Source organism: Populus trichocarpa, chromosome 1, assembly GCF_000002775.5.
Source record: "Populus trichocarpa isolate Nisqually-1 chromosome 1, P.trichocarpa_v4.1, whole genome shotgun sequence".
Lineage (NCBI taxonomy): Eukaryota > Viridiplantae > Streptophyta > Magnoliopsida > Malpighiales > Salicaceae > Populus > Populus trichocarpa.
The window spans coordinates 17,800,486-17,931,239 of NC_037285.2; the positions used below are offsets into that span (position 1 = coordinate 17,800,486).

General features: G+C 32.7%; 6 protein-coding genes and 1 non-coding gene across 9 annotated transcripts; 3 read left to right on the top strand and 4 right to left on the bottom strand.

Moving 5' to 3' along the window:
- Window positions 1-20,679: 20,679 nt before the first annotated feature.
- On the bottom strand, window positions 20,680-26,316 carry LOC7475119 (phospholipase D alpha 1). The gene is made up of 4 exons (XM_002299720.4): window positions 26,042-26,316; window positions 25,844-25,943; window positions 21,912-23,811; window positions 20,680-21,395 (listed from the first exon to the last, which is right to left on the bottom strand). Exons 2-4 carry the CDS (start codon window positions 25,934-25,936, stop codon window positions 20,962-20,964), a joined length of 2,427 nt encoding a protein of 808 aa, XP_002299756.1. The 5' UTR covers window positions 25,937-25,943; window positions 26,042-26,316; the 3' UTR covers window positions 20,680-20,961.
- A 13,130-nt stretch (window positions 26,317-39,446) lies between these two features.
- Window positions 39,447-43,709, top strand: LOC7475120 (uncharacterized). Its single transcript, XM_002298216.4, has 5 exons — window positions 39,447-39,632; window positions 40,618-40,731; window positions 42,139-42,218; window positions 42,671-42,795; window positions 43,278-43,709. Exons 1-5 carry the CDS (start codon window positions 39,580-39,582, stop codon window positions 43,347-43,349), a joined length of 444 nt encoding a protein of 147 aa, XP_002298252.1. The 5' UTR covers window positions 39,447-39,579; the 3' UTR covers window positions 43,350-43,709.
- A 140-nt stretch (window positions 43,710-43,849) lies between these two features.
- LOC7470591 (SPX domain-containing protein 2) lies at window positions 43,850-45,623 on the top strand. Of its 2 annotated transcripts, XM_024597081.2 has the most exons (4): window positions 43,850-44,355; window positions 44,495-44,787; window positions 44,908-45,031; window positions 45,167-45,623. In XM_024597081.2, the coding sequence occupies exons 2-4, from the start codon at window positions 44,497-44,499 to the stop codon at window positions 45,334-45,336; spliced, it is 585 nt and encodes a 194-aa protein (XP_024452849.1). In that variant the 5' UTR covers window positions 43,850-44,355; window positions 44,495-44,496; the 3' UTR covers window positions 45,337-45,623. The 2 variants fall into 2 exon arrangements, with proteins under 2 accessions (XP_024452849.1, XP_002298253.1); XM_002298217.3 differs by having other exon boundaries at window positions 43,850-44,787.
- A 6,322-nt stretch (window positions 45,624-51,945) lies between these two features.
- On the bottom strand, window positions 51,946-55,805 carry LOC18094790 (protein root UVB sensitive 1, chloroplastic). The gene is made up of 7 exons (XM_006369158.3): window positions 55,078-55,805; window positions 54,737-55,012; window positions 54,508-54,564; window positions 54,125-54,323; window positions 53,506-53,621; window positions 53,237-53,413; window positions 51,946-52,592 (listed from the first exon to the last, which is right to left on the bottom strand). The coding sequence occupies exons 1-7, from the start codon at window positions 55,702-55,704 to the stop codon at window positions 52,308-52,310; spliced, it is 1,737 nt and encodes a 578-aa protein (XP_006369220.2). The 5' UTR covers window positions 55,705-55,805; the 3' UTR covers window positions 51,946-52,307.
- Window positions 55,806-84,124: 28,319 nt separating this feature from the next.
- LOC7475121 (uncharacterized) lies at window positions 84,125-89,709 on the bottom strand. 2 transcript variants are annotated; one of them, XM_002299721.4, is made up of 9 exons: window positions 88,965-89,709; window positions 88,606-88,738; window positions 88,355-88,432; window positions 87,712-88,075; window positions 87,415-87,527; window positions 87,063-87,227; window positions 86,746-86,885; window positions 84,564-84,656; window positions 84,125-84,475 (listed from the first exon to the last, which is right to left on the bottom strand). In XM_002299721.4, the coding sequence occupies exons 1-9, from the start codon at window positions 89,060-89,062 to the stop codon at window positions 84,316-84,318; spliced, it is 1,344 nt and encodes a 447-aa protein (XP_002299757.2). In that variant the 5' UTR covers window positions 89,063-89,709; the 3' UTR covers window positions 84,125-84,315. The 2 variants fall into 2 exon arrangements, with proteins under 2 accessions (XP_002299757.2, XP_024448135.1); XM_024592367.2 differs by lacking the exon at window positions 88,606-88,738 and having other exon boundaries at window positions 88,965-89,702.
- Window positions 89,710-108,067: 18,358 nt separating this feature from the next.
- Window positions 108,068-109,172, bottom strand: LOC127905384 (uncharacterized). The gene has a single exon (XM_052453368.1). The coding sequence runs from the start codon at window positions 109,027-109,029 to the stop codon at window positions 108,100-108,102; it is 930 nt and encodes a 309-aa protein (XP_052309328.1). The 5' UTR covers window positions 109,030-109,172; the 3' UTR covers window positions 108,068-108,099.
- Window positions 109,173-111,064: 1,892 nt separating this feature from the next.
- Window positions 111,065-111,168, top strand: LOC112327370 (small nucleolar RNA R71). The gene has a single exon (XR_002981592.2). It is a non-coding gene; the product is annotated as a small nucleolar RNA R71 (small nucleolar RNA).
- The last annotated feature ends 19,586 nt before the right edge of the window (window positions 111,169-130,754 follow it).

The following is a 130,754-nucleotide window of genomic DNA, read 5'->3' on the forward strand; positions in this document are numbered from 1 at the left end:
AAGTTGTTTAGGAATGCAGAACATGACTTTGGTAGAGTGTCTGCGAAAAATGATTGCACCCTTTTACCTCCAGGTATATTATTATTTTCATATTTAAAGTAATTTAAAAATATTATCTTGATATAATCTAACTTATTAATTTTGTATATAGATGAATGGTGGGTGTTGTATGGAACTTGTGCTCCAAATCTCCAAAAGCTAGTTATACGAGTTTTAAGTCAAACTTGTAGTTCTTCAGGATGCGAGAGGAATTGGAGTATTTTTTAGCACATCCACTCTAAGAAGAGAAATCGATTGGAGCATCACAGACTTAATGACCTAGTTTATGTCCACTATAATCTGAGATTAAAACAAAAGTATTTTCTTTTCTCTAATTCTTCAAAAGTTATTTATATTATTATTACATAGCATCATTGATACTTATATTGTGTACCTTAACTTTGATTTTGTAGAAATTATTGGAAAGGACAGAATTATGATCCAATTAATTTTGAGGCATTTTCTGACACTGAAAATTGGATAGTAGAAGATGATTCATCATCTTTAACAACTGAAGAAGTAGAGATCTTTCGTCGTGATTTATCAACTATGACGATTCAAGATACTTTAAATGAAGGTAATGGAAGATTTGATCTTTCACTTTGTGTCATGATTCTAATGTTTATTGATTAAGTATGTTTCAATTGTAGATTTGATAAATATAAATGAGATTGAAGATGACTGTGATGATGAAGATACACAAGAGCACGATGATGTTTCAATAGGCATTAATGAGTTTGGCTCAATTCCATTGGTATTTGATTCAAATTTCGCTCCTATGGACACTGAAGAAGTAAATGCCTATATTCAACCAAAGTAAAGATGTTGTGTAGAAAAAATGTGGTTATTCCAATGAGGTCTTGTACTTCACCATTCTTTTTTTTTTTTTAATTATATTAGTGTTAAGTGTTCAACATATTCTAAAATCTTTTGTTTTCTTTATGCAGCTGAAGATGTTGATTTATGGATTCTAATGCAAACTAGAGTTTGAATGTTGTCACCTTATATTTATTATGTTGAATTATATATCTTTAGAACAACTTGTTATTTTATTATCCTTATCTTTAAATTATGTTAAATGTTTGTTTATTTGAAGATAAATGCACTTTCTAATCTATTGATGCTAATTAATTATGCTAGTACATATGTTAATGTGATATTTTCTTGTTAATTATACTAGCATATATATTAATGTAATATTTTATGTCAAAAAACCATATTAATGTGTGTTTTTGTTCTCAAGACCCGTGACCCAGTCATTTTACCGGGTCGGGTCTGATAACTATGGTGTCTAGGGTGCTTTCATCTGGACAAGTTCGAGGCACAAAGGGCTGACTGAGGCTAGGTCTGAGTAACAAAAGAAAAACAAGAAAAAAGAAGACTAACACAGGATATAAAACCCCAATCATTCCATACCAAGCTAAGTCACACGTGGAGGCATAGAAGTCTTCAATTGGACACGTGTCCAACAATCTTGTGAACGATGAATTCATTCAATGACACGTGTCAAGATGAGGATTGTACCTTTTAAAAAACTTGTTATTTGGTATGTGTGTGTGTGTGTATGTTGTTGCAATATGAAGCACAGATTTGTACCCAGCAAATAACTACAAGTGGCATGCTTCCATAAATATCATCCACCGTATCTACCCTTCTCAATTAAGCTGAGAATCCATTCACGCCTCCTCCTCCTTCTTCTTCTTGACATTTTGTCTTGCATTATTTACAAGATTGCAGGACATTCATCAATCGAATTCATGAATAATTATTTTTTAGCAAATGTTACCCTTTTATTTGATTTTACTATTAAATGAATGATTAAACTTTTGACCATTGATCAAAATCTTTAAAAAAGACATTGTTCAAATTTTACAATAACATCGGTCATGACTAATTAGCTATTTTTACAAAAACATGATTGTCATAACTCAATTTCGAGTTTTCTCTAAATTTGTCTTTTTTTTCTTTTTTCTTTTTTAAAAAAGATTGACAACTTGGCAAGAACAAGCTAAGAAGGGTTTCAAATGTATGGAGGAACTAAGCTGAAATTTTGAATAAAATTGGAAGCCTTATTATACCTCATTGTACCCTAGATTGAAAGACAATGCAAATTTAAGGTTAAATTAAATGATTATCGGATGAATTTGTATAAAAATTAAATCTGAGAACTTAATCAGGCTTTTAATAGGCCAATTTTATTTAATCATGGGCCCAATTGAAGGTTTAATTAAATTTTAGAATTAATTTGGGTCAAATTAAAAGAATTAATTAAGTGCAAGGACTTAATTAGACTTTTAATGGGTCAAATTAATTTTATTAGGGACTTAATTGATGAAAGATTAAGTTTGGAAACTTTGAGCTTAATTAAGAAGATTAGAATTTTAGAAGACCAATTTTAATTTTTTCCAAACTCAATTAGGTGAAATCAGGGACAAAATTACAATAAAATTAAAGTTTGAGGGTCAATTAAGAGCCAAATTGAAGAAGTTCAAGACCAAGGACCTTTTTGTAAAAGGTGCGTGAATTTGGGGACCTAATTGGGTGAAATCAAATATGAAATTGAAGAAATTAGATTTTTGAAGGTTAATCAGGACAAAATAAAAAATATCCAAGATCGGGAACCAAATTAAAAAGGTGTTAAACTTATATGGTCATTTTGAGATTTGACAGGGGTGAAATTAAATTGATTCTTAGAATAAAAAATCAATTAAGGACTTAATTGAATAAATCAGAAGATTGAGGGCTGAAATTGAAAGAGGAGATTTTTAAACCTAAATTAACCTTAAACGCCAAAACAACGCCATTTCATTGAAATGAAACAATGTGTTTTGGTGTTGTTTTGACTAGAACAATGTGTTTTGGATCAAAAAGACATTGTTTTGGTCAACAAATATAAACTCCTGAGTAAATATTTCTTGAAATATTAAATCTTTAACCTAGAAATAAAATGGATTAAATTAAAATTTAATGGCAAGGGGAAAAAATCACTCTTAAAATTGTAATAATTATGAAAAATTAAGTATGATTGCATGTATTTTGAAAGATGTTACATTTGGTATCAGAGCCCTAGCATGGGTTCAGGAACTATCATGGAAATTGATATACGTTGAATTGTTGCAGAATAGTTCGAATGAGACATGGCACAAGGACAAACCCCTCTTCAGCGAGGAGGAGGGATCAGGATGTATTAGCTAATATTACCTCTCATGTGCCACCAACATCCACTCAGAGGATACGAGATGAGTTAGTTGAACTCCTATATGATATCATTTCCAGATGGGCTGGAGTATCGCAGCTAGAAAAGGTTGGTCGATAGTGACAGGTTGATGCCCCTTCACTAATGGCACCTACGGGAGCCCCTACTCTGTATGTTTATCTTGTTTTTATTGCATAGATATTGAGGGAAGTGATGGAAAAAATAGGTAATGCCTCGACCCCTACAACCCTAGTAGCCTTAGCAGTTCCATCAGATCTAGTGATCACAGAACCTACAGACAATGTAGTTATCTTGGTGCAGATTGTAAAGAGTAAGAGAGAGATGGGATGTGATCCTTTCCTAGGGGATCAAGAAGTAAAAATTGTTGGTAAGTGGATTAGAAAGATAGAGAAGACTTTGATTTAGATAAAAATGCTAGATGAGTTGATGATGGATTGTGCCACTCAGTTTCTGCTTAATAAGGCATAGTCATGAGGAGACCGTACAATCAAGGAGGGCCATATGTTTATGGACATTGGGTGATTTTAGAGTCGAGTTTGAAAATCAATTATACTCCAGATATCACCGTAAAATAAAGAAACATTAATTTTTAACATTAAAACATGGTGACATACCGATGCTTGAGTATAATAGGAGGTTTCATGACCTATTTATGTTTGCCCCGCATCATGTGCATATAGAGCAACACATGATAAAGAGATTTCAGGATGCTTTAAGGTAGGAACTGAAATAAGATTGATAGCCCATCAATTCAGGATGATGAGGGATCTAACCACGACAACTCAGGCTCTAGAAGCGTGTATTTGTTAAGAGGTAGCAAGGCCAACCAGACAGTGGAAAAAGAAAAGAGATTGATTATTCCATGGGTAAACCCCCTAGACCTTCCCTTTTTAAGAAGGGAAAAGGTGGACAATACAGTCAATTTAAGGAGGAGGGGATATTATCAGAGCATATCAGCTGCTGGGTCTTATCAGGGTATAGGTGGAGGATCAGCTAATGGACAATCAAATGTTAAGGATAGTTTTGTTGGAGGGGCTTCAGAGCATAAAACCATTACCTATCCTCACTATGTCAGGTATGAGTTGAGGCATCCTAGAGATTGTTTTGCATCACTAGGACGATGCTACATATGTAGGCAGGATGGTCATAGATGGAGGGACCATCCCCATTTAGGTCATGGATGTTACTACTATGGCAGACAGGGAAATTTTAAGAAAGATTGTCCTAAGATGACTAAGTATGTTCAAAGATAAGGATGATAGACACAGAGCTACCAACAGTCAGTCACTGTGGATAGATCTATCAAGCCAGTACAATCAATGATTAGTGGGAATTATGGTTGATTTTGAGGTCAGGGGGGAGAAGACCCAGGGCAGGGTGTTTCATATAACCTAGGAGGATGTATTGGCTATCATAGATCTAGTACTTTGTTATTAAAAAAATCAGTTTGTGTATGTTTTAATATATCTTGGTGTTACACACTTTTTTTTATAGCAAGAAAAATTGAGAATGAACTGAAAAAGCTTAAAAAAAAAGATTTCTAATTAGTACTCCTTTGGGGGATGCGGTAACTATAAAACATGTGTATATGGAAATTAAAATCATTATTAGGGGATATGATGCAAAAGTAGATGTGATGCCATTAGAATTGTATGATTTTGATGTAATTCTAGGGATGGATTGGTTAAGCCATCATAAAGCTTAAATGGATTGTTTTACAAAAACGATGACTCTAATAGGATTAGATGGGAAATGAGTGGTTTTTAGGGGAGAGAGGAATGCCATACCGAATTGTGTAATTTCAACCATGACGGTTAGTAAGCTTATGAGAAAAGGTTGTATGACCCATCTAGCTTATGTAATAGATTCTAAAAAGGGTGAGGTAAGGATAGAAAACTTTCCCATTGTAAGATAGTTTCTAGATATGTTTCTGAAGGAATTGTTAGGGCTACCCCCAGAAAGAGAAGTAAAAGTCTCGATTGATGTATTGTCTAGTATCTCTCCAATAACTCATGCACTATATAGGATGTCGCAAACAGAATTGGTTGAGTTGAAGATTCAGCTGCAAGAATTACTATAAAAAAGCTTCATACGCCCTAGTAATTCACTCTGGGGAGCTCTACTTTTATTTGTGAAAAAGAAAGATTGAACCTTTAGGCTCTATATAGACTATAGACAGTTGAATAGAGTGATAGTGAAGAATAAGTATTTGTTACCACATATACATGACTTATTTGATCAATTAAAAAGGGTTAGGGTATTTAAAAAAATAAATATGAGATCATGGTACTACCAACTAAAGATCAAACAACAGGATGTATCAAAAACTGCCTTCAAGACTTGTTATAGTCATATAAGTTCCTGATAATGCCATTTGGATTAACAAATATATCGCGGTGTTTATAGATTTGATGCATCGAATCTTTCGACCTTACTTGGATAAGTTTGTGGTGGTGTTCATAATTGACATTTTAGTCTATTCTAGCTCCTATTTGGAGCAGGAACAACACTTAAGACAAGTGATGCAAACACTAAAAGATCACCTGTTGTATGCTAAATTAAATAAATGTTAATTTTGGCTTAAAAATATGGGTTTTTGGCATGTTATATTTACAGATGGGATATTTATAGACGTTGAAACAATATTGAAATAGAGAAGACTTATAAATATGATGGAAATTTATAGTTTTTTAGAGTTGGCAGGGTATTATAGAAGGTTTATTAAAAGGTTTTTCTACTATAGCCACTCCATTGACTTGGCTGACTAGAAAGGAAACCAAATAGGAATGGATGAAAGAGTGTGAAGAAAGTTTGAAGAAAAGGTTAACTACCTTCATTGTGCTGACACTTCCTTTAGGAACCGAAGGGTTTGTGGTGTATAGTGATATATCCAGAAAAGGGCTTGGTTGTGTTCTAATGTAACATTGTAAAGTCATCGTCATGCATTTAGGTAACTGAAAGTTCATGAAGTCAAATATCTTATCCATGATTTAGAGCTAGCTGTAGTGGTGTTTACATTAAGTGTATGGAGACATTACTTGTATGGGTCCCGTGTTCAAATATTTATTGACCATAAGAGTTTGAGGTATTTAATGACACAAAATAGTTGAATATGCAACAAAAGAGGTGAATAAAGTTAATTAAGGATTTTGATTGTGTAATAGATTATCACCCGAGGAAGGCTAATATGGTCACAAATGCCTTCAGTCATAAGAATAAAGTAGTAATAGAGATAATAAAGAAGGATGATGAAAAGGAATTGATAGACTTCAAAGAGATTGATGCTAAGGTTGAGGTTGGGCTTAAGGGTTCATTGTTGGCTCAATTAAGAGTACGATCTGTGTTGAGGGACATAGTTTTGGAAGTTCAAGAAAGAGATATTAAAGTGAACAAAATGTGAGATAAGGTGAACTGGGGGTTAAGACACCCTTCTAAGTCTTGGATGATAAGATGGTGGTGATGGGTAGATCTATCTGTTAGACGATAAAGCTTTGAAAGAGAAGGTGTTAAGAGAAGCCTATGAATCGAGGTGTGCGGTACATCCATGAAGTACTAAGATGTATAGGAACCTAAAGGAATTCTATTGGTGGCTAAACATGAAGAAAGAATTGCTGAATTTGTGACCAAATATGGAGTTTACCAGCAAATAAATGTGGAGCATAAAAAACCAGTTGGACCTCTCCAACCACTGTTGATACTATAATGAAAATGGGAAGAAATCAATATGGATCTCGTATTGGGTTCACCAAGAAGTAGAAAAGATAATGATTCAATTTAGGTTATATTAGATAGGTTAACAAAGTCAACATTTTTCATGCCCATGAAAATGACAAATTTGGTAGATAAGTTGGCCAACTTGTATGTGAATGAAGTGGTGAGACTACATGGGATACCAGTATCAATTGTTTCTAATAGGGACCCTAGATTCACTTCATGACTATGGCCAGGTATTTAATTTGATCCAGGGATAAAAGTAAATATGAGCATAATGTCTCATCCACAATCCGATGGGCAATTAGAGAGAACAATTCAAACTTTAAAAGATCTATTGAGAGCCTATATACTGAAATTTAGGGTAAATTGAGAAGAAAATATGTCATTAATTGAATTCACCTATAATAACAGTTACCATTTTATCACAGGGATGACTTTTGATAAAGCTTTGTATGGTAGGAAGTGTCAAACCCATGTTTGCTGGGAAGAAATTGGAGATAGAAAGTTGATGGGATCAAAATTAGTACAGATCACTTAGGAAAATATGAAAATTATAAAAAAATAGAATGAAAGTTGTTCAGGATCGGCAAAAAATTTATGCAAATGTCAAAAGAAAGCCGTATGAGTTCAATGTTAGAGATATGGTGTATTTGAAGGTTGCTCTTTAAAAGCATATGTCGTGGTTTGGTATGAAAGGAATATTGGCGTCGAGATATATCATACCCTTCAAAGTGGTAAATAGAATAAGACTTGTGGCATATAAGCTAGCTTTGCCCCTACATTTGTCTAAGATACATGATGTGCTTCATGTTTTGTTATTATGAAAAATTGATGTAGACCCTTCAAGAGTGCTGCCATAAATTTCATGGAAAGTTAAAGAAGATTTATGTAAACCCCGGGAAATAAATGTTGCGTAAATCGCAAAATAAATAAATGGAAAATAAAAGTGAAGAAATTCACATGCCGAATTAAATAAAACGAGAATTCAGAAAAATTTTAATATAAATTTCCAGACGAAATATTTCGAGATATTATAAATTTAACCCGGAAATATTAAGGGTTGGACTAAATTAAAGAAAATGAACTAAACCAAAAGTTGAGGGGTGAAATTATAAGAAATGTAAAGAGGTATAGCTTCATTTTAAAATGAAATGTTGTGGGGGCAAAAATAATACACTTAAAGAAAATGGGGCCTAAGTGCAAATAAAAGAAAGTATGGGGTATAAATACCCCTCTCCTTTACCCATCCAAAACCGGCAGTAGCAATCTAAAAAAGAGGGTTCTTGCCAAATCAAGAGAGAAACACCAAAATTTCAAAAACCATCCAAGATTAAAGGTTTATAAGTAGAATAAACACTTATGGGCAAATGATTAACAAGAAAATTTGAACAAGGAGAGAGGAAGGAGGGTCGGCTATCTTTAGAGTCAAAAACATTTTACTGGTTGAAGATCAAAACCTTGATTCTTACCAGTTAAAAGTTTTAAACATGGTCCTATAAGTTGTTTCAAATTCAATTACGAATTGATGCCTTAATGTTGAATTTTAGATTAGGGTTCTTAGACTTGAATTAGGGGAAACGCATTAATTGTTAAAATTGAGTTAATTTATGTGTTGTATGTGATTGGAGGCATGAAATCATGAAGATTGATCAAAGAAAATGTATGGGTAGTTAAGTGATGGGTGGCCAACCATATGAAAAGAAACATGGGAAAATAGGGGAATTGTGTTTCTTTTTCCTTATTAAAACTATTATAATACGTTGTTTGTGATGTGAATGTGTATGTGAATTGAATGAAATTAGCATGAAAGGAATGTTCAATTTCGGAAAGTTAGTAGAATCGATAAAAAAAAATGTTATATTTCGACGTTAAGAGGGGAGATTGAAATAAATAGAGTAAATTGGATCTTGAAAGGTATTTTTGGCACTCTTACATGGTATGTGATATGGCTAGGGTTTGAGATAAAAGTGGGAAAGTTGAATTATGGATGTTGTGTGCGAATGGAAACATTGACGAATGACTTTCAGAGAGAATTCAGGTAGAAGGATGAGGGAATTAGGATCAGGTTCCTTCATAGGAATTGTAGTTTTGGATGTTTACTAACTAAGAAAATTGGTCTTACTCAATTTGGAGCTATAAAACTCCAATTATGAGTCACCAATCGAGACTGAGTCATGACAGACCCTATAAGGCAGTAGGTTTGCTTTGTTGACAAGTAAATCTGAGTGTCTTGAGGGCAGAACTGGGTTCTCCTCTATTCAGAGGACTTGTAGCCCCATGTCATAGCTTTCCAACGAGACCAACCTCTCTTGAAATGGAGTTCTAGAACTCCGGATATAGTAAAACATCTAAGGAGAAGTCGGAATACGACCTCTGCTGGCAGATTCGGAAAGTCACAAAAATGACTATCTAGACGTGTTATCGGTGAAAAATTAGGTCCTTTCCCTTTGGGGAACATGTGATATTACATCTTAACTTCCAAAAGAAACGAGCCATGTTCAAAAATGAAAGTTGTAATGAGTGGTCGGACAAAGAATGACGATATTGATTGGAGAATTGAGAAAAACGTAAAAGATAAATAATTGAATAATTGAAAGAAAGACATATATTGGATGTTAATATGGTTATTATGAAATGTATCCTTGAATGAGGATGATTTATGAGATATGTTTGTAATTACATGAGCGATTACAGGCGTAGTGTAGCAATAGTAACATGGGAACACAAGTAGAATTTCTACTGCAGGGAGGTGATTTGCACCTATGCTTCTTAGTTAAATTTCATGATTTAATATGTTATTGAGGTGAAATGTAAATTAGCGAATGTTAGATAATATATGAAAGAATGAAAGTTTGTGTAATGATATTGTTATTTCGGATAGAATCTCGAATGTATATGTGTTTAAGGTGAATGGTCTTTCGTATGAATTGTCAAGCGATGGAAGTATCGCTGATATAGAAAGTATGGTATGTGTGATTTATGGCATGACTAACATACATTTAGTGTATGTTAGGATCCCGGGTAAGGGGATCACCGTGCATCGATGCCTATGAGACATGGACTAGCATACATTTAGTGTATATTAGGATCCAGAGTAAGGTGATCACCGTGCATCGATGCCTATGAGACATGGACTAACATACATTTAGTATATGTTAGGATCCCGGGTAAGGGGATCACCATGCATCGATGTTTATGAGACATGGACTAGCATACATTTAGTGTGGGATCACCATGTATTGGCTAGCATGCATTTAGTGTATGTTAGGATCTCGGGTAAGGGGATCACCAAGCATCGACTAGCATATATTTGGTGTATATTAGGGTTCCGGATAAGAGGATTGTTATGCCTCGACGCCTACTAGGTGATGATGATACCGATGAAATTGGTATCAGCAATGTGTTAGGTGGAAATAGAGGTGGTTGATTTTATGAAATCTTGAATGGAAGTTGGAATTGGATGATGAAACAGTTTTAGTATTTGAATGAAAAGGAGTTCAAATGGAAACAAAAAGGGAGAAGTGGATGGAATAAAAATACATGTCTACCTATTTGAATTATTGGATATTTGTGTTACTATACTTATTGTGATACTTATGTTTCAATAATATATATTTTGTTTCAGGACTCTCACATGCACGACAGAAGTAGATTCTAGCTTTTGCTCATTTTTGTTATATAGTTCTAGGGAGTATATCCTTGTATTTTGTAATATTGAATCATTTGTATAACTTAATTTGTATAACTAATGTTTAAACTTGATTAGATGAACTTAACTCTAAAATTCATATAATCATGTTTCGTCCATGCGTGTTTATTTTATTTATTTCTCTATAATGACATTTGATATTCTTTGTATATTATAAAGATTGTGGTTATGATGATAATGATGTTTGTGGGATTGAGACCCGTGATGATTGGATCGTGATTAAGTTATGAGATGTGAGATTTTAAAAGTGTAAACAGGTTAAATGTCAATAACTTGGGACTTCCCGATATAGGAGAGACTTTTCCAAAATTTCGGTAGACTTTTATATGAATAATGTATATATACATATAAAAAAAAAATTTACCACGCTTTCCATTGGATATGTGCTTGGTGTTTTACCTCTGATTTTGGGATGTTACAATTTGACCCTGGAGGTGAAACCAATAAAGATTCTAGATCAAAATGAAAAAGAATTGAGATATAAAAAGATTCTTATGTTAAAGGTATTGTGAAAAAGTTCTTAGGTTGAATAAGAAACTTGGATAAAAGAATCAGAGATAAAAAAAAAAAAAAGTATCCAAAGCTATTCTTAAGTCTAGATAAGAAAATTTGAATTTCGAGGAAGAAATTATTTAAAGAAGGGGAGAATGTAAACTCCGAGCTAATGTTTTCTCTCAAATTATTAAATTCTTAATGTAGAGATAAAATGGGTTAAATTAAAATTAAAGGAATTAAAATTTAATGGTTAGGGAAAAAAATGTTGAGACACTAAATAAAAAGGAAGAAAATCTATTAGAAATTTTGGGAGCAAATTAAGATTTTATATAAATGAGGGGCTAAAGTGTAAACAAAAGCCATATAAAAACAATCTTTCTCTCTCTCTTCATGGCTGGCATAGTTGGAACAAAAAGATAGAGAGGAAGAATTGGTTTTTTCTTCAAAAATCCTTAGAGAAAACACTAGAAAAATTAAGGAATTAAGGAGAAATTGAGAGAATCATCCATTACCACACCTTAAACACATAAACAAGAGAGAAAAGTGATGGAATTCAAGGAGAATTTAAGACCCCTGTCATGGCAGCAAGGGTATTTAAGGGGAAGTTCTGAACTGGTTGGGATTCAAAGATTAGATTAATGTTCGGTAAGAAGTTCTAAATGTAATATAGCAATTTCGTACAAAACGAATAACAATAGAGATAGAAATCATGAATTTTATGTTAGGGTTTATGGTAGAACTTTGGGGAAAATGTAAAGTGACTATAAATTCATCAAATTGGGTTAGATTATGTTATATTGAGTGTTAAATTAAGAAGAAATAATGAAGAAAATCATGTGGCTCCCAAGACTCCATAGACAACCAATGAAGGATTAATTGCATGAAATAGAATTGTATTTAATTAAGTGAAATTATGATAAACTAGTATGTACTTGTGTGAGGAAAATGATTCTTAAATTAAATTATATTATAAAGTATGCATAAAATGCTATAATATTGGGAAATTTAGAATTGAGAAAAATTGGTGCCTCTAGAGGTGAAGGACCATTGTGTGGTGTTGACTTCTCATTTAAGAAAGAGTTGATAAAAAACAAATTTAAGAATGAATTATGATAAGAAATTAAGTGGTAGTGTCAGCCAAGAAAGAAATATTCGAATAAAAATACAATAATTATTTGTGGTATATGAAACATAGTATTTTTTGTAAATTATGTTAATGCATATGTTTTTCCATGACGCGATTTTGAAGATTTTAAATAAAATGAAATGGGATTGGTGAACTTTAGAAGGTTGAAATTGGGAATATTATAACATGTATATAAAATGCTTGTATGAATAATGTGAAAATGAATGGAACATTTTGTTGATTTTGTAATTTATGGACAAAAAAACTAGAAAGCTTTATCACCTGTTTTCCGAAGGAGTTTGGGGTATGAAAACAATGGAATTTGAAATTAGTTTCTTTATAGAAGTTATAAATATGGGTGTTAACCTTAACAACAAAACTTATTGTGCGTAATTTGGAGTTATAAATATCTAAATATAAGCAAATATCTAAGAGTCAAAGGGTTGAAATCTGCGTTAGCAGTTTTGTTTAGTAACGATATCAAATAAATATAGGCACGTTAAGGTTGAATAAAATCTCATTTCTTTTAGTTTAAATGTAGTATAACTGTTAGAGAAGATAAGTTATAAATGAAACTATATTTTTGTAATTATAATTGTTAAATAAATGAGAGACGACATTGTTGACTAAATAACCTAGATTGACTAGAATTGGTTATTCTATTTTCATAAAGAAAGTTATTTTGTTGTGGAACTTATTCAAATAATGAATATAATAAGAAATTTGAATGTCTATATATGTGTTGGGGGGGGGGGATGGGGAATGAGCTCGCAAGGAGTAATAATATGTAATACTTGCTGATACAGGAGAGACTATAGAAGCTACGTAACAACAATGAGGTATCACTCAAGCTAGAATGGTAGATAGGTGTCATACACCTTGTCATTATCTTTCTTAGCTTATTATAGAAATATGTTGGAAATATTCTTTTATATTGTATATAAGCCTGCGGTTTATAATGAAGGAATTAGTTTCCTGGTGATGGAAACTAATGCCCAGTAAGGTGGGAATAATACCTAGTAATGAGAGGAAAAGTTCAGATTCTCGAAAAAAGAAATAACGTCTAAATAAAGGTGAAGAAAGGAATTACCCAGTATTGGGTATTACTTGGAAAGATTGGGTTTTAGAAAATAAATGTCAGGAAAAGAATGATTTATTAAGATATTAACAAATAAGAAATCTTGGTGTAGTGAACGAAGAATGTAGATTAATAGATGGATTACGTTGACAAATTAATGATTAATAATTGACGATGATGAGATGTAATCTAAATGCAATATTATATTTGTTATATTTGCTTAAATAATTTGCATATTATATAATTAATGGATATTTATAAATTAACTACAGGTGCCTCACAGCCACGAAAAAAATGATAGATATGTAGGAAAACTTTTGATAATTTTGTTTAAGAACTTGTATTAAATGTCCCTTTGTATTGTGAAAAGTTTTATGTTTTGATGCGAACCTTTTGATCACGCGGTCAAGCAACCTACACGTTAAGATACCAATTCCTGAAAAGCCAAGTAAATTAAAATTGATAGGAGTGTAACACAAAGATAACTCTTATCTAAACATCAGCATTATTAGAAATGAACCCCTACTTAAAGTATATTGATATGTGAACGAGAAGTATAAGGATGAGGTCACAAAGTCAGCTGTTCTTCGATAAGTTGTTTTCAGTCCTTTAGATAAACCAAAGATGGGAGAATATCTCACCAACACATAAAACAAAGTTTGCGGCAAAAACAACTAGTTTATTATTCAGAAGTCTCAACCCTTCACGTCTGATAAGAAAGCTATAAATACTGAAACTTAAGCTTCTAACCCTAATAGACCCAAGTTGTGTACTTGTATAAGCCCCCCCTTATAATTGGACTCAAACCCTTAATTAAACAAGCCCAAAATAAAAATAAAAATAAAAGTTCAGAGTTACTGCCATAATTAACAAAGAAAATAAAAGATATTAAATCTGATTTTCCTAGTTTATAAGGTGTTATAGCTGAATAAATCTTCCTTGCATGCTTCGAAAGAGTTATCGACTTTAGGAATTCCAAATAGATTAGAAAAATCAATTCTGACTTGGTAACCTTTGCTGCCTCCTCTAGCTTTTCCTTGTAGAGCTTGGTTTCCTTGTTTTAATTGGATAAAAATAATAATTATTTCCCTATTAATTGCTGAATTAATTAGTTTCCTTCCTAGACTAAGAGAATCATTAAATAATTCTCCTAGATTTAGGAAACAAATCTGTCGCCCATTAGTTTTCTTGGAGGACTAGGAAACTTCTTTTGAATGATAAGAATCTTCTCCCATTAAGGATTAGATTTGGTCGAATTACCTTGCACAAAATAGAAGAATAATTATTGACTTTAAATCCTTGTAACATTAGGAAAAATAAGCCCAAACAAGGCTGACTTCTAGGCCAAACACATCAGCCCCCATTAAGACTTGGATTAGGCTCTTCTTGGATTTGGATTAAATGAATTAGAGGTTATCCTTCATGCTTCTTTGGCACCCCAAGCTCCTATAGGTCCATCTTGACCCATATGTTTTGAACAAGCGCATTTAATGTCTTTTTAAGTTTCTTTACTCTAGCTCTTGTAATTGATCTACTTGGCATCGCCAATGGATCTCTAGCGTGATTAAAATTGGTGTTGGGCTGGTCCTCATCGTCCCCTTTCCCTTCAAAAGGATTCAACCCAAATCATCATCTACATTAAACAGAGTAGGATAAAAAACATTAAAAGTAGCATTAACATCATACTCAACAAGAAAATCAATTTTATAAGTATTGTCATTTATCCTTTCAACAATTTGAAAAGGCCCATCTCCTCAAGGTTGTAATTTGGACTTCCTCTGGGCCAGAAATCTCTTTTTGCGCATATGCACTCAAACCCAATCACCTGGCTGGAATACAACCTGTTTACGCCTCTTATTGGTTTTAGTTGCATATACACGGTTTTTTTTTTCAATCTGTTGTCGCACATTCTCATGGAGTGTCTTCACTATCAGTGTTTTACGATTACCATTCAAACTAACCCTTTCACCAATAGGTAAAGCAAGCAAATCCATAAGAGTTAAAGGGTTAAATTCATAAAACAAGTAAAGCATCTCTATCAGAAACAATGCTTCTAAGGGCCCCATAAAGCCATATTATCTCTCTAAAGAATATATCAACAATATTAGTTGCATCATCAGTTTTATGACACGGAGTAAAGTGTGTCATCTTTGAAGACCTATCCCTTTTTTAGTCCCTAACCCTTTTTGACCTAGGCAAACCTAATACAAAATCCATTGAAATATCTACCCATGGTTCCTTAGGTACAAGCAAAGGGGTATACAAGCCATGTGATTGAGTCCTAGACTTTGCTTTCCTACAAGTTATGCATTTATCACATATACGTTGCATATTCGTTTTCATTTTAGGCTAATACAAATGCTCATGCAACACATCCAAAGTCTTAACAACATCAAAATGCCTCATTAATCTGCCTCTATGTGCTTCACGTACAAGCAATTCACACATAAAACTTAATGGAACACATAAACGATTCTCTTTAAACAAATATTCATCAAGTCTCTAGAACTTCCCAAAAACCAAAGTTTCATAAGCATTCTAAACATTAGCAAAATCACTATTATCCTAGTATAATTCTTTTATGTGTTCAAATCCTAGAAATCTAGCATCTAAAGTAAATAAAAGAACATACCTTCATGAAATTTCATTAGCCATAATGTTTTCTTTTCCTTACTTATACTTGATCACATACGGAAAAGTTTCAATAAATTCAACCAATTTGGCATGTTTTCTATTTAACTTACATTGCCCTTTCAAGTGCTTCAATGATTCATGATCTGAATGTATCATGAACTCCTTAGGCCACAGGTAATGCTGCCAAGTCTCTAAAGTCCTCACCAAGGCATAGAGCTCCTTATCATAGGTAGAGTAATTCAAAACTGCCCCATTATGTTTATCACTGAAATATGCAATGGACCTCATATCCTGCATTAACATAGCTCTTATACCTATGCTTGAAGCATCACATTCAACTTCAAAAGCTTTTATAAAGTCTGGCAAAGCTAAAACAGGCGCATCACAAAGTTTATCCTCAACAAATTAAAAGTTTTATCCTGTTATTCATTCCATTTAAATCCAACAGACTTTTTTATAATGTCAGTTAAAGGTGCTACAATAGTACTAAAGTCCTTCGCAAACCTTCTATAAAAGCTAGCAAGTCCATAAAAACTCTTTACCTTAGTCACGGACTTAGGTGTAGGCCATTCCTAAATGACCTTAACCTTCTCTTCATCTATCTCAATACTCTATGCAGTTACAACATATCCAAGAAACATAATTTTCTCCATGCAAAAGGTACACTTATTGAGATTAGCATACAATTTTCTCAATACGCAATACAATAAGCACACTACGCAAATGATCAAGATGTTCATTCAAGTTCTTGCTATAAATTAGGATGTCATCAAAGTACACAACCATAAACTTACCTATGATGCACACAAAACATGATGCATCAACCTCATAAATGTACTAGGTGTATTTGTAAGCCCAAATGACATGACTAATCATTCATACAAACTATGTTTAGTCTTAAATGTTGTTTTACATTCATCACCTTCTTTCATCTTAATTTGATGGTACACACTTTTTAAGTCAATTTTAGAGAAAATGCATGCTTCATACAATTCATCCAACATGTCATTATGCTTAGGGATAGGATGTCTATATTTTATCCATTATGATTTGCGAATGAGAAATATAAAGATGACGTCACAAAGTCAATTGTTTTTCGATAAGTCATTTTCAGCTCTTTAGATACCCAAAAGAAAGGAGAATATCTCACCAACACATGAAACAAAGTTTGCGACAAAAACAACAAGTTTATTATTCAAAATCTCACCCCTTCACGTCTGATAAGAAAGCTATAAATACTAAAACTTAAGCTTCTAACCGTAATGAACCCAAGTTGTGTACTTGTATAAGGTTCCCTTACAATTAGACCCAAACCCTTAATTAAACAAGCCCAAAATAAAAATAAAAATAAAAATAAAGGTTCAGAGTTGCTACTGTAATTAATAAAGAAAATAAAAGGTATTAAATATGATTTCCCTAGTTTATAAGGTGTTATAGCCAAATATGCTTCCTTGCATGCTTAGGAAGAGTTACCAACTTTAGGAATTCAAAATAGACTAGGAAAATCAATTCTGACTTGGTAACCTTTGCAGCCCCCTCTAGCTTTTCCTTATAGAGCTTGGTTTCCTTGTTTTATTTGGATAAAAATAATGATTCTTTCCTCCTTGGTTGCTAAATTAATTACTTTCCTTCCTAGGCTAAGAGAATTATTAAATAATCCTTCCTGGCTTAGAAAACAAATCTACTACCCATTAGTTTCCTTGATGAACTAGGAAACTTCTTTTGAATGATAAGAATCCTCTCCTATTAAGGATTAGATTTGGTCGAATTACCTTAAACAAAATAGGAGAATAATTTTTTACTTTTAATCTTTGTAACATTAGGAAAAATAAGTCCAAACAAGGCTGACTTTTGGGCCAAACACATCAACCCCCATTAAGACTTGGATTGGGCTCTTCTTGGATTTGGATTAGATGAATTAGAGGTTGTCTTTCATGCTCCTTTGACGCCCCAAGCTCCTCTAGGTCCAAGATGAAATGTGACTTATATGATTTGTTCAGTTATGATGAGTCCAAGATAATTGGACAAGGCATAGAATATGAGTTGGCTATATTGAAGTGTAAAAAGTTTTAGTCGATAACTTGGGATCTTCCAGTATAGAGGAGACTCTGTCAAAATTTTGATAGATAAAAAAAAAAAATCAATCTCAAAATTATAATAATTATGTGAAATTAAGTATGATTGCATGTATTTTTGCAGGACATTACAACAAAGGTCAAAATAAATATGACAGACGAGCACTATTTATCATCTTCAACCTTTGTACTTGAAAAACTGCCCAAATGGCTACTTTTCAGAGGCATTTAATGCCTCATCTCTCTACCAAACAGAACAAACAAGTCATGACTCTCATGGCCTAATATTGTATTACACCCTAACTTGATTCCTATTGGGTGCTCATCTTTGTAGCCACTGTGATGTCATCCTAAAGACAATGACCCGATCAGCATGTACAACCTAGTTTTAGCAGCTTTTGATGGTGACTTAAGAAACACGATTCATGCCATATAAACACCTCATACCCCTCTTTAAATCCCTATAAATAGTGGTGAAATCCATTATATAATAATAAAAAAAGGGACCGAAGCACAAACCTACCTCTGTATCAGTTTTTTTTTCTAAATAAAAAAAGAGAAGAACATAACCACCACTCTTTCTCCCATGTTTTCGAAGACACTAGACAAAACCACCCCTGGTCTAACCCCAACATCACAATTTTCAACCTTTTTGGACTGTCTTTCCACCATATCCACTTGCACCAATAAAAAAAGTCAACCTAAATACCATTTTCTTTTCCTTACATGGCAGCACTGCCATTAATCTAGACACTAACCACCTCTCAACAACCTTAATTGATACCAGCCCTACCAGCAACAACAGCAGACCTTGCTCTAGCAGTTGCACCCCCACCGTGACCTCTATTGTAGCTTCTTCTTCTAGCATCGACAATAGCTTCGTCTTCGTCTCAACCACGCTAGCCTTTCATATAGTGAGCTCCACCAACAAACCACCATGTAACGTCTGAAGCTCCACCATCCAACCAACATCACCATTCAGCCCAGGTAAGCCTCTCCATGCTCTTTATCTTTTTAGATGCATGTTAAAGCATGCCAGTAGTGTGAAGAAATAATTAACGTTACTGGCATTTGCCAGCCACCACTGGGTTAGGCCTGTGGTGGCTAAATAACAGGCTGGACCTTTGTTTCATCCCAACCCACGTGGTTGGGTTGGGTCCAACCCGCAAAAAAAAAAGCACGGTGGGTCGTTTGTTGACCCAACAAATCATTTTAGGTTGAGCCTAAGTCCAGCCCGTATGTGCCTTTTAGGCCCCAGGTCTTATAGGCATAGCCCATCTAACTAAACCAAGCCCAAACCCAACCTTAAGGGCATGTTTGGCATGCCACCTTTTGTCTTAAGGCATAAGGCCTTGTTTGGCTGCTTAGGGCATGTTTTCCAAACACATTCTTAAAGCATTTTTAATACCTCTAACCTTAGACTAAAGGCATGTTTAGCAAACACACCCTAGTCTTTTCCATTCAGTTTTATTTTGTCTTTATTTATGTGTAGCCAAACAAACCTTTAAAATTATCAAGAAAATCTATAAAAAAAAATTCAAGGACTATTTTAAAAATATTTATGGTTCCTTATGTGTTTTTTTTATAATTTTGTTTAATATTGGTCCAAAAACTTACATTGTAAGATACGGTTTCAATATTAAAAATATCTAATTTTCCCTGAAAAAATTTCAAAAAAAATCCTTAAAGTACAAAAAAGTTTCCTTATTCCATAAAAACACGAAAATAGGTTTTTGTCTTCATAATTTCATTTAATATAGGATTGTAGACTTACATTATAAGATACGGACTCAATATTAAAATACCTGGCTTTTCTCTAAAATTTTAAAAAATCCAAAAGCTTTTTACAAAATCCCTCATTTCAAAAACACAAAAAAAATTTTTGTTTCCAGACATATGACCACATGCTAAAGATTTTTCATGCATATTGTTTAAAAAATAATCATATTTTTATCATGTTTTAAGAAATGTAAAATGAATATCATAACCACTTTATGATTATTCGTTAGGATTTGACCAAAATACTAAAATTCCCTCAACAATCATTTTGTTTAATTAATATATAATGTTAAGAATTAGTTGTAGACATTATTATTTGGTAGTATAAAATTACACTGTCAACTATACCTTCAAATATTAAAAATATAAAATAAAAAATAAATACGATGCTAAAATTAGAGTTTTAAAACAGTTAAGATTTAACCGATAAAATTAATTTCCTTACAAAGAAAAATTTACCTTGAACCTTAGATAATACCAACAAATAAATACATAATCTAGATATAACAATCAATCATAATACAACTTACATAAATAAAAATGCACTAAAAATATCTTTTCCCATTGCATAATTAATCTTCTTATCGGACTCTATAGACCATTCCCTCAAAATCATAATTTTATAATAAAATTTAAAACACCCTTCAATTCTATAAAATAGCTTCAATATCATGCATATCATGACATGTTATGTTTCAAGTAAATGCTTCCTATGAAAAAATCTCCAAAAAAAGACCTTTTACTTTGGAGAAAAGGCAACTATTCCATTTTTCTTAGAGCATAGGAAAAAAAAAAAAAAAACGAACAATAATCTGCAAGAACAAAATCTGGCACCATATCAAACATACATCACCCAGTAAATCAAGCTTACAAGTTCAAAACAGTCAGCATTAACATTCACACCATATCGTTACATCTCTGTAAATCCCTGATATGAACAATCAGGCAGAAAAAATAAAATAAAATAGCACCCCAGCAGGCTGACACATAACATTATTATTATTCTACTACTGGAAATATAAAATCGGAGGAGCAGGGATGGGAGGCATGTTATCAGATTTGGCACCGAGAACACGAGCCTTTGTGTCGGGGTTGTTAAGTAGTAAGGATGGGAGGCATGTAATCAGATTTGGCACCGAGAACACGAGCCTTTGTGTCAGGGAAGTACTCTGTTCCAGGCAGTTCTGTAACATTTCCTTCGCTGGAAATTCCAATGGGGTAACGGAGCAAATGACCTGGTAGATCACCCTCAAGTGTCTCACTGGAATACAAGTCCCAGTATTTGTCAGCAATCTGGTTCACCTTCCTAATGCAATCTTCATTTTCTGGTTTAAGGAAGGTGTCATCCAGCATGCCAAGGTGTTCGTACCATAATCCCAAGCGGAATCCATGGATCTGGCCTCGTGCAGGCTGTCTGGTTGCCAAGTGATATGGCTGGTATCCTCCCATGGCTATTTCTGAGTCCCTGGCACCATCCATGGATCTCTGATTAATGTTGGCAGACCCAATAATGATGTATTCGTCATCAACTGCAAATGTCATGTGTCAAATCCATGAGTCAACCGCGTAATAAAAATAACAGTAAAGCAGCAAGAAACAACAAATCAAAAATTAAAGATGAGAGCACCATGCATGGATAAAATTAAAGTGTACATTCGTAAGGCATACTTTTTTCTGTCATCTATTGGGTGCATATTTTCTTTCTTCATTTTGTATGCAGCAAAAGATCCTTATGGTAGCCTCACACTCTTAAAATAAAGGATAATTTATGGGTATCCTTCGACATCACTGGACATCCACCAGAAAGCCTTTGCTTCCTTTGCCAGGAAGTACTAGTTTCAGAGTACTTACCTCTTTTCATGCCTACTAGTCAGAAACTAAGAATATCAGTTCCTGGTGTGATGTGAAAATAGACAAGCAACAAGATCAATGCCAACCATAAAATTGAAGATCTAGAGGAAGTGGAAAGTTAGCTCATTGGTGCTGACAAGTAAATATTCAGTTAGTTTGCAGGGCAGACTTAATTAAAGATAATTCAGGCTTACCAATCATCATCTTTGCATGAACATAAATCATGAAGCGCCTGGCCTCCTGGGCCCGGATGTAATCTGAATCAGGCTCTGGTTTTTCTGAAGGTTCATATTCTCCACTTTTCTTCACCTCACGATTCCCAAGGCAGAAAAATGTCAAGTAGTTCCGAGGATCTTCTTCAAGCCCCTTGGCTCTGAGAGCCTGAATGACATCTTTATACATCATGTCCATTGTCCTCCTCTGCCAGTCTAATATTGCCTGAACTGATGCACTCTCTGGTATTCCCTCTGGCCACATTGGAACAACAACATAAACAGTGAACCTCTCCCCTGCCTCAATCTTGCTAACTATCTTAAGTGAAAGCTCTTTTGGAATTAGATGCAAAGCATTAATGTCCTCCGGCTTAATACCATCAGCACTCCAGCAAAAAGAACTCCCAAGAAAATACTGATTCTCAATATAGATGAAATTCTTCGCACGCCGAATAGCATTAATGTAGGCATCTTGAATGCTTCGATCAATGATATTATCCTTTCCGCTGACAAGCCCAGCTTTGGCTGCATCTTCGGGTGTCTCCGGGAAACCAAATGCAGCCCCACCATCAATGGATCTAAATAACTGCACATTCCATGTCTCATGATCATCAGGGTACGTAACTGGAGAAGGTGGAATGATGACATCTTCCAACTCTCTCAGCTGAACAAGTAAATCTTTACCACCTTGCTTCTTCCATCTCTGTTCAAAATTAAACAAGACATCCCAAGCAATAGGTCCCTCAAGCCGGGAATGGATGTCATGCCAAGGTTCTCTGGGACCACCTTTTTGAATTGACGCACCGGTAAAGTTGGGCTGGTGAAAATCATCATGGTGAGCAGTGTCCAATGTCCTAAAAAGGGAATGGAAGGGGGTATCGTATCTCCCATCACAAAGATCAATCCCCCCAATATAACTAACAATTCTCCTCCGCTGGGAATCTCCATTAGGCATTGCACTGTCCACTACCACAATCTTCTGGTGATGAGTGAACATAGTAGATATTTGCAGATCCTGAACAATGCTTCCACCATCATCAGGATTTCGAGGACACAAGATACAGTGCACATCCGTATTCTGGAAGTAGTGCTCAGTTTCTTCATCATGGGTGGCCATCAGTCCATCCCTTTTCAGCAAACCAACAGAGGTTCTGTCATCCCAAATAAGCATAAGAACCCTAACACCTTCACTTGCCTTCTTCTTCAGCAGCTCACCCAGAGTGATGTCTCCGCCAGGCTTTGGCCTCCTTGAATCCCTTACCAGACTGATTTCAGTATAAACAGACCAGCCAGTGATGTAGATCAAGTGCTTTGCATTTGTGATTGCATCAAAGACATCTTCCCAACATCTGTGGGGCTCATAGTACTCTCCTGAAGCAAGAGGGATTTTTGGAATAAATTTGTCTGGTATATGAGCATCTTGGTACAGAGAAACCCTACACCCTTGTCTCTGAGAGTAGAATGTATAAGGTACTCCAGGATATTTTGAACCTCTGATGCCACGGCCCCAATTATGGTCGTTTGTGATATCAAAGTATTGTAGCTTCACATGGATCTTGGAACCTGCACGAATTGGATTTTTGTCTCCATCCAATATCTCAACCCATCTATCTATTTCTTCCCCATCTAGGATTTCTTCAACAGGTATATATGCTCTTCCGATCAAGGTTGCCCCAATTGGATTAACATCCTTGACTGTGAAAATAACATTTGAGGCCATATGAGCACAGTAAATGTGAAAAGACTCATACCACCTTGGGTTGGTTGCTTCATTTTCAAGGATTCTGGTCCTCCCAACTCTAGCCTTTTCTAGATCAATAGTTGCATAGAGTCTGCTGATTCCGTTGCCAATACCAACTTTCTCCCCAACTTTCCCCACGAGCTACAAGAAGAATTTCAATTAGAAACTTGGGAAGATAGATTAAGCGACCACATAATTCTAATGTGAAGAATCATGAGTTAAAAACAAGGACTTGTAAATTGATGTCTTGAACAAGGGAAAATCCAAATTGGATAATTCAAATGTGAAGAGTCAAGAGTTAAAAACAAGGACTTGTAAATTGATGTCTTGAACAAGGGAAAATCCAAATTGGATCACTTCTCTGGGGTGATTGGAATAAACTCTTCAGCATGGGAAAACAGTAAATTCTCAGAAGTGCAAGGGGGGGAAAGAGAACCAAATAGCAACATGCATCACTATTAGAAGAAAAGGTTGTTAAAATGTTACAAGCTTCTGTAACTATATTTTCTTTCATAAAAAAAAAGGGGGAGAGGTTTTTTTTTTTTTTACAAAAAAACAGATTTATGGTGGTTTATATGACATAGCATGAATTACAAATAAAATATAATCCAGTGCATAATGTTCTCGATGTAAAAAGACGCTGATGTCTATAACAAGACAAAATGCAACAAAAGCATTTACGGCAATGCTGTCCAGGTTCACCAATTCATATCATAAAAGTGTATGGTATTTAAGAGAGAGAGAGAGAGAGAGAGAGATTAAACTGTGATATGAAAAAAATACTAAAGGATAAAAAGGTACGCAAAATGTTGCAGAGACTTTAAACTAAATTATTATGCAAGAATTCCAACAAACAATACTGTCTTAAAAAGAATACATATTTTCACACTTTGCAATTATTTCAACACCTTTATACAAGTAATGAGCAAAATAATATTTTCTAAGACTTCATAGATAAAAAGTCAAACATCAAACACATGAATAACACAAGATGATTAATTCAAAACCAACATAGAAGCAGTTTGTAGGTGTCGATGCTCATACTCACTTACAGCACCTAGAAATAATAGTAATAAATTCAAAATCATAACAAGTTGATTTAATAAGCAAGCAAGATGTGAAACATTAAGAGGGGTGGATGTGAAATCTCAAACTTCCTTCAGAGCCAAAAAAAAAAAAAAAAGATATGCTGGCATTAATATAAGCATATATCTTGGAGCTACCTACAGAGGCAATTCCTTCATGTAGACATGTATAACATCTGATCTATGCAGAAACTTCCATTAATCACTGGTATAACAAGGATCCGGACATATTTAATCTACTACAAATCCACAAGATATGACTTCTCGGTGAGAAGTCATTCTAGTTTACAAGTGTTTTGCTTACGAGTACTAAGAAATTAAAATTTTTTAGTTTTGGCATCAAAGACAACAAAACAAAATTTGTATTCCTGAGATGGCATGTGGCGATGTTAGCCTCAGTGGATAACCTTCTCTTCCTAGGAATGTAACAAGAGAATCCATTCCAGTGAAGAAAGGCAGTACTTATTCCACTGAATTTATAAAAATCGAAATGGGTTTTCCCTTTCTAAAAAAACAAAAAAAAAAAAAAGGGGTGGGGTTCTCTCACTCCAATCAAAGTTTCAAACAAACATATAGTAGATGTAAAGCAAGCTTGGTATCATGAATGTTACAATTGTTGGTTGAGGGCATCTTAAAACATCATGTTTCCTTCATTCTTTCAATAATATTTCTCTTCTTTTACATTTTTCAGGACAAACATGTTCGATATCAAATGCTTTACTTAGTTCTGAACAAAAACAACAAAAGGGTATTTAAAAATAATAAAAAAATCTCTACCCACCAAATAAATAAATAAACAAAATAAACTAAAGATATACCAAGATCATCAAACAGATTAAATAAACCACTTCCATTACTCAATCCCTATCCCTAATTCCTTTAAAAAAAAAAAAAACCAGCCGATAGATGGTCAGAGAGTAAAGATCTGTGCCCAAAATGTAATCCTTTCAAAAAAAATAAAAGCAGTAGGATCAGTATTCGAAAACTTGATTAACTCCCTATCAAATAAAAAAAAAAAACAAGAAGAAGAAGGAAGTAATCAGAATTAGCAGCATCGATCCATAGCATAGAAAAGACAAGACAAAGACCTTGTGGAAGAAGCCATGACCACCACCCTCCCCGATCTTATCCACCTCATAGATCGTCACATGTAAATTCCCGTGCAACAAAATCTGCGCCATTTCTCACCTATATATTACACACATACATGAAAATAAATTCAATTCAATCTTCAAAGCAGATTAACGATAGATCATGAACAAAAAGAGTAAAATCGAGCTGCTTACTACTGAATACTGAGAGAAGGTCTGGTGAAAATGAAAGGAAAGAGATCACTGAATCTTGGATCGAGAGAGAATCGAAGGTGGTCAATTAAGATTGTGGGATCTGATCCGAATCACATGTGATTTAAGTAACAAAACAATGCTACGCTGCCTCCGGTATCTTTACGCGGAGAAAGAGAGTGAGAGAGAGAGAGCGCGTCTCGCGAGGCAGAAAAGTTGTTACTGTTGGCGCTTCTTACCAAAAACAAAAAATAAAAAATTCAAGGACAAGACACGTTGCAAGTCAAGTCACTCATCCTGATCTCTGTCATGTGTTATTTAAATTAAAATGATAAAAAAAATTATTATAAGATTTATTTTAGAATTAAATTAGCATGAAAATTAACACTAGTATTTTGAATTTCAGATTTCATATTAATGTATAAAAACACTTCTTGTATGATTGGTAATGCGATATAGAGTATTTGTATAAAATTTATTTAGTTAAAAATATATTAAAATAATTTTTTTATTTTTAATATCAAAATAAAAAAAATAAAAATATTCATTTAATATTTTTATAGAAAAATCAAAAAACATATGTAGATCAAGATATTTAATCTCATAACATGAAACATTTATCCGGTTATATTTATTGAATATATTTATTAAAATTATTTTTTTATTCAATCAAATAATAATAAAAATAGATACATATATGAAATTGATGGAATAAAAGAAATGAAAAAACAATTATGTAATGCTGTACATATTAGAAAAAAAAATTTTATTTTTAAAAATAAAGTTTATCCATATAGAACATAAAAAATTATACATGAATCAGAACAGTATCTTTAAAAAAATACATTCAAAATAATTTCTTTAAAAAAACTCTCTTAAAAAAATCAAAATAAGCAAAATAAACAATCATATAGAAGACATATTAATTGAAACATAAATTAAAAAATATTTTAAAAGAAGACTTATTAAAAGAAGGTATCAATTAAATAAAAACCAACATTATAAGAAAAAAACAATTATAGGTCAGGTGCCGCAAGCGCGTTTCAAGAAATAAAAAAAAACAAACGATTCGAGTTATAACCCTGATCAGGTTTAATAAATTGATTTTATTTTAATTAGATGATAAAAAAAAAGACAACGATAGTAAGCAAATATTTTTTAAGAAAATCATAATAACTTGAGAAAAAAACCATTGAAAGTACAAAACTAAATAAAAATGGACAAAAACTCGAGTCAACCTGAGGTAGCGTGATACATATGTAATTTGGGTAATAAGATGCGGGACAAACCAAGTTAACTCGCAAAAATCATGGCATAAGTCATGATATTGGAATAGCTCGATATAAAAGAAACTAAAGAAAATCATAAAGTCAATCTTTAAAAACAAATAGGGTTAAATCGAAAGGAAAAATAACTTTACATGTAAAAAGAAATTAAAAAAATAGATGTAATAAAAAAAAGAATTTTACCTTCTGCTTTACATGCAAAATGAACGGAATGAATCTACTGGTGTGAGTGGTAATGGAACCGTAAATCTCTTTATTCTAGTTCTCTGCATCGAATTGTGACCGTTGCATGAAATGCTTGGATGTTACATGCTAAATATAATCTACTCATACAACCCTTGACACGTATGGAGGTCTGAAATCCTTTCAGACCGCCACATCCTTTCAGCTTGGAAGCTCTTTTTTTAGTTTTTTTTTTTTTTTTGCTTTTTTCTATGCCTCGTACCAAAAATCATGCAACCTATATGGTATAAATGAATTATTGGTTAATAAATAAAAAATAAAATTTTAACATTTTGATAAAAAAAAATATTTATTTTGATTTCAATCTTACCTCGTTACGCTATAATTCTCTCAAACCCTTATGAAAACAGCGTTGTCAGCCCAATCCCAGTAAAAACTTTCCTTGCAATTCAAATTTGTTAGTTAATAAATTAACGAAATTAACATAAAAAATATTTAAGTTAATATTAACCTTAAACTTTCTGAACCATGCATCAATCATGGATTTCCATTCAAGATTTTTGGAAACCTGACTTCATTGAAACAATGACGCTTACATCGATGATTTCATCGCTAGTGTTATTATTCGGGCAATCTCAATATTTGTAAACCTAAAATTACATTCGTTAATTGAAATTAACTTTTTAGAAATTATTAATTGTTCTTTATATTTTTAGTAGTGCATGAAAAAAAAAAAAACTTATATTGAGTGGTCAGGTTTCCACTAGGCAAGGTACTTCCTAGCAAATGAATTCTGCTCTAAAAAGACCCCTTCTCAGCGTAGCGACATTACACTCAATTAACCTGCGTCAAGGGAGATTGCATAAGCCTCAGGGGCCAGTTCATGATATGCACCTAATGATTCATGGTCGTCAAAAGTGCTACTAGTTCTTCTAGCAGTGATCATGTCTATACAACGCGCTAATGATTTTTCCCTAGTATCTACACAAATCAAAGGATTGAGATACCATAAACCATTTCTATTTTAAAAAAAATGGCAACACCTCCCCTATATAGGAGAAGTTGATTTTATTTCCATTATTTCTATATTTCCAACATATTGATTTACCAGAAAACTGCATGTACTTAGTAATCAAACTAATAATTTGATTAACTATTTGTAGCAGTTAGGATTGACATTTAGATTTATTGTTGAAAATCACCCCGACTCTCCCAAGGTTTACTAATGTAAATCTAATGTTTCTAATTTCTTAAAAGTTTAAGTAACTATATAAAGGCACTTTCATTGTCTAATTTATCTGAATTATGAGTGGACATAACTACATAAACAAAATTGTTAGAAATACATAAATTAGGATACACCGATATCTTATTTAATAAGAACTTCACATTACCAAACGTGGCCAACTTCCAAATCCATTTAACACAACCTTTTACATTATCTTAAAGATTATAAACAAATGCACAAACAGATCCATTTTCAATCCTAGCATCTCTTGAAACATCATCTGCATGCCCCTTCTATTCTACATTATCTATGTTCTCATTGTACTTAAAATCTTAGAAAGCAAGGCACAAAACACTCATTTTCCTATCCGTCATCTCTTACCTAGCTAAAAATAAGCACCACACACTATAAGTAGTCATAAACATGAATCCAAAAATCACACACAATAACCAATTTAAAGCAATCTCTATTTAAAACAAAACATAAAGAAAAACAACACAAATATTCATGAAACATCTTAGGCCATAAACAAAGACCTTATACAACAAGTTCACCTATCCAAAACTTCCATCAGAACAAAAAAATCCAACACAAAACAAAAATACAATTAAGTTCTGAAAATTAAAAAAAAAAAGATGAAGAAGGACATTGACCTTGAAATTTTTTCCTTACTAGTGTAGAAGACCTTGCTGGAGTGTCTTTGGAATAACTTGAGAATGAAAAAAACAACTAATTAACTTAACAAAACTTGGCAAAAAAAAAAAACAATAGGAAGAAGGAGAGTTACTTGGTGTGGAGGATGTTTGGAGTGAGAATGGAGTGAGGAAGGAAGAGAATGAGAGAGAATAAGAAGAAAAAGAGATGGATGCAAAGACAGAAAAAGGATTTGCAGAGAAATGAAGATGCCCATTTGTTATGAAATTAGGAATTCTGGTCTTTTAATTTGGGGCTTTTTAATCGATGGATTTACTGACATATAGTTAAATATTAATATTTTTAACACGTTCGTCGGTGATTATGTTTGTAATCTTTAATTGAAAATTTCAATTTAGTTCAAAAATTTTAGAAACCCCCCTAAATATCACCGATGACTTTTTGGTCATCGGTGATTCCATTTATAATGAACAATAATGAACGGTGCATATGAGAAATGAACAATTCCAAACCTCTTGGGAATATACCGATAGATAATGTTCGTCAATGATTCTGTCTATAATGAATATTAATGAATAGTACATATGAGAAATGAATAGTGCCAAACCTTTCGGAAATATACCGATGGACATTATCCATCGACGATTCAATTTGTAATGAATATAATGAACAATTCCAATGAGAAATGAACAGTTCCAAACCTCTTGGGAATGTATTGACAACTATTATCCGTTAGTAATTCTATCGGTATAAAACAATTTTTGTGTTCAGATTGTAATTGTATTCTTTATTTATCCATCATGCAAATAGTTAAAATCACAATACAGCAAAACACAATAACATTAATTCTATGTATAATAATAAAATCACAAAAAAAAATTGTTTCCTTGTCGTGTAATGATAAATTCAAGTCATTGTCATTACATTAAAGTTAATTTCATCGAGAAATATTAGAATTATAGATAATTTCATTACATATTCATGTTGTGCAAATTAATCAGAATTGTCTTATTCTTCATTGTCATCATCTTTATCTCCATCACATCTCTTACATTGATTTCATCACCATCATCATCTTCATTGACTTCTGTATGTCCGCTAGTTCTCAAACATCATTTAAATCCTTAAAGTCAACATCAATAAAAGTATTCTCAACGATGCGAAAATTTGAATTTTCTTCTAAGTCAGTAGATAAAACAACTCGATATGGATCAACTAACTTATCAAGTTGAAAGACATCATCTCTCATAGTTAGTTTATCATTACCATTCTAAACAACTTAAACATGACCTATGAGTTTGGTTTTCACTATAGATAACCAATCAACTATTGAATGATCATTTTTAAAGGAAGGAGTACATGTATAATAAACTTACTGGCATTACTTGAAGAAAATAAAGACATCATCGACATTACATAGTCTAGCCTTTATATTAATTTCTACCAAACCATGATGAAGATCTACTCTAATTCCCCAGTCAGTGGCATCATACAAATAGCATTTGAATAAAAAACTTTATTCTGCTTGTTGTGATATTACAGTTCAATTACCTCTTTTAACTTACCATAGTAGTTAACTTTGAACTCATTAGAAGTCAATTTCTTAACACAAACTCTTATGTTATATGTCTTTCTATCCTAACCATACTTTTTAGTATGAAAAACACGTATATTGATGAAATACATATTTTAGCACTTCACCTTTCTTTCAAGACCCGAACATAATAAATTCAAAGTAACATTAGCATTCTCCCAATTGATAAACCTGGTACGAGAATTACAACCATTAACAATTAATGAGAAATGTGTTACAAAATTAAGTATTCCGAGAGATAAGAATAATTAAACAATCCTTAAATGTATTCTGAACCACATGGAAAATTTTCCATCTTATAATCAAAAGATTTAAGATTTAGTTAGTTATGAGTTTTGGGATTTTAAATTTTATGATGTTTCCTACGAGAAATTATTCAATCTATTAGTTTATAATAGTATAAGTGATAAATTGTTCAAAAGTAATGACATGTTAATTATTATACTTACTAAGTCTCAATTTATCATAGTTAAATAACTTATAATTATATGCATGTTTGAGTTCAATTTTTATCAAGTATCTTCCCTTCACAACATTTTTGGTACAGGTTGTCTAGGATGAGAAAATATTGACAAGTTCTCATTCAAAGATACTTCCTCATCGTCATCATATCTTATAACGCGGTTGATTCTTGTTCTTAAGTGAGGCTCGAAATAGTATGAGATAAATATTGAGATCTCTTCAACAATTTAAGCCTCATATATTAAAGCTTTAACATGCACCTTGCTTTTTACTTTTCTTCTAAGGTTGAACAAGTATCTGCATGGAATTAAATGAATGTTTTGAATTTTAAAAAAAGACAATAGTAGAAATTTAATTATGATACATATGTAATCCCCAACCTTTCGAATGGATACATCCATCTATACTAGATTAAGCTTTCAACTTTTGCCTCAAACAATAAATGTATGAGTAAATGCTCTATTGAATTGAAGGAACGATGAAAGCAATATCATCTTAAGTTTGCAAATTGTCTAGATAATATTTGTTTAAAGCCTCTCCATGTGTTGTATATATAACTTGTTGGAGCATATATCTTTAAAGAAGTGATCGATCTCTGTGAGTGCATCTTATATCTTATTTGACAATAAATCCTGGTAAGCTATTGGAATGAGTGTTTGTATAAACATGTGGCATTCATGACTCTTAATTCCATACAATTTACAATCCTTCAAATTCACCAATCTAGATATGTTTAAAGTATATCCATTAGGAAAATATAGACTCTTAAGCCAGTGGTAGATAAGTAATTATGCATTCTTATCTAAGACAAAGTTGGCTTTGGGCTTTGTTATCCGTAACCCATCATAAACCAACTCCATATTTTTATGATGACAAAATAAATGTATAATTATTATAGCCTTTATATTGTCATTTGTCTTTCCTTTCATGTCCATAATCGTGTTAAAAATATTTTCAAACATGTTATTTTCAATGTGCATGACATTAAGATTATGACAAAAGAGATTGGTCTTCCAATAAAAAAGCTCCCAGAAAATACTTTGCTTTACCCAATTATGGTTCACACCAAAACCAGGAAACTTATGTTTACCGGATTGAAAACACACAATGTCATTGTACAACGACACCACATCATACAATTCTTCACCACGGTAGCAGCAGTGCAACATCCCTTTTAACTCTACCAACAAAAAAGTCATTTATATTCTTTCTATACTTATGATCTGTTAGCAAGAACCGTTGGTGGCAATAAAAAAACATTTTACCATCATTTGTTAACGTGAAGGCTTTGTTATTTTTTATATAGTATGAAGATGTTAATTTTGCATGTGTGCTCCAACTAGAAACCATTTCATATGCAGGAAAATCATTGATAGTCCACATCAAAACCATTTTCATCTGAAAATTCTATTTCCTCGAGACATTATAAGTCAAAGTCTCGGATGACCATAAATGCTTCAACTCACCAATCAACGGTCAAAGATAAATATCTATATTCCAACCTGCACTATTAGAACTAGGTATGACCTAACTCATATACATCCTTGATGGCAAGTTGTAAACTGTAAGTATCACCGACTAACAATAATAAGAAGAAGTAAATGACTTAAATGGATTGAATTTGTATGTACATAACCCAAGACGTATATTCTTTGATTCGAATGAAAATTGAGGATGCACCTTATTAAAATGTTTCCAGACTTCACCATCAGATGGGTGCACCATAACTCCATCCACCGCATCATATGAATGATGACATGTCATATGCTTAGGAGTATTTGGAGACGTGGATAACCTTTGTAGTCTAGAAGTGATTGAGAAGTATCTAAGTTTTCTATATGCGACAAAAGTTTTTTCCCTACTAGTTCTAGGTTTATAACGAGCATGCCCACATGTTCAGTTTACTAACAAGGTAGTTCTAGCCATACTAGTACAACTTCCACTATCAATAATCAAACTACACGTCTTGTTTTCTACATAGCATCGTGTATGGAAGATGTTTTTCGTTTGTAAATCACTGTCATCTTCCTTAACCTGAACCTGAAGTGTACGTCTTATAATCAAGGACTCCTCAACAGGTAACACCACTTAATCCTCAGTACAATCCTTCAATGGTAACATGTTTTCACAATCTAAAATGTCACTCTCGAATTCCACATCATCATTGTCTCTTATCACCATTATCCAAGCCCCTGACACCTGAAACATTTAACATCTCGAGTATGTTTTAGTTGAGAGTTAAATTTACCTTTAAAAACGTAGAGGTTTCAACCTTAACTTTAGGTGGTTCAACTTTAGTAGGGATAAAAGACTTTGGTTAGGTAGCCTCATCTCTCTTCTGATTCGGCCTTCATGCTAATGAAGATGAAGTCGAATTGGTCCAAAAACGTGTCCGTCCCCTTCTTTTTATTTTCCTCTCCACATTCATCACCATATGGACCATATTCTCCAACTCCATGTAATTTTATAATTCCACCATATTCAGAATCTTCATATTCAATCCATTAAGAAATCTAGCCATCATGACCTCCCTATCCTCAATTATGTTAGCCTAAATCATCACGATCTCCATTTCCTTATAATACTTATCCACTGACTTAAAACCTTGATACAAACTTTGTAATTTTAGATACAAATTCCTATAATAATGGTTAGGCACAAATTGCCTTATCATCAACACTTTCACTCCTCTTATAACACCATTGGTCTTTCTTCATTCCTCCTCCTGTGAATCACATTTTGATTCCACCAAATTAATATGTATTCTGTACATTCAATGACTATCAATTTCGCCTTCCTCGCCTCTGAATAGCTTCGACAATTGAAAATTCAATCCACCTTTTTCTCTCACTCCAAATACGTCTCGGGATCGTTTTTACCTTGAAAAGTAGGTATTTTTAGCTTGATAACATCTAAATCACCATCTACATCATCATGTCCTCTGAAGTTATGGGTGGATTGTGCCTCTCTTGCACATGTATTAAATATACTAAGGCCTCTTCTTGATGCTCCAAAGGATCTCTAAGTTTAGCCTTAGTTGAAACTTGCACAAATTAAAAATCCTTTTTTTGTGGTCGAATTGCGGTCAACTAACAACCTCGTTATTGTCTAACAAGTTTCTCTTCCCTCTCTGAAATCCAGGGATTGAAAAGGAAGAAAATAAACTTTTAGATCAAAATAAAAACTCTAAAAACTCTAAGACTAACCATGAATTTTCTCTATGTTTTACACCATGTTCCTCTCATTTTTAATTGTTTTTCTGCATTAATAAAAAATTTATCTTCTAGAATTAAGCTATAAACAAATTAAATAAAAAAATGAAAAACAAAATAGAAAAAAAATGAAAAAAAAGGTTTGATCAACTTTATTATTTATATGAATAGTGAATTTGCTTTCGATTGTGTTTATCATAGAAGGTGGTGTTATGATTTCAAGTTTAACTTCATGTATATACATGCATTCAAATGATTGAATCAAGTTGTAAAGAAAAAAAGATTCTTCAATCTAACCCGCCACTAGTTTCATGTTAATATATTATAATTCGTAATTTACTTGAATTATTTTCCTTCTTCCATAAGAGTGTTCTCCTGTAGTTGTGGGGACATGTTAGAAAAAGAACAATTACACTATTTGGTGTTAAGAAAGATAGCTAGGCGTAAGGAAATCATGGGTTAACGTGGCAGCATACAGAAATTGCAGGTCCCACGTTGTTTTTCTCTGTTGTACGAGATGCCCGTGATTCACGCATGTGAGAACTTGCTATCAACGGTAATGATGCCGAATAGTCTTCCAAGTTCTAACATTGCATTCTTGGAATCTCTCCTTCCCTGTGTCTCACGTGGACATCCATCAAGGGCCATGAGGAGGGGGCATTTTAGACAAGTAATAAAGCAAACCAAGAGTGGAAGTCATGAGTGAAACAGAGAAAAATTGGAAAGGGCCAAGGAAAAATGATTAAATACACCTTTTTTATTCTATCCACAAATCCCAGCACCAATGATGATAATAACTTGGTGTCAAATGCCAAAATATCTTGGGTTCAATTATCACTTCTAAACAAGTCACGTCAATGTCTTTTATACATTAGTCGGCATGGAGTGTTTTTCATTGAAAATAATTAGATTTTAGTTCATTAAAGACATGTAAACCTGCTGTCATAATTAAGCTATGAATGATTAACTGCTGAGGACTCCTAATACCTATGAATATTTTAAGAAATAAAATATAATGAGGTGAGTTTTAATCTATTCTTCTACATTTAATTAAATCATTTTTATTAAGAAAAAACTTGATTTATCTTTTTTTTAATTAACATAGGTATTCGGATTAGTTTGCGCACACCTCGATTAATTTTACAAGCCCTAAAATTAACGATTATATAAACTTTCAGTAATTTTAAGTTTTAAGAGACTCGAAATGACCATTGAATTACACTTTTCCAATAAATAAAAAAAACTGATCTATCTTTATATAACGATCAGTGTTCAATTTACCATTCCGGCCAACTATATCCTTGCAAAATAAGTGAATTTACAATACGTCATTCCGAAGCCATCATAAAGAATTTATAATTTTTATTTTGTTTTTTATTGAATTATTTTAATTTCATGATGTAGTTGTGACTTGTGAGTTTGATAGGATATTGAAAATCAGCCCCCTTGTACTCCATACTAGATGACCTTAGAGCCACAACTGTGTTAGCGAACACGTGTCCTGCCTTTGTCAGGCTCTGACAGGCCAATCACCCCAAGAGTCAAGACTGCCGACAAGAAGTGGTGGTTTAATTGAGATCCAACGGGTTACGATGAGAGAAGAAGTCCCATCTTGGCCATTGATTATTTCTTAATGGCAGGATAAGAATGCCCCGCGTCCCCTACGACCTATATTCAATGTCAATGCATCTTCCCCATGCCAAGGAAAATGTAATATTGGAGGCTCTTTTAAGTATATTAATTAAGATTTGATATTATATTTTTTCTGGGCTACAAAATTCATAGATGGAATGTATTTGATGATGTACCAAAAACAAGTTAAAAAAAAATATTTATGATAAATACTTAGTCTAATTCTAACTAAAGATGCAATATATAATATAGCATGTTCTCAAATAAATGTAAGTAATTTTTTTTAATTTTTTTTAATTTTATAAGTAATGGCCTAACAATTAATTGAAGTTGTTTTATAAATAATTCTGCTAGACCATTTTGAGTATGTATGTGAGCAATACGATGTTCAACAACAATTCCAATAAAAATGCAAAAATTATTAAATGCTTGAGAAGTAAACTTACCAGCATTGTCCAATCAAATTTTCCTGATTAGATAGTTAGGAACTTACGTCCGTGGTCTGATAATCTGTGCTATTAATCTAGAAAATGCATCAATTCGGCTAGAAAGTAAACAAACATGTGACCATTTACTTGATGCATCAATCAATACCATAAATATCTAAAAGGTCCGCATGGTTGATGAATATGCCCACATATATCTTTTTAAATTCTTTCGAGAAAAGATGATAATTCTATAACAACCTTTGATGGATATGGTTTGGTAATTAATTTACATGGAGAACATGCAGCGATGATAATTCTATAACAACCTTTGATGGATATGGTTTGGTAATTAATTTACATGGAGAACATGCAGCGCATGTATTTTCACTTGGTAAAAGAATCTCTTGGTTCTTTAAAGGATGTCCATATGAATTTTCAATAATCTGTCGCACCATTATTGATCTCAGATGTCCAAATCGATCATGCCAAAGCATAAATAATTTTTGGTTAGAACACTTCTGATGTATCACAACATTTGTTTTAATAAATTTCATGATCGTATAACAAATTCTAGAAGAGAAAGCATGTAATTTTCCAAGTACAAGTTTCTTAGCTGAAATACATGAAATAATATAAATATATTCTTTTATATCTTCATCTATTGTTTCAATATGATAACCATTAGCTTGTATATCTTTAAAACTGAGTGAATTTCTTCTAGACTTAGGTGAATATAATGCATCTTTGATGCTTAGTTTTGTGTTATTTGATAACAAAATATTAACCCTTGCGCTTAATCATGTCTGTTGGACCTGATATTATAGTGACATTAACTTTGGTTAATGTCAAATATTCAAAGTATTTTTTTTCTTGAGAATTTTGTGTTATTGCACTGTCTGCCAGACATAAATCTCCATCATGAAAAACATGTCTCTATTAAAAATATAGTTAAAGTTTATTATTTAATTGAAATAAAATTGACATTTTTTATTGAAAATATAATAAAATAAATATCCTAATACAAATAAAATAAAATAATATATCCTAATACAAATATCTTAAGAACTGTATTAAATTTATTTAATTCTTCAGGAAATTACAATACTAGTTCTTTAAGAACTTTAAATATTGATGAAAAAAAGAAAAAAAAAATTTCAAAATAAGTTACAGAACCAAATATATTCCATAAATTATGAACAATAATGAAAGGAAAAAAAAAATATTGAAATTGATATAAGCCATGTAACATAAGAGTTCATGTGTGCTAAGATTTCAATATGAATTAGAGTGATTGTGGTGATAACGTGTTAAAAAAATAAAAAACAAGTAAGAAAATACATTTCTAGAATAAAATTTAAAATAAAAATTCACACATTTTATTATATATTTTTCAACACTCAAAATACATGACAAGTAGTCTATATATATAGAGAAGAAAATGAAAATATCAAAGAATACTAGGAAACCTAAGTGTCATGAAAAATCAAGAGACTAAACCCAAGAGTTATGAAGTCCAAAAAATTCTAATGGAGATTCAATATATATAATTATAGATTTTATAATATAAGATTTATTCATTTGTTGTTATAATAATTGACTTTTTTTTTATTGGGAATATACATTTTTTGTCCTATTTGTTTTTATTTATTTTTTCAATTTTATTTTTAATGTGAGTTTTTTATTGAATTTTATTTGTTAATATTTTTTTCCATTTTTTAATAACATGCCCATGAATTTTTTTAATTGGCCTTTTGTTTTTTTCATTTCTTTTTAAATTTTTTTAATGTTAAGTTTTCATTGAATTTCTTTCATTTAGTATTGTATTGATGGTCAATTAATTTTTGTATTTTATATCATTTAATAAAAGTTGGCCTCTTATTTTTTTTTAATTTCATCCTTTACTATGAGGTTTTTAATTCCTCTGGGTTTTTGGACCAATTTTTTTTGTGATTTTTGTTTTTCAATTCTATCATTTAATATGAGTTTTTTTTATTTAATTTTATTCTTCAGTATTGGATTGATTTTTTTTGGATCTATCTAGTGAATTAGATCATATTAGAACAACTCTCATACAATTTAATTTAAAACTTCAGTTAAGTAAATAGTTAAGTCAGGATTTTTTAAATTTAAACCGTTGTACCAAGTTTCATGATAATACCAAAAAGTTTTCAATGATGTAGTTATTATTTTTTTACATTCCAAAAACTTTGGATCCCACTCATAGTGAAAGCACAGTCAATAAACTATGAACCCAATTATGTATTTGATTAATGGTAAATTAATTTATATATATTTTATAATATGATAAATTAATAAAAAAATGACCAAGTGAAATCTATAAACCAGGTCATGAGTTGGCTAATAAAAAAGTTGGTTGTTTGTATTTAATTTTATTCTTTGATATTGAGTTGATAACAAATTAATTTTTATATTTTTTTATCATATAATAAAATAAAAAAATTAATTTAATTTAACAAAATTTATAATTTAAATTATAAGTTTGATAGACTGATTAAATATTAATTAAAGATTCTGTATAGAATTTCTCAGCGTTTATATTAGTATAACTTATTATAAGGAGTTTAATAAAAATACAAAAATATTTTTCTAAATATGTTTTTTAACTCTTCAAAACTTTTATATTCAACCTGCTGTGAAAACACGGCAATAAAACAAAAAATAACAAAAAACGTAATTTGTGAATCAATTTAAAATACAGGGGGCATAATGCTAAACTACGCAGCAGCTTGGTTCTCGTCAAAACACAATTCGCAACCGAAAGAAAGGAAAAGAAAGAAAAACAAAAGAAAAGAAGAGAGAGAATAAAAAGAGACCCAAAAATTTATATTACTGAAAAAAAAGATGATCCTTGCAGTATTGTTCGCAAATGTTGAAGGCAACATCTTAATCGAACGGTACGCGTTAAAAATCGGAATCGTTCTCGCTAGATCAATACTTTTAAACTTCTGTTTCATTGTTTTCTTTAATCGATCTTCTTCTCTGGGCTTTATATATATATATATATATATATATATATATATATATATATTTGATTAGGTGGAATTTGAATGGATTTATGTCTTATTTATTTAATTTTCGTACAAGGGTTTACATTTTTTTTTCAGTAGATGGTGTGATTTTTTTTTTGGTCTATTTTTATGTGCGCTTTTTTGTGTTGTTGTGAAGTGGGAAATTGTAAATGATTGGGAGCATTTAGTTCTTGGAGAATATTTGTGTTGCTTGTGGTGAGAGTGAGGCAATTGATTTGAATGTAGACTACATCCATGATTGTTTAAGGAAAATAAACATGGTAAATCATATGAGCCCATAATGCTAATGTATTCGTAGGTTTCCAAGTAACACTACTCAGGTTTGAGTATTGAGAGAGTCTATTTCAAGTGGAAATTTGAAAGCTCAAGATCATTTCTAGATGATCCCATAGAAGATCCTCGTTTGCTTATACGAATTGTGGCTGCTAGATGATGTGATACAGTGTTTGATGACATTAGGGCACAAAACTACAATAAACATGAGTTTTGAGTCAAACAAGGCCATCAACTGTTGTTTTGCATTTGGAAAGTAGTATCCAATTTAATCAGGTCCTCTAACCATAGTGGCCAACAGTAAATAAGAGACGTCTGTCTTCATGCATAGACGGGAGAAGTCACTACCTTCTGTTCTGAAAGTGTTTTGGGCACAAGGACCCCACTTGTTTTGCATTTTCAGATAACATCAGACCATTTTAAAGAGAAAAAAGAAGAGTGTTTTCAGCTGCTCTTGTGGATTTCAAATTTCAATCAACAAGATAATAGGTCTAGATATATAGGACTTTCATTATAAGATAATTTGGTTAGTGTTAATTTAAGTTTTTTTATGTGTTGAACTCTAACATTGTTGCAGGTTTAGTGGAGTTCCAGCTGAGGAACGGCTGCATTGGAGATCTTTCTTGGTTAAGCTGGGGGCAGATAATCTAAAAGGTGTTAGAAACGAGGAGCTCCTTGTTGCTTCTCACAAGTATGTATAATCTTTCTCTTATTCAAGAAGTACCCAAAATATATAACACTTTTTTGTTTCTAGAAATTTTTTTTATACCCTTTCTGATGTTTAAATGGAGTTGTAGATTTAATATGCATGACATGTGTTACTTGTACATTGAATATAGATTGCATATATTGTTTACTGTCTGGTTGATTGATCTTCATTTCCCATGTCTTGGTGCCCCTTTTTCTCATTTGCTTAAAAGTCTTGCAAATTGTATTACAAGAGCTGGATCTCTGCATTATCTTCAAAATGCTAGTTAAGTACAGTTTGAGAAGATGATGCTTCCACAAATGTTGGTTTTGCTGAGTATCATATGTTTGAGCTCTCTGCGGCCAGATTTTGTTACCTATTTGCTATCAACAAAATTGTTTGCTTGCTAATTATGTCAATTGGGAGTTGAAAATTGAAATGCTATAAAAATTGAGCTTTCCCAATTTGATTTATTTATGTTGAAAATGAGTACTTGCATTTGTATCTTTCAATAAAAAATCATCTTAAAAGATGGAACTCAATGAAACATGTTTTCTTTCTTTCTTCCTTATCATTTTCATGGTTTGTTTGATCATGCATTTCACATTTATTCGAAGTGGTTTCTGTGTAATGAATAATATATGTTAACTGTACACTTAAAATGGTGGTGCAGCATGTATGTATATATGAAACTTTTGTTTTTGCAAATTATGAATCCTGGATTTGTTCATCTTATAGCATCTACTCTCAGTTTGCTATGGGGGAACCTTAGTTGTTGCTATTCAGTTCATAAATTTTATTCTAGTTGTGTCTGCTTTAACGCAAATTGTGTACCTGTAATAATATGAAAAGGCAGTTCTGCAGGATAGTATAGGCAACGGTTGCTCTTGCAAATTATGACTCATGGATCAGTTAATGTTAATTCTTCAACAATCCATTTCTAGGTTGCCTGTTGGGTATACCATATTTCTTATAGTATTCAATCCATAATATATCAAAGATGAGTCAGCTTCGCCAAATTGTTTCCAGTATCTTGGTTAGGGTACTAATAGGCAGTTCAAAAGTTTCACCAAGGAAAGCAGAACTAATTAAAATGCCAAAATAATGATGTTACTTGCCAAACAAAAGTCTTTTGTCACTATTCAGACAGCGTGGCAGTTGTATCAGAAACCTTCCTTTGTATGGTTGTATTACTTGATGGAGAAAAGTAGATCCCAGAAAGTTAAGTTGCAGTGTTGCCACAATGCCATGGACTATTCCTTGCTCTTCTACTTTTTCTGTGATAGTATAGAATTGTAATGTCTTTAAAGTTGTATAACACCAGTTTCTAAATTTTTGGATAATTTGACCAAGGATTTTTCTCCCTTTTAGTGAATTATACTCGAATCACTGTTATATTTTTCTTGCCAGGTCAGTTTATATTGTTTACACAGTGCTTGGGGATGTCAGCATTTTCATTGTTGGCAAAGATGAGTATGATGAACTTGCGTGTAAGTTAAATCTTTATCTTTCAAGTATTCTATACTTGTTTGTGCAAGGATCGAGGTTCTTCTTGATACTGAGATCATTTTGAGGTTGAATACTATCCAGCTTGTGAGCCCTTGGCTACACCTTTTAGTTTAAGACTTGCTATATGTGTGTCAGTTTCTTCTTTCTTGACGTAAAATTCTGACAGGGTCTGAGATTGTATTATTTTTTTTGGCAAATCAGTAAAATGAAATGTTTGGTTCCATTCTTTCACTGAAAACTAATTAAAATAATATAAATGAAACCTTGGTTTCCCCTGTTTACGGTGGCATCTCTTTTGGTTGTGGATGTAATTTGTGTTATAAGTGGTTGATGAAATAGCAATTGATTGGGAAGGTGTTGAGCCTCTTATGTGATTGATTGTATGGCTGACATGTTATGCTCCGTTTCTCATCCCTGGATGCTTTCTTACTAGTGACAGAAGTCATCTTCGCCATAACATCAGCTTTAAAGGATGTATGTGGGAAGCCCCCTACGGAGCGCCTCTTCCTCGACAAGTACGGAAAGATATGCTTGTGCCTGGATGAAATTGTTTGGAAGGTAAGCTTCTAAATCAGGCCCTTTCTTATCCTTAAAACTTTTGAGAAACTTGAAATGTTCTAAGGTATATTTCAGGGGTTTGTTCATCCTAAACAAGTTTAATATATTGATTCATAAAATCTTGATCAAGAGCATGTTTGTTGTTGCAATCACGGTACAATATTTAATAGTCTCTGTTTGGTTAAAAGCCTGCTATCACTGCTAAGTTTGATATGAGAAAAGTGCAAAAAGGAACCTTATGTTTTAGTAGATTCCCAACACTGTTTATTTATTTGACATGGCATAGCAGCTGTGTTAATAGTCTGATATGAATGCAATTTGTGTTTTCCATTAATGCGTGATGAATGGAGAGTGAGGTTCAACAAAATTAAACTTACATGCAATCCATTTGAAGTCAGAATGCAAGTGGTATTCATGTAAGATGAATAAATATAGACTTTGCTGCCTGTTATCCTTACACTTTTCATTCCCATTCTTTGAAGGGACTGCTGGAGAACACAGACAAAGAAAGAGTTAGAAGGCTAACAAGATTAAAACCTCCAACAGAGTTCTGAGTCTGAAAGCTCTTAAAATCAACCAGCTAAATGGAGATTGTAAAAGTCTTGGTCGTTTGTGTCTGTCCCATGGAACGCTCTTCAAACTTTTGCTTGTAACAAATTGGTAACATCTTATTGATTCCTGCTATGTTTCTTTTGAACCATTGAGAGGCAATTGTATGATCTGGATCCTGAGTGTTAGATTCCTTTTTATGATGTGACTATTAAAATTTTCAGGATCAATGTTTCATTAGACATCTGGGAATGCCACAAAACTGTCCAAAGAGATTGAAACTAGGATGGTTGTTGACTTGTTGTTCTAAGACATCTGAATACCTATTGTACAATGTATTAAATAAATTGAAAAGAATTCTGGGAGACTAGTTGTATTTTTGGTTGATCGCAGTGATTGTTTAGCACAATCTTCTTTTCTGCATGCTTGGACAAGTGTGAGGCATGTTTATCTGATTGAGAAAGTGGAGGGGCTTAGGAGGCTGTTCTACATTGTAGAAATTAGCATTCCAGCCAGAGTAGAAACAAATAACTCTGGATTTCGAATCTATTTTGATGATCTAGCAAACCATTACAGTAGTTTCATAGTTTACTCCGCACTCTGCAGTGTAATTGAAATTAATAGATTGGGGGACATATTTGTAATGGCCTTGTCCTGAGTCTCAAGGTTGTGTGTTGTCTGTTGGATACATCATACATGGCTCCATAATAGAATAGGCAGCAGAAACGACAGAATGTGCCTGATGGTACAAAAGTCTTAATAATGGTTCTCTTTAGAAACTTGATTGTTTGGAATCATCTATGTTCTCATATTCCTCAAATAAAACGCAGAGGGATTGTTGGATTAAACGTTATTACTTCTCCATGAACATATCCGGATTCTCTGTAAGCAACACGAACTGAAGTAATGGGAATTATTTGTCGATTGTTTCGAGGAAGATGCAACATGGAAGGCTGACTAGAGACAATATCTGCAGTCGCTTTCTGAGACATGTTGTATTAAATTAAACATGTACATACATATCCGATGTCTCGATTATTTTGAGGAAACTTGTTAAAAAACAACAAATATATTTGGTCTAGCATCAAAGGATGTACTAGCATAATTGTTGTTACACGAGTCTCACCCCCGTAGCTCTGTTCACCACCAGAAATGAAGTATCAAAAGAGGCTCCGCGACGAGGTTGAGAGAGTCCTTCCTGAATGGAAACGTCAGTTCATATGTTACAAGGGGCTGAAGAAGCAGTTGAAGCTGATTAATCCTCGGTCGTCAAGGGACAGAAGGATGGGTGATGATCGGTCAGGATTTGCCACAGGCAGATTCTTGGACGTGAATAATAATATCAGGGAGAGAATTGGTTTCACCCGATTATTACATAGTGAACTCAACAAGGTTAATGCGTTTTATTTTGATAAAGAGGAAGATTATGTCATCCGATTGAAGGTATTTAACTATCTTGCATCTTTTCTCTGCGATAAAAAAGAGTTGCTTTTTAGATTTTCTTTTGCCAACATGCATGGTTAGTTCATCGTTGCTACTTGGATAATGATTTGCATGGAGCAGGAGATGCAACTTAGGGCTGGAAATTTGGACAGTAATGAAGAGAAGTTGCAGGTGCAGAGGGACATATTAAATCTTCACGCAGAGATGGTTTTGCTGCTGCATTACAGTGTCCTTAACTTCACAGGTACACACCGCTTTCGTTTCGTTTCTCTCCACCTCTGAATATGAACTTGACAGGTAGCTTTATTGACCAAGTACAGGCGCATCAAATTGCCAAGTTTTAATTCCCACTTAATGATTTTGAATTCTATTCATGCAGGGCTGGTCAAGATAGTGAAGAAGCACAACAAGAGGACAGGCACTTCCTTCCATTTTTCCTCCATGCCTAGGGTTATGCAACGACCATTCTTCTCCACTGATTTGCTTTACGAACTCATGAGGGAGTGTGAAACAATGCTGGATGGCCTCTTTCTTTCAAAACAACCTTGAGGACACTATTCCAACATTCATAGCCTATATTATATATAGCATGAATAACACCAGCCATGCTCATTTCACCAAGGAGGGAAGACTTCTAAGCCAGCGATTTGTAATATGTTTCACTGTATTTTGTATTTTCTTGGTGGCTACATTAAATTGATAAAATTTAACTCGTGTAAAACTTTTATCCTGTAGTTGCCTTTCTCCTCCCTCCTAAAGGATGGATTTGATTTTTATTCTTGAAAGTTAAATCAATAGCTATGGCTTGTGGCTTGTCACAACATACTTTAAAAGCTTTTCTTCTTCTTAATATTTTCTAAGAAGAAGAAGAAGAGAACTTCGACAATCCAAAGATACATCATACATTCAACCAATCAAAGGTGTGCTCAGCCTAAGACATAAAAAGGGATTCTTCCATTCTCATGGTCAAGAAAAATCTTGTGTTCTTTACGCGTATGTTCCTTCTGATCAAACCCCGTATCAATTATATTTTCTTGACATCTGATATTTGTTGGTGATATTTCCATTAATTAGTAGCAGCTATTTAGGGTAGATTGCATGTGATTTTATAATAAACATAAACAAACTTGTAAAAGAGTTTAAAAAAAAATCCAAGTATTATAAATAAATAAATATAACTAAAACAGGCAGAGTTTGTTTATTGAATGTGAGATTTTTATCGTTTAGTGTGAGATTTTTGTTAAATGTTATCCTTCGGTTTTGAGTTTATAGTAAATCAATTTTTGTATTTTTTATCTTATAAAAAATAAATTCAATTCAGTGAAGTCCACAACTTGGATCATGGGTCTGACGGGTTGACTAAATATTAATCAAAGAGTCAAGTAGAGATTTCTTGGCCCCTTTTTTTATATATATTTTGCTTTTTTTTTCTTCCAATTCTATCATTTAATGTGAGTTTTTTTTTATTGAGTTTCATCCTTTAGTATTGGGTTGATGATAAATCAATTGTTGTATTTTTATTATTTTAAAAAATAAAAAATAATAATTCAACCCAGTGGATTCCTTAACCTAGATTATGGATTTGGTGGGTTGACTAAATATTAATCAAAGAATCGGGTTGAGATTTTTCAAGTTTGAATCGTTTTACCGAATTTAATAACAATAATGAAAAACTTCGGATGGTCTAGATATGCTTTTTTACTGTCCGAAAAACTTGGGTCCAACCCACAACAAAAACACGAGAGGCAAACTAGTGTATACTAAGCAAATAATAGAATATTTAAAGTTGCATTTGAATCAATAAATATCCTAGCATGTATACTAACATATCTAAAAAATAGATATTATATTTAAACTAAAAACAATAAAGATATTACATATTTAATTATTGATCGTTGAAGATAACTGGATGATGTAAAGAAGATGTTCTCAAGGATTAAACCATGTATCCTTAAGACAAAAATACTCTATCACTTGGTGCAAAAGATCTTCTTACAAATAGTATCCTAGAATTCAATAACTAAACTTTTAAAAGATGCACTTCTTTTGAAAGTCTAAGAACCAAAAGAACAATGAATTCCAAATCTCTTTACAAAGGACTATAACATAATCAATAGAATGGAGGGAAAAAAAGGGCCAAAGGTAAGGCAAAATGAGAGGCAAAATAAACTGAAAAATTGTTAAGAAGAAGATAAATGAGTTACTGAGAGGTGTGTAGAACATCTCTCTTTCAACCCTTTTTTGTATTGATTTTTAAAACCAAAATTGATGCAGAATTAATAATGATAATTATTGGAATCAATTCTTATCATTTTTCTTTAATTACCCACTATCAATAAGTAAAAAACCTAACAATTTGTTCCTTAAAAACTAGACATTTTTACTTTGAAAATAAAATTGTTTAAGAGGTGGAAGGTTACTATTAAGAATATTTATTAATGCGTTGGCTAAGCTAAATGGATTGGTATAAAAAGTAATTCTTTATGAGTTAAATAATTATTTTACAACAAACCTAAATCCAAGCTAAAAATAAACTGATAAAAAATAATTTTTTATAATCTAAAAAATAATTTTACATCAACCCGTTTGTTTGCTGGAAAGTAGTTTTCTTTTGGAAAGTGAATTCCGGGGAAAGTATTTTCCGATGTTTGGTAGTGTAATGGAAAATAAGTTGGAAAACACTTTCCAATGTTTGGTTATATTATGAAAAATAAGCTGGAAAATAACTTATTAATGTTTTATTTTTTTTCAAGTTTATTAAAATAATGAGGAACAAATCTTACAAATTAAAAAGTTGAATGAGAATGAAATTGAAAAAAAATATAATTTCATAAATTATCTCAAATAAAATAAATAATAATAAAAATAATAGAGATCAAATAAAAAATAAAAAAATTAAAAGATGAAGAAATTAAAATAATAATAATTAACATTTCATAAATTATTTCAAATAAAATAAGTAACAATCAAAAGAATAAGGACCAAATTTGATAGATAAAAAATTTCAATAAAAAAATGATAAGGAAAAAGCAAATAGCAATTTTAAAAATAAGGACCAAAGTTAATATAAAAATTAAATTTTAAGAGATGAAATTAAAAAATAAATATTCAAAACAAAATATATATAGCAATCAAAAGTTTGAGGATCAAATTTGATATAATCAGCAAATAATGATATTTTTAAATTTTTCACAACTTCCGGAAAGTGTTTTCCGCCCAAATTTTCCAGGAAAACACTTTCCTGAAAACCAAGCCAAATTTTCCTTTGACTGGAAAGTGTTTTTCGTTGACCAATTTTCTTAATGGCAAACAAACACATGAAAGTTTGGAAAGTGGTTTTCCGGAAACCACTTTCCGGAAAACAAACACAGCCAAAAGGGAAAACACTTTCCTGAAAACCAAGTCAAATCTTCCTTTGACTGGAAAGTGTTTTCCGTTGACCGGAAAGTATTTTCCGTTGATCACCTTTCCTAATGACAAACAAACACAGGAAAGTTTGGAAAGTGGTTTCCCGAAAACTATTTTTCGGGAAACAAACATGGCCCAAACCTAGACCCAAGCCCAAACCTAAAGACCCATGACCTAAGCCTGAGCTGAGCCAAGCAAGCACCCATGTGGCTTAAGACCAAAACCCACTTTGTTTGAGTCCTCTCACCTCTAAAAGTTTTGGTGCTCTACGAGTTCATTTTTCATTTTTCACTCTTCAACTTCTTACTATATAAACTACACGGAAATCTTATATTCTTTCAATAGGGAATAAAAGGTTTTTGAGTTTCACAAAAACATACAAACCAAAAGTTCTTTGAGATTAGTTTCTCATTTACCCATATTTTTTTTAATCATGTTAATGTTTTATGTTAAAGAATTTTTGTTTGAGAATAATTTTTAATAAAACTTTAATCTTAAAAGTGAGTAGACCCCACTTTTAATTTGGTTTGAAATGTGCCCTTTAACTATATTCTTAAAACAAATTTCGAAAAGTTTCCCTATATGAATGAAAATTGTCTAACCCATATATAAAGACTCAAAGAATTGTATATAGATAATGATATAATGGATGAGTACATCAAGATAAGTAGCTTTTGATTTTGAACCTTTTATAGTAAAATAATATTATATTTATTTGGATAAATAGTTAACACAATATCTTGAACTAATATACCTTTTATATAAACCAATAAAATAATATTCACAAAGTTCTCTATCTAGAGATTTCCTTTGGTTCTCGTGATTGTGTACATTTTGGTTTAAACAACTCTCATATTCATAAGTGCCTTAAAGAATTCAATCTTTTCTAAATTATTAAAAAAAAATCACATTTCTTACTTATATAGATGTTTTTTCATTAAAAAGATTTTATTATACAACTATTCCTAGATATGAAATCACTAAGAGTATAACTCATCATTTATCACGTTTCAGCTAACACTTTTCTTATCATATGAATAGGCAAGAAATAATAGTTTTCAAGTACTACTAAGAATGTTATATAACTTAGTTTTTTTATTTAAATCTAGATCTTGGGATCTTGAATCAACTAGATAACCTATTTTTCTTAATGAATTATATACAAGTTCTTTCGATAAAGTCTTAGTTAGCGGGCATATGATATTTTTCTTTGACTTCACATAATCAAGGAAAATAATTATATTCAAGAGCAAGTGTTTAAAATTTCTGATTAATTATAACATATTTTTCTTTATACTTACTATTACATATACTATTTTGTGCCCTTTCAGTTGTTGATTAATTATCACAATGGATATAAATTGCTAACGTTGGCTTTGGTCAACATAAAAATTTTTATCTAAGAAATTTCGAAGCCAATTGACTTTCTTTTCAAATTTATTAAGAATAATAAACTTTTATTTCATCGTGGATATTACCGATATAACTTTTCTTAGAGGATTTCCATGATACAACTGCTCCACCAAGTATGAAGACATATTCACTAGTAAATTTAGAATCTTTTACGTCAAATATTCATTTTGAATCACCATAACTTTCTAATATTGATGTGTATCTAGTATAGTGCAATCTATAGTCTAAGATGTATCTAAAATATTTGAGTATCCTATTTAGTGCTTTGCATGATCCATACTTGGATTTACTTAGTTTACTAACTTAGTATGTGATATCTGATTTTGTGCAGTTCATAGCATACAACAAACTTTCAATTATTCAAGAATATCCCAATTGATCTATTTCTTTACATTTATTTTTGGATAGATTTATATTTATATCCATTAGTGCTTTGATAGTGCTATTGTCAACTTAAAAAGATTGTCAAGAATTTTCTCAATGTAATGAGATTAAAACAATATCAATTCATCAGATGTGCCAATAAGTTTTGTTCTTAATGTCACTACCCGATAAATAGATGTGACCTTAGAAATTAAATGGGAATTATGAAAAATGGAGTCACCAACTAGTTTTTTAAATAATTAAAAATTTTAAAATATACACTGGTTCTAAATATCTGAATAAAAGGTTGAGTTCTTAAAAGAAAATATAAATCACCCTTACTGCATCATTTCCAAGAAATAATATTTTAGTCATGTGTTTTCTCATAACTTTATTTTATACATACCATTAGTTATTTAAAAAAAATGGAGGGCCTAATGCATGAGCTTGAACTTTTTTTTTTCTTTTTTCTTTTTAATTTTGTTGTGGGTTTTTTTTTTTGAGTGTTTTTCATAGATTTTTTTTTCAATGTCATCCTTTAATATTTGATTGGTTTTTAATTGGTTTTCATGATATGTTTTAATTTGATTTTTACGAGATTATAGCTATTTTAGACGAACATCCTGATATTTGGTACTCAATTTTTCGATCATCAATTTTTGTTGTTGTATAATTAAATAAAAATAATTTTACAAAGGAAAATGTTAAACCCATTGGGGTGCATAACCTAAATTGCGGGTTTGACAAGTTAATCCAAGTCAATCAATTTTTTTTTTGTTTTTTTCCTTAATTTAATATTTTTAAAAAATTTTATTGTTTAACATTATGTTGGTTAGGAATTGACTTTCATATTATTCTAATTTGATTTTTATATAATTATCACTGTCTTATAACTCAGGTCACTAGTTTGACAGGTTGACCTAGACTGACACGAATCAATCCGATGTCTTGCTATCTAAATATCTTTTAAAAAATATCATTCGATATATCATCAGTATTTAAAAAAATATGTTGTTAAATAAAAATTAAAATTTGAATTTATAACTTAGATTTTATTTTTCACTTAAGAAACACATTATTAGAAATGATTGAATATTTTTTTTGTGTTAAACCAAAACGCAACGTGGATAATGATATAAGAGTCTATTTAAAAAAGTAATTATAATTACTTTTTAAAATAATTTTTATTTAAAAAATATATTAAAATAATATTTATTTATTATGCTTGAATTTTTTTTATTTTTCCTGTGTCTCGTAATACAGAATAGAAAATATATGCTACAAGAAGCTGCGATGCCTGCACATTGGTTGGGGTGCTCGAGGCATGATAGCTACCCAGCTCTTTTACCGAGTATGAAATTCCTGCTTTGTAGTTGTGGGCTTGAATCATGATAGACCCTCCCATCTGCAGGGATAATTATGAGTACATGTGGATGATTCCCAACACTGCTCTTTGACGCATGAAGATGAACCTGAGGAAGAACCTTTTTCCTAATAATTGTCATTTAAATCATATTTGTCTATATTAGAAAAAAAAAAAGGTTAATGAAAATTCTTCTTAATTATGTCGATCACTCGTTATATATATATCTTGTCTAGCAAATTATGATTTTAACATTTTACTAGCCAGCATTTTCAATAATATATCAAAAAATCTATAAGATTTGTCGCTCCGTTGACATTGCATGATTCACTACAATAATGTTTTTTTTTTATTCTTCAATATTTTTTTGTTTTTTTCAGTTTAATTCTCATGTACTTGAGCTGTTAAGCTCACTTGTTGGGGTTTATTTCAAAGACCTAAGCTTTGAGCCACCTAGGTTAGGGCTCAATTTTTTTTTTCCAATAAGATCATAGAATTGTTTTTATTAGAAACTGTTTTTTTTTTTTTACAACCCGTCATAATCATTTTTAGTTTATTTAGTTTCTTTGCTCCAAGCTTCATATTTTTTATATAGGACGAAGTACAGCAGGTGGATTAATATCAATAACTTGAGATGTATCAACGTTTTCTTAAAAAGAACAAATTTGTGCACCTCGGGGCAAGTGTTTTTGCCTCAATTTTGATCATCCGTATTGAGTTTCAGATCATGCAGTGATGGCTCGAAGAAGTGCCTAGTCTACCTTTCCTTCTAACGATGTCAAGCGACCAATGTTTGGGCGTCTGAACTTGTTTGAGAAACATTAAACTACAGACTTGTCTGAGAACCATTGGAGTATAGATTTATGTCCAGGAGCATGGTTCACCAATGGCCATATAGCTGGCAAGAACCCCCCCCTCAAAAGCAATTCTTTCCCTCATGGCAAGAACCATTAAACTACAACTTGATGTTGCATCAGCTTGCAATTGAAGAGGCTATGTTTCCAGGACAAACTCTAATTGGTGAAGGCCTGGCAATTAGTCCATCAGCGACCCAACCCATTGATACACTATCATTTTTCACATGGTTGAATTCCCGTCGGGCATATTCCAGAGAGATTTGTAGCCTCCCCTCAGGTCTGCAGTCAGCAGAGATACTTCTTGCTTCAATTCCAGCATTTCTCTCCAACCAGTATAAATAATTAACTTGGAACAGTGACTTGAGCATGTCATGTGGTGAAGAACTTTCTTTAAGCACTACCTGATTGTGGCAAGTAATTCAGATACAACATATAATAACTATTAGTAAGCTCACTTCCTCCCATAAATAATTTGCTCCAAAAGAAGTTAAAAAAACTAGTCCTTTCTTTTTCTTGGACAATGAAAAGAGTTTCAGAGGAACACAATTATTACCATTGTCATTATTTCGTGAAAGACATTCCACACACATAAAAAAACATAGGTTATTTGCTAGATTCTTTCAGTTATGCTTTTTGTTACAATTTAGCGACTTCAATCATCAGAGACAGCATGGATTAAAATGACCAAAAGAACTCTTCCAATACAAGGAATTGATAACTAACAACACAGAGAAGTTAGCATCAAGATATGATCTTGAATTGCAGGATTACATCATATTTTGGACAAGAAAACAATGAGGAAGTATAGACAGCAGCCCTTTCAAGTAAGGACTGCCAGTAATTTCATCATGGTTTTTTTATATGAAAATAGATGTAAATCAAGACTAGGTCATACATGCATGCACGCGCACACATATAACTGAAAATCAATAAGCATGGAAAGAAGAAAAGCAGAAGATACACGCGCACAGACATACAAAAAACTGGATGGAGGGGGGGGGGGGAGAGGATTTCAGATTCAAAATAAAGCCGCTAGTATACTTACACAGAATCTTCCCTTGTGCTCAGTCAAAATATAGCCTTCATCTCTATACAAATTGAACAATGCAAGCACATCGTCCTTGTTGTTGACAACATCACTGAGCTTAGACCCCAGCTGCAGCCTCTGCTCGATTTCAGCAGCTGCATTCCTCGCTTCTGAAGATAGAACGATTGATTGTACCTGAAATTAATTAAGAAAAAACAATGAGATTTACTTTCTTAACTTTTCCTTTTCCATTAACCACAGAGGAAAAAAAATAGAGAGCAACTCACATTGCCCTTAGAGTAGATATTAAGAAATGGTACAGCTGGAAAAAGTGGTTCTTCATCATTGATCTCTTTGACTGGAGGTGCTTGGCCGCTGAGGAGGTACTCGCTAAAAACTAAACCTGTTAGAGCAATGAAAAAAAGGGGTTTCTATCATACAGCTTTGGAATACTGTGGAGATGATTATGGAACAATATCAAGACTCAAGGGTGATTAATGGCATTAGACAGCCATTTTGAAGATTTCCATGGAGGCTGCTTGAAGTGGCAGCAGATAGTTGTGTTAGCAAGTAAAAATTCTGTTTTATCAACCTGTTCAATAGAGAAGACCAAAGAGATTGCATGTGAACATACCCAGCAATACCTATCTACAGTTTACAATGTTCTATGTCTTCCAACTATCCGAGCTGATGCAAATCTATTTCCTCAGTATCATTCTTAAATTATGATTATATAAAGTAACAGAAATTCTACGTGTTTTGCATTTCAAGCTTCTTTATTATTATTATTATTATTATTATTATTATTTGTTTATTTGTATCAACTCATTTCGACCGATGCAGTTATAAAGACATTAGTAAGCAGTCCCATCAGGGGAAAAAGGAAAAGGAGAAGAGATTCATTACTTGCACGATAAGGATTTAAAGTCCTTAATTGAATGGATTGATACGATTTCAGATTGCAGAACATGTGGATCCATGTCACCACACTGAAAGAAGCAAGGGCAAGGGGTGTTGAGGAGCCTATGCAATTAGCCAATGCTATACCAAGCATTATACCAATAAACTTGCTCACCATTCCTTGAGCTTCACCCTTGGCAATTACCTACAATTAACAATTTCTTTCAGAAACAAATCAAATTAACTTGGGACTCACTAAGGTCAGAAATAAAAGATGTGTTGCACAAATACAGATCTTTACCGGCTGATAAAAATGAGACATGTCCAAGCTTCCATAAAAGCAATTCACAATTTGAGAATAAATAAAAACCAAAAGAAACAGTGTTTACCTCAGCAAAGTTTCTTTGAGCAGCAAAACCAGCATAAAAACAGCTTCTTGTAGCAGCCTGCAAATTATGAGCATCCACTTTAAGCAACTCTAAGTAAATAAATAACAATTTGTATGAGCATCATAAAATCAGTTTGGCACCAAAATTCCTCCTCCCTCCCTACCAAAAAACGATATTAGGAAATGGTTATCGCAATGCAACAGTACATAATTCAGAAGCAGGAAATTGCCTGGATAAGAGCAGCAGCAGAGCGTCCAGCTCCAGCAGTGGCACCAATGAAAACAAAGAGATGAGGAAACGCAGGCGTTAACATCTCCAAACCAAAGGCAGCATTTTCCAAAAGGTCAGCAAACAGTCTCCACCCTTTAGGATGAACATCAAAATGTCGTCCATATTTGGACAATACGATTTTACTGAGATACCCAATTCCATCCTTTAGCACCCAATTGATGGCAGCAGCAGTTGGGATAGCTCCTTTCCCCAACCCAACAGCATAAAGCAATGCCTATCACAACAAATATTAATCAAAAGAAACAAAAGCAAACCATTCATATAATGATAGATAGATACCTGGGTGGCAAGAACGCCGCTAATTTGGCTGGCGATGCCTTGGACTGCTCGCCAAAGAGAGTAATCCAAGTAATCAGAGGTAACACTTCGAGGAAATCCTTGGGGAAGCATTAGGCGCACGAACAAGGTTGTGCATTGCGACCATAAATCATTAACAGAAAACAGTGACGATGATGATGTTGGAGACACTACAAACTCATCCTTGGAGAAATCAGGAATAAGTCTAGCCCGGTTGCTCCCTTTAACTTCCCAAACCTCCTCTCCCTCTTCTTGTTGAGTTCTTGCAGCTGCAGAAGAAGCTAATTGCAGCACAATGGATGAGCTTAATAAGAACAACAGGGAAAAGGTATTGGAAGAGTCACTGCCATCATTCCACCACCGCCGCCACCACCACCCTTTATTGTTATTGTTGCTGTTCCGGCCACCGTGATTGTTGTTTCCGCCACTTGGCAAGTCCACGGAAAAATTGAAAGGAGAAGTGGTAGCCTTGAGACGAGGTGGCGATGGCGGAGTAGAGCTTCTGCTGTTAATAAGTGGCAGGCTGATGGTGTTGGGAGGAGAAGTGGTTCTAGGGGTGGTGGACATCCATGTTCCCCAGAGGAAAAAGGGTCTGCAAGCGCAATCCATAGAAATTGCAAAGTGTTGTTTGAAGGTCTGAACTTGAAATTAGGTGTGCTCTGACAAAACACTCCCTCGACTAAAGCCTTATTTCACATTAGTAGTTCTAAGCAAATTAATAACCTGTTTATTTTGGTGTTTTAAAAATATTTAAAAAGAAATAATTTTTTTATATTAAATTAAAATGTTTTAGTATTTTCATATTGTTTTTATGTACTGAAATTAAAAATAATTTTTAAAAAATAAAAAAATATATTATTTTGATGTATTTTCAAGAAAAAATACTTTGAAAAATAACGACTATTATACTCCTACACACCCCCTAAGACTTTAATTACAATCTCTCTAAAATCTTACAGCCAATTTAGTATCGTGGTTGTGGTAGTGATTATTTTTTAAAGTATTTTTTATTTGGAAATACATTAAAATAATATTTTTTTAAATTTATTTTTGACATCAGCATATCAAAATAATTTAAAAACATAAAAAATTAATTTGAAGTAAAGAAAAGAATAAAAAGAATTATTTTTTTTCAAAAACATTTTTAAAACGCAAAAACAAACGGGTTATTAACCCTTCTCAAATCCACTTGTAAAAATAATAAAATAGGATCACATTGGTAGGTTACTTCAATATTTTAATTACATTACAATATTTAATTCTTAAAATTTATTTACAATTAAGTCACATTTGATTAATCATCTCATTTTAATTTCTAACAAATGGTTCTTATATATATGACTCATTAAGTTTTCTAATAAGTTAATTCAAATATAAATCATAATCCTAAATAAAATAGGATTACAATTTTTTTTAAAATAATTTATTATGGATTCAACAATTGATTGATTTATATTTGAAAGTACAATATCTAACAACCACTCATGATCCTCCAAATGTTAGGAAGGTCATAAGTGGTAACTTAACCTTTCAGTTTTTTAGTTTTTTAGTGTAATTATTATCCCTTCATCAAGAATGTTTCGATTTAGACATTATAACATAAAATATATCTGCTTTGTTACATCACTTTAGTTCTCAACACTATAGTCATTGATTTTTTAAATAAGATTTGAAACTCTTTTTAAATCTTATTTCACATTGACCAAATATTTCACAATCAATACTATTTAAGAATAAATGAATTATTTTTTCTAATTCACCTAAGATGATGAATCATCTCTTGATTATTAAAATAACTTCATATAGTTTATGTTATACTCGATATATGCTCATTTGTTACCCTTGATTAGGATAACGTGTGGTTAGGATCGAAACATAACACTCCCTATATAAGATAACTTTGTGATCTCAAGTATAAGAATGACTTACACAACTATCATGTGAGCCTTTCCATAAACATTGATGATCTCTTCATATAAAATTCTCTTGTGCGCTAGTTTAGTAAACATGTTATATGATAAGCATGTAACAACCCTACTTCTTAAACATTTTCACAATAAACATTCAATGCCATGTATAAAGAAGAAATTTTTTTTCCCCTCAAATCGTGTTTCAATTGTTGTTAGTCCTTTTTTTTAACCCGGGGTTTACATTCTCCCTTTCTAAAAATAAATTTCATCATCGAAATTTGGATTTCCATATCTGTTTACAAGAAAAGACTAAGATATTTTCTCCTCGTCTCAAATTCCCTTTTCTGGTTTCCCTTTTCAATTTGAGTACTCCTCCACAATATTTTAATCATAGGAATCTTTTTATTTTTGAGTTCTTTCTCACTATGATCCAACAGCCTTACAAGTTTCACTTCCAAGGTCAAGTCCTTCTTGATTTCAATAGGAATCTATGGAAGCACTCAGGAGGGATCTATCTCGGTTTTACATAGTAATGGGACATGAAAAACATCATGAATCTTGGCTAAATACAGGGGCAATGCTAATCTATACGCTACAGGTTCAATTCTTTCCATAACTTCAAAAGGTCTAATATACCATAGAGGTAACTTTTCCTTCATTCCAAATCTTAACATATGCTTCCATTGAACAACCTTCAGGAATACTTTATCGCCAATATTAAACTTGAGAGGTCTCCTCCATGACATTTGCATAACTCTCATATCTATCTTGAGCTAATTTCATCCTGTTCCTTATAATCTTTACCTTCTCCGAGATAATTTGCACAATCTCTAGTCCAGTTAATTTTCTATCACCCACTTCTTTCCAACATATCGGACTTTGATATTTTCTACCATATTCATACGGTGTCATGCCTATAATAGTTTGATAACTATTATTATATGTGAAATCCATAAGAGGTAGATGATCTTTCCAATTTCATCTAAGCTCTAATACACATGCTCTTAGCAAACCTTCATCATGTCCTTTTAGATAGTCCATCCATCTAAGGATTAAAAGTAGTACTCAAATTCAGTTTTGTACCTAGAGCATGCTTTACACTAGGCCAAAGATGAGAAGTAAATCAGTAGTCTCGATTTGAAACAATCATTATTGGAATCCTATGAAGTCTCACTACTTTATTCATATATAACCTGACCAATTTATCCACTAGATCTATTATTTTCATCGGTATAAAGAGTATAAATTTTGTCAATCAATCTATAATAACCTAAATGGTATCATTTCCCTTCTTTCCCCAAGGTAGACCTGATATAAAATCCATAATGATATCTTTTCACTTCCACTAAAGTATCAATAATGGTTGTATGGGCCCTGTTGGCTTTTGATGCTCTACTTTCACTTGTTTACATAGACCACACTTAATCATATACTCAGCTATTTTCCTTTTAATATTTGGCCAAAAAGAGAATTCTTTTAAATCTTTGTACATCTTAGTACATATAGGATACACAACAAACCTTGATTCATGAGCTTCCTCTAATACTTCATCCTTCAAAGTTTTATCTCCAAACAGATACGTTCGCCTTCATATCACTTATCCCATCATCTAAAATCTGAAATAGAGTCTCAACTCCTGACTTCATCTTGTTCCTCACCTTATCTATTTCAATGTCTTTTTTATTGAGCTTTCAATACTTTGTCTTGAAGCATATACCGTTGTCTTACCTATGCCAATATAGACCCTTCAATCCTACTTCTAATTGAGCATCAATGTTCTTTAACTCCATCAAAGTTTTTTTTATTCCATTCTCCCAGTTCTCTTATCGCAACCTTCCATTTTCGGCTAAGAGCATCCGCAACCATATTTACTCTTCCTGAATGGTAATCTATAACACAATCATAATCTTTAATCAACTCTATCTATCTTCTTTACTATATATTAAGTTTCGATTCATCAGGTACCTCAAGATCTTATGATCTATGTAAATCTAAACTTGAGATCCATATAAATAATGTCTCCATACCCGCAATTCAAACACCACAATAGCCAATTCTAGATCATGAATTGGATAATTCACCTTATGTGGTTTCAATTGCCTTGATGCGTAAGCTATCACCTTTTCATATTGCATCAAAACACATCCAATCCCTTTTTCAATGCGTTACTATAAACTATATACCTACAAATCTTGAGAAAAGTGTTAATACTAGAGCGATAGTAAGTCTCATTTTCAGCTCTTAAAAGCTTTCCTCACACTCATTTGACCATTTCTATTTACGAGTTAACCGAGTCAAATGGGTCTCTATTGTAGAAAACCCCTAAGTAAATCTCCTGTAATACACTGTAATTTCAAGAAAACTATGAATTTCTATCACATTCTTGACGCGTAAGCTATCACCTTTCCATATTGCATCAAAACACATCCAATTCCTTTTTTAATGTGTTACTATAAACTATATACCTATCAGATCCCGAGAAAAGTATTAATACTAGAGCGGTAGTAAGTCTCATTTTCAGCTCTTAAAAGCTTTTCTCACACTCATTTGACCATTTCCATTTACGAGTTAACTGAGTCAAAGGGGTCTCTATTGTAGAAAACCCCTTAGTAAATCTCCTGTAATACACTGCAATTTCAAGAAAACTATGAATTTCTATCACATTCGTAGGTTTTTCCCATTTCAGGACACCTTCTACCTTTTTTGGATCCACAAATATCCATTCCTTAAGATAACATGTCGCAAAAAGATCATTTTTTAACCAAAATTCACACTTAGCTTAGCATACAATTGATGGTCCCTTAGTATATACAATACATGCCTTAAATATTGTTCATATTCCAAATATGAACTAAAATATACTAAAATTTCATCAATAAACACCACAACAAACTTGTCTAAATAGGGTTAAAAAACCTGGTTCATCAAATCCATGAACATTTGTCAACCCATATAGGCGTCACAAGAAACTCATAATGTTTGTAATGAGTTCTAACTGTGGTCTTCTCAATATCTTACTCCTTAATATCAATTAATAATACCTTAACCCTAAGTCTTTTTTTTGGAAATACTCATGTTCCCTTTAATTGATCAAACAAGTCATCTATCCTTAGTAGTGATTACTTGTTTTTCACCGTCACCTTTTTCAACTGCCTATAGTCAATACAAAGTCTGAGGGTGTTGTCCTTCTTCTTTACAAATAGTATTGAGGCTCCCCAAGGTGAACTGCTCGAACATATAAACCTTGTATCCAGTAATTCTTGCAGATAGATCTTCAATTCAGCTAATCCATAAGAGCCATTCTATATGGTGACTAAGCTATATGAGTGGTACCGAGTAATATATCGATGGGAACCTTTGCTTGTGTTTTTGGAGGTAATCCAGATAACACCTTCAAAAACATATCTGAAAATTCTCTTACCATGGGAAGATTTGACAGCTTTGTTATCAATATATTACTCGGTATTATCCATAGTTATCAAACCCGGCCTAGATGTTGACCCGACCAAGGGGCCAGGTCCCGGGTTACACGGGTGACTCGAGTCAATCTAGTTTAATCTAGAAAAAAAATATATTTGAGGTTCTAATATTTCACATGAAAAAATTAAGAAATAATTCATGTGGATATAGGTTATACATGTTGTAAATAATAAAGTTTAAAAGATTATTTCAAAAGGTTTTTCATTCTACATTGAAAAGATATTATCCTTTTCTTTTAAGTTGAAGTATTTAGACCAAAAAGATTTTTTTTATCCCACATTGAAAAAACATAATTTTTTTTCTTGTGAATATATAATATATATACTAAAGAGTTTCAAATTTCACATTGAAAAAATAAAATATTCTTCTAATATTTATATAGTAAACTTTGAAATGAGTTAGTATCCAACTGAAAAATGAGTCTCTGGCTAGGAGAAAAAACACATTTGAAAAAAAAAACAAATCTCTATTGGGTTTTGTCGAGTCACCTAGGTTTCGGGTTGACTCAACGGGATAACCGGTTTTCTCCGGGCTAATTGCAGGCCCGAGTTTTAAATAAAATAGACTCAGCCAAGGCCTCGGGTCACCCGAGTCTTGGGTTGACTCGTCAGGCTAGGCCGGGTCTGATAATTATGGTATTATCCCTCTTTGAATCTGTCATATAGGCAAGATAAGCCATACATCTCTTTCTTATCAATTTCTTAGCAATCATAACCAAAATTATATAATTCAGTATGACATTTATTTCTCCCCTAAATATTACATTCCTACCATTTGGGCCCTATACATACTCAACCAATCCATACTTAATATCACATCAAAATCATGTAGCTCTAAGGATATTAAATCTACTCTCATTTCTACCCCTTTTACATTAACCCTTACCTTTTCATACACATGGTTAATATTTATAGTTTCACCTAAAGGGGTACTTATTGTAAATCACTTTTATGCCTTACTAAAGAAGTGTGTGGTACCAGTATCAATTAATGCATACTCAAGAAGTGAATTTAGCTTCAACATGCTTGCTTCTACATCTGGGTTTGACTATAGTATCCTCTTGAGTCATATGGAATACCCTGTCTTGTGTCTTATGACCTCAAGTCTTAGGTCTGCCCCAATTACCATTAACTCTATATTGGGCTGGCCTGATAGGTTTGTACAAAGTGACAAACTATTGTTGACTTTTTTCTACCGCCTCTATTCCTCATTATAATCAACAGCTCTCTTGGGGCATTCTCTCTTGAGATGTCTTTTCTCTCTACAACAATGGCATCTACGACCCAGATGATAATACTCTTTCCATCAGTGTCTTTTATGTCTATATACATAACATCAACCTGGTGATGTTGAATAATCTTCGGGCTGTCTCTGCGTATAACGAACACATTGAGGGTATATGATAGTTTTTGACTCCATAACCTCTCCAATAGAACTAACTCTCTGGCTCAACTGTCATCCAGGCGATCCCCCAACTATACGTTGAAAAGTCCCAGCTAATGATCCTTCCTGACTAAAGTTCCCCCCTCTTTTCATAAACTAACTAAATTGGCTTTCTTTGCCCTTCTTTGGGAGGGGTGGTTTATTTGAGAAATCAATATCTCTTCTCTTTCCTGGGCCAGATAGGTCCTAACCTTGTAACATTCCGATATTTTAATAACATTTTGAACTTTCTTAAGCATTGAACTAAGGAAAATATGATGATTTTTTTTAGTATCATGTTTCAATCTTCCAATCAAGAATATAATTCATTTATCCTTCCTATTTTTTTATTTCATTATTTACATTCAATTGTAATATGTACTATTTACAATAAGTGATATGAACAAAATATAAGAACATTATGAACTAGTTACATACAATATTCATTTAATAAACCTAGGGTAAGTTTAATGTCATATACAAACCTATTAAAAGAGGATTAATAATTAAGTTCTGAATATCCTTAGTATTGGTTTCATTTATATGTAAGTTATTCTCCAAATATCAATACAAAAAGGTAGTCAACATATTCAAAATTACATCATCATCACTTAAACAAAAGAAATGCTATGTAAGATCTTTTGTTCTGTCCGAGTTAATGATAAACCTGAAAATAATTTATTTTTATAATATTACAACATATTGCAAAGGATACTTATTAAAGACATATATATCAATGGCGTAAGTAACTCGAATTTTATTACCTTTTTATGTAAACATCAAAAAACATCAATCTATACCACGTTCCAATTTAATACAGTTACAACCATCTTTTAATGAACTTTTATTTCATCATTGTACTCATTTAACTATCATTGTTACATCATGGAAATTTTTATTTATAACATGTTTGATTCATACTACGAATCGTTTCCTCAAAACCCCTTTAACTTGTACAATTATATATGTATATTTCATGACCATATGTGGTTACATCATTGTTTCAATTCGTAATACATTTAATTTGTGTCACATTTCATTTCATAACATATTTGTGCCCTTTTGGTTTTTTGAATATTCAATGTATTCTGATCAAATACACGTGTTCTCTTAATGTGTAATTTGTCATTTTAACTTCTTGCGTGATTAACTACTTAGTTTGATCTCCTGAAATATGTACTTATCATTACCATGTTTCATCGTCTCATTTCCTTTTTTTCATGTAACCCATATTATTATCCTTCACACTATTTTGACCCCTTTTTCAAAAGATTTAAAGTTGACATTTTACTCTGATTTATGATTTCCAATGTACATCTTCTTGATTATTAAGATTTCAATTGAGCTTCTTTTATACGAACCCTATCCAAATTTCATTCTTTCATTTTCGACATAAAACTTGTTATGAATTCCAATATCATCATCATACAAGCAACTTCATGTAACAACCTTAACTTTTAAAATACGTTTCAAACAACTTGCTGGACATGAATCATTTAAATCCTTGAAATATTATTGTTTTTGTATTGACAATTTGGATTCTTCCAACATTTTATTGCTAATTCAATGAGTTAGTAACGCATAAATATTATTTGTTTTTCCCACAGGGCCACTAGCCAAATCAATTATATCCTAGTTATTAGTGCAACTGATGCCACTAGCTTCATTTTGAATAGCTAATTCATCTTTGCAATCAATTTTATGGTCTTATTAAACCATCTTGCCAAGTAATATGTTCTAGTCATCAATCAAACTAATGTCACTTGTCCATGACCAAGTACTAGTCCCATTAGTAGGTATCTAGTTCCATCGCCCATGACTGAGCACTAGTCTTATTATTGGGTAACTAGTTCCACCATTCATTACCGTGCACTAACCCTATTATCAGGCACCAACCCCATTATCGGGTAACTAGTTCCACCACCCATTACCGAACACTAACACTATTATCGAGTAACTAGTTTAACCCTTATTAATATTGAAGTAGAAACATACTACATTAGAGGCACTATATTAATCAAGAATCAACACTTAATTACTAAGGCATAATCACATTTCTAGATGACAATAATCACTTTTCACTTTTATTGAATCATTATCAACCTGACAATTAGTTACCTTGAAGCCTTTAGCTCTCTTCAAAGCAGCTAATCAATTATGACCATTCTTGTTATTCATATTCATATCTTTATAGGCAAACACATTTTTAAAAAATACAGTTTAAAAAGAATTCAAGAAAATTCTATAGATGGAATAAGGTACAGGGCACCTACTTGTTGTCTATGCTCTAGATGTACCTCTCTACTGATACACAACTTTTATGACCTCTATTGTATCAACATGTATACCATATTATTTTTCATTCAATGCTCATTTCACATAATATAATCTAAGTTGATTTCTTTCAACTTAATCATCATTTACAATTTATCTTGTATTGAAATTTTATTTCAACTCCTCATTCAATCTACATTCTTGATCTAATTAATAAGATAAACTTCTTATAATTCATACACACATGTATACTCTAGTATACTCAAGTTTTGTTCTTATAACTTCTATCATTTAAGTCTTACTTCAAGAACACTGTTTTTATTTTAATCATAATTAAAATTAATTTTTCATTTTTGGTTGTAGCTTGTCTCTTCTGAAAGTTAAGATACAAGGCTACAATTTTTATGAAGAGAAGAAAACCCAGTTCTCCCTTAACACCTTCAAAACTACTATTTTTTAGTGACATACATAATTTGTCTAGCAAGGCTCACTTTGACTTGTCTTCAACTTTTAATCTATATCCGAAGTTCTACAACTCCAAATTAATTAAGATCAATCCCACTTGAAATTTAATATTCTTAACTATAGTTTTCACAAAGAAATATATTTCAAATTCTATGATTTACTAGTTCAAAATCCAGCTGCAAATCAACTAATAAAATTGTCCAGTAAAATTCCAGTTATTAGCTTAATGCATAACTGATTATTTTTATGAATTTTTTCATCATTCAAGGTAACCATCTTTATTCAATATATTCTTTAACATCAATAAATAATTCCCATAATAAATCAACTTAATCATATTCATCCTTTACTTAAAATGGCCCACACTAAAGGTATAAAAAGGTGTAATTTCCCTTAATCCCCCCCTCCACCTTCTATTCATTTTGTCTTTGCTAATTCAATTAAGATAAGAATTTTAGCAAGATTAAAGCTCCCCTACAATTCTTCATTTGGCCGAAAATGGCTTAATAAGGATCAATGCAACCCTTTATAAATTTCTCCTTAATTCTACCTTCATTCCATCCATTTACATTACCACTAACACTAATTAATATAATTATATTCATAAAGGTTCAAAATCTCAATCAAGGAAATTTCATGCTTTTATCACCCTATTTTGTTGAATCCTTCATGCATAATAAATCAGGGTAGATTTTTTTTTAGGTTATTATCTTTGACCCATTACCCAATTTTTTCTCATATCAATTTCATGATTAAGACACAATATCTCCAACTAATACACTAGTTTATTTAACCAAAACTTTTACCTAGAGTTCATCCACACAATCTATCAATCCATAATAATGAATTAAATTTAAACATAAAACAAGGTTGCTTACCATTTAATCATAAGAAAATTGAAAATAGGAAGCAAGATAAACTTTTCTTCTCCTATCTTTTCTTTCCTTTTTACTCGCCACTAGTTGTCCCAAAACCTTTAAAATACCTAAATCCCTTCTAACCCTTTTGTAATACCTTAACTCTCTCTTATCTCTAATGTTTAATTTGTGGTCTTTAGCTGAAATAATGTAGAACACACACACATAACTCTCTTTCCCTCATTGGTTCTTCTTAGCAAGTCATGAATGAAGAGAATAGCTTTCAGGAGAAGCCTTTAGCAAATTTAAATGCCCTCATTTTGTTTCCTATTACATTCCTACCCCAAACTTCCTATAATTATGACTTGGCCCCTATTTAATCTTTTATGTTTCCTATTTGCCCAAATGTCCTTTTTTATTCATTTTCAATTCCTTCCGCTCCTAAAAGGATATATTTTGATTTGTTCTATCTTTATCATTATTATATTTATTATATATATAATAAATATAATATGTTCTACTTATGTATTTACTTAAAGTTTTAACCTGAGGTTTGCACTCTAATCTCCCTATAATTTTAACCAAGATAAAATAATATGTCAGGAGACTCTTCATAAAATTTCAACTCAATCCAACAGTTAGATTGAGATTTATGCTTGATAATATAAAATTGGATGGTACTGGAATTACAGTTTGAATCTGATTCTAGGCCCAACTTCAAACGCGTTGTTCTTTCTCGTCCAGATGAATTAGAGAGTCTACCATATATCGTTGAAAAGATACAAAATACAGAAGTATACTTTCCAATCCAACTAGAACAAAACAAAACTCCTTCTATATCTCAAGATATAGACCAAATAGTAGCAAAAAATCTATGGGGCAAATTTGCCCCTTTTTAATATGAGCCTCTGAATTTAACCCCTTAACTTCCATACAATTATATCCTTAACTTTTATTTCTTATTCCTCTTATCATTGCTCAAAACTATTGTCTCATTCTTAAAACATATTTATTTTAAATTTTCCTAGTTCTTATATTCATTGAAACTCATTACCGGTTTCACCTACCTTACAATTTTAACCTAAATTTTGAAATCCTCATTTGAACTTCAACAATACCCCTTTAATATTTATCTATGGATGTTACCCTCTCTATTACTCATTAAGATCATACTACCTTCGGTCCTACATTTAAGTGGGGCTTTATGGACCCTTACCTATACATGCGTTCAAGGCCAATGTTGCCTCAATCAACTCTTTGGCAGTCCTGAATTGTAAAGCTACCAATCCCTGCCTTAATTTCTATCACGAACCATCATGTAACTTCTCTATAAAAAAATGCTTGATGGGAACATACTATAGAGCATATGGAGAGATCATGACATTTCTACTCATAATCCATCACAAACATCTCCCCCTATTTCAAGGCCAAAACTCATGTTCTTTAACGCTATGATGATAATATGAGGAAAAGTGGTTCTTAAACTCTACTTTAAAATCATTCCAGGATGGTGCCTCTATAGCTCTCATCGAAGATCTATTGTCCCACCAAGATTTTGCTCTATCGAACAGTAACTGGGGTAGAACAATCTACCTGTAGCTCATCAGCTACTCTACTGATCCATAGTCTTTCCCACTTTATAAAGCCATCTAACTGCAATCTTTGAATCCAGTTCTATCAGATAGGGCTTACAACTCATCTCCCTTATATTTTTGACAATCCTAACTAAAGCAAAACAACCACACTATCTATAGGTATGCTATTATGCCTACTGATGCTGCTGGTGTTGAGGCACTAGACATGCCCTCAATCACTACCCTTACTATTTATGCAAATAATGTAGGATCACCATAGGGTATAAGGGCAAATACTGGTTCTGCTGGTGGAGGTGCAACTTTTTGTCTCTACTGAACTGACCTCATTGATTGTGATACCATAGTTTGTCTAGAATCAGCATCACCTTAAAATCCTGATGACTCCCCAACCTCGAATGATAAGGTATCGATGGCATATAAGAAGTGATACTCGTCATATGACCCCTTTTTTGTCTATCCTCGGGTCCCGTATCTTGTATCTTTCCCCTAGCTGGAGAGGGTTCTGTCATCGTACTCTTTCTTGTACGAACCATCCTGGAACAATTTAACACTTATTAAGTTTTCATTTCAATTTCTAAATCCAGACCAGGGCTCTGATACCAATTGTAATAACCTAACTTTTTAAACATTTTCATAATAAATATTCAATGTCATGAATAAAGAAGATGATTTTTTTTGTCTTTAGCTCGGTTAACCTGAAATCTCAATCTAGCGATTTCTTTTAACCAGAACCAAATTTTTTACCCTTAGCTCAGTCAACCTGAAATTCCAATCTGGTGATTCCCTTTAACCAAAACTAAAATTTATCTTTAGTTCGGTTAACCTAAAATTCTAACCTGGCAATTCCTTTTAACCAGAACTAAAATTTATGTTACTTCATGATCGAGGGGTTTGAAAAATTAGTGTTTCCTGATTGCAGGGTTGACCTGATATTTTCCAATTACAAGGTTCGAGAGCTCGGTTCTTCTTGATTATAGGGTTGACTTAATGCTTGCCGATTATGAGGTTTGAAAACTTGGTGCTTCCTGATTGTAAGGTTGACCTGATACTTCTCGATTACAAGGTTTGAAAACTTGGTGCTTCCAGATTGTAGAGTTGACCCGATACTTCCTGATTAGGGTTTGAAAACTTGGTGCTTCCTAATTACGGGGTTAAATTGAAACTTCTTGATTACGGGGTTTGAACTTGGTGCTTCCTAATTGCAAGGTTGACCTAGAGATTCTTCTTGATGATAGGGTTGGTCTTCTTCTTTTCTTGAGATTTTCTTAATTGTAGGGTTATTCTCATTTTTCTTCATAATTAAAAGGTTTAAAAATTAAGATTCCTTGCTATTATAGCTTAAAGATTATTTTTTGTCAACTCAGATTCATCAAAATCTTGCTAGATTTCATTGAGGATCTTCCTGAAAAATTCAAAAACATATATGTAATGCTTTGGGGTTAGATAACATGCATGCATCCTTACCTGTTTGAAATATAAGCCCCCCTCTTTGATGATTCATTGTCGTAGGGTGCCTTTGCTTGCTATCTAAAGCTTTCTTAATTTTTTTGATTCACTGGCTTATTCAAGTTTACTGTATGCTAATCCTCAACTCAAATGTAAATGTAGAGCCCATCTTGGGTTGTCCCCGATGATTACTACTCTCATTGTTTATTAAAACTAACCATACACCCAAGTATGGTATTACTTGCTTTATTATGAAGGAGTTTAACAAATCATTCACTTTTTGGATTCTTTTAAGAACTACCCTCTGATTAGCTATGTGCATCTTGCCAACAATCATCAAAAAGTTTTCTACTGTCAACCTCATCTTAGATTGTCAATCAATCATGATGTTGCCCCCAATTGAACCATATTCTTCAAAGATATGTTATCATTAACCTTCATGGAATTGCTAAGTCATCTAGATATGCATCTCATAGCTTGTAATAAAAGCTCATCGTTGTATGCTCAATGTTCTTCTCAATAAATTCCTCTCAACCTGTCTAATCAGATCGTGAAAAGAAATGCAATGTCTTCATTAATGATGTTTCTTTTATCAACCACATTCATATGATCAAATGCACCTTGAATCGATGGGTTTCAAAGAAAATTACCCCATGGTCAATCTAGGTGGCATGCATCCTTTCAAAATTTATCAAAATGCACCTATATGATAACATCTTTCAGGTGTCATAACCTTATTTCAGAGGGTAAACCAAAATTTTAGACATTAAGATGCCCTTTAAGTGCAACTTTACTCTCAATTACTGCTGGAGTTCATTAAATCATTAATTATCTTTAAGAAACATTGCCCTCAACTAATCTGGTCATGCTCGTTCTTTTGTCTATCATCAAGAGGCACTTGTCATTAACAGACGTTAATCATAACTTTGATAGATTTCACTGAATCACATTTGATTATGTGTTTCTTTTTCTCCCAGCTGATCTGAATAATATTTGTTTTTTCTCTCAGGGTCCATTACATTACCTCCTAGATGCTCAACTTAAGAAATGTCAAGTCTTTCTTGTTTTGGAATCAACTCATGAATTTCAAGGAATAAGTTTGTTCAAGTCTAATTATTGCAAAGAAATCACCAAGTGTTATTTTAAAAGTGTTTCTTTGATCATAACACCAAGACAAATCATTCCTCACTATGATGCATCTTTTGTGCAATTTTGGTTTAGAATTGACAGGGTAATTGTTGAGAAAGAAGTGTTAGCTCAAAAGTGGGCTATCCATGACTCAAATGATTTCTTCTTCTTCTTCTTTTTTGCATTTTGAAAAACAAAATATCCTATTCAAGCTATTTTGTTTTGAATTTCTCACAATTCCCAAGGGATTTAATCTTTTTAGAAAAAAGGATAATCTGATCTTTTATGTGACACGACCAAAGAGTTGATGTCTTATCCCAAGTGTAGGAGTGTCGAAGTAATAAATAACCCGGTAAGACCGGGGTCGAACCATAGGGAGGTTAATTGTATAAACTACAAATAAAAAAATAGAAAATAACAGAAAAGGAGTTGAAGAGAGCTTTGAGATGTGATATTGATATAAGAATTAAACAAGGATAAAACAATTGTCAAGGTTAGAGGATCCACTAATGGTATTTCAAACAAGTATAGTATAAACTCTTTTTATTACTCAACTGGAAACCACACATAAAGGAGGTTCCAATCGGATTATAAATTGTTAACATGATTACATTTGTTATCTTATTCGAATAATGCTAATACTTGTAAATGTTGTCAGGTATTCATGATTATAACTTATGTTAACAACAAATCAAGTTCCTTTCATAGCATAGGTGTCGGTTATACCGTACGGTTGGGCTATGAAAGTGCCAAGTATTTGTTGTACCAAGGGTTATACAACATAAATCTAGATTAACCATTTAACAAGCAAAGTATTAAAAGTGAATAAGATAACAAATACAAAACATGTTAGTATCAAATATTAAAGTCCATGTTGATTTTATACTATACTTATTCTTACACCATTAGTGTAACCTTCTCACCTTGACATAATAAACTTAACTAAAACAAAACGTCATTGCTAACATCAAAATTTGAACAGATAGTCTTCATGAAAGTTCTAGGAAATTGTCTTAGCTTTCCAACAAAATAAGAATCAGTGCATTTGGACTTATAGAACTCGAGATATGGGCTGAACACTGAACAGTGTCTGGGCTACAGGACAGATTCCGACTTCTCCGTTGTTGCTACAATTTGAACTTGAAAACGACCTTTTTGAATCTTGGACTCTCATGAAAGTTTTAGGCCTCTGTATTAGCTTTCCATCCATATAGACCAGACCTAAATCCAAGTTCTACAGCTCCAGTTATGATCCAATAACTGAATGGTGTTCTAGTTTGGACTGAACCAGCATCTCTTCTCTAAGCTTAACCCTCTCTTTGTCTTCTCAATTTCAGTAGTTAAACTCATCAATCAATCCTTTTATTTATGTGATAGGCCTGCATTTAAGATGAACATTTACTATAAATTAAAGGTATCTTATATTATTAGACATGTTATTATAAAACATGCTCTAGTTAAAGAGTTATGATACTTCAACTGCAAAATGATAATATAAAACCTTGATAAAAATGCACTTTTAAGTATTAATTACACCCCCAACCAGCTTATTACTAGTCCCTAGTAATCAAAGCATTAAAATAGAAAAAACAATTTGCAAGTTCCACAAAGTAAGGCATTCATCATTCAACTTCCATTAATCTATCCAGATAAACAAACTCTCATTAAATTTATATATCTGCTTCATACTTCTTAAACAAGATATTAATAAACCTTCCTTTTGTGCTCAATATATCAACACATGTTATGGGGCTTTACTTGGAAGAAAATAAAATTTTGTTCTAATGTTTAAGGTTAACTTCCTTGGGTTGGGATTATTATCTCTCTTTTTTTTCTTTTTTTTATTATATATACATATAACTTAAAACACAATATATCTTTAACCCATGTAACGAGTTTTCAGCTAATGACTCCCAGACCAGTTGGTCTTAAGGCATTAAGTGTTGAGACACCCCTACGAGCTTAGTAACTCGGGTTACAGATACTGATACGTAGATAATGCAATATTTGATTCCCCTAAGCTTTTCTCCTTAACCCATGTAACAAGCACTAGGCCAATAGCTCCTAAGTCAGTTGACTTTAGGGTATTAGGTGTTAAAACACCCTTTCGGGCTTAATTGCTTAGGTTAGGGAGGCTACAAAACCAAACTTATCTACGTTTTTATTATCATCAATATTATCGATTTGTTTTTTTTTTTGCAAATTATATAAAATCTCTTTCCCTTAGTTGTTACCTTTGACAAAAGAACATAAATAACGTAATAATCCAATGTGCAAGCCACAATCATATGTTAAAGTGTGTGTGTGAAAATGAAGGTTTAAGAATACTTGTTAAATGAGTATATGAGCAGAATCAAGTGATAACAATGCGAGAGTTTGTAAACTTGAATATTTCAAGAAGTATTCTGATAAACCTTGTTATGAAAATTGCAAATAACCATTGGAAAATGTTTACTAAAATGCGTCTCAAGAGTCAATAAAATTCTCCCTTACTATGTCATCCTAGTAATAACAGTTTTGTCAAATGGTTTTATTAAAAAAAATTAGTTAGTTAGTTTTTTTTAAAATGTCAACTACTACCCTCTCCCCCCAACCAAAACGAGACATTGTTCTTAATGTTCTAAGGTAGAAAGATAGAGTATAGAAGACATCACCTGAAACAACGAACACTGACAAACCTGAAACACACTTAAACAAATATAAGAAACAACAAAACAAAATAATAAAACCAAAAGACACAAAGTTTTTACAAACTAAGGCTTAAATCATAGTTGTGATTGTGACTCACATCTTCCCTTGGTTTTACGTCCAAGAACAGCTTAAACGCCCTCTATGGGTCGGGGATAGGCTTCCCATCCAGTTTTCTTAAAAATTAGCAAACAGGGTCTTTTTTAGTCAGATTCCCAAGACTAAGTCAATCATGTTCTTTATGAAAATGGGGTCATAAATCATGAATTGCACGATGCACATCTTCACTAGGGTGTGTCTCAAAAGTCAATAGAAGATTATCTAAAGACCCCTTACTCAGGCCATCCTTAATGAATTGTATTTTATCTTCACGGTTTATAGATATCATTCCTAAAGAACGATATTGTGCATTACAAGTCCATCTGGCATATCGGTGACAGACTTTCAGTCGTTTCGCATGACGTTTCTTTGCAAAAGTCCTTTTACTTGTCACATGCATGTATGAAACGAAAGAATTAGAGGACTCACTTGATAATCGGACCTTTGCTTCAATCATCCAGCGAATATCTTCAGGAATTTCATGGTTCATTAACAACCTCAATCTTTCACACCTAGCACGGTAAATTTTTGCAATCGTATTTTGAGGCAAAATGGGAAAATACGTTTTCAATTTTTCAAGAGTGGTGTCCATTTTTTAGATAAGAATTGGAGAAGAGATGCAAAGAAAGGAGAAAGAGCAAAGAATTGCACAAATATATACACATATATCAATTATTATGGGTAACTGAAAGAATCGACTTAAGAGTCACGGAGTACCGTTATCCGCCATTTGACCGGGGTTGGAGAAAGACTAGCAAAATAAGAGTCACACCAAAAAGAAACACAAAAACAATGTGAGAAAAAGAAAATAATCAACCTTTATATACAAGATCATTCAAACCAATGGATTCATTTTCACTAGGAAAATTATCAAAGTAAGCTTTCAAACGATGTCCATTTACCTTAAAAACATTGTCATTCTTTGGATTCTTAATATCAAAGGCCCCATAAAGATACACATGTTTCACAATAAATGGACCGCTCCATCTTGATCTTAGCTTTCCAGGAAATAAATGGAGTCGAGAATTATAAAGCAAAACGTTTTTACCAATATCAACTTTTTGATAATTTTCACAAGTCTTGCAGAATTCATATGAGTCCTTGAACATGGTGGGCCAATAAAATCCACATTGTAAGATTTTTGCAGTTGTCTTCTTTGATGAGAAATGACCCCCACATGCCTCAGAATAGCAAAATTTAATGACACTACTTACCTCATTATCAGGAATGCATCTTCGAAATATTTGATCAGGATAATATTTGAACAAGTAAGGATCATCCCAATAAAAGTCATTCACTTCGTTCAAAAACTTTCTTTTATCTTAGGTACTCCAATAGGCTGGCAAATCTCCTGAAGAAAGAAAATTGATATTTTTAGCAAACTAAGGCATTGGACTAAGAGAAAGTAAGGATTCGTCAGGAAAGTAATCATCGATTAGTGGAATGTCAGTTGTCGAATCTATTATCAATTTTGACAAATGATCTGCGACAACATTGTATTAGCAAGTTGCTTGATTTCTTGTCCTGTAAATCATTATCATCTTCAGGTTGCTTGCAAATGTTGAAAATATTCATCTCCAATGTCATGTTTCCAAATGATAGCTTCATCAGTCCATGCCTATAATTAATCAATGTATTAGCAGTTGCAAGAAACGGACGCCCTAAAAATAACAGGAAATGAATTACATGCTTCAACAGGTTGTGTATCCAAGACAATAAAATCCACATGATAAATGAATTTATCAACTTGTACTAACACATCTTCAACTATTCCTCTAGGCACTTTTATAGATCTATCAGCAAGTAAAAGAGTTACAGAAGTTGGTTTTAACTCACCTAGATTGAGACTTTGAAAATCGAATATGGAAGTAAATTCACACTAGCTCCAAGATCAAGTAAAGCTCTTTCAATTTTATGTTCTCCAATAAAGCAAGAAATTATAGGACAACCAGGGTCTTTATATTTCAAAGCATTATTGTTCTGAAGAATGACACTTACTTGTTCGGCTAAGAAAGCTTTCTTTTTCACATTCAGTTTTCTCTTCACAGTGCACAGATCTTTCAAAAATTTAGCATAAGAAGGTACCTATTTAATAGCATCCAACAAAGGTATATTGATCCTTATCTGCTTGAAAGTTTTAAAGATTTTAGAGTTGTGATTGACTTTCATTTGTTTGGTCATGACATGAGGAAATGAAAGTGCTGGCGGGGAATCAGTCTTTTCTTTGTAATGTTCAGATTCAACCCCTTCCTTACCCTCAGAGATTGATTCATCATCTTTCTCATAAGGTTTAAGGGTGAGTTTTCAATAACCTTACCATTGTAAAGAGTGATGACTGATTTGACTTGATCCATGTATTGGCTTCCGGAACTACTTGCATTTGCATTGTATTGCCCCTTGGGATTTTGCTGTGGTTGAGATAAAAACTTACCTTTCTCTTGAAAACTGAGAGCAGATGTGAATTTTGCACGAGCATCTTTTAGATCTGCCATGGTTTGAGCATTTTGAGTGTTGATTGTCTCTTGCTTTTCAATGAATACATGCAATGTTTCCATAAGATTTCTTCTAGGAGTTGGAGCATAAGGAGTTGCATATCCATGAGAATTTTGGAAATTATGGTGTGCTTGAAACGGTGGCTGTGAAGTTTGTGCATTATTGTTATCACTCTTCCAACTGAAATTCGGGTGATTTCTCCAACCAGGGTTGTATGTTTGCGAGTATGAGTTATGATTGGGCCTTTGGAAACTGTTTAAAGCATGGGCTTGTTCATGGAGGCATTCCCTAAAAGAAGGCAAAGTTAGACAATCATTTATTGAGTGTTCATTGGTTTCACAGATTTGACATACAATTTCTTGAACAGATTTTAATTAACCACTTTTTTTCAATTCTAGTGCCTTGACTTTTCTAGCTAAAGATGCAAATTTAGCTTGGAGGTCATGATCTTCCCTAAGGTTGTACATTCCTCCACTAGATGTATGAGGTTGAGTTTTACTTGGTGCCTCATAAGTGCCTGAAGTGTCCTAATTTTAAGCATTTTTAGCTAGCAAGTTTAGGTACTTCATTGCTTCATTAGGGTCTTTATCTTCAAAAGTTTCATTGCACATCAATTCCACCATTTATCTATCTTTAGGTGTTAACCCTTCATAAAAATGTGAAATCAATCTCCATGTTTCAAAACCATGATGAAGGCAAGTATTAAGCAAGTCTCGATACCTATCCCAACGTTGGTAAAATGTTTCTCCTGGTTTTTGAGTGAAAGTGGTGATTTGTCTTTTGAAAGAGTTCGTTCTATGAGACGGAAAAAACTTCTTTAAAAATTGTTGTTACATTTCATTCCAAGCACAAATGGATTCTGACCTAAGATTTTGTAGCCATGTTTTAGCTTTATTTTTTAATGAAAAAGAAAAAAGCTTTAATCTGATGGTGTTCATGCTACAATTTAAGTCATTATAGGTGTTACAGACCTCCTCAAATTCTCTCAAATGCAAGTATGTATTTTCTAGATCTAAGTCATGGAAAGAAGGTAAAAGTTGAATAATGTTTGGCTTAAAATTAAAATGAGATGCATTAGGGGGAAAACTATGCATGAGGGTACACTTGTTCTTGTGGGATTCATGTGGTTTCTAAGTATTCTAACTCGGTTATTCTCATTATTCTTATTATGAAACGACTGGTTATCTTCTTCGGCCATAGTTTCTAAAAATAATGAGGATACCCTACAAAGTCTACCACTTAATGTACGTGACCAAACTCTCATGCATGTGTAGGAAGAGAATAAAAGGAAGAAAAGAAAAGAAAGAAAAGAAACAAAACAAAACAAAGAAACAAAAGTTAGATAAAATGAAAAGTGAGAAGAGAAAATAAAATAAATTTTATAATTTATACAAGAATTTACCTCCCCGACAACGGCGCCAAAATCTTGACATGACCAAAAAGTTGATGTCTTCTCCCAAGTGTAGGAGTGTCGAAGTAATAAATAACCCGGCAAGACCGGGATCGAACCACAGGGAGGTTAACTGTATAAACTAAAAATAAAGAAATAGATAATAACAGAAAAGAAGTTGAAGAGAGCTTTGAGATGTGATATTGATATAATGATTAAACAAGGATAAAATAATTGTCAAGGTTAGAGGATCCACTAATGGTATTTCAAACAAGTATAGTATAAACTCTTTTTATTACTCAACTGGAAACCACACATAAAGGAGGTTCCAATCGGATTATAAATTGTTAACATGATTACATTTTAAGAATGTCATTTATTGATTCAGTTTACTTGCTTGCTTGATTGGAAATGACTTTTACAAGCATGTAATGTTGCTATGACTCTCAGTTATGAAAGAAAAGGATTTGTAATCTTAAAGAGTATTTCAACGTTTTAAAGACTTAGGATCACTGCTATTATGTCTTTCAATCTTCTTTTCTTTCATATTTAGTTGATTTGCCCCTTTTACTTTCTTTAGTGGGGAATCCTCATTTGTTTTTACTTTGAATTGGTTATTTTTGCTTTTCATTTAGGCATGCCTCCAGGCATCTGAATTTCTTAGGCTTTTTGGATTTTCCATAACAGCTCCTCAGTCTTTGATCTTTAAATTTTGTTTGCCACCCAGTGTAGGGTGTGATCTTAGTTGGGGTTTTACAAAAAAAAAACATATTCAAGCTTAAATGGGGACCATGGGGGATATATTTTAGAATGTGAAAGGATAGCAAAGATGACATTTCATCATTTCAAGCATAAGCGGCTAGAACCGATAAATTTTATCTTCATTCAGTGTAATTGTTTGAAACTTTTATATAAAGACTTATGTTTTTATGAATCAATCTGATGCGAACCCTAGCGGAATTTAATGGAATTCGTGAACCCAAGATTTATCTAATCTAAGTTGAAGTATAAAATTAAGCTTATCACAATGAAAGACTTGCTTTAATGCAACAAGACTATAAATCACCCAATCACAATGTCTACACCTAGAGACAAGCAAAAGAAGTATAAAATCACTAGAAAAAATTGGTCAATTCTTTGAAGAGTTAAAGTTCAATCAAGAACCAAGAGAGGCAATATTTGTATTTTGCAAAATTCATTTTTTTTTCAAATATTCCCCACAAAGAGTACTTATATTAGAAAGCAAAGTAACCCTTGTTTTCCTAATGGGTCACACATAAACCCAATTTAAATAATACCCAAACCAAGCTAAAACTAACCCAAACTAATTAAAATAAATAACATAAACAAGTCTGAAACTTAAACAAGTGCTGCCACATAAAACAAAGATAGATCAATAGCCCAACTAATTAAAATAAGAGAAGGTCGGTTTTTCTTGTAATTTGCTGGCAATATCAAAATGCAACTTCAAATGAATGGTTATCTCTCGTTTTAATAAATTAAATGGTGTGCCATATATAATTAGAAAGGTATGGATGTCTAGTTTCCATCCCAACTAAAATCGCATCAAAAGTCAACCTCTAGCTCTAGATATGATCAAAACAGTAGCGAAATGTTAAACTGTCCGATTTGAGTCTTCTTATCTCAATCCTTGTGTAATGGCCTTAGTTCCACTATCAAGCCCTTCAAGAACATGAATCAGATTAATCAAGGATTGCTCTTCATTATTTATTACCCTTTTGAAGTCCACCTAGCACATGTATCTCGAAGAAGCCTATCACTAGACCAACTGGAACCTCCAATGGATCATTTGGTGTTGCTTGGATCGTATCACAATGACTAGCAAATCAAACTACATACAATTATGCATACAACTAAATATGGCTAAAAAGACATAGGGTGCGAGTTTTTCGTGCATTTTTCATTTTCGTGTTTTGGTTCAAAATTGTTTGGTCACTTTAAAATGGGAATTGCTTGAATGAATCGTTTGCCACCTTATAAAAAAGGTGTCTAAACACTATTTAAAGCAAACATCAAATTATTTCTGAAACCATAAAGCAAATTAAATTTTTCAGGATTAATTTGGTAGAAAGGTTTTTTCAAAATTGATATGGCCAAAATATTTTGAATGGAGCCATGAAGTTAGTCATGAAAATCAATTTTATAAGTCTCAAAAAGTTTCGCTCCTAATGTTTTGCAAGACACATCTTGGGGTTTGATTATGCGCCAAAAACCATTATCATAGAGAAATATTTTTTTATTTCAATGCAAAAATTAGACTATAAAGAGGCGCAATCCATTAAAAGATACGATTGAGTTTTGCAAAATATCTAAAAACAAAACATGATCTTGAAGAGTTTACAAAGCTAAAAATGACAAATCATGTTGACTACAATAATCTGGCTTCTCTTCTTTTGTTCAACACTTGAAGCTTCCACAGTCAACTCATTTATCCCTCTGCATGGCCCATGTAGGTTTTCTAACCCTCAAATGTAATCTGTTCGACCTTAATAAGTTGAAGAAGCTAGTCCTTGAAAGAATGATAATTTTCAATGTTATGCTTTGTTGCTCCATCATGATACTCATATGTTTGATCAGGCTTAAACCACTTCGGGTATGGTGGGCAAAATGGTTTTTATGAAATTAGAGTGATTTGTCCCATAATGACCATTTTCTCAAACAACTCTCTCAAAGGCAAGGGAAAAGGTGGTAGGGCTTCTTGTTTTATTGTGGATGCTCATGCAGCTGCCCTAACATCCTCCTATTGTTCCATTGCTTCCTTAGTTGATTTTGGCTGAACCCCAATTGTTAGACCTTATTGTCTTCCTTTTTTTTTGACAAAAAATCTACCTACTCTTATTGCTTGCTCGATTCTCTCAACCATTACCACTATGTCAGTGAGGAATTGAGCTTGGACACTAATCAGATGGTCAAAATAAGGGTCTTTGACAGTATTAGAGAATAAATTGACCATTTCATTCTCATATAGGGGTGGATCACCTTGAACAACCTTCTCTCTCCACCATTAAGCATATTCATGCACTGATTCATGGCTTTTTTTTCTCTAATTCTAAGAGACTGGATCAGTCTAAAGCCATATCTATGTTGTATTTATACTAGTTGATGAAGGAATCTACATGGTCTTTCCATCTTCAGATCTTGGTGTTATCTAAGTTCATGTACCAGTTTAGTGCTACCTCACTCAGGCTATCCTGAAAGAAGTGCATTAATAATTTTTTATCATGCACAACTTTTACCATCTTATTGCAATAGGACTTGAGGTGAGTGGTAAGGCACTGAGTTCCGATGTACTTTATGAACTCAGGTATACATAAATTCTTTAGGACAATCACATTCGGGATTAAACACATTTCTACAGCTTGTACAGGGTCATCCAAGTCTGCTCCCTCGATAGCCTTCACTCTTGCTTCTAGTGCTGTTATCTTGTCATAATCAATGTGTCCTTAGGAGATTTTGTTTTTTGGGATTTACTAGCAAATGTTTCAGTGGCTGCTAGGGTCGGTGCATGTATTGTGGATTGTACAAAGGTTGAGTTACACAATAGGTCTTGAGCTTGTTCGCCCATACTTTCCTCGGGCTGAGCTAGTGCTTGAGTTTAAGTAAAAATGATAGCTCGATTGGACGGGCTTTCACCGGAGGTATTCCCTGAGCATATTTTCAAGTAAGTTAAGGTAAAAGTTTGTAGTCTAATTAATTTGAAAAGATCTTTTCCAAGTCCTAATCTTGGTTAATCCCATACATATTAGAGAGTACAAAACAAAAAGGTGGGTTTTAGCCCCTTTTAAAAAAGACAAGACATTTTTTATGTGTGGTAATTTCCCGATCATGGTCCTTAAGCAATTCCTCCAACTGTTTACATCATCTCAGATTCTTGCCCGTATTCAGAAAAAGTCATGGTCTTAACTTAGAAAATCTTACGAAGTTCAAGATTATTGATTAGGTCTGCCTTGATGCAAAATGAATGTGATACATACAACCAAAGAACAAGTTCTATTCATTACGTGAGCATATATAGGTTTTCTAACTAGTCTCAAAAGGGTATCAGATCTGCCTAGTGGTTATCTTCATAAAAACAATATAAAGGTGTTGTGAGGAATGGTTAAAGCACGTAGTATCACAATTACCAAGCAGACACTCAGTTATGAATTAGGTGTTTCACGCATCTGAATCCTGACTGATAGTCATAGGGTACATTGCTAATCCCCCACCTAACCTAAAAGTTTGTGCATGCTTGAAAAATTTAGACATGTAATGCATGAGGCAATATTATACAATGAATGAGCAATATGTACAAAAATTAAAGCGTATAAGCAAATGATAAAAAGAAATGCATGTTAAAAATAAACATACAGACCAAATAATTAAAAATAAAATATAACAATCAGATAAAAAAATAAAGCTTAGTCCACGAAAAGTCCCTAGTGGTGTCGTCATTTAAAATCCAAAATTTAAAAGCAAATTCAAACACACACTAAAAATTTAAAATCTATAAAATGGTCATTTCAAAGGTTAAAAACGGGTTGGAGAGACTTAGGAACTATGGAAGCACATTGGAAGACTCTAGGGCTGGAGGAATAGTGGCGGTTATGTTCTTCATAGATTAGAAAGACATTCTTAGTTATTCTTAAGTATTTAAGAATATTTTTAACTATCTTCTAGTGATTCTCACTGGAATAGATTGATATCTATTTGTTATACTCAAAGCATAAGATATATCTAGTTTTGTACATAGCATCACATATATAATGGATCCTATAGCCGAAGCATATGGAATCCTTTCCATCCTATCTCTATCAATTTTTGTTTTAGAACACATATCTTTCGAGAGATGTATTTATTATGAAATAGGTAAGTATCCTCTCTTGGATTCTTTCGTATTAAACCATTTTAGCATCTTGTTTATGTACGTGGGTTGGAATAATCCAAACAACCTTTTAGATCTATCTACATAGATCTTTATTCCCAATCTTGAAGAGAGCATATCTTCATGTGGAAAATATCTTGAAGATGTAATATCTTCAAGTGGTGTAGAAATTTTGATATGGATTCATCAAGTGGTGAAAAAATCTTAAAGAGAGAATATCTTCAAGTGGTGAAAAATCTTGGTATGGATTCATCAAGTGATGTAAAAATCTTGGTGTGGATTCATCAAGCGGCTATTGTACTCTTAAACTTGAATTAGTGAAGAAATACAATATTCAACTACGGTTTAGTACTTGAGGTGTGGATGAAGGCTTGTCGAACCACGTTAAAAACAAGTTTGCAAATTATCTCTTTTATCTCTTTACTTTAAGCACTTTAATTATTTGTATTATTTGTTAATATTAGTGATATACCTAATTCACCCTCTCCTTGGATGTTATAGTTATCTTAATAATTGGACAATAATTTTGACATCCATTTGTCAATTCTTATAATCTTGGTATGAAGCTATAACAATCAAAATCTTGATGGGTTTTAACATAACTATAGATATTGCTTTCATGTAGTTGGCAGGCTCATCAGTTATGAGAAACTCGCCACCATCAGCTTCCATGAGAAGTTGACATCTCAATGACGTATGACGTGTATTACTAGATCTGTAGAGTTCTTGTATTTCATATTGAACATCAAATGTTATAGCCTTAAGTACTGGTTCTATTTGGATGTCGGTTTATGATTCTTTGACTTCATTAAATTCTATTTTTCTTTCACTACTCCTTTCAAAAACAAATTCTTTCTCTAGAATTGTAACATATTTTGAGACAAACACCTTTTGTTTAATGAGAGGGTAGAAATAATATTCAATTGATTCTTTTGGATATCCTACAAAATTGTAGTTATTTAACTTAGCTCCTAACGCTTCACATAAGCGTTATATTCCTAAATCTTTAAATATGATAGGTTTAATCTCTCACCATTCCATATCTCATATGGAGTCTTATCAATATATTTTGATAGAACCCTATTTAAAAGGTAAGCAATAGTTTGCATGATATAGCCCTAGAAAGAAGGTGAAAGGTTTGCATAGCTCATCATGGATTATACAATATCCAATATGATACGATTTCTCCTTTCAAAAACTCTATTAAGTTGTGGTGTTCCAGGAGGTGTCCATTGTGAGAGAATCCTATTATCTTTTAGATAATCTTGAAATACTTGTCTCAAGTATTCACCACCTCGATTAGATCAAAGTATTTTGATACTCTTTCCAATTTGTTTTTCAACTTCATTTCTAAATCCTTTGAACCTTTCAAATGATTCACACTTCGTTTCATTAAATACACATAACCATATCTAAAGTTATCATTAATAAATGAATGAAATAAATATATTCACCTATGACATAAATCGTTATTGGTTCACATATATCTGTATGTATTAGATCTCACAATTATTTAAACCTTTCACTCTTTATAGTAAACAGTGTTTTGAAGACCTAGAAATTTTGGTATGGATTCATCAAGTAGTGAAAAAATCTTGAAGAGAGAATATCTTCAAGTGGTGAAAAATCTTAGTATGAATTCATCAAGTGATGTAAAAATCTTGGTGTGGATTCATCAAGCGACTATTGTACTCGTAAAGAAAGCACCTAGCTATAACTTCACAGCCACCACCCAACCCAAGCGAACTCTTTACCAAAGCAACCAGGGAGACCAGATCTAGCCTAGCAGCATAAGAAAAGGAGCTCGGAGACTAGTACACTCTTTCATGCACGCATTCGTGTACAAACCAGCACGTAGTTCCTCTGATCCGGGATTCAAGCACTAAAAGACAGGGAGTGAGTGATTCTGTAAGCAAGTAAGCAAGCGATAGCACTGGATGACTGTAAGCAAGCTTCTAAAAGAAAGAAGAGGATGAGAATCACGGCGGAGGGCTACTACCACTGGAAGAAGAAAGCCTTTAGTACCTGATAATGGAAAGAGCTTTTTTAAATAGTCATCCAGTATAGAAAAAAAAGACCTAACCACGGCCTTATAGTTAATTAACAAGAAAGCACGCTATCACTTATAGCTCATTCATTCGAGGGAGTACTTCTAGTGAATGAAGCACCAAGAAAGGCAGTTAAGAATGCGAGTACTTTTTTTTTCTGGTATGAAATTTGATAAACAACCGCTTAATGCGGAATGAGAAGTGTGACCGACTCAGGTCATTGGCAGTTGATGGCCCATTGCCTCCCACCCTTAGAGTCCTCTCCATTATCAATTGTAAAAAACATCAGTCTTTTTTTGTGGATGGAGTGCCCGCCACCTACTTGGATTAGTGAAGAAATACAATATTCAACTATGGTTTAGTACTTGAGGTGTAGATGAAGGCTTGCCGAATCATGTTAGAAACGAGTTTGCAAATTCTCTCTCTTATCTCTTTACTTTAAACACTTTAATTATATTGTTGATTATTGTATTTATTTAAAGTAATTTGTATTATTTATTAATATTAGTGATATACCTAATTCACCATTCCCTTGGATGTTATAGTTATCTTAATCATTGAACAACAATTTTGACATTCATTTGTCAATTCTTATAATCTTGGTATGAAGCTATAACAATCAAAGTCCTTATGAGTTTTAACATGACTACCGACGAGAACGTTCCTGAAACACACCAAAGAGTGATTCTTCCAGCTAGTCTAGTAACACCAAGTAACAAACAGAAGCCATGGCATAATATGTTGACTGGCAGCACTCGATTAATGGATCATTATTTTGGCGTGTCTGTCACGAGCAGTACAGTACAGGGGAACGGAAAATGAGAGAACAAAAGTAAAGGACGAAGAGAATTAAGCACCCTTGCTAAATGATCATTCTGTATTCAATAGCATGAAAAATGTTTACATTTGTATTTTAATACTATGCTCGATACCATGCAACTTGAATATTCTTGATGAAGAGCATTCAAGCAATTCCCATGTATGATTATCCATGTAAGTTACATAGAGAAATGGGGGAGGGAGGGTTATGTACAAACACCTCAAGGAACTGTTAGTTGACCTGTGTGTCCCAAAGACTTCCACGACGATTCAAGCCGCAACAGGTGCAATTTCTCTACAAATGCTTCTAGGACCTTGGCCTCTTCTTCTGGAGCAAACGCCATGCAAATGCTAAGCTCTTGCACCGCCTGACCATATTTCCTGCAATTGCAATCAATACCTTCAATCACACCATCATAATGATCTGCGTTACAATTTTTGTTAAGGCGTAAAGTTCACAATTTTATACCTATTATAGTACAACATCATGCCATGGTCTCTCCTCAAAGCCCAATTATGTGGTTGCAGAATCAACGATCTTTCTGAAGCCATGATAGCCAGCCTGTAAAGAATTCTGTAGTTTAGCATGGTATGCATAAAAGAAGTTTATCTACAAGAGCTAACATAGCAATTACAATGCTAGATAGTTTATATTCCAATTTAAAATGCTCGGATGGTAGCTCAGCTCCTAGTTAAACTCCAAAATTACAAGCACAACTTATGCTAATAAGAGAGAGAGAGAGAGAGAGTTCATCTTGTGTGGAAACTTTTTACAGTCTGAACGTAGCTGATAGACATATAAATAGAAAGTCATTGCCATTGCCTGTTCACTTGACATGGACAACATAGCAAAAAAAAAAAAAAGTCAAAAGAGTTGAATGTTGCAGCAAGTTAACCTCGGGAATATAAAGTAATTAATACGATGAAGCATAAATTAACAGTACCAATCACAGTGAAACAAACGTGCAGGTTACAAATTACAATAACAACGAATCTCGGACAGACTATTTTCCAAACTATTATTTGGTATTTGGCATTGCGGTCCAAATGTAATTTTGAAAATTCTTGAATTTGTTTTAGCTTTAAATTACTTTTTTTTTTGTTTTTGGATCGTTTTGATGTGTTGAAATCAAAAATAAATTTTTTTAAAAAAAAATTGATGCATTTGCAAGCAAAAAACACTTTAAAAAAAAATATATCTACCGCACTTCCAAACAAGCAATGTACAAATCAAAACAAGCAGATGCACATCACATCTTTGAAACACACTTAAAAATAGAAGGCAAGAATATGTTAAAGAAAATCATGTTGTGCCAACTAAAAATGGTGCCTACATAGAATATAATAACTATTCTAGAAAGAATTAGCCTGAACCAAAGGTGGAGACACGAAATATAATAACTGTTCTAGAACCAAAGGTTGAGACACTAAGTATCTAATATTGTTTCTTTAGTTCTAAAAATTGGCGAGTAAAATGGGTGAACCGTGAAAGTCATGTTCATGAAATCATGCATTTCTTCATGGTACAAGGGCAGTTGCATGTTATGACTTAGGAGCAAGAGGCTTGAATAATACAAAAAGATAACAAGTTTAAAGACCATGTCATTGCGCTATCTATGTTTCTCATTTTATGAACAGGTTCAAATTTATTAATTAAGGATTAAGAGATTAAAAAGGACAGACTGAAATAAAAAGGCAAATTAGCAAATAAGAAAATGGCTAACAGAGCTCCAGCGAACAGCAAAACAAGAAAGCAGCCACAAAAAACAAAGAGGAACCTAACAACCACGCAAAAGCAGAAAAGACTCCCTTCATCTGCAGCCACAAAGCCAACTGGAAAGACTACCAATAGAAGCAGAAGAAACCCCAAAGAACAGAAAGAAAACCGCCAAGACCAGGACAACAACAAGACTAGTCACCAAGACCCACAACTGACACAAAACAGCACCAGCAGAGATTCAGAAGAAGACAGGATAGAAAACATGAACACAACACAGCAAAGGATGGTGGAAGGAACCATCACTGGAGAAGATAACATGAACCAAACAGGGCAGTCAAGGCCACTTGACAAGCCACCTCAGGAGCAAATACAAGAAAATGGGCAGCAGAAACTCTTGTATGAAACAACACCTGAACTAACAAATCCAAATTCATAGAAGAAGGCCATCCATTCAAACAACCACATGCAAATAGGAAATCCTCAAAAGAAACAGTGTACATGACAATGGCGGACAGAAAATCCCATCTCAAAAACCCTGGCAATGGTCCTAAGGTGTTTATGTTGCAAAACTCGCAAAAATCCTGGCAATGATCTATAGGACAAGAAAGTGATTACACTCTTGGTGCCAAGTAGCTGTAGGGCACAAATTACTTGGGTACGATTCAGAAAGACAGTGCGTTCCTTTTTATTTATTTATTATAATTACTTTATTTTTGTTGCTGCATAACTAATGCATTTATCGAGATTATAAGAATCAATAATTTAAACTGTTGCACTGCTATCATGCCACATGGCTTAACTTATTTACGTTAATCTGAAAATAAACAGCTAGAAGATAAGGACTACATGAAGCGGAGCCCACACAAAAACTGAAGAAAATGAAGACAACACTATAACAGACACTGGCTATATAGGTGCATAAGAAAACTACCTAAGATCATGAGGCCGAAGCAAAGGAATACTTGAATTATGGATCCTGTTAAGTTTTTCATCAGTGTTAGGAGCACGCCTAAGTGGTGAAGTCAGCATCAAACCAGGATTTGATCTCGAAGCACGTTTCCAGTGAAGCCTCTGCCAAAATTTAAGATTTAGTTCATCTTAAGTAGGGATAATGAAGTATATTTAGAGACTGAATAACAGTTATCGATGGACGAATTATAAAAGGAACTAAATGAGTGCATTGATTATCTTGGCAAATGTAAAGGACAAAAAAGTATTTTGGATGAAATTCCAGTAATTAGAACTCACAATCAAATTGGCCAGAGCAATGCCAATAATGTCTCGTTTCGTAGCTATCTCGAGCCCCAAAAGAGAGTTTCCAGTCAAATCTGATGCCTTTGATCTAGGGTCCTCAACACACCTTCCATTGACAATTGCAAACAAGCTGTGTCCTGAAGTTACCTTGAAGAGCTCCTACAGAAAGGACAAGGCAAATTAGAATAGCCTAGATTGCAGTTTGTCTGAAAATAAGGTTTTACAACAGGATATCAACCATATATTGTGAAGAAACGCTTTGGCAATGCATCAGAAAGAATAAAATTTAGCAAGAACCATGAGTTGCCAAGCTATATTTTAAAGATGCACAAGAAAATTTACGCACCTCCGGGTTCCCCATTTGGGGCCATATCAAAAAATCTTCCCCAACTCGAGATCCCACAATGGTCAGACCAAGTCTTCTACAAACTTCAATGTAAATTATACTAAGCAAAATTGCTGTCAAGAAAGCAAATATATAATCAGATGGCCATGAATACCCACAGAATGAAAGAAGATGGCAATAAAGCATTTATCACAGATAAGAAAGTTATTCAAGAGCCCCAATGTACGAAGTGAACAAGAACAAATGCAATAAAACAACTAGCTACAAATGTATTAAATAAAAAGGATGAAGTTTTACCACTGCCACATCTGGTGCTTAATACTGTGTGCAAGTATGAATACTTGGAATCTACAACAACAGGTGATCTTTTGAAGCCTCTCAACTCAAAAAGAACTAAATTCACTGCATCCAAAAGTTCAACCAAATGGCAACCTATGTCTCTTGAAACTAGCTCTGCTTCGACATCCTTGGTAATGTTGTCCAACTCACTGACCCATTGACTCGTAGTCTTTCCAGCTAAAGGCATCTGCTCCACACAATCCCACTCCTGGGAATTCAATGCAGCTGAAACATCTCTCCTCTCGTTCAGGAGTGAGCAAGCATCCATCTCTTGATTGAGAGAGATAAATGCCTCATCTTCTGCTGCAATGTATAGCAAAGCCTAGACCAGCCAGCAGAAAACACACTGGAATTCAGAATCTCCCAAACTTGGGCAATTTAATTTCAAGAAATAGAAGAATTTCATGATATGTAAAAGATATATAAATAATGGATCAACTTGCACTCGATCTGCAACAAGTAGCTTGGTTAAGGTGTGCCGGAAATAACATACACACAAGAGAAAAGATCAGAAAAGAAAAGGGAGTAAATCGGCAGATATCAAATTGTAATAAGGAAAATAATGGAGAAGGCAAGATCATTTATAGAAAATCATATGTACCTTAGCAAGAGAAATGTCTTTGTCCTTGGATTGGAAGGAGATTTCCTGGGTAAACTTGTCCCTCGCAGACTTGACAACCTGGGGGCAATTGTTTCAAGATCAAGAAATAGACAAATAAGTAGCAAGATTAGAAAGAGTAAAGAAAGAACACTAACCCAACCAAAAACATAAACACGACATGTAGAAGAAGAAGTATGATGATGATGATGAGAAAGGCAAGATAGGGTGTTAAAAATGGTATACAAATCAACCTCCTGATAATTTTTGAGACGACGGGAAGAAGAGTCCATGTTCATCTGATTGATTGAAAGAGGGGAAGCTGAAGCTGAAACAATAGAAGTCCCATTTCTTCTCCTCCACCGCCGATGTTGATCATGATCATACCTGATATGATATGATCATCGTGTAAAGAATAAAGGGACATTTGGGGTTTTGCATACCACAAAAATCCTTCTTCCTCACCTCTAGTTTATTACTAATTCAAATAAATAGATACATGCATACATGGCTTATAGCCAACAAATATAACCATAAATCAAGCAGCAGAGAAGAAGCTTAGAGAAGAAGCTTAAGTAACAAATCAAGAAGAATGATGGATGTTATTTATTACCTGATGGGCAAAACATGAGAAGAAGCTGCTGCTGCTGCTGCTGGCATGGTTGTTGCTGTTGATGAAGTAACGGCAGTGATGAATGAATCACACAGCATTTTCTTGCTTGCTTCCAATACTATTGGATTGAGGAGAGAAATTGGTTCAAAGAAAAAAAAGGTAAAAAGGAGAGAAACCCAAGAAAATATACAGAAGAAGGAGAAGTAATGTGTATTAATATTATATCAAAGCATTTTGTGTAGCAGTGATTGTTATGGCACAGAAGAAAGAGGAAGGATAGAAGGATGATGATGATGCCATGGTGGGGGTGTTGGGCTCAGTAATTATTATCATTTCACTTCCAAAAGACAACAACATGTGGGAATTAGTAGTAGAAGATGAGTAGTTGTTAATGCACAAATCCATGCTACTTAGCTAAAGATATTGTCTAATTGGTGGTGGCGGCGGCGGTGGCGGCGTGGTCTATCTAAAAAAGAAAAGGAAGAAGCAAAGGAAGTAGAGGGCAGTGAGTCTGAGCCTGTGGCTCCCTCCCTAATATGGTAATCCTGGGTGGGTGATGATGATGACGATGATGATATACTCCTTCCTACTGTGCTACTTTGTTATCTGAAATGTTTTATATGTAAGGTAGGGAAGGATTGTCCAAATTATCTATCATGTATTTGGATTTGGAATCAGAATAATCCACTCCATCATTCTCTTCCCTTACTAAACAATTCTTCAAATTTCCAAACTTTTCTCCGGTTATCAACCAAAATAGAAATGAAACTTCCATGGGATCGGAGATTTTGTGTTATAAATCATTGTTACTTAATTCTATTTTCATTTTTCAGATATGTGTTTTTTTTTAATGCCTGATTGTTTGTAAGGAAGTAGAATTTTTTTAGAAAATAGTTTTTTTGGAAAATAAATTCTAGAAAAATAAATTATTTTTTTATGTTTGATAGTATCATGAAAAATAAGTTGGAAAACACTTTTCAGTATTTGGTTATGTTATGAAAAATGAGCTGGAAAATAGCTTATTAATATTTTTTTTCAAGTTTATTAAAATAATAAGGAACAAATCTTACAAATTAAAAAGTTGAATGAAATGGAATTGAAAAAAATTTAATTTCATAAATTATCTCAAATAAAATAAATAATAATCAAAATAATAGAAATCAAATCTAACAGATAAAAAAATTAAAAGATGATGAAATTAAAATAATAATAATAACAATTTCATAAATTATTTTAAATAAAATAAGTAACAATCAAAAGAATGATGACCAAATTTGATAGATAAAAAATTTTAATTAAAAAACTGATAAGAGAAAAGTAAATAATAATCATAAAAATAAGAACTAAAGTTAATATAAAAATTAAATTAAATCAAATTTTAAGGGATGAAATTAAAAAAAAAATCTAACAAAATATATAGCAATCAAAGTTTGAGGATCAAATTTGACATAATCAACAAATAATATGATATTTCTAATTCACAACTTCTGGAAAGTGTTTTTCGTCCAAAATAAAAGGAAAAAACTTTTCTGGAAATCAAGCCAAATTTTTCTTTGATAGAAAAGTGTTTTCCGTTAACCGAAAAGTGTTTTTCATTAACTAATTTTTTTAATAGCACACAAACACAGGAAAATTTAAAAAATAATTTCTTAAAAATCACTTTTCAAAAACTAAACGCACTAAATATAATTCTTCTCCTTCTTTATTTTTTTTTAGGTTAAATCAATGGAAATAAATTCCTTCTCCTTCAATAAGCAACAAGAAGAGAGAGAAAAATATACAAGTTATAGTTAGTAGATCAATTATTGGATTGCTTATATCTCCCGTTTTATATCGGTATGCTTGAAAATCATATCAAAATCACATAATTTTAATAATTTTTAATTTGCAAATCCAGTGTTCTTGTGTCTTTCTATTGATAGGGTTTTAAAAGACAAGAGAAAAAAAATCTTATATCAATTTTTATTTTAGATAAATTAAAATAATTCATGGGGATTTTTTCAATTAGTTGAGATTTATTCTTCATAAAAATTGATGAATTTAAATTAAAAAAAAAAAACTCATTTTTTTTTTCAATTCCAAATTTATTAAACACAAAGATAGCAACAAATATTTAGAAAAAGGAAAGAGAATTAAGTAATAATAGTGCATAGTATAAAATAAGCGTAATCCCAAGATTTTATATATTATGAAAAAAAAAAAAGCATCACGTGGCATGATTTGGTGTGGTATGGTAATAAAAAGTCTTATAATAATACCGGAGTCTTGGCCATTCTTCTTCTCCCAAAACAAAATCCATGTCCAGTGGTTCTCGAGGTGGAAAATCATGAATGATTCCTAGATTTATTTATTTTCTAAATTAAAAATAAATTTTATTTTTATTACAACTTGATATTAAAATTAATATCAATTATTTTTAGAATATTATCTTTAAAAATAAATAACTATTATCTTCATCTCAATTATGATAAAGATAATATTTATTTAAATTTAAAAGGTATTTTAAATTTTAATTTGAATAAATAAATAAATAAATATTATTTTTATCACAACTTGAGACTGAAACTAATATATTACCGCAATTATGATGAAGATAATATTTATTTATTTTTTAAATTAAAAATTTTAAAATAACTTTTAAATTTAAATAAATATTATTTTTATCACATGAGATTGAAACTAATATTTATTTATTTTAAATTATTATTTTTATAACAATTGTGATAAGAATAATATTTGTTTTTTTAATTCAAAATCTAAAATAACATTTTTAGAAGAAAAAAAAGTTAATAAAATTGCTTTAAAATCGCAAATGAGATATGCAAACTTGAGATTAAAACTAATATATTATTGTAATTATGATAAAGAAAATATTTATTTATTTATTTTAAAAAATTATCTTGTAAAAATAAATAAATATTTTTTAATCAGAGTTGTGATAAAGATAATATTTTTTTAATTCAAAATTTAAATTAATTTAAAAAAAAACAATAAAATTACTTCTAAAAGAAGTCCCAAATGAGATATGTGATTTTAGAGTCAAATATGATATAGACTGCTCTTTAAAATATGCTATTTATTTAAAAATAAATAAATTTAGTTATATATATATATATATATAAAAAAAAAAACAAGTTGCTGGGGTACTTGAAAAAAAATCCAAGAAACAAGGCCAAGCTGACGGATAATACTGAAATGTGAGTGGACATTGGAGTACCATAAAGAGTTAAGAAAGGGATCCAAATATTTCTTTTTGAGTCATTAAAGTTGAAGTCATTTTAGATAAGGTTACGTGTGTCAGCATCCACTGATTGAGACACGTATGTGATAATAATTGAGTCAGTTTCCAACTCCATCCCTATATTTTCTTAACAAGAACAATTTAATCCCTCTAGTTCCAATAATCTCTCGATTGCACTAAACCATCAACTCGAGAATTACTAGTGAAGCAGCGGATGATGACGAGGATACAAATAAAAAACAGTTGAGGATATAGAACGGGAACTTGCCTGTCGTTTACCCCACTAGCCTTGCAAATGGATTGGATTGGTATCATCTTCTTGGCAACTCTTCAAATGCTTTTCCTTCTTTTCTTTTTGTGGATAATTTAATGTAGGAAATTCAGACATCCTTTTACTATGTTTTTCTCCTGATTCTATTGGCTTTGGAAGGAAGTTAGGGACACCCATGTCCATGGAAGTACAACTTATTTCAGAAGCTATCTAGATGGTCTTAGTGTTATAAATAGATATTAGTTTTTTCAAATAAAAAATCTTGTTGAGGATATTATAGCAACATTGCTAGTTAATATGCTTACATGACACGTTTCGATCAAAGTGCCAAACTAAATGCTTGATACCTGTTCTCCACAATAACTCTTTCATTTCTAAATTCTTTTCGTGTAAGGTGAAAACTAAAATAACTACACAAACCTAATTAATTAAAATAAAATAATTTCACATGTTTATTTTTTAATTACATAATTTAAAAAATAAAAGAGTTGTTTTAATTTAAAACAAAACATTCGATATACACGGATGAATTAATAAAGTGATGCGGCGTATAACTTGGATAAAAGTTAAGATCTTCAAGTCCTAATATTATCGAGAAATAGAGAAAAATCTCTTATATTTTATTAAAGTCTGAATATGAATTTTTTTAAAATAAACTAGATATTTTTTTAATACTAATTAGACCTAAAATCCTTTATAGAAAAAAGATTTCTAATTAAAACTTACATAACTAATAGAACTCATCTAGCATTAAAATTTATAAATAGTAAAATACTAATTAAATTAAAAGTTCTAATCTAAATATATATATAAAAAAATGAAAATACAATAAGATAAGTAAAAATAATCATGAACGGTAACTATAGCATCCGACATAGAAAGATTTGTCTCGAAGGCCAATCCTCTACACCTCCACTCTCTATAATCTACATAAAATATTTTTCTTTGCTAAAAAGTGGGAGCCATGTAGGCTACTCTTAAGTTCGTTCTGCCTAAAAATTTTCTTTAATGGTGTCAATTGTTCAGTTGACATCATATTTTAAGAATGATTTTTAAAAAAAATTATATACTCATATTATTCTATGTTTTTAGTATCTTATTCTTAGTCTTTTACATTTTTTATGTCTAACAATATCTCAATTAACTTGTTTTATACTTAACAGTGTTATAAAGACACAAAGTGTAAAAATAAAATAAATAGGGTATTTTTAGCACACTTTCAAGCAAACTATTAGAAAGAACACACTGAGATGAGTTATTGGAGCTAAGAAGTGCAAATCATAATTGCATTAGGAACCTAACTTGAATAATAAATCCTAGTGGGATTGAAATTGGTTAGAGCAAATATACTAAGACTGGACCTCCATGTACTTTTTGGATCATATCTAGAGTTGCATATAAAATCTTACTATGATTTGAGATATGATGAAAACTAGACATTTCAAACTTTCATGTAAAACCCCGGTGAAAAAAAAAGTAAAAAAAAATTCAATTAACTAAGTTGGCTTTAAATTAAATGAAAGAAAAGCGTTTGGGGTTCAATATGAAAATAAAGAAAACTTTGGGCCAATGGTGTAATAAGTTAAACAAAATTAGCATTATAAATAGAGGAATAGTAATTTTAAGGCCATTCTTGACCGGCCATGTGAGGTGAGAAGAAAGAAAAAATTGGTGAGAAATTCATGAAAAAATCCATCCTAAAAACATATATATATATATATATATATATATATATATATAGATTAAGTTATCAAAGGGTATTATAGGAAATTTTAGGCAAGGTAAAATTGAAGAACACAAGAGTTTTCTCTAGGGAGGGGATGATTTGGAGAAGAAAAGAGTGAAGGAAAAGAAGTGGAAAAAATGAGGGTCTCCTAAGCTTCTAACCTCTCGTTTGTTTTATAGATTGGAAGGTAATAAACTCTTCCAAACTACTTGTCTTGTGTGGTTTTATATAGGATGTAACATTGAAAAGGGTTAGTGTTATGATATGTTAGGATTTCTATGTTAAATTATTAGAATTGTAGAAATTATGGATGATTAATTATAATATACATAACTAATTAATGGGTAAAGGTTAAATTGAATGAACTAAAAAGAGAATTTAATACTTGTCATGTTTAGGGTTTTAACTAAGGTATGTAGGAATAGTGTTTGGAAATAATTGTGGTAATTATCAAGTGTATTGTGAGAAATAGTATTGGTTGGAATGAATGATAATGAATATGATTGGTTTGATCCATGGGGAAAAGAGAAGAAAAAAACCTACCCGTACATACTTTTGAAGTTTTGGCCAAAATAATGGAAGTTGGGGGTTGAGTTTATTTGAATTATTTGTTGATGAATCATGTAAAAATTGTATTACTTCAAGTGTTGGATGACAATTAAGGTGTTAAACTGTGAGAGTTTTGAAAGAAACATATTCATCTTTTAAAGGGGAAAAAAGTTTGGCTGACATGTGTAGGTAAAAGAGTAAGTGCTTTTCTTTATGAATTTGAAGATTTAGTAATACTTAAACGTGTTAGCCTTTGTATTGTGAAATTAAACAAGGTGTAAATTGAAAGAAAAATAATTCTCATCCTAGAATAATTCGGTTAAGTATAAAATGGAAGAAGTGATAAGTTTCGATTGGATTGAATGTGTATCAAATCTAAGTGCACTAGTTAAAGGAATTGGTTGGTAAGTTCAAGTGTGATAAATATGTGATAAAAGAAAATTTCTTGATTTCTTTTCTTGCAAAACATATGTTATGAAAAAAGAAATATACTTAATTGATTAAGTTGAAGAAAGAAAGAAAGAAAAAAAACAATAGTTGTCTAGCATATGGGAGTAGAGATGATATTATCAGGTGAATAATAATTATAGGAAAAAAGATTTTTTAAGATATTATCGTGGATTGAAATTTACTTTGTTATAATGGAAATGTAGAAGTTGGTTATTGTTTGGAAAATAAAATAAAATAAAATAATATGCTACATCTAAAACGACGTCGTTTTGATTTAAAAAACCCAGTTGCGACCGTTGACTTTTGTTTTTTTAACTAAAACGACGTCGTTTTGATTTAAAAAACCCAGTTGCGACCGTTGACTTTTGTTTTTTTAACTAAAACAACGTCGTTTTGATTTAAAAAAAATAAAAATCAACGGGTCGCAACTGCGTTTTTTAAATCAAAACGACATCGTTTTAGATGTAGCATATTATTCGGAACCCGGGTCTTGAACCGGACCGGATCTGAAAACTATAATCGAGACATTAAAGTTGACTAGTATTTGTTGGAAAGTAGAGGCATCGAATTTATTTGATTATTGGGACATTAAAGTTGATTAGTATCCGTGGGATACTAGAGGCGTCAAATTTATTTGACAGCTAGGATATTGTAATCGACTAGTATTTATGGGATATTAGAGACATTAGATGGCTTAGTGACCATTAATTAGTTGAACAACTAGTTACTCGAAGGAGTAATGAATGTGTCAAAATGTCTGTTGAGTTGATATATGATTAACGATCAATATTTTGGAATCAAGCACATTATATTTTCTTGAAGAACATGAGTATTTTAATTGATGAATTATTTAAGTATTGACTCGATATAAAAACAATTTTCCATGACTTGTTATACATGTATTATAAATGTCTTTACATTAATATTAATGAACTACAATATTTATTATAGTTCCTTCATAAGCCCATGAAGAATAGTTGGTCCTTTGCATAACTACTTTCTATAGATTAGTAATAGGCATAACATTATGTATTTTGGATTGAAATTGTCATGTATCCATATATATGGATGTATTCTATTTTATATAATTAAACTTAGTGATATTTTTATTAACTGAATTAGAACATGCTTATTATAATTAGTTAAATAAATGAAGTTAAATCATAATCGAACCATATTCATGTTTGTATCTTATTTAAATTAGAAAGTACTAGTGTATTGGCTAGTGTATTGGCCCGCGCTCTGCAGCGAGCAATAACAATTTTTTTTTAAACGTAAAAAAAATATTTTTAAAAAAGACACGGGTCTGGTGGTAATGCTAAACCCAAGACACTTGATCTGATGGCCAAGCCACACCTAAATGTCTACACTTGGATTTGGCGGCTATGCCATACCCAAGAGCTAGCAATACTAGACCTAAGACACTTGTTATTGCATTTCAAAAATATTTTTATTATTTAATTTAATTATGATAGCTTAAAAAATATTTTTATTCATTATAGATTTATAAGAAAAAACATGATTACTATAACATGTTTGTTATTGTATTTCAAAAATATTTTTGAAAAAAAATAATTTTTATTTTTATTTTTTTATTTGCTTTAAATTATTTTTTATATATATTTTCAAATTATATTAATGTATTAATATTAAAAATAAATTTAAAAAATAAAAAAAATATTATTTTAATATATTTAAAAAAATACTTTTGAACAAAAACTATATCGATAACAATCATAAAATAGAATTTCTATTGAAGGAATAACAAATTCATAAACATAAAAAATAAATTATTTCAATGGGAAGATATGTTTTGAATTTTTAGATATAAAATATCAAATTAGATTTTTGTGATGGTTTTTTGGTTATAAATTATTTATACTTCGTTTATAAATAATATTTTGACTCACGTTACATAGATTTGACAAACATGCATAACCTAAGTTTACTTGAATAATCATAATAATGACAATAGCATCATCAACAACAACAATAATAACAATAATAATCATACTAATAATAGAAGGTAGAATTTCTATTGAAGGAATAACAAATTCATAAATATAAAATATGAACTATTTTAATAGGAAGATATGATTTGAATTTTTAGATCTAAAATGTTAAATTATATTTTTGTTATGATTTGTTTATAATAATGAAGATATGTTTGCTTGGGTCTGACAACCATGTGTGATGCCAGACCTAGGCGCGCTGATCTGACAAACATGCCTAATCTCAGTGCCAGGTGTTTGGCAATTATGCCATTCCCTAGCGCCATACCCCAAAAACTTGAATGGACCATTCTGTCCCTAACCTGAACTATTTTTTCAATGCCAAATGTATTCTATGAAAAAGACAACCTCACCCCCAACTGCATGTCTAACAAGTTTCTTTGGCAAGGAAAACCACATCGTTACCTTACTCCAATCCACAGTGATCTGTGTTTAGGTGAATAGTAAAACCAAGAGGAGTTTTAGTTTTCTTGATAATTTTATTATTTCTATGAATGTTCTCTATTTATGATTTCCCAAGCATCAAATAATTTTATAATCAATGTGCAATATCACAAAAATGAATTGAGAGAATGGATGTTGTTTATCAGAGAATGAATGTTGTTCGTTCTTGTGTGAAACATTATGGTATTGGTCTAAGATGGTTGGACATGATTGTGGTGTTGAATTGTGATTTGTTTTGAAATTGTTGATAACTTGATACAATATAATTATAGATGAAACTCTGTTGAAATTTTGATAGATTCATTAATAATGAATTTGTATGATCCTTTGAATTAATGAGTTGCTATATATATATAGACACACACTGTTTTGCAACTATCACCAAGGAAATCAAGTGAAAATTGTATCCAAATATTTGGGGATGTTACATTTCCATTCATTTATGATAGACCCATTAACTTGTCTAGATAAAATTGAACTACATCTTTGAAATCAAACCTAAAATCTGCCATCAAACTAGCACAAGTCGAACTCAATCTTTCCATATTAGAATGATGACATGACAGCTCATTAATGATGTGGTAAGGGTTCCATACTACCAGGAAACCTCTCTAGAAGGTCAAAGTTAATGTACAAGCCATTATAATAAAATTAGTATAAGAAAACCTAAAACTAGTTTGATTAGGAATTAGTTCTTAACTAAGAAACTTCCTACTACCTTACATACACATAATAGACCTTAATCAAAAAACAAAAAAAAGAGGTAAGACATTCAGAACATAGAAGAAGAGAGGGAGAGGAATTCTATGGTTATAAAAAATTATTTTTCTTTTTCCTTATTCAAAGTAACGTTAATCATGAATTTCATGCAAGCTTAATTTTTAATTATCACGAGGATTTGTGCTTAAAATTATTCTAAATTTGATTGTAATATATGAATAACTTGTGTTTTTCTATGATTAAATTTGATGATTAATGACTGAAACTTTATACGATGCCCAACATATGTTTTTTAGTTTTAAATATATTGTTAGTGATTAGTTTATGATGGATTCTTGACTAATTAACTTAAGTAGTAGAAGTATCTAATTTTCATAATCATGTTTAATTATTTGTTACTTAGAAAACACAAGTCTTGATTAAATTAGCTTGCCCATGCATGTTTAATTATCATGAATTAAATGCGCCTATCTTGATCTCAATACTACCACATAATTAAATTTTGCATGCTTAATGAAGGTTATTATGTGATTAAGGTTAATTGATGCACAAATGCTTGATTAACTAAAATGTAAGGATAGGTAGAAAAACTTGTTTTTCATGGTTAATTTATTTATAATCATATATCAGATTAGAGAATATATCTAATTAAATGATTGACTTTTAATTATCCTTAAGGAACACTTTCTTAAAATTGACGTTAAAACCTTTTCTCTCTATATTTTATATTCTACCGAATCTGCCTTTTCATTTTTAGAATTGATTTCTTTTATTTTCTTAGTGTTCTAGGTTACTTTTAGTTAGTTTAGATCATAAACAAAATCCCTTTTTTCATTACTTATCATTTAAATACATATTAGTTGATTTCGTCAGATTAACATTTTTCATGTATTTTTACTTAGTTCGCTTTAATCTAAACTTAAATAGCTTGTTTTGATTGAATAATTAAGTTTTAATACTAGTATGTATGTGAGATGATACGTTTACTGTTTATGTTACAAATAATTAATTTTAAAGGTTTAAATTTGCATGACTTCGACACCTGTCAATTTTTTAACGCTATTGTCAGGATACTAATCATTGTTTACTTGAATCAAACTTGTGTTTTTATTTAGTTTAGATTACAAGTTGTAGGTTATATGTCCAACTCCGACTCCAAAGAAAAATGGCAACCTAAAGAGGAAGAGTTAAATAAATTTTACCAAGCAAGATCAAGAAGATGATAGGATAAGAGTTACAAGGGATTACATCAAGTTCGTTATGTGCATAACTTATGCATCAACAAATGCGCATCCTTTGACAAATGAGTTAGAGGAGAACGTGAATCAACAAGAAGACTTCATACCATATATTCTTTGTCATAACCTAATTTTTGAATAAATAATACAAAATGAATGGATAAAAATATATTTGAGAATAGAGTTAAGACAACACAAAATTTAAAGTTTGAGGATGTAATTATTAAATTTGAGAGTCAATTGGTCAATAATGAAAGAATTAATAAGTTGGAGACTTTAATTAAAAATTTGAGTTAGTTTAATTAATAAATCAGGTGCTTAATTAAAGAATTAATGAGTTTGAGGACTTAATTAAACTTTGATTCAATTAATTAACGGAATCAGGGATTTAATTGAAAAAATACCAAAGTTTGGAGCTGATTCAAGGTTGCTAGAAAATTAAAGTTCAAGGACCAAATTGAATAGTCCAGAAACCAAGGACTGTTGTGTAAATGGCGCTATAACTCAGGGATTCAAATTGAATTTAATCTAAGGGCACAATTAGAAATTAATTATTACTGATTAAGATCCCAATTGTTGAGTTTAAAATGTTCAGGGGTCAAAATGAAAATATCCATTGCTGCCGAAACGTTGTCGTTGTTGGTGGAACAGTCGTGTTCGTCTTCTCCATCCCGATTCAACAGGCTGAAAATTTGCAACGGATTCGATCCAATCGTGGATCACGTCTCTCGCCCACGATCTCGTTCGTGGAAAATAATAGTCCTGCAAAGGCAGGACTGGTTAAAGGAAGCGGCTGGGGAATCTCTATAAAAGGGAGAAGAAAACCTAGAATAAAAAAAAAAAACCTAAAAACAGAGCAAAGACCGAGAAAAAAACCAGAGCAAAACAGAGCATAAAAAAAAGTTTACACAGAGAGGGGAATCAGTTCTGCCATTGCTTTCATCCCTGCAGAAAACAACCCAAAAATCAGTATCCACAGAAGCCGGCACCTTCGTTTGTTTCCTTCATTATCTCAAAATCTGCTGGAAAAACAAAAGTAGACCGTGGGCACGGGAGCAAAAAGGGAAAGCAAAAGGAAAGGTATCAAGCAGGCGAAAGTCACCAACAGCCGTTCCAGCCAGAGCTTCGCCATCGTCTCCAACGCCTCTAACAGAACAGGTACGTGATTTCTTCTTCTCGCATTATCTCAACTAAATGGCTTTTACACTGTGCAAGTGAATTAATTCACTTGCACAGCGTAGCAACACGCGTGTTGCTTGGCCCAGCCGGGGCACTGGCTTGGGCCAGTGGCCGGGGCGGGCAGGCTGGGCTGGGCCCAGCCTAAAAATATAAATAAAATAATAAAAAATAATAAAATAATAAAATTTGTGTATGTAAAAAAATATAAATATGAATTTATTATTTTTTTATTTATTGACTCCAGAGTCAGAATAAAAATACCGATTCAAATTTATTTCATTGTATTTTATTTAGTTATATAAAAATAAAAAATGTGCATAAAAAAATAACATAACATAAGATAAAATAAAATAAATTTATTGGTTTATTCACTGACTCCAGAGTCAGGAATAAAAATACTAATGTAAATTTATTTTATTTTGTTTTATTGAATTTTGCTTTTATTTAGCTACATAAAAATAAAAATAAAGTGTATGCGTAAAAATAAATTGATTTTTATTTGTTTATTCAGTAACGCCAGAGTCATGAATAAAAATAAATAAATAATGATTTAAATTTATTCATTTTGATACCTACGTAATATTTACCAACGCCAGAGTTGAAAATATCCATAGTTGAATATTCACTGGCGCCAAAGTCAGGAATATTACACGCAAACCATCATAGTATAAACCAACAAAAATGTTAGCAATCAATGACAAAGATCAGCAATGCAGCCTGCCTTAGGCAGGACATTTAAGAGTTATAATATCTTTCCTTTTGCGTAACCAGTCCCGTACCATAGAATCTTTGTTGACCAGTTAGGGTTCCTAGTGACCATAATACTAGGTGGCGACTCCTTAAACAAGACCGTTCCCCATCAAAGAATAGGATGCCAGAAATCCATTCTTTTCCAATCGATTTAATTTTTAAGGTCGCCTCAATGTCCAGGTGTGACATTCTTGAACAAGTACCACCATCAAATTTCATAAATGAACATGCCAACATGACCATCTGATAACCTCACATTCTTAAGGAGCTCGTTGCTTCAAACTTCAACCAACAACCACTTTATATTAATTTTTCACAAATTGATGTTCCTTGTAAGCTCAAGTCTAGTTTTATTAGTTTACTTTCATCTTTCCATGGCTTTGCAGGTGATGATCCCCATAAGAATCTTAAGAAAATTATGTTGTTTGCTCAAGTATGAAACATGTTAGGGTTACAGAGGAACAAATCAAGTTGAAAGCCTTTGCTTTCTCTTTGAAGGAATTGACAAAAGATTGGTTGTATTATATGTCCTCTAGATCCATGACCTCATGGGAAGAGATGTAAAGAAATTTCTTTGAAAAATACTTTCTTGCATCTAGAGTTGAAAGTATAAGAAAAGAAATTTAAGGAATAAGGCAAATGAATGAGGGATCCTTGCATGAGTATTATGAAAGATTTAAGAAACTATGTGTTAGCTACCCTTAACATCAAATTTCTAAGAAACTTCTCATTCAATATTTTTATGAGGGGTTTAATCCATAAGATAAGAGCATGATAGACGCATCTAGTAGAAGATTTTTAATTGACAAAACACTTGAGGCTGCTATACAATTGATATCCAACATGGCTGCCAATACTCAATAATTTAGCACAAGGATTGATGCACTTATTAAATGCATTAATGAGGTAAATTCTTCCAACTTTGAGCAAAGATTAGATACTCTTACATCCTTTGTGTGTTCTTTTGTGACAAAATAACTCACAACAGGTTAAAAAATTGTGAAGTTTGCATGATGCAAGGGTAAGTTACCGATTCTTGCCCAACTTTTTAAGATGACTCCACAAATCAAGTTAATGTTATAAGAATAATCCCATACCCACAACACAAATATGATCCATATTTTAATACTTACAATCCTAGATAGAGGGATCATCTTAACTTGAGATATGGGAATCAATGAGGTAGTTTTGCATCATAAAATTAAGATGATAACCAAAGACATATCCAATATCAAACTAGACTTCCACCATCCCAAATGAATCAATCCAAGAATGGCACGCCATTGGGTGATATGAAGGAGATAATGAAATCATTTGCTTCTAATACCTTGATAATGCAATAAAATAAGATGCAATTTTAGCAAGAAATAAGGTTAAGTATCCAAAACTTTGATAAACAAGTAGGACAACTTGTTAATGATGTTGGTAAGTTGGAATCACAAGGTTCTGGAAAGTTGCATTTGCGAGTTATGCCTAATAGGGAGAATGCATACATTATCACATTGAGGAATGAAAAATCATTGGCAGGATTTGAAAAGTACATTGATGACTTCAAGGTTGAAAAACAAATTGAGGTTGAAACTTCCCCATTTGTAGCTGAACCTTATAAGACTTCTCTAAACATAATCGAACCAATTTTCATGACTTTCAAGGTAGATTCTCAACCTTTCAATACCTCTTTTAAGCTAAATCAACCTTTTTTCCTTTAAGTTCTTCTAGGTTATGAAAAAAAAAAGAAGCAAGAGAAGGAGATTTTAGAAATGTTTAGGAAGGTTGAAATCAATATTCCACTTTTGGATGCAATTAAGCATATCCATCGCTATGCAAAATTTGTTAAAGAGCTGTGTACAATAAAAATGAATGAGAAACTTATAGGTAATGAAACCATAAATATAAGGGAGAATGTATTTGCTATTATTCAAAAGAAACTCCCACTCAAAGAAAAGGATAAAGGTTCATTTTTTATTCCTTGCCAAATTGGTAATATAAGTTTTTAAAAGGCTATCTATGACTTAGGAACTTCAATTAATGTAATGCCAAGATCTATTTATGAAACTCTTAACCTTGATCCTTTAATCAAAACCGGTATTATTATTCAACTTGTTAATCATTCATATTTTATTCTATTGGTGTGCTTGAGGATGTGTTAGTGCAAGTTGGATGTATGATAATTCCTACTAATTTTTACATTATTGATATGGAAGATGCACTTCACCTAATTCATCACCCATTCTTTTAGGAAGACCACTCCTTAGGACAACTAAAACTAATATTGATGTGCATGTGAGAACATTAACTATGGAGTTTGATGCTAAAATAGTTAAATTCATTATTTTTAATGCCATGTGATTTCCTAGTGATGTATATTATGTTTTGTGCTTAGATATTATAGATTTTTTTATGCAATAAATATTTGATTTGAGTAGTGATGATAAATTGAAAGTGACGATAAGCCAAAGTTTGGATTCGACTTGTACAAAAAGAAGGTCAACTGTTGATAATGATTTGATTGATTTAGTTATGGCATTGTAGTTTTGCAAACCATGCTGCATAAGTATAACAAGGTGTTTGCTTGTCCTCAAGCAAAAAGGAAACCATGAAAGCATAGTGCTAAAAGCTCATGATAAGTTCAACTTTGACATTTAAAAGGCTCCATCATGCAGCATTCACTTCTTGACTTAGCTCATAGACAATATTAGATAATGGAAAACTAAGCATTCCTACTCTCTGTGCAGACCGTTGTACAAACTTCCAACTCATCCATGTGTTTCATGTGTTTAGCATCCTTAAACCGTGCACAGTCATTCTGCCATTATTTTTTTTTTGAACAAGGTAGCCAACTTTAGGAGTAATAACACACTTTTACTTGTCTTTTGACAAGGGTGATTTTTTTAAATTTATCACTTGTCTTTTGACGCGAATACAAACATTTGTGATGAATGCACCCGGTTACTTAACAGGTCATAAACTTAAAATGCTTTGCATACTCATATTTTAAGCTGCCGTTTGACGTAAAAGTAAACATTTGTGATGAATACTCCTAGTTACTAAGCAACTCAAAACATTGGAGTAGATACACATCATATACTTATTCATTCACTTTCATACTCATTATCACTCCTTGTTTTGATATTTTTCTTAGAGGGTAATAACAAAAAAGAACAGCACACTTATCTCTTATGCATAACTACACAATTCACCTGACTGTGTTGGAAAAGTGTACTTCAATAATTCAACAGAAAATAGTCATGCTTAATCCAACTTTATAAGATATTATCCACTCTAAGCCTAGGAATATCATGGATACATCATGAAGCACCTAAAAATGTCAAAGTTGGTCTTCAATGCATATCACTTTTCACCCTCTGTTTTCATGGTTCCAGTGTGCAGTGTCTTTCATAGTCAAAGCATGCAATGTCTCCCCCAAACTTAAATATCACATTGTCCTCAATGGAAAAACAAAGAATAGAAAGGCTTATGAATACTTCCTTTTGACTATGTGGGTGTGAGTTTGTTGTTGCTCCTGGTTATTTGCTTGTATGATCAATCCCTGCACAACTCAATAAAACCAATAAGGTTTGTTTTTTTTTTTTGGGTTGCCTCCCAATCAGCGCTTAGTTATAGTCATTAGCTTGACTTTTCCATTTAGCTAAGATGAAGTGAGAGGGATATCATCCCTTTTTCCAATAGACTCTCCATTCCTATAATGCTTCAGACGCTGCCCATTCACTGTGAATGTTCCCTTTTCATCATGAGTGACCTCTACTGCTCCATAAGGAAATACCTTCACAACCGTAAATGGTCCTGACCACCGTGATTTGAGCTTACCAGGAAACAAGCGGAGCCGTGAATTGAAAAGTAATACCTGCTGACCAGGGACAAACTCCTTGCGTATAATGTGTTTGTCATGCCATGCCTTGGTTCTTTCCTTGTATATCTTGGCATTCTCATAGGACTCATTGCGAAATTCATCCATCTCATTAAGTTGCAGGATTCTTTTCTCACCTGCAACCTGCAGATCCATGTTCAGTTGTTTCATTGCCCAGTATGCCTTATGTTCTAATTCAACAGGAAGATGGCATGCTTTTCCAAAAACTAATCGATACGGAGACATTCCCAATGGTGTTTTGAATGCTGTCCGATATGCCCACAATGCATCATCTAGCTTTCGTGCCCAATCTTTCCGAGAATTACTTACTGTTTTCTCTAAGATTTGCTTCACCTCTCTATTTGATACCTCTGTTTGGCCATTTGTCTGAGGATGATAAGCCAATGCTCGTTTGTGTCTGACTCCATACTTAGATAGCAGTGCTTCAAACTGCTTGTTGCAAAAATGAGTTCCTTCATCACTGATGATGGCTCGAGGAGTACCAAATCTGGTAAAGATGTTCTTTCGTAGAAAATTAAGTACCACCTTGCCATCATTTGTAGGCGTTGCAATTGCCTCGATCCACTTTGATACATAATCCACTGCTAAGAGAATGTATTTGTTGTTATATGATGAAGGAAAAGGTCCCATGAAATCGATGCCCCAAACATCAAATAATTCAACTTCTAGGATATTCTGCAGTGACATTTCATTTCGTCGAGATATATTCCCAGTATGCTGACATCTATCACAAGCAGTAACAAAAGCATGAGCATCTTTAAACATAGTGGGCCAATAAAAACCTGATTGCAGAACTTTGGCTGCGGTGCACTGAGTTCCAAAGTGCCCCCCATATTCAAGTGTGTGGCAATGCTTCAATATGTTTGTCATTTCCTCTTCTGGAACACACCTCCTGATGACTTGATCTGCACAATGCCGATAGAGTATCGGCTCATCCCAAAAGTAGTGTTCGACTTCAGAAAAAATTTCTTCTTTTGCTGGTAAGAAAAATCTGGCGGTATGATTTTACCTGCAAGAAAGTTGACATAATCTGCATACCAAGGAAAGAATTTGTTAGTGGAAATTGCTAAGAGTCTTTCATCAGGAAAACATTCATTTATAACCGTGAATTTAGGCTCCAGCTGCTGTGTCAATTCCAGCCTTGAAAGATGATCTGCCACCACGTTCTCAGTCCCCTTTTTATCTTTAATTTCTACATCAAATTCTTGCAGTAATAGGATCCAACGAATGAGTCTAGGCTTGGCATCTTTCTTAGACACTAGGTGTCTAATTGCAGCATGATCAGTATACACTAGTACTTTGTTTCCCATCAGGTAAGGCCGAAACTTATCAAATGCATAGACCACAGCAAGCAACTCTTTCTCGGTTGCGGCGTAATTGAGTTGGGCATCGTTGAGTGTTCTGCTGGCATAGTATATGGTGTGAAACACATTATTTTTCCATTGCCCCAGTACTGCTCCAACTGCATAATCACTTGCTTCACACATAAGCTCAAATGGTTTCTCCCAATCCGGTGCAATTACAATAGGAGCTGTCACTAACTTCTTTTTCAACAGCATAAAGGCTGTCTTGCATTCCTCATCAAACTGAAACTTTGTGTCTTTTAGCAGCAGACTACATAGCGGTTTGGATATTTTAGAGAAGTCTTTGATGAACCTCCTATAAAATCCCGCATGACCAAGGAAACTCCTAACCCCTTTGACTGTAGTTGGCGGCAGAAGCTTGTCTATTGCCTCAATTTTAGCTCTGTCTACCTCTATTCCTTTTTCTGAAATCCGGTGCCCCAACACTATACCTTCCTTTACCATGAAGTGACATTTTTCCCAATTCAAAATCAAGTTTTTCTTTTCACAACGCTCCAACACCAATGCCAACTTTGCAAGGCAATCATCGAAAGAAGTTCCAAATACAGAAAAGTCATCCATGAAGACCTCAATGATCTGCTCCACCATATCTGAAAAGATAGCCATCATGCACCTCTGAAAAGTAGCTAGTGCATTACACAACCCAAAAGGCATTCTTCTGAAAGCAAAAGTACCATAAGGGCAGGTGAAAGTGGTCTTCTCTTGGTCCTCAGGTGCAATGACTATTTGGTTGTATCCCGAATAACCATCTAAGAAACAGTAGTATTCATGCCCAGCTAACCTGTCCAGCATCTGATCAATGAATGGTAGGGGGAAGTGTTCTTTGCGTGTTGCCTTGTTGAGCTTTCGATAATCCATGCAAATCCTCTATCCAATTACTGGTCTAGTAGGTATCAAGTTGTTGTTTGCATCCTTTACCACTGTTATTCCTCCTTTCTTTGGCACAACTTGAACTGGGCTCACCCATGAGCTGTCAGAGATTGGATAAATAACACCAGCATCTAACCATTTCAGAACTTCTTTTCGGACTACCTCTTTCATGGTCGGGTTAAGCCTTCTCTGATGTTCTACTATTGGCTTGACTTCATCCTCCAACAGAATTTTATGCATGCAAATAGAGGGACTGATGCCTTTGATATCTGCCAATACCCACCCGAGAGTTGCCTTATGTTTTCTCAACACCCTCAACAATTTTTCTTCCTCTGTTTTGGTCAGCTTTGCAGAGACTATCACATGATAAGTGGAAGCTTCTCCAAGATATGCATACCGAAGGTGTTCTGGCAGAGGTTGCAATTCCAGAACCTATGCTTGTTCACTGGTTGATTTTATTTTTGGTGCTGGTTGTCCCAAATCTTCAAAGTATCTTCTGCGGTTAGGTTCAAAAGAGTCCATCCAACATGTATATTCTGCTATTTCAGCATCCTCTTCCAGTACATTATTTACCAAACATGCTTCCAACGGGTCAGTTGGAAGCTTGACTTTGTCATTAATTAAAGAGTCCACCACTTGAATGCTGAAGCAACTCTCCCCCATATCTGGCTGTTTGATGGCTTTGAACACATTGAAAATCACCTCCTCTTCATTCACCTTTAACCGCAGCTCCCCTTTCTTCACATCAATTAACGCACCTCTAGTGGCCAAGAATGGCCGGCCAAGCAAGATAGGAATCTCATTATCCTCCTCCATATCCAGTATGATGAAGTCTGCTGGAAAGATGAACTTGCCCACTTTCACCAGTACGTCTTCAATTATGCCCCTTGGATGCTTCAATGACCTGTCAGCTAGCTGCAGTGTTACTGTGGTTGGCCTTGCTTCACCTAAACCAAGCTTCTTAAAAATAGATAAAGGCATGAGATTAATACTTGCACCTAAATCACATAAAGCTTTTTCAAATATAGAATTTCCAATGGAACATGGTATAGTAAAACTCCCTGGATCCTTAAGTTTAGGAGGCAGTTTCTTCTGCAAAATGGCATTGCATTCCTCAGTAAGAGCAACAGTATCATATTCCTCTAGCTTTCTTTTGTTTGAGAGGATGTCCTTCAAAAATTTCACATAGCTTGGCATTTGTTCAAGAGCATCTGCAAAAGGAATGTTAATCTGCAATTTTTTAAACACATCAAGAAATTTAGAAAATTGCTTATCAAGTTTATTCTTCTTGAGACGTTGTGGAAATGGAATTCTCTGTATTATTTCTTGCGTTGGTTCTGGCAGAGGATCAGATTTTTTCATATTCTGAAGTGCTTTGGCCACTTGCTCCTCCTCTTCTCTTCCTGCACTCTTGTTTCCAGCGGTCTGCTCCACTTCTTTTCCACTTCGTAAAGTTATGGCCTTGCATTGCTCCTTAGGATTAATTTCAGTTGTGCTTAGTAGATTTCCTTGTTGTCTACCCGTGAGCATGTTGGCTAACTGACCAACTTGAACCTCCAAATTTCGAATAGAAGCTGCTTGGTTCTGTAGATTAGTATTTGTTTCAGTCATGAATTTGCTGGTGTTGTTTGCTAATTGTGTCATAGCTTCTTCAAGTTTTGATTTCTTTTTCATGTGCTCACTTGAAGATGGCATGGCTGGATTCTTCATGACAGTTTGATTGTTCCAAGAGAAATTAGGATGATTTCTCCAACCGAGATTATATGTTGCACTGTAGGGGTTGTTCTGCCGGCTGTAGTTTGACACAAAATGAGCATGCTCTGCTTGAGAGAATGGGTTCCCAACCTGACACTCTTCACTTGTGTGATTTCCATGGCAAAAATCACACGTTGTATGGATGGCATTTGCTGACAGTTGAGTGGTTTTCAGTTGCTGAGTTAGTGAATGGACTTGAGCTGTTAATGCCGTGATTGCATCAATTTCATGCACCCCAACAGTCTTCTTCTGTATGCTTCTTTCATTTGGCCATTGGTAATTTCAGTTAGACATTGCATGCTTTGACTATGAAAGACACTGCACACTGGAACCATGAAAACAGAGGGTGAAAAGTGATATGCATTTAAGACCAACTTTGACATTTTTAGGTGCTTCATAATGTATCCATGATATTCCTAGGCTTAGAGTGGATAATATCTTATAAAGTTGGATTAAGCATGACTATTTTCTGTTGAATTATTGAAGTACACTTTTCCAGCACAGTCAGGTGAATTGTGTAGTTATGCATAAGAGATAAGTGTGCTATTCTTTTTTGTTATTACCCTCTAAGAAAAATATCAAAACAAGGAGTGATAATGAGTATGAAAGTGAATGAATAAGTATATGATGTGTATCTACTCCAATGTTTTGAGTTGCTTAGTAACTAGGAGTATTCATCACAAATGTTTACTTTTACGTCAAACAGCAGCTTAAAATATGAGTATGCAAAGCATTTTAAGTTTATGACCTGTTAAGTAACCGGGTGCATTCATCACAAATGTTTGTATTCGCGTCAAATGACAAGTGATAAATTTAAAAAAATCACCCTTGTCAAAAGACAAGTAAAAGTGTGTTATTACTCCTAAAGTTGGCTACCTTGTTAAAAAAAAAAATAATGGCAGAATGACTGTGCACGGTTCAAGGATGCTAAACACATGAAACACATGGATGAGTTGGAAGTTTGTACAACGGTCTGCACAGAGAGTAGGAATGCTTAGTTTTCCATTATCTAATATTGTCTATGAGCTAAGTCAAGAAGTGAATGCTGCATGATGGAGCCTTTTAAATGTCAAAGTTGAACTTATCATGAGCTTTTAACACTATGCTTTCATGGTTTCCTTTTTGCTTGAGGACAAGCAAACATTCAAGTTTGGGGGTATTTGATAAGGGAATTTTTAGCATGTATATTTTCTGCTATTCATGCTTGATTTTTAAATATTTTGGATATGTTGCACTGTAGGGGTTGTTCTGCCGGCTGTAGTTTGACACAAAATGAGCATGCTCTGCTTGAGAGAATGGGTTCCCAACCTGACACTCTTCACTTGTGTGATTTCCATGGCAAAAATCACACGTTGTATGGATGGCATTTGCTGACAGTTGAGTGGTTTTCAGTTACTGAGTTAATGAATGGACTTGAGCTGTTAATGTCGTGATTGCATCAATTTCATGCACCCCAACAGTCTTCTTCTGTATGCTTCTTTCATTTGGCCATTGGTAATTGTTCATAGCCATTTCTTCCAATAAGTTGTAAGCATCATCCTGTGACTTACTCATAAAAGCTCCTCCTGAAGCTGCATCAATTAGTGTTCTTGTGGAGGCATTCAATCCATTGTAAAAATTCTGCACCTGCATCCACTTCGGTAGTCCATGGTGGGGGCATCGCCTGAGCAAATCCTTGTATCTCTCCCATGCCTCATACAATGGTTCACTCTCAAGTTGGGAAAAGTTAGCTATCTCAATGTGCATTTTTGCTGTCTTGGCTGGTGGAAAAAATTTAGCAAGGAATTTCTGAGCTAAATCTTCCCAACTGATAACTGAATCTGCAGGCATGGAGTTTAACCAGTTCTTCGCTCTATCTCGCAGAGAAAATGGAAACAGTCTGAGGCGAATGGCATCATCAGTAACGCCATTATGCTTAAATGTGTCGCAAATTTCCAAGAAACTTGCAATATGGGCGTTAGGATCATCACTTGGCAACCCATAAAACTGAATTGAGGTCTGAATCATCTGCAGTATTGCTGGTTTGATCTCAAAATTATTGGCCTCAATCCTTGGTTTCCTGATAACAGAACGGATTCCTGTCACCTGTGGGAGAGCAAAATCTCTCAATGCCCGTGTGTCTTGCTCAGGATTTTCATTGTCTGCCATGATGCCTGAACTGTTTTGAGTCTTTCGCGTTTTCTTTCTTAATCCCCTTGCAGTTCTCTCAATCTCAGAATTATAAGGTAGCAACGACTGGTTTTTGTTGCTTCTCATGCACTAGACAACACACCTAAAGAGCTGAAGACAAAAGGCAATCAAATTAGATCAAATTTAATTTATATTGATATTATTAGTAATTTTATCTAAAATCCCCGGCAACGGCGCCAAAAACTTGTTGGTTAATTTCGCAAGTGCACGAATCGTAACAAGTAATAAAGTGATAAGTAGAGTATCGTCCCACGAGGATTTGTAAAAATTACTACTAATTACCAAAGTCTTTTAAATTATGATCTATTTGAGGAATCGAACGAGATAGTTTATGAAACAAAAATTAATGATTAAAAAACAAACAACCAAATAATTAAATATTAATAAATTCAATTGTACTGGTTCTAGGATTTCTGACTTACCGTAACTATGCTTATGTGAACTTTCTCGATTAAATTAATTACTCCTAATGTTGATAATCAGGTTTTCCTAATGTAAATATTAATCTCTCTCGAGCATCAATAAATTATTTCGACAAACAAATTTCATATACTCTATGAAAGTCCTGAACTTGTCGAAATTTATTAAGTACTGTAAAACCTGTATCGACTACAAAAGTTCCTAGGATATCTCTATCCTATAGATTTCTTAAGGTATTTCAAACAATAGCTAAAACAATTATCACTTCTCAGTTTCAAATTGAATTCTAAATCATGCAGATGTTGGCCAAACACACGCAAGCATTACACATAGAATGAAATACTCAACATCTTAATGTAATAATTCAATCGAAGAAATTGTTCACATATTCATAGTAAGGTTACATCAAAAATCCCAGAATAAAAGTCTACTCCATAGTTAAATTAAAGAGAAACAAACTTGATACGATGAACATCACTCAAAAGCAGAGAATTTCAGTGGAAGAGATAGGTGTCCTCTCGGTCTTCAATATTTTTGCCTCTGTTCTTTTTGTTCCTGTTTGGTGCCGCCTCCTTTGTTTTTCTTTGCTCTGTTATAGGGTTTTCCAAGTGTCTCTCCTCTGTTTTTCAGACCCCGTAACTCTTCTTTTATATTGTGGCTTTTCTACCCCTGCAGTAATGAAGAAAATTACCTTTTCTGCATTGATTTCTCCTACCCAGACATTGCGGGCCAGATTTGAGGTAGGAAACGTGCGAATTAAAAAATCTCTATTTCTAGAGAAATTGTAGAGAATCAAATTTTCTTTCCAACGACACTTATCTTGCAATTTTTGGACCTCTGAGCGTTGAGATATGGGCTATAAACCGAAACAGTCTTTGCAGTGCAGGAATTTCGGGCTGGTTCAATCCTTGTTTTTCAACTCGCTTTTTGGGCTTCGAAACAACAAAACTGAGTTATATGTCCTTCATATGTTTTGTAGACCTTCATCTCAGCTATTTGAAAATGGTTACGAACATCCGGGACTAAATTGTATAGCTTCTTTGCAGCACATAATGAATCATTGTTCAGTTTCACTGCCCGGCTCTGCCTGTTCAGTAACCTAAGATCTGAAAACACATTAATTTCCCACGAGGTCAATAGTTCAAAAAGAGATTCAAAAGTCTAATTGTCTTGTGCAACATATCCAAAATATTTAAAAATCAAGCATGAATAGCAGAAAATATACATGCTAAAAATTCCCTTATCACAAGGTTTTTTATGATTCACTTATCTCTTACAAGAGGCTTTTACCTTTTGTTTTTCAGGCACCCGAACTTGAATTGAAACATTTTCCTGATCACTTAAAGTATATCTTTTAAGGTAACTGTCGCACGTGTGCGGCGTCGCAGCGAAAAAATTCACTCTCAAATCCTTGGTGTTGGTATCATGAGAAAAATAAAAAAAAAATGGGGAGACAATGAATTCTTGTCTTTTATCTATGGAAAAATAGAATGGGAGTCGCCAAATAGGAACCCTAAATGGTCTCAGAGATCGGGTACGGGGACTGGTTGCATAAAGAAAAAGTATTAGCACCCCAAATACGCCCTACCTAAGGTAAGCTGCATTGTTTTATTGTCTGATAAAATCTAAGGTCTTGTCGTGTTTTCTAATTGTTGGTCCGTCTATGGTTTAAGAAAAGTCCTCCTCGGTAAGGAGATCCTTATCTTATTAGGTAAACCTAACCGTTCTAACGTCAACAAAAGAATTTAATATCTAGAATACGTCTTACGTATAAGGTTGTAACCCCAGATACTAAAAGAAAACAAAATATTTTTTTTGAAATTTTTGAAATATTGGCCTAGTTCCCGTGTCTTTAATAAACTGGTTATTAAAGCAAAAATGCATGCTAATACAAATTTTTTGAATCTTTGTTGTATGAAAATATGATATGATTTTTTTTTGGATGCTTGGTCGTATGCTTGAAAACAAAAACATTTTTTTGTTTTATTTTATTTTTAATTTTTCAATGTTTTGACGAAAACTGAGTATTTTAATACTGGATTTATATCTTTACAGTATAAAAATACAAGCCAATACTAAGCAAAATTCAGTAGGAAAATCACACACACACAAACACACACATATATATAAGAAAATTTTCTTTTTTAAAAAAAAAAACATGCCAAACTAGGTTGGGTCTGGCCCATAAAAATCCAAACCATCACATATTGGGATGGACGCAGCCCAATAAAACACAAATGTCGCATATTGGGCTGGACTCAGCCCAGCCACCTAGACTGGGTTGAGTCAACCCAGACAGGTTACTGTGCCCGTGTACAATAACCAGTCCAAAACATGATTACCTGGTTAATGTGCTCATGCACAATAACAGGGTAATTATTTCTTCTTGCTTGCAGAAACGTGCACAATGCACGTTCTGCATGCAAGAAGATGAAGGTGGAAATTAAAACAAAGGGAATAGGATTACCTAGAATGGAGGCGCTGTAGTTCACGATGCTGGTGGATCACGGTGGCATTGGTGTCGCGGCAGCTGACTATGGTGGTAAACGCTGCTTCTTCTTCTTCTCTCCTCTGTTTCGGTTATACTATCTTCTTACTCTGGTATTTTGTTCCCTCTTGTCAACAGTGTTCCTGCCTCTCTACAGTGGCTTCATGGAGGTGTTGTTGGTGCTAGCGGTGCTGCTGGTGGCGTCGAAGAGGAGGACGGGCCGTGGTACACGGAGGTTGCTGCTTCGGTTTTTGTTTTTTATTTTCTTCTTCTTCCTCCTGCCTTCTGCTTGTGTTTCTGTTCTTCCTTCACTCTACTCTCTCTTTTTCTCTCTTAGCTTTTCTTTCTTTTCCCTTTTGTTCCTTTATGTTTCCCCTCTTTCTTTCTTTGTTTTTTTTCTTTTCTCTATCGTGTCTTCTCTGTCTTCTCCTTCCCCCTCCATTCGGTTCCTCCTCTGGCTTTTATAGCTAGAGGATGCAGGCACTTCTTGGTAACGGTCGGCGTGCATCACGGTGGCGAGGGATGTCAGCTGCGAGACGTGCCTCATGATTGAAACAGCTCCACCGTCGCTACTAAACGTCTCCCCTGCCTTTACTGCCCAGCCGTTTGCTTTTAAGAAGACAATGAACAGTGCGCGTAATTCTTAATGTAACGACGCCGTTTTCAATTTCAAAATGATATTTCTGATTTGGTCCTTGGATGTTTTTACAATTTTGTAATCAAGCCCCCCGGAAAAGTTTTAATTGGATCCCTTGATTTTAGCGCCTTTTTCGGTTTGGTCCTTGGTTTCGGATTGTTTCAATTAAGTCCCTAATTGGCCATCAAAATTCAATAATTACGCAATTAAGCCCCTGATTTGACCAAATCAACTCTTCAAAATTATAATTGGACCCCAGAACTTTAATTTCTTCCAATAGAAGCCTAAATTGAATTAAAAACCATTTTTTCTTACAATCCAACCCTCCATAAATTCAATTAAACCTTAGATAAAATTTAATTGAGTCCATAAACATCTGATTTTAGACTTGAATTTTCTTTGTCAACAGGGCTCTCATCAGTTAAAAATATATTGTCAAATTTCAACCTTTTTTCATTTTTGAACCTCCTCAACCAATTTTGGCCTTTTGTCGGCATTCCAACATCCTTTTCTCGCTCCTATTATTTTTTGGATTTCTTCCGAATATTTTTTGATATATTTTTTTTATTTTCTCATTTGTTTTGTGGGAACCCAGTAATGGGTAACAACAGTAACATTGAGACTTCTGATTATTGCAAAGAACTTGACATATGTGCAATATATGAGACTTGTGCACATGCTTTGTGACCATAAAACTATAATTGGATGGGCTTTGGCTAAAATTAAAGGAATTAGCCCTTCCACTTATATCATATTCTTTTGGAAGAGAACTCAAAGCCAATAAGAGAGATACAAAAGAGTTTAAATCTGTATATGATAGAGGTAGTGAAGGCTGAGATTTTAAAGCTTAAATATGTATATGACAGAGGTAGTGAAGGCTGAGATTTTAAAGCTTTTGGATTCTAGAGTAATCTACCCTATTTTAGATAGCAAGTGGGTAAGTCTGATCCATGTAGTTTGATGCGAACCTCATGATCATGTGGTCACGCAACTCATAATCAAGATTGAGATCTTATCTCGGAAAGCTGAAATAGGTTTGATAAGAGTGACATAATGGTAACCTGCTCCAAGGCACCAACATTATTAGAATGAAGTAGAATGACACCATGAAGCCAGTTAATCTATGATAAGTCAGATTCAATTCATTTAAGAACTGAAGAATGCAAAAATCACTCTCACACGTTAAAACTAAAAAATTCAGAAGTAATATTCATCAATGGTTGCTGAAATTTTAGTTACATGAGTTTAAATAGTTCTTGAAAAATTAACCCTAATGGATCCCTTAGGTGGACTTATATGAGGTCCACTCAAAACTGACTCAAAAACCCTAAACTCAAAAACCCTAAACTAAAAAACCCATAACTTGATCCAAACAACCCTTAGATCCTAGTTGAAAACAAATATTAATTAAGCCCAAACATGAAAGAAAATAATAAAAATAACTAATCTGTCATTAAATAACATCAACCCTTCTTTCCTTGTGTAGCTAGGATGAATAAGGAATCCTTATAAGAAAAGGATTTTGGAACATTAATGAATCGTTACCACTCTTGGAAATTATGTTTTAGCTCATCAAATATTCTTATGGAACTAGAAAATTCCCAAAACAAGTTGTCATATCCTTTTAGAAAAATGACTTGCCAAATAGGTAGTCCATAGGTCAAAAGGAAATAAATAACAAAATTCATACAGCCTATTCTGACCTATATCGCAAGTCCTTCCCGAACTCTGATTCATCTGAAACTTTACTCCAATATAGACCAATACCTTTGAGATCTTCAGGTCAAATGTTAGCTCGATCCAACGGTTGAATTTCTAATTATGCTAAAAAACATAAAACTGGATAGTAGAAAATTTTACGACAAAATCCGAATCTGACATTCCTTGGATCGTATCATTCCCTCTCTCTTCAAGATGATTCATCCTCGAATCACTAACAAGTTTAATGGAAAATTCCTTAGCCTCTTGTTGAAGCCTTTGGAGTTCTTTTCTTGCACGCAATTGCCTACAACAACATTGTATGAATGTAAAACTGGACATTGAGAAATTTTACAACATAATTCGAATCTGACCTTCCTTGGATCGTATCATTCCCTCTCTCTTCAAGATGATTCATCCTCGAATCATCAAAAAGTTTAATGGAAAATTCCCTAGCCTCTTGTTGAAGCCTTTAGAGTTCTTTTCTTGCACGTAATTGCTTACAACAACATTGTATAAATGTAGTAGCCGATAATAATTTTAAATAAGCACATCTTGCCATCCACTTATGTGTATATTTTTTTTTATTGATATCCACTACTGCCCTCTTTTCTTTTTCATTCTTTTGACGCTAAACTAAAGCTCTCCATTCTTTACGTTCTTTATTTGTTTCTTTATAAACCTTTGCAAGTCGTTCTGCCTCGCGCTCTTTATCTAACCTCATAGAAGCATTATGATAATAAATATTTAAAACTCGTAACCTCCATTTCTCTTCCTTACTCATATTGAATCCCCTTCAATCAACCCTAATAATTTGCTGCTTCATCGAATCCATATCATCTTTCAGCTTCTTCTCCTCCGAATAGCTACGACAATCGAAAACTCAATCCACCTTTTTCTCCTACTCCAAGTACGTCTCCGAATCATTTTACCTTGAGAGTTAGGAATTTTAAGTTTAATTGGGTCCAAGTCCCCGTCCACATCTTTATAATTCCCCAAAAAATGAAAAATCACATTCCTTCTAGCCCTATTAGGTCCAAACCTCTTTCCTTGGCTAGCAGATGCAAAATAATAGTCATCTTCACCCGCATCTGCGTTTTCATCAACAAACTCCTCAAAATCAGATCTGACATTCCAAACGACCCTACAGACCGTATTTCCTCGGCAATCAGCTCCACAATTCTATTGCTTTATCGAATTCACCTCATCTTTTAGATCCTTGTACGTCCTATATAAGAGCTCAAGTTGTTGGCCTATGGCTCGCAAGTGAAGAGCGACGTTAGAGTTTTGTGTCACTGATTCGTTGTTTTCAGACATTCTTTGAATATGTAAAATTTGGTTAGTGGCATAAAATATATCCTCACACCTCTCGTGTTTAACACAAAAATCAAGGTTTTCCACTCTAATATGCTTACTACACCTTTTACCTCACAACTTGTTTTTTTTTTTTTTTTGCTATTTAGAAAAATGAAATCAACAAATCAAACTCAGTAGCCTTTGTAGTGCAATCCAATTATAATTTTCAGACTCAAGAATCAATAAATATACTGAACACAAAGCAAAACAAAACTACGATTACGATTTCGCGAGTAGCCATGCAAATTCGTACAAATTATGGACGAAACGAAGACATGAATAAAACAGAAGTGAATAATAGCGAAAAAAATTACTTGACTCCTAAATAACCCAATTATAATATAAACAAAAATATTTGGACAAAAACAAACAGTAAGGATCACGTTTTGGAACTTGACGCAAATCTAACCTATTACGTAATTTTTACGTAACAAAATTGAAACCCATACCAAATGATCTTGAAATGACCTCAATTTCAATATTTAGTATTCTGATATCAAACACATAACAAATCTTTGTTTATAGGTCGTTCTCTTATGTCTAGGTACCCAAACCCCTTGTATGATCAGTTTGCGGTAAAATTGAACCTCGAATTAAAACCTCACGCAAACGATATCAAAATAATCCCAAATTTAATATGTGGTGCAATCTCACACCCAATAGACAAAATATGGACTTTCAATGGATTCTGAGGTGGTTTGCTTATGGTTCACTAAGAGTTGTGTTTGTGTGGTAGAATTGAACCTCGAATTAAAACCTCAAGCAAACGATATTAAAATAAGCCCAAATTTAATATGTAGTGCGATCTCATAGATAGAATTTGGAGTTTTAATGGATTCTAAGGTGGTTTGGTTATGGTTCACCAAGAGTTATGTTTATGCGGTAGAATTGAATCATCCTTCAAATTTTGTTTAATCTCTCTTTCTTTTTTTATATGTCACTGATATCATTAGAGACAACAATAAGATGAAATGTAATACTTTTTTTTTGCTTAGATGATGCAGACAATTATGTTTGAGCTCATTAAAGATTCTTATGGAACTAGGAAATTCCCAAAACAAGTTGCCACATCCTTTTAGAAAAAGAATCCTTGCCAAATAAGAAGTCCACAAGTCAAAAGAAAGTAAATAACAAAATTCATACAACCTGTTCCGACCTATATTGCAAGTCCTTCCCGAACACTGATTCATCTAAAACTGTACCCCAATATAGACCAATACCTCTAGGATCTTTAGGTCAAATTTTAGCTTGATCCAACGATTGGATTTCCAGTTATGCTCAAAAGTGTAAAACTGAATAGTAGGAAATTTTACGATAAAATCCAAATCTAACCTTCCTCGGATTGTATCATTCCTTCTCTATTCAAGATGAATCATCCTCAAATCACCAACAGGTTTAATGAAAAATTCCTTAGCCTCTTGTTAAAGCCTTTGGAGTTCTTTTCTTGCACGCAATTGCCTGCAACAACATGGTATGAATGTAGTAGCCGATAATAATTTTAAATAAGCACGTCTTGCCATCCAGTTGCGTGTATATTTTTGAATGATAATGTGTAAACACCCAATAAAAAAAAGGAAGCAAAGCCGGAAACGACTCCACCGTCACTATCAATTTCTAAATCGGCAGCAACACAGTTTACGTCACCAATTTCTAAATCGGTAGTGACACAGTTTTTGTTGTCGATTTCTGAATCGGCAGCGACACAATTTTCATTGATGATTTTTGAGTCAATGGCAGCTATATTTGCTGACGAATCCATGCATTTTGTAAAACCTCGATGAAAATCTAGTCTTGGGCCGACCCATGTTAGGAAGAATTGAGGAGTATGGACCAGCATACTCTAAGGGGAAGTATGAAGGAGCAGAACCAGCCTACTCTAATGGGCACTGTGAAGGATATGACCAGCCCTAGGATGAACTAAATAGAGATAAGAACAAGGGTAATCAGCCTGCCAAACACCCTTCCACTTTTAAGGGAGGTATAAATGTAGTAATGGAGAGAGAATGACCTTTGCTCTCCCCAAAAACAACAACTGTCATTACAGCTGCAGGAGCCACCCCTTCCAAGAAGATAACCAAACCAAACAGCCTGCATGCCAAGCCCTATGAGTGTAGAATGAGTAGTGAATTGGGAAAGAAGAACGAGTCTAGATCTTTCCCCCCACAATCAGTTACAGCTCTGCTGAAACAACATCCCTCTCTTTCAATGAATCGACCATCAAACCCAGCTGCATATTGTCTTCTTTGGGTACTTGAGTGAAGGAGAGTTAAGGAGAAGGGTGGCAACTGAAACCATGAAAGAAAAGGGAATCTAGGGGCCGACTGGTGCATCAGAAGAAGAACGAAAGGAAAAGTGAAACAAAAGAAGATGAACAAACCATCAAAACCCTCATTAGGATTGTTAGATTAACTAAAATGTAAGGATAGGTATAAAAACTTGTTTTTTAAAGGTTGATTTATTTATGATCACAAATCGAATTAAAAAAACATATCTAATTCAATGATTGATGTTTAATTATACTTAAGAAACACTTTCTTAAAATTGATGTTAAAGCCTTTTTCTCTCTATATTTTATATTCTTCAAAATATGCCTTTTTATTTTCAAAATTGATTTCTTTCATTTTCTTAGCGCTCTAAATTGTTTTTAGTTAGTTTAGATTATAAATAAAATCCTCTTTTCAATTACTTATCGTTTAAATTGCATATTAGTTGATTTCATAAAATTAGCATATTTCATGCATTTTACTTTGTTTTCTTTAATCTAAACTTAAATAGCTTGTCTTGATTGAGTAGTTAAGTTCTAATACTAGTATCTTTGTGGTACGATACCCTTACTTTCTATACTACAAATTATTAATTTTAAGGGTTTAAGTTTGCACGACATCACCACCTATCATTAAATAAAAGAAGAAACTCGTGATGAAGTTGATTTTCTTTTCATGAATTTATTCATAATCAATAGCATAAAATTACAAGTCATTTGATATTTACCAAGTAGAAGAATAATAAGTTCTACTATATAATTTATATAATACCTTGGTTAAAACATAAAGTCATTGAAATTTGAGTGTCTCTGTATTGGATGGTAGTATTGGGTTAAAATGAGATTGAGGTGTTGAATTGTTTTTATGTTCTTTTTTATGTTTCCTCATGCTTAAGGAATTATTAGTTTATATAAATTTGTAGCTCACATGGACTTATTCCACTAATTTTAAAATTAATATGTGTTAACTCCCGGTCAAAAAGAAAAGAATGGTATGAAAAATGCTGGTATTAACACCAGCGAGAAATCAGTAATGTTGTCGTGGCACGGGAATAAGCTGTAAATGACTAAAAATGGAAAATAAATAAAGTAAAGTGGCTCCGAGGAGACAATAAAATGATTGAGCAGGGATGAAATAAGGAGATTTTGATTTTTGGGTGAAAAATCATAAATCGACTAGTTTTACGTTAAAAATTCATAACTCTCGATCATGCTGTCAGAAAAATCTGAAACTTTGCATAGAGACTTATAATATATTTTCTTAGCTTTGGTTAAAGTTTCAGAGTTTTTGAAGAAATTGAGAGTTTTTAGAAAAATCACAATTTGACCAGTTTTGCGCTATCGCACATAACTCTTAATATGATTGACAAATTGAGTTGAAACTTTGTATGGAGCATTATAATATATTATTTTACCATGGGGTAAAGTTTCATAATTTTTAGAATATTATTTCTGGTGATTTTTAAAATTTGCATGAAAAAGTATTGGTAGCCGGGTAAAAAAACAAAAACCAAAGACACATGGTGATATAATTAAAAGAAAGATGATATAAATTAGTTGAAAAGTCAGCCTTCGAAGGGTTGTTTCCAGCCGACCAAAAGGAAAAAGAAAAGAAGAAAAGAAAATGACTCATAGGGACTAGATAAATGTAAACATAAAAGGCAAGGGCTTAAATGCAAATAATAAAAATTTTACTATATAAATCCCATTTTGCTTGGGGTGTCCAACGGGTTACAAGGAGAGAAAGGGGGTTAGGGATTTTCTTACATCTTCTCTATAATTCTCTCATCAATTCTTGAAAATAATGTATGACTATGGAGAGTTAAGATAATTAAGAAGGTTTATGGTGAGCTACACTAAATATTTGTGTGATCTAAGGGTTTGAAAGCTTGTGGAGGAAGAATGAAGTGTGGAGAAAGGAAGAAGAAAGAGGGAGATAAAGGGTGGTTTCATCTTGAGGTTTCTTCTAATTAAATTCCTTTTTATCTTAGCAGTAAGTATGATTTTATTGTGTTGATTGTAGAAATTTCATACATGTATGCTTGGGTGATGATTTGCTTGATTATGGAACTTTGTGATTAGCATATTGGTTTTAGTAATTTGTGATATTGCGAAGAAATTTTATTTGTTGGCATGAGAATTGAATGGGTTAGTGTTTAATTGAGTAAAAAGTTGAAGAAATTGCATGCTACCCTTTACTTTAAATTTTGGCATTGGTAGAAAAATGTAGGGAATGTATATGATTGATGAAATGGAAAATTAACATGCTCAAATTAATGAAATTAACCTTAGATGATGTTTTGAAAACTAAAATCAAAGAAGAATTAATCCCTTCTTGGATGTTAAAAAAAATAAAAATCAGCAAGGCTAAATGGAAGAAGAGGAAAATTGTATTGGACTAAGTTAAGATTTTAGTGTGGATGGAAATATATTTAATGGGGTTATGTAATGCATAAACAAGTAGGATGTGAACAAAAAAAATGTTATCCTTACTAAACTAAGAAATTTGGCAAAGTGAGGAAAGAAATAAAAGGATGGAATGTGGATGTGGGTAATGATAAAATTAGTGTTGAAATACATTAAGAAACATGGCGAGAAGGATTGAATTGTAAATTAAATAGGATGGAAAGAAAATCTTAATTTTTCATCTTATAAAGGTTTGGCCAAGTTCATGAAAATAAATGAATTGGGTTGTTAAAGTTGATTGTTAAATTGTGACAAAATCCTTGTTTAATCTCATTGTTGTAATATATAAGGATTAGGGAAAAGGGTGGAATTGAAGTCATGGAATGAATAATACAACCAATTTATTAGTTGGATAAACCATGGCGATAAATGTATTATAAATAAAATAATTTATTATGGGTATATGAATTGGAAGTAGTTTATTAGTGATTTATGAATATGAAGTTTTAATTTAATTTCACGATGGCAAAATAAATTTAAATTATTTTGAAAAGAAATAATTGTATAAGTGATTTAGTAATTCCTATTGGTACAGGAGAGTTGTCTACGGGAGGACAACATCAGGGTCGTACATTCCGTGACCAGACTGCAGCTAGGTGCCCGACACCTAATCTATTTAGGAAATTTTATGAATGTTAAGATATTGTAATTTTTTTTATAATGCCATTGTAAATATGAACATTGATGTGATATTATTATTAAGAAAATTGAAAAGTTCTAGTTGCTCAGTGAGGAATTGGCGGTGATGGAACTAATTGAAGGATTGTAATAATTGATACGAACAATATTGTGTATTTTCGGAAGAAGAGTGTAGTGCGTTATGCTTTTAAAGTTGATAATAAAGTAATTTTGTGATATTATTATGTATATTGTGGTTGTAATAATTACGAACAAATTTATACGTTGAATCAGTGTCCAGAAAATTGAGCGAATGAATTAGTGACCCGGTAAAGCGGTCAGTGCCCAAAGAAATTGGGCGGATGAATTAGTGACTCGGTAAAGGGGTCAGTGCCTGGGAAAATGGGTGGATGAATTAGTGACCCGGTAAAGGGGTTAGCGTCCAGAGAAATTGAGCGGATGAATTAATGACCCGATAAAAGTGGACAGTGCCTGGTAAATTGGGGATATGAATTGGTGGTCCGGTAAAGGGGGTTGGTGTCGGTAGATTGGGAAAATGAATTAGTTGCGCGGCAAATGGGTTAGTGCTCGATAATTGGGTGAATAAATAAAAGACCTGGAGATGGGGTTGATGCCCGGTAATTGGATGAATGGGTTAATGACCCGGTAACGAGGTTAATGTAAGATGTTGGATGGTTGGATTTTTGGACGGTCAGAAGTAATGGACTGGACCTGGGGTCAGTGCTGAGTTTGGGTAAATGTGATAGATGCCTGGTAAATAAGCATAATGAGAGGAACTAGTTGTCTGGATGTTTGGGAGTAGTGTCCTGGTTAAAGGGTTACTAATAGAAGCAATTATCGAGTAGATAATTGGTATACATTGTATAATGTTAATGTGAAATCTTAAAAATTTTTGGAAAAACATTTCATTAGAAAGAGAAAACGTGTATTGTGATTGAATACGTGAAAATGATTGGGATGTCATGATAATTTTTATTTTTGGACTATTGCAACATTATACTCCGTTCTAGGCGATGAGCATCACTACCTGGTGAGGGTCGAATGCTTATTGAGGAGGAATGGGAGTGGTTGTCTAATTAAGAAATTATTGCCTAACTTGGATTAAGAAAAAAAATGTTCCTAAGCAGTTAGGATGTGCCGAATAGAACTGTTAGGGTGATCTTGAACGAGGAGTTATTACTTGGTATTGATCGGTTAGTGTTAGTACATGGCACTATTTACTGGAGTGATATTGTTGATTAGTGTCCAGGAATTACTGAAGACGTTAATGGAAGGCCACTAAGGATCGAGGCTTTAAACACAAATTCTAATTGAAGGTTTAGATTGAAGGGTTGGTGTTTTAGTCTATAAAGTTGTTGTAAGGCATTAGTGACTCGGACAGGGAGAAAGGAATCGTAATTGATGGAATCGAAGGGGAACCTAGTTCCTTTCATAGGAACTATAAGGACAAGGGATAACTATTTCAGAAAGGATGAGTTGTATACCTAACCAGCATGAGCAAGAGTGAGTGAAGTTATGGAAATACAGAGGTGCAATATACTTCAATGAACTGAGATCTTGTGGACAAAACATGTCGAGGTCTTGCGGACAAAGAGCATGTTGTGACTTATAACCTAACAATATCATAAAAGTGTAGGGAATCAGTGGTTCTACTTTTATGTAATTATAGTTGTTCAAATTTACATAAATATTAGTTCTATGCACGACTCCTACCATGAATGACAAGAAGAAGTTTTCCATTGTGAGACAGTTGTTCTAGGAGTATTCAGATATTATTAAATTTCTGGGAGTTGTAACCAAACGGAAAAAATATTTATATTTTTTTCATTTCTTAGTCATTATGTTTCTATTACATCAAATGCTAATTTATTTCCTTAACCATTTATTATTCACTATGGTACATTGTGTGTGGAACTAAGACATTATATATATTGAAAAAAAAATATTTATTTTTCTTAAGTTCAAGACTCATGAAAATTGCTTTTATCATGAAAAAATCTCGGGATGTTACAATATGATTGAAATACTAATGTGAAAGGAAAATCTTGAAGACTTGAAAAAAGTTAAAAGTTCAAAAGATACAATACAATCTTGAATTTATCTTTTTAATTTTACATAAGATAAATTTATGAAAGAGCTAATGATTACTTGTATATATCAAAAGATTGTTTTTTTGTTTTGACAAGGAATTATTAAGCATATTGTATCCCTCTGTCATATTCATATTAATTAATATTACAATTATAATTATAAAAAAACTACTAATTTCATTATAAACTGTGAGAGAAAGCACTATGAATTAGAGAAGTGTTTTTTATTTTTACTCTTTTTTTCCCATGAATCATTTTCTATTTTGATCACTATTTCTTTTTCAATTTCATTATTAAACATTGCATTTACTGAGTTTTGGGACTAATTTGTGTTGATTAGCCTGCTATGAGGTTCTCTTGGTCCTGAAAGAATGTTCCAACGTTAAAATGATGTTTGATTTGGCATAATGTAATGCAATTTTATTGTTAAAAAATAATTGAAACTTTAAGGGCCTAATTAAACACTAAAATGAAAACAACCTCTCTTTTATTTTTTAGGAAAATTACTCATAAAATCCTATAGTTATTCAAAATCACACTTGCCTATTGAGTTTTGAAAAAAAATACATTTCGCAACTTGATCAAAGAAAATTTTCAAATATGATGAAATGACTAAAATACCTTTATATATAACAATCAAAGACACCAAACATATCATTTCTCCTTTTCTCTCTTGACAAACAATAAAGAACTTGTGATTTCTCCCAATTTGAACAATAAAATTACTATTGAAATTGATTTCTCGCATGAATTCATGTTTCAGTGTGGTTATTTATATTGGGTGGTGGAATCTTTTATGCAGGTAGTGGTTCAAATTTCCCTTTGTCAAACCGGAAGCTTTCCTCTTATTCTTCTAAATCAACCTATAATTCCAATTTCATTAATAGGTTTATGGATGATCAGGAAACTCTATTTAGCATTTTTGGTGATGATTTTAACATTTTTGGTGGTTTTTAAAAGAATTCAAAATAAATTAGCACTAGGTTTGATTTCCATTATGATATTTTTATACAATATTAAAGATCCAAGTGCAAAATTTTCTTTCCAGTTTCTTCATCTTCTTTAGGTCCCAAATCATAATTAATAGCTAAATCATGAGACTCAAATTCAATTTCATTACTGTAAACTATAACTCAATAAGGGATCGCAGAGAATGACTTGAATTTGAAGGGTGTGAGTGATAAATTGGTTCAGGGACTTTAGGTGAAAGAAATTTAAAAGCTTTTGTGGTTGAGGAGAAGAGAAGTAGTCGCTCCCCACTTGCTGCCCATTCACTTTGGAAAGGAATGTTTTTTTAAGGCTAGCAGGGTTCTCCTTTTTAGGTTGGAAGTAAAAGAATATTATGTGAATTGTGATTGATTAATCCATGCCCTCTTCTTTGTCCTCCCATTTTTCTTTGTTGTAGTTATGGTTGTGCTCCACTCCTTTAATTGTTTTTGTCAATAATTAATAAATATACCATGCTATATTTTAATAATTGTTTTTGCATGGTAATTGATGTTTTATCTTTTGTTTATTTCTTGATTTGGTTTAACATGTTATTATCTTTTATTATATCTTCCATCTTGTATATTAGCAAGCGGGAGAAGCAATTACAAAATAAATAAAAAAGAGCAACCATGTCTTTAGAAAGCTTGAGAAGCGTCAGTAGCAGCTTGAACTATATATTGTGTGAGAAAGAGAGATATAAGAGGATGTTGATTTTATTTTTATAGCATGAAATGTTAATGTGTGGATCTAGATAGACGATGTAGATTCAGATTTGGGGTGGAGTTGAAGTATGACCATTTATGGCATTTTTATTATTTTACGCAACAAGGACTCTTTAATCATTAAATGAAAAATAATGGCAAACTTGTGAATAAAAAAAATTATTGATTTTTTATAATTTTTTTTGGGTTAGTCAAATACAGGATGCATATTGTTACCCGTTTACTATAGATTAGAATGCAAATTGTAATTTTCCAAAACACAATAGGAAAATGCAATTTCAACTAAACTATATGATGATAGGGGTAATTTTCCTTTTTTTTAATTGTACATAAGGTGTGAGTTTTAAAAATATAGTCCCTAAAGTTTTTTTGTTTTTCCATTTTGGTTCTTTTAGTTTTAGAATTTTATTTTTTAATCCAAAACTTTATTTTATTTACATTTCAGTCCTTAAACTTGAGAGAGGAAAGAGAAAGTCATTGAAAAACAATGAAGGAGAGAAAGTTGTGGGTTGGCCGAAATTCAACAAAAAATGGATTAAGGAGTTCTCCATTTAATGAGAGGAGTTCTATTAAGATGTGTTTTACCGTTTATCTAGTTGGAAAAGGTACATCGTGGATCAAACATCTTTTTAATTCTGGGTGATTTCCTATTTTTTTTACCAATTAAAGAATGATTTTAGGTTATATTGAGGTTTGTAGAGATGTTTCTTAGGTGTTTTTAGGAGAAAAGGGTTAAAATTGATATTTTGGGTCAAATAAGGCATAACTCACCTTTTTAGCCACCTAAAGAGGATGGAGATTATATTAGTAGAAGACAAGTCATCTTCATCTTTTTTAAAAAAAAAAAAAACAGATAACCCATCATCCACTCATTTAAAACAAAACAAAAAATAGCTTGACATATAAGCTTGGCCTTATAGGCCCATGTGCAATTAACCTCTCTCATTATGGGCTAGGCGTGCTGGCCTACCCGGGCCTAGACGTCTAGCCTCTTTTGTTAAGGTCGTTATGGGATTTTTTTTAATCTTTTTTTCTATTTAATTAAATCTCGTCAAAATTAATTAATAAAAAATATATATTATGGGTGTTATTTTATTAAATACAATTCAGTTTTTACTCAATTTTCAAATAAGATTATGACATTATTTTTATAACATTAGAAAATGCTCATTTTGAACAGCTCTTCATGATTTTTTTTCCTTAAATTTTTTCTTTAGCTTGCTTATGCATGTCCATTTTTATTGTCATAAGATTAAAAAACATAGATTCCATAAAATAATGTTATTAAACTCAACAGAGTACAAGACTAGACGTGGGTTTGATATGTTAATCTTGGTTGACTCAGGTCAATCCAAAACATCACTGTCTCGATATTTTTTAAAAAGCTAAGATGGTGTCGTCTTGAATTTTTTTAAAGTCAAACTAGGATTTGATCGGGTCATGTTTGAGCCTATTGGGTCGACCGAGTTATATCAAGGTAACTCTCACTTGGTTTAATTGTTGTTAACAACTTTTTTTAGTATTTATTAGCACATGATTCTCAATTTCTTTTATTAAATGCACACATCAATTTCTTAGTTCACAATTAAAAGTGTTCTTGGTGCTAGAAAACACATTGACAATGCCTTGACATTCTTTTTTTGTGTAAAAAAAAACTTTTGGTACGAATCGCAACGAATTACGGGCCAACTAGCCAATAATATCTATATTTTTATGGATAAGTCTCATATATTTTAGAAGAGTATGAAGACTTATTAAAGATATAACTAAAACATAATGGTATATCATTATGGCGACATGAACTATTCAGCGAGACACAAGTAACAGTGGATTGCATTGTTTATATGGACAATGCAATCCTTTTATTTAATCATTTTAGTCATCAAACTTTTGCTCTTTGTAATTTTATCCTCTCATTTTACATTAATATGATTTTTTTTGTTTACATTCTTTCAATCTGCATTACCTAGTATGTATAAAGATATTGACAATATTCAAAGATTGATTGAAAATCAATTTTGTGAAATCAAGCTTTAACTATAGTAAAAAATAACAATTAAAAGAAGGAGAATTAAATTTGACAAAGAACAAAAAAAGGTTCAATTACTAATCTGTCACAAAAAACTTTAGTTTAGTCCTTAAAGTTGTAATTTTTTTTTATCATTTTGTCCTTGTTATTTTAGCTATTCATGTTTTGGTATGGACTTGATTTTCTTCATGTTTTAGACCTTAAGTGTTGAGAGAGAATAGAGAAAATCCTTGGAAAATGTTGAGGATAGATAAAGTTCTCATATGATCACATTTCATCCACTAAAAAATTCAATTTTTATGTCAATGGAGATGGTGTTTTAGTTTTCTCAAGAAGAGTTTAATGAAGGTAGTGTTTCTTTATATGTCAAAAAAAGCAGATTGAGGTTTGTAAATTTTTTAGGGTGTTTTGGGGTTGAAAATAGATTTATAAAGGTTTCTTAGATGATTTTAGGTGTTTTCAAGTGAAAAAAAGTAAAAACAATAGCTTTTATGACTAAAAAAACTCGAATCCTAATTTTTCGGTCACTTCCTATCTAACATGTGATAGGTCATCTTCCATAGAAGATGATCTATCACTCGATTATGAAAAAAAAATAGAATGTATGACAAGTCATTTGCTCATTCAGAAAACATATTAGTAGGCGCGCGGCCCTGTAATATTTTATGGTTGGCCAAGCACTTGGGGCTCGTCTGCTAGGCTTGGTAGCACCTAACTTTATTTTTTTTCATAAATGTTTTCTATTTAGATATTGGTTAATACTATCTTTTCTTTTTTTAAGTACTTAGTTCATTTTTTTCAAAAATAATTATATATATATATATATATATATATATTAATTTTACAAAGCTTCAAAGATATTATTATAATTTATATGCAATTTTTTTCTCTTATATTTTATATAAAAATAATTTGTTCTTAGGAATGAGAATTAACTTCTAACATAAAATAAATGAAAATGTGTAAAACAAAATGGATAACTAGTGTCAAATATTTGTATTTGCATTTATGTTTTATATTTATTAAGAATAACGACTTCATGTTTTATTATTTAATTAGCATTAACAACTCATTTTTAATTTATCATTTCATTTTTTTTAATTTTTTTTATTAAGCGTGATGATCATCTTTTTGCTTTTCAATTAAAAAATATGATATCCAAAAACATATTTCTAACATAAGAATTACTTTCTTTTATGTAAAAAACTAACATAGAATCCTACTATATCATAACACAGGTATAAGAATAGTATAATAATTAATCGATTTTGATGGAATGTTTTTGTTACGTGAGTGTTTGATTTTGCAATGTTTTTTTTTTAAAAAATATTTTTCAATTAAAAA

Bases quoted from the DNA above. Each gene is read 5' to 3' on its own strand.
- LOC7475119 (XM_002299720.4), bottom strand. From the start codon at position 25,936: ATGGCGCAGATTTTGTTGCACGGGAATTTACATGTGACGATCTATGAG. The intron at 23,812-25,843 runs GTCTTTGTCTTG...TTCTTCTTGTAG, and splicing joins GTCATGGCTTCTTCCACAAG to CTCGTGGGGAAAGTTGGGGA. The intron at 21,396-21,911 runs GTAAGCCTGAAT...TGACATTTGCAG, and splicing joins TCATGCAAAGATGATGATTG to TTGATGACGAATACATCATT.
- LOC7475120 (XM_002298216.4), top strand. From the start codon at position 39,580: ATGATCCTTGCAGTATTGTTCGCAAATGTTGAAGGCAACATCTTAATC. The intron at 39,633-40,617 runs GTACGCGTTAAA...ACATTGTTGCAG, and splicing joins GGCAACATCTTAATCGAACG to GTTTAGTGGAGTTCCAGCTG. The intron at 42,219-42,670 runs GTAAGTTAAATC...CTTTCTTACTAG, and splicing joins TGAGTATGATGAACTTGCGT to TGACAGAAGTCATCTTCGCC.
- LOC7470591 (XM_002298217.3), top strand. From the start codon at position 44,497: ATGAAGTATCAAAAGAGGCTCCGCGACGAGGTTGAGAGAGTCCTTCCT. The intron at 44,788-44,907 runs GTATTTAACTAT...TGCATGGAGCAG, and splicing joins ATTATGTCATCCGATTGAAG to GAGATGCAACTTAGGGCTGG. The intron at 45,032-45,166 runs GTACACACCGCT...CTATTCATGCAG, and splicing joins CAGTGTCCTTAACTTCACAG to GGCTGGTCAAGATAGTGAAG.
- LOC18094790 (XM_006369158.3), bottom strand. From the start codon at position 55,704: ATGGATTGCGCTTGCAGACCCTTTTTCCTCTGGGGAACATGGATGTCC. The intron at 53,622-54,124 runs GTAATGAATCTC...TTGCTCTAACAG, and splicing joins TTTAAATCCTTATCGTGCAA to GTTTAGTTTTTAGCGAGTAC. The intron at 52,593-53,236 runs GTAAGTATACTA...TGCCACAATCAG, and splicing joins AGCACAAGGGAAGATTCTGT to GTAGTGCTTAAAGAAAGTTC.
- LOC7475121 (XM_002299721.4), bottom strand. From the start codon at position 89,062: ATGCTGTGTGATTCATTCATCACTGCCGTTACTTCATCAACAGCAACA. The intron at 86,886-87,062 runs GTGAGTTCTAAT...AAATTTTGGCAG, and splicing joins TTGCTCTGGCCAATTTGATT to AGGCTTCACTGGAAACGTGC. The intron at 84,657-86,745 runs GTAGTTTTCTTA...AATTCTTTACAG, and splicing joins CTTCGGCCTCATGATCTTAG to GCTGGCTATCATGGCTTCAG.
- LOC127905384 (XM_052453368.1), bottom strand. From the start codon at position 109,029: ATGAAAAAATCTGATCCTCTGCCAGAACCAACGCAAGAAATAATACAG.